The following is a 144,179-nucleotide window of genomic DNA, read 5'->3' on the forward strand; positions in this document are numbered from 1 at the left end:
TTGAGGTATAAAAGCGCCAGTTTCAAAGTCTTATTTATTCTAGAAACTTCTCCTTCGTATTGGCCGAAGCAATATTATGGTCCGGAATAACGTCTCCCTTCGTACACATGGAAGAGCCGTCCTGCGAGCACTTCTCTGAACTGCGCAACCCACGTTACAGCAAAAGGTTTGTCAGATTCTTAAAGCTCCGCATTTATATTTGCCGAAAACTCCAAGGCACTTTGATGTGCGTGCGCAGCATAGTCCATGTATCCTTAATATATAGACAAGCTCAACGCTGGGAATCGAGGGTGGAGCCGGGAGCACAGCTCTTCCACGATTGGGCCATTAGATGGCACCCTCTCGAGAAGTGCGGTGAAGTGTGAAACATGCTCGCACCGCTTTATAAGTGCTCCTGGGCCCCACCTAACTGCTAAGTGTGCGGGCTGTCTTTGGGAAGTCATCGGGTAAATAGAGCATCTTCATTTTTGTTATTCCGCTCTTTCGTAAACATGGTAGTTTAAAATATTTAAAATAATATCCATCCGCCTGTTACCCCACGTATGCACCTTTGACGTAGTGCCCCTTTTCGAGAGCTGACTGTCCAAGCGCGGCCAGAGACGAAATCCCTACGGAGATATGCGCTGTAGTCAGCGTCGCCATGGCTAAGGACAAGCCCGGCCATAAGCGCGTGGAGTGCGCTGAACCATTCGGACTTCCTCGTGCGTCACCCTTCCAAAATTAATACTGCATTTCGTACGTGTGCCTCAGAACTACTCGTACTAACCTACTTATACACGAACATCTCTTTCGGTTAGAAGTGGGATGTACACATGAAAACACCGTTCGCCTCTCATCGGTACATATTTGCCCTCATATCCGAGAAAACTCAAAATTTTGAACGGAGCATGGAACTAAGAAATAAATTTCAGCAATACCTCCATGCCGACTACCCTTCACTCCCCCCCCCCCCCCCCCCCCCCCCCGAACAAAGAAGCAGTGCTTGGCAGAAAAATAAAGTATAATATAAAAAATGGTTGGTTTGTAGGGTTTAACGTCCCAAAGCGACTCAGTCTATGAGAGACGCTGTGAAATGGTAATAAGCACTTGTGCTGAAGAAGAGATGAAAAACACGCCGCGTAACTAAGCGGTTTCCCGATACGTATTCAACAATTATAACAAGCACTTAGATTTGCGCGCTCTATGCACATAGCAACAGCAACACCACTGCAAGAAGCTGCTCAAAGCGGCATGAAGCACAGTACCAAGATAGGGCGAGATGGGCATACGTACGGCAGTACTGGAACAAAAGAGATTCATGTGCATAATTCAGCGGAGGTTCAGGAGTTTCGAATTTATTGAAGATAAAATGAGAAAATATATAAGGTATGGCATCCTTTATAGGGCGCCGCCAGGGAACAGGATCCGGATCAGTCAAATGTGGACTGAACTAAGGATTTTTATTTTCCTGCCTCCTAATACCAACCCCAGATCCCGAGTGTTGTTGTTGTTGTTGTTCCCCTCTAATTTGATGGCACATACCCACAAAGGGGGATCGGCCAGGAATTGGGGTGCAGAGATATTAGATTTTGAGATGTATAACTACATTGCAAAAATAAATAAAAATAAGTGCTAGGGAATAGAGAAGGAAATGTAAATAGGAAAAACCAAAATAAAGAAAGAGTAAGTACTAACGCACGCAGTAGGAGAATAGTAAGATTTATATGTGCAGATTAAAACTTCAAAGCATATTAGCAAGGTAGACGTTTGTTTCTATTAAGAAGTTTTGAATGGCGTTAAAAACAGGCCTGTGGCTGTACCCAAGCATGGTGGCAGCGAACGATAATAAAATTTGGCTGCTCAAATTAAGACCCAGCTGTTGAAACGGAGCCCTACTGTTCGCGGTACTCGGCCCTGGTCCCTTCTTCTTTTTCCGCCACTGCAATCGTCCACAGCGGGCGCTGCTATCCTAATAAACGTATTCGCAATTTTGAATATCATGGTCACAAAATAAGCTAATTTAGTGTAAAATTTATCGCAAAAACTAAACTGATAAAGGAAACATCAACTGAAGCAAGAGAATACTAAACGCTGCATCTCACAGAAGTGATACAATTCTTTTTAAAGCACTACAAAATAGAAGTATTCAGCTCTCGTTGGAAATGTTAGAAGCATTTTATGCTAAAACACACTCTGTTATCTGATATTAAAATAAGTTAGTTCCGTGTTAGGGTTCGGCATCTGCAGTGAGAAATGTAAGGACGAGGCATTTACCAGCGCTTTGCGTGGACATGGAACGATACTGTACAGGTTTCTTTTCTCGTTTAATTCATTTGCACATTCTACCAATCCCATTTCGGATTCTTGTAGGAGGGCATTACAGGGTCAACAACGTAACGATTGAAAACCGATTCATGGCATTGATAAGCCCGTTAAAAAGCTGCAACAAATGACCCTGCAACGCAAACGTAATGGAAGCAAGTATGGAAATACGACGCAACTCTGATATAACTAAAAAAAAAAAAAAAAAAAATAGGACGTGATGTAAGACAGCGAGGGGCTACGTCAAGTAAAGAATAAGCAAATGAAGAAAGTGAAATTTATTAAAAACTGTATCTATAAGAAATTGATGCAGTAACGTACGATGCAATAACGTAAGGTAAGAATCACAGTAACACGAAAAGGCGCGGGAAATTATCTCCTATTTATAATAATGTTCTCAACTGTAGCGATGTCATTGACGAGCAATTAGTGATTAAGGGAGTAAATACTATTTTATTCTTTAGTTGCTTATAAGAAAATGAAAATTAAATGCAGCCAGTATCAACATTTTACTAAGTGTATGTGAAGGGTTTTAGGACGCATTTTTTTGGCTTCAATGAAACGTCTGTATTGAGCCTTATCTACCGTTGGGTTAACGATAAACTATTTGATGTACAAGCTCGAAGAATGCATATTCCATATTTCTCTATTATTTGAATTGTCGAAAAAGTTATTTCCGATTTGTTAAATAGAAAGCATACTGCACTTCTTTGCACTGCTTTAAGTTTTTTTATAGTGAGTTATTTTAAGGAAATAGATCGATGGTAGCGTATTTAAGAATAGGCAAGTCTAACCAAAGCTAATAGTTTAGTTTAAGGAAATTCAAATCACAAGATTTGTCTGGTAGAAATGAGTCGTTTTACAGCAGTTGAAGCAATCTATCCACGCGACCATTCTACATGGAATCATGGGTTATTAGCAGACTGGTATATTCATGTTCAGTGAATGCAGTGTAGGTGTTATCGATGGTGTGCAGGAAATCTGAAGTGCGCTCTCTCATTGTTATTGCAATAAAGATAGATTTAGCAGCGATTAATGTCGTCCGCCACCATGCAGATGCACTGTTTTGTTATAGCTTTTACGTCGCTCTTGAGGAATTCATGGTCACCAAATGTGAATATTACCTGAAAAACAATGCGGTATTCTGCAAACAGTCAACGCCTACCACTAGATTGTTGATGAAAGTTTGCAAAAGGGTGGAGCCACCGGTCCAACCCTGGCGTACATTAGCTAGCTTATGTGAGAATTTTGACGGTTAATGTTTGCAAACTACGTTCGATGTTATAGGTAATTATGTATCCAATTCACTATAGATCCAGGCTCTCGTAGCTTCTTATTTATGGCTAGTATACAGTGCAAAAAACAAAAAAGGAAGATGGCCACGTAAGAATAGGAGACACAAACGAGTGCTTACTAGCAAATTCTTTTTATTGTGCGAGCGCATAAATAGATGAGAAGGAAACACGCGCATAATCAGTAAGGGGAAAGTAGGGGGCAGAACGAGCCAACATTACCGTAATGCTCACACATATGACCTTCATGGTAAGGAGGTATCAGCCAAGTGGAGCGAAATCTGCCTCCATGCCCGGCTTCGAAGAATCATGATCCCAACTCTCATCAGCTCAGATGTAGAGCCTGTTTGCTGTCGTCACCGTTAACAAAGGGTAGTTTTCCTGAATATGACACGACGACCATAGGGTTGGTGCACTGACTTCATGCTGAAGGGTCTTAGTGGAGATGAGTCTTCGGGCTTTCGATAGCTGCACCTTTGGCTCCATATATGATTTAAAGCGCTGCAGATATTCGTGAGTATTCATTTTTTATTCTACAAGTATTCGCATAAGTTATGAATAATCCGACAAATAATCAATTTTTATTAAACTCGGTTTTTAACTGCGCTTTTCGCAATCAAATATGTAGCAAAGCTAGATTATGTGATTTCGAGTCGGTTTCGAAAAAGTGCTACTTGCACACCACTAATTCTCTTTCTTCCACGTGCCGATGACGGGAAGAAAGTACCTTGTCGCTGTTTGTCCAACAGAGCGGACGGCAAACAATGACTTCAGAATTACTCCGACGGAAGACAGCTTCTTAAACTCTACACAAGGAGCATATTTCATCGTTATTGGGCCTTGCAAGTGTGCTCCTTGCAAAGGCGGTGTACTCACTAGCTGACGTCATTTATCGGTGCTCCGTATGCAATCAACACTAACCCAGTTAGATAGGCGCGTCCCTATCTGCGCCCGCCTACTTTCCTCCCGATTGTGCTCTGGGCCAACTTTGTGGCGGAGATAACTCGTATAGCAAGATAGGCGAATAAAATAAAAGGCGGGGACGATCTTGTCACCGCGAGAGCACTTCCGAAGCCTCCCGAGGAAAGGCGTTGGCGTCGGTTGAATCCCTGGCGGCCGGCCAGCGAGAGAAAGTAGTCACAGTCGATAATCGGGGCGCCCAGCTGTGTCCTTTCCTGCGCTGACCCAGTCACGCCTCCGGTGAAGGTCTCGCTCCGGCCAAGACGCGCGCTACTAGGGGTTCGGTGCAGTCGCTATAGCTCAGGGACCTGCACTGCGTCGTGTGTGAAAGCATGGCAGCCGACGCAAAAGGAGTACTGGCGAATGCGCTCCTCAGTCTCATCCCACTGGTTCCGGCCACGCTAGTCATCGCGTTAGCCGCCATCAAGGCGTATTGCATGCTGACCGTCGGCAGATGCAGGTGCACAGCAAGGATGGACGGAAAGACTGTCATCATCACTGGAGCTAGTTCAGGTGAGAGAAAAGAGGCGATTCGAAAGCGGCCGCCAAACAACGCGGCATAATTCGCACAAGTTTGCTCCTTAATGCCCGCATACAAAGGGACGTACCGGTCTAGGGGCGTAATCAAGAGGGGGGGGGGGGGGGGCGAGGGGGGGCAGAGTTTGGTGTCAGCGAACTCCCCCCCCCCCCCCATCATTTTTCTGAGCGCTTCATTCCCCCCCTCCCCCCTGCCTCTTTTCAGCTTTTTCTCTCGCCCATTTTCTGTTTCCACCGGCGGCCTATAACACCACCTGAAAAATATTTCTGCCTACTCCACTGTGACCGCCTTAGTGTTTTCGTGCATACAATTATAACCTGAATTGTGCCTGGCTGCTTCTCGTAGTTGCCACATATCGCTTTACTAAATGTTAGCCATTTATTGCAAGTGGTTTTCAATGACAAGAATCGATTAAAAGTTGCTAATTCCTATTTGTCCCGAGGCGCCAAGTAGATGCTATATTGTTTCCGTGTTCTCCTTTGTTTTCTTATCGTTGCCCAGAGAGACATATTCGAGTACTCGCACCGTCAGAGAGGCTATATCGGAGATTGAGGCAAAAGACACAGGCGGAATATGTTGACCAGAAGCTATTGATGACGTCAGGGAGGGACGATATGGAGTCTGTTACGCTCACCAATAAAGCCCCGTACTTATTTTAGTTTTGAAGGGGCAGTTAAGTCAACTTTATCTATGCACTGTCCTCAGTGAAAAAATTTTCAGTTCGGCCGCAAATGGCAGATTTACGGCTAAGAAAAATGAGTTTTCAAATAGTCCCGCTACTTGGTACAAAACTGTGACTTCCGTAACGAAAATGACTGTGTGATAGCCGTATCATTTCCTTTTGAATGGCGCTGCAGCCTATCCTCTGAAGTCCGGTCGCGAAAATGAGCGTCGATTTCTACTTTTTACTGAAAGACGGCAACACTTGGATTTAGCCTCGTCATGTTTAAAACAGATAAGCGCTCAGCATTCGAGCATAGTGACGCCTTTTTCTTTGCACCTTATCGATACGTGCTAACTCCAATTTGTCCTCGGTAACCTTTTAACTGATGCGATGAAAACAAAATATTGCCTCTGAGCCAGTTGGATCTAATAAGTCAGCTGGCCGTGAGTTCGTTCTTCTCCGTTCGCAAGAACACTTGAGAACACATGACGCACACAGTTGCAACGGAGAATGAGTGAAAAGACGAAGGCGCGGGTTCCTTTTCAATCGCTTCTTCCTTTTAAACTCTAAATTTTAGCGGTACAATTACCCGCATCAAAAGCTTTGTTCTGAAAGACAACAATTATAGGCGGCGGTTTTTTCTAATTAGAGCACTCAATAGACGCTGCTCTTGTTAATGTTTAACTCCTGCAAAATTCCGAGCGAAAATGAGTAGGACGTACTTAGGCTTCGGCTAAGGAGCAGACAAGATAGAGCCTTTAACACCGTTTTTTTACTCCTTCAATTTTTAAAGCTTTTGTTGTTTATTTATTATCACTGTACGGCATTAGACGTTCTAGCACATGTTAATCATACACACCACAACGCGTTCTCTAGGTGCCTTTTTAAGGCGAAAGTCTTTAAGGGCTCGCTGTCGCGGTCAAAATATGTCCCGCTTTTGCGGCGTTCTGATTGGCCGAGGCGGGATGACGACATAAAGGTCTCGACTAATCACAGAGCACCACCACACTAGGCGCGACTGCGTGCCTTATATGGCTGTTAGTCAATCAATAAGCAATTACGTTCCAGCCAACCATTAAATCCCCATTTCAAATCATTCAATTTACTAAGTACCAATTAATGACCCAATTAATTAATTTATTACTAAACAACACATTTACTACTTAATCACTAATTGGTTAATTACCTACTTAATTGATGCCAGTTGCGTAAAATGCGGCACTCAGGCTTTCGCCTTTCACTACTTTAGTCGCTAAAGTCCCTCCTAATTTTTAACGTAGTTGGCACTAATGACCCTTCGTGGACTATGCGTTGCTTACCTGTCCGGCATACAGAAAGCTTGGGTGTAAATATAAAATGTGACTTTATATCATTGAACAACGCATTCCTGTAGCCGCTCTAGCGGGTTGCGGTTCTGAGTTCTAGGCTACGGTGGCTTTTCGCTGAACGATCCAATAGACTATCGAGAAGAAACGTACGAGAGTAACAGGGAAGACGCATTTGTTTAAGAGATTTCAGTGTTTGTTGCAGTGTGTGCTGCAACAGCCGCAGTTTTTGGAAACGTGTCCGATGATCTCACCTTTAGGCGTCCGCTACAGGGCCGTTGAAGAAACACGTTCTTGTGACATCGAAAAACAAAGAAAGTAAGGAATATCTGGCTTAGCAACAACAAGAAAAAAAGTAACTGATTAACAGGATTGGTACGCGAAGTTCAGAGTGAACTTGGGCGGCATGGATTGCTGTTATGTGTTAGCCTTGCCGACGGGGCCTTGTACATATCTGCGAAGTCCACTCATGCAGTGCACGTACGCGTGTTTCGGTGTTAGGAAGTTCAGTGATTTGGACAGTAAGAAGAGGCAAGTAGAATTAGGCGCTGAAGTAAAACAGGCGCATTTCAATGTTGCAGTGTTGTATTGCTGACACACGTCACAAAATTTCAGTGCGCGTGCCGTTTCTCCATAGGAACACGAGCGAAATCGGCGGAAAGTATAGTTACCAATAAACAACGTGCTGCCACTAGCGGTACAACACTCTAGTAGCTGCTATCTCGACGCAGCAGGCACCCCTATTCCTCTGGCGTGACCTTAAACCCGATGGTCGGCATCCTTTGATCTCGCCGCCTACACCCGAGAATGGATAATAAGGAGGCTATGCTAAACTCCCCGATTTCTTGTTTTTAATGACAGTATGGTGCCTTTATTGCCATTTTAATATAGTTTTTTTTTCATTTTGTTTACTACAATATGAGTTTCACCCCAACACTTTCTGTTGCTTCCCACAGGTTACCGAATCTTGAATTTAGCCCTGGCGAACAAATTAGGGATGCTGTTTAACCCCGGGAAGACAGCGCTCTCTCGCATGACTAAAAAAATAATATAATCATAATCAGTTTAGTTATTTTGTTTGTAGCATTCATATTTGGAAAGGTATCAATTCACAAATATTTATCCATATTAATAAACATATAGCTTCAGTGGAGCGACCATGTTTAAAATTAAACAGCAATGATTTTGGATTTCGATGAGTTTCGAGGGGTCGAATGGTTGTAGCTTGCAGTATAAGCATGAAAAAATTGTTGGCGCTGCCATTTAAAACAGTGGCGCAATTAACGATTAAAACCACGACGGCTATCAGGCTTCTCCCCAGTGCGCAGAGACGGTGGGGGGTGCACAAAAATGCTCACGAAAATGGGCTGCCAAATTCATTTACAATGAAATCAAGAAAACTGATTTTGCGTCTGCTTCAGTGATAGCGAATCAATAAAAATCAATCTCTATTACTAATATTTTGACTCAATTCATAAATAAGCTTTGGAATTTCCTTTTCGTCTTCCCTGGCTCTATCAACCACACGAGAAAGTCACTAACACATCCGTGCATTAACACATTACGCAAAACCCATTGGTAATTATGAAAAGTCTGTGTGACCTTTGCATAATAATGAAGAAAGCAGTATTTTATTCTTATTGACCTTTTAATATGCTAATTTGTGCGACGTGTTTTTGTTTTCATCGGCGATAATGAGAAATGGATGCTTGGTAGCTGCGCCGGCTACTCGTTTACGCAAATTCAATGAACCCCTTGCACTGATGTTGTAAGCCTGCAATAATTGTTCCCCTTTAATATTAGTCCCTTTTTGTGAAGTTTGGTTTGGTTTGGTGGGGTTTAACGTCCCAAAGCGACTCAGGCTATGAGAGACGCCGTAGTGGAGGGCTCAGAAAATTTTGACCACCTGGGGTTCTTTTTGTGAAGTGATGACCTGTATTTTATACTTATTATGCCTGCTCATTGCTCTCCTTCAGATGCATGTACTGTGTTTTCTATGTTGTTTTCTGTGATCTATAATTGTGTTGTTTCACCCACCAATATAACGGCAGTGCTCTGTTTGCGAGGGCAGGTTTTCACCACTGGAGTTATATTATGAATGTTTCAAACTTTCGGACAACAGCATGCTGTTGTTTCTAAAAAACAACAGCAACAACAAACACTTCTCCACTTTAATTAGGTAGCATGTCCCGATGCATTTGGCAACTTTTTGTTTAGATGAAGGCTGCTTCAAATAAATACTCCGGTACACATTGCTGCATATAAATACAAGACACATAATGCGTAGTTCCATTTTATGATACCCGTGAGCAGGTTTTAGAAAGGTAGTCGGAGCGCACGAATGTATTGAGTTCAATTACTACTCATTTGCACAATGTAGGTGTCTGTCTTTACGCACTGAGACCACGGGCGACGGACGGAAGCAACAATTAGTGTCTAGTCGGAGAGGGTGCCCGGTAGCTCCGTTGCCAAGGATGCAGCCAACCTGCTCCCTTTCACTGCCCTCTCCCGTCCGGAGATAATCCTGAGCGTGATATAGCTAGCCTGACCATGGTGGCCGTTCTTGTCTTGGAACGCAGGCGTGGGCAAGGCGACGGCCAGAGAGCTGTGCCGGCGCGGGGCGCGCGTTATCCTGGCATGCCGGGACATGAACATGACTCGACATGCAGCGATGGCCATCGGCAAGGAGACCGGCGTGACGCCCCTGTGCATGAAGCTCGACCTGTGCTCCTTCGAATCGATCAGGTGTTTCGCGCACCAGATACTGGAGCGTGAGCCGCGACTCGACGTGCTCATCAACAACGCTGGAAAACTCGGTTAGCCGATCCTTTTTTATTCTCATGCCATGTCTCACATTGACGTGGAATGCATTTGCAATAGAAGTTTTTCTCCACTAAAATAACGCATGCACGAGAGTGCCAAAACACGATGAGAAAAGAAGGTTGCACGACCAAAGGGAAGCAGCGCCTTTGTTCACGCGTCGAGGTGAATAGAGAAGTATACGTCTGGACCACGGTGTAAAAATAGAAAGGTGTCTCAACGAGCACTCTGCATGTTGCACAAATCCCTCGCAGTTCCCGGCGCTCCGACAGATAGCGCCACACGACTGCGGGCCCTTTCGGGAGCTAGAAATGGCGAAGTAAATTGGGCATCAATAGATGTTAGCAGGAAAACGCTGAAATATTGGGGAAGTATACGTTGAGAGGCGATGGAAACAATTAATGTAAGTGTAAGCCTTCACCGAAATGAGCAAATGTCAACAAAATAAAATGCATATTTTATTGCAATCCTCAGTGTTTGCCAGTCGTTCTCGTGACCTTCAGGATTTTAGTGTGTGAGAAGCGTTGAGAATTGGAACAATTCGCTTGCTCCCGGGCCGATAAAAAGTGGATGCCTGTGCTGATCGGTCATCCGTAATTTATGAACTCGTCGAACCGAAAAACATTCAGGCGATTTAGTCCCCGACCGTGATCTGGACTGCAAGAATTGGACCCCGACCACGTGTAGTGGCCTTATCCCTATCAGCGTACTCGAACTTTCAGCTTCTTAGTACGACGCCACACATGATGGGGTGTACTCAGCTTAGGACGGCAGCTGGAGCGTACGTTTTCGCTAAACCTTGAGGGCAATGCGTCAGCGTGCTGTTAGAGCAGTATTTCTTTTCTTTGTCCTGAATAGTTCATAGGTCTGCTGTGCGTGTGCTTTGTTTTTACACTTCGCTGTTCATTGCGGCTTTTGGAAGTGTATCATAATACTACTGCCCACCTGTTCTCATCTTATTTTCCCGTCTTTCTTATCTTCTTTTGTTGTTCGGATATTTATTGTGTGTTCGATCACGCGTTTGCTGCCTACGGAACTATGGCGTTTCGTAACCAAAATCAGTGAGCGCACGTAACAAATATGGGAAGTAATGTGGCGATGTTCATTATGAACAAGATTAAAGCCACTGTGGAGGGACAGTTGGGTTAGGATAAGCATGATCGATAACGATAGAGGAAAATGCGGGAGGGGGAATGAGCGCATTCTCTTGGATGTTCCGGAGAATTAGAGCTTTCTCAAGGTGAGTGATGTATGTAAGGCTTGGTACAGGCGCTCATCGAGGCGGACCTGGGGGTAAATTGCCTCGTGCATAATTTATAATAATTTTTAAGCGTAAAAATAAAACGCTCAGTTTTTGTGCAATTTTAACGGGTTCTACGTTCGCAATTGTACGAAAAGTTCAAAGAGCTGCGCCTTGACTAGAAAAAATGCTTACCCGATGATATTAAGGAAAATAAGTTTTGGCGGTTGGTTACGGAGCAACAAAATATATGATGCAAATCGGAAAGTGTCATGGCATGGAGTTGTCCCTTCATATATAATTTCGAGGGGATCTACTGAATCTAATGGAAATACAGATCACCTTTGAGAGCAGCAAAGTTTCGCCCGAAAAGGACGAAACGTTATTTAGTGTGCACTGGCTTACATTATCTGATGACGTTTGTTCTCATTAGCAACTGCGCAGAAGACAAAGACGGAAGACGGGTTCGAATCGACTCTCCAGACAAACCACTTGGGCCACTTCCTGCTGACCAACCTGCTTCTTGGTACGTCAGTGTGGGAACAGTTCGGAGAGGCAAAATAACTTTTTGCATTGCTTGTGCAATAGGAAAGTGAACCGCTGTTCTTCGTGTTCTGTGCACTGGCTTTACCTTCCTCCTGTTTGAGCTCATAGCAACACCTCCCTGTGATCAAGGCATTGTTCGCGATCTCGCCTAATTCGGCTGGCGAGATGCCATGCCACGGCAACGGCGCCCTTTCGGCGGTAAGAACTCTATTCGCTACCCCATAAAGTTATCCGGGCTTTAACTTGTTCAAGTAGATTAAGACATGGGGATGCACTGCTTCGCATGGCTTTGTTTGGCGATTTGGCACTGAGAGATTGGCACAGAGTTTGGAAAAGTGTTAATGTCTTTACGTTCTGGCTTTTGGGGAAAGCAAATGAAAGAATCTGTTTCACTTCTCCGTGGACACCTAGATTTACAAATAACGGCACACAATTTGCTGTGTACATGTTATCGCTGTGAATCCATCTCGCCAGTTAGCTTTTATTAGCAGATGAGAAGCGAAATGGTACGACAGAGATTACCCTGAACGCCGCACGCTCGCACGCACGCACGCACGCACACGCACGCACACACACACACACACACACACACGCTCACACACACACACACACACGCTCACACGCACGCACACGCGCACGCGCACGCACACACGCGCACACGCACACGCGCACACGCACACGCGCACACGCGCACACGCGCACACACGCACGCACGCACACACGCACACTCACACGCACGCACACGCGCACACGCACACGCACGCACACGCGCACACGCACACGCACGCACACACGCACACACGCACACGCACACACAAATAACGGTTGCTTCAAAGGTTTGATACAAAATCACATGCAGACTTTTTCTTACACGTTTCTTTCAATCCCCGGTCACGGCAACACCTTTTCGACAGAATGAATAGTATGCGCTATCACATAATGCGGAATAAGTCATGGTTATTCTCTGCGGTAAGAACAGTTGTCTAATTATGTAACGGTAGGATTAGTTAGAGTGTTCAAATGGGAATTACAAGACAACGTGCTTAGCAAAAAGGACCAAGAAACACTTTCGGCGCATTGCAATCGCTCTAGATACTCCGCTGCTTAAAGGCCCTTGAAGGGCGGCTGCGCAACGAGTTCCATAGATCTCCTTCTCGCAGGTGGAAACGTATAAGACGGCTAGTAATAAGACAGCAGACTCACGTAATTGCTTGCACGCGTTGCAGCCCGAATCTATAGTTAACCTAAACTCTTATTCTCGGCCTTTACGACCAGCTAGCCAATCACGCCATGCGAGACACAGAATGGGGTAATAAGAATAAGAAATGCGGAAGGCAGTGTCCACGTTTTCCGCTTCAGTCCTTAAAGTATTCCGCAGCATGCATGAAGCACTCCGCACCGAGAGAGAATGACGCCTAAACTTCACCGCCTTGCTTTTCTTTTGCCTCTGTTTACCCAAAACAAGATCTGCTGAAGAAGAGTGCACCAAGTCGCATCGTTGTTTTGGGCTCTAATATGATCTGGCTTGCGAAGATGGACAGAGGGAACATCGACTTTGAGCAGTCTTACGACAAGATGCAAGTGTACAACACAACGAAACTGTACAACATGCTCTTCGTCGTCGAACTGTCCAGGAGACTGGAAGGAACAGGCAAGTGAGGCTTGATTAATATCTCGCTGCGGGTTTAAATTGGCATTGCAGACTGTCACAATTCAATCTTCATGCTTCATAATAAAGGAGCCACGCAAAGGGCTGGCCATGAGATATTTGCACCATAGTTCATGTATAACCATCCCGTGAGCGCATGGACGCGCGAAGGGATGCCTATAGCATTACACATGACTGATGATGACGGCACCGGCATTGGTTTCTTTATTGGAACAGAAATGTTCTCAAGCTACAGACCCATCATAATATTACAGAAAAACGTCAGCATAAATATATTGCTACATATGCCGTGTTGGTAAGTCGAGTCGAATTTTGTCTGATGTTACTAAGAGGAAAGCGGCTCTGGAATGAGCTGGTGATTGGGGGTCGGGGAGAGATTGGCGCATTAGTACAGGAAGTTGTCGCGGACCTCTGTACATGGGTAGTCAAAAAGAGAATTTTTGAGTTAGGGAGCGCGTTGCCGAGGACACCGAAGCACTGGTTTTCAATTACATTGACATGCGGATATTTATTTTACATTGACATGCAGATTTTTATTTTTTGTTCCTGGGAAGAATAGTGCACACCAGGACACGAGCCGTGCAGTCTCCTTCCTTACACGTGGGACGGGTACTTTATCTTTACACGCCATAGCTACACAATAGGCTCTGGTATTCTAGTGTAATTTAGTCCCGCTGATGTCTAAGATATTTAAGTATACAACGACCAGGTGCATGTATAACAGTCTTTGTCAAAAGTATACGGCCCAAGAGGTTCGCTTCTAAGCACTGTAAGGTGGCTGCTGGCAGCAATACTGGAATATGAATGTAAACGAGAGGAGAATGAGGGCGAGATTTGTCATCTACGAGATTTTGAACGCTACAGTTGCTTTACGAGCCTCTTTACTGGGCTTAGAGCAAAAATCTTTGGGCCGTAAACTTTTGAAAAAGACTTTTGTACATACACCGGGGACTAGCCATCTAGAGTGCGCAGTGAGTAGAGTGCGGCTACTCACTGAGGTACACCACCGCGCGGCCCTGCGTCGGAACGGCGAGATTTTTTAAAGTTAAAGGCCCCTTTCTGTTGAGAATCGGGCGTCGTGAACGAAAAATCGCGGAAATTGACTCTGGCAGGTGACATGGGCGCGTACCGATTCATCGGCAGCTTGTTCGACGTCGTGAGAGCGTATGACATGGAAGGGGCTGCCAATATGGGCTTCTACATGTAATGGGTGGGTGAGATCAAATCTTCTAGGATCCTTTCGCGATTAGCAGGAAGCTATTTTTAGGCCACGCAGGCACGTCCGCGCGGCTTTATAGATATCTATACCGGGTGGTCTTTCATGCAACTGTGCAGCATGCATCATAGGGCTGTATGCCAATGATTATGTATGAGATAATATAAGCACGAGCAGAAATTGCAGAGCTTTAAAATGGGTAAATATAGCATAGCGCTCAAAAACCCATGTTTGGCGTAGTTTATCTTGGTATATGTAAGATGACGCTGTCGCTGTCTTCTTGCCCGCTCTCTTTTCACCAATTAAATTGGGAGGACACTTGGCTCCGCTTTTAATGGTGTGGAGCGACTGCGTTAACAGCCTCCCCTTGCGGATAATCGTTCATGTACATCCATTCGGCTACTCCGCTTTCACTTTTGCCTTTATTGGTTTGGTTTGGCAAAACTTTATTTCCCACAGTAGGGGTCCTGGAGGACACTCGGCTAGGCGCCAGGTGTAGAGGGCAGCTCCCACGTCGGAACAGAGAGCCCAAAGCTCTCCGCCGCCGCGCGGGCCTCCTGGACAGCCCGAAGCTGATCATGTAGTGAAGCACTTTTTAAAACTTTGTCCCAACGTTCCTTGTTCTTGGCGTATTACCTCCCACATATTAATTAGCTTGCAATAGTGAGTTTACTATATTGCTGGCGAACAAGGACCGGACTTAGATGGAAAGCTCCGCTTTAACCGAACCATATTAATGACCTATGGGAAGTGTGTCTAACTGGGAAAGCAATAAACCTAGGAGGCTGCATTTTAATCTCAGCCCTCTCACATCAATAAATAAGGCAAAGTTGACAGCGCCTGTCAGATTGGAAAGAACTGAAATCTCAATGGCCGATGCTTTAGAAATACCCTTTGTTTTTTTTTTTTCTTTCTTCGACATACTCAGTGAAGCAGTTCTTTCGCACTAAATAGTCAGAGATGAAACAAGCAAAAAATTGCCTATGCGCGAACAAGTACCCGCGAAAGGAGCCACTGACGGGAGCCATTAACGTTATCGCATTATGCCCTGAAAGGCGGAGCTTAAGTGTTCCCTCATTTATGTATTTTTTTTTCAGAGTTACGCTTTTCAATGCAGATAGGTTAATTATGTTAATGAAGCTGTATGTATATAAAGAAGCGATATAGTCCAGGCGTCGGAGCCTGACGCATCGATATGCGTGCTTCAGGCATATGCAAAATAGCTTTAGAGCAGGACAGCGAATTCAAAGGCATCAATAGGGAACTTGCGGTGAATCTCTCCATGCTTATGGCAGTGCCACAGCACATATACAGAAAAAGGGGTGAGAGTGGGCGTCCGGTTTCCTTGCCGCTGAACTCGGGACACAACAAATATGGGCTTAAGAAAGGATTATAACAGCCTAACAAAAGCTTTGAACAGAGCATATATCGATGGGCCCATGCAGTATAGTCGTTGCAAAACCAATCGTCGACCAACCGACCAAACGAAAAAGGGCTGGTGCGGTCGTTAGTAACGCAAATTGATTAACGAAAGTACCGTATTTTGTAGCGTACTATAAAAAAACTATCAGTAGGCAGTTTTCAGTGGTAATTTTATGTGCGTAAAGAGAGGAACCCTTGGCTTCTGCGCAGGCCTCTCGCAAGGTTTGCTCCTAGACCACCTTGTCCAGCGCGAATGCGGCGCTCTGTAGAAAAAGGTGCCAGATCTCCTTCTTACCAAAGGTTTTCATCAACACGCCGGAGAAAAGGTTAACAATCCGCTGAAAAAAACAAACAAACAAAGACAAACAAACAAACAAACAAAAAAAGAAACATCTTGCTACAAAGCAAGGGATCATAGGACACCATGCTAGTGCCTCGATTCCGAGCCGCAGTAATAAGAGGTACTTATTGCTGCATTTATTCGTACGCTCTTTACAGGAGTCACGGTTAACTGCTGCCACCCGGGAGTAGTGCGGTCAAACTTGGGAGCTCGAAGCAACGACCTTCCTGCGTGGACAGCTAACCTTATTCAGAAGTGCTTCGGAAAGGTAGGCCACGTCGAAATGCCTCTTCGGCCAACTCTTCATTTCCTTCTGTGAAGCATGTGTTGGGATTAATGTCACTGCATTTTGGAGCACTGAAACTTTCTGAACGTAGAATGGTTTTAGGCATTGGCTCTGAAATATTCTAGTTCACTAAAGGGCTTCCTCGTTAAATCCGGGGCCGTCGGTAAATGGTTGAGAGCACCCGCTCTGGTAGGGCATAGGTCTTGTCATCAGTGATACAGGCATGCTACACATATGGTACCGTGTGGTGCAGTGTATATAGCGGTGTATGATATCGTGTGGCAAGGTGCGGTACGTTAAGTGGGGCGTGATGTCCTAAAGTGACACGTAGTCATTAGAAGGCTATGAGGGATGGTTTAGTGAGAGACTACGGATTGATTTCGACCACCTGGTGTTCATTCACGTACAGACGTCTTGACAATAGTAACAGACGTAGGGAGGTAGGAGTAACGGACGTCTCGAATGTAACCAAAGAGGGAGCAATTAAAGCCTTGGAAGCAGGGTGAAGGTCTAGTGAATAACAAGTAACTGTAAATTTCTTTAAGGAATAATAAAATATATTGCTAGCGAGTCTGTGGGCTACCAGAGGTGAGTATTAAGTGCACTTCGACTCAAGGAGCAAGTTGAAGGCACAGCCAGCAATCACCCCTAGCATGCTCTCTGTCTCTCTCCGAAGGAAGGGAAGCGCAGTTCTTTAAGAGCGCACTTGCTTATTGCACGGTAAGCGGAATTATAAAATACTATCCCATTCCCGGCTCGAGGACAGCCTCTAACTCTGCTGCAGCAAGCGCAATGATACACGCGCAATGATGCAAGCCCGCGGATCAGCGTGTGCAAAGCATATACATGCGTTCGGGGCGGAGCTGTAGGTGCTCGCGGGACGTACTATACAACAAGCTGCTCAATCCCATGGCACAACACACAGTAGGATAGGAAATTGGCGAAACACGTCTTGAAGTGTGCCGCACGACTGTGGCTCATTTCGAGTCACAATTAACCAATATGACGATACCGATGGTGACGGAGAACCACTCAGACGGGGCCCTTGTTACTCCGGAGCGTCAGCGCCGCACAGGCGGGCTATATAACTACGTTCTGGAGTAAATTGGAGCATGCATGCAAGGTGATTACGCGCCCCCCCCCCCCCCCCCCCCCCCTCCCCTTTCTCCGCGGTGTAACGAACAGCGAAAAACCCATTGCGCATTTTGTGGCTGCCCGTGTCGGCGGCTGTCTTCAGGCTGGGTTTCCCGCTCACAAACACTTGACAAAAAAAAAAAAAAAGGGGAATCGCCTCAAACGTCACTTGGAGCGACCCAAAGGACGTGAGGTTGAAGCGTTGAAGCAGGATGGACGGGGTGAAGATGTGATTCAGAACTGTTCCCGAAAGAGCTCCCCTTCACAAGACCCGTTTTGCTGGTAGCAGCGGTAGCAGCAGCCGTGTGCTCGGGTCACTCGAGAAGCATGATTCCACAAAACTTACCACCATTTGTACCCAAATTTTTCAGACTTCGACCGGACCGGAATCTTGTAAGAATGCTAACGTTAGCTTCAAGCAGTAGACACCCCATTTTTGCCTGTGTGGTTTTTAAGGTGAAAACCTTTCTTGGCTCATGATGACGTTCGTGTCCGTTTGCTGGATGTGTCCGCCGCTCGCGTGTCTGCCGAATGAAATTATAAAAAAAAAAATCTGCCTCCTCCAGGAATCGAACGACTATCCCTCTGGTCCACGGAGGTTGGTTGGTTGGTTCACAGGAAGGGAAAGGCGCAGTATCTGTCACACTTGCTCTGTGGACACCTGAACCGCGCCGTAAGGGAAAGGAGGAAGGTGGGAGTGAAAGTGGAAAGAGAGAGGGCGGAGCCGTAGCGGAGGGCTACGGAGTAATTTCGACCACCTGGGGATCTTTAACGTGCGCTGACATCGCACAGCACACGGACGCCACTTCGTTTCGCCTCCATCGAAACGCAGCCGCCGTGGTCGGGTTCGAACCCGGGTACTCCGGCACAGTAGTCGAGCGTCTTACCACTGAGCCACCCCGGCGGGGCACCACGGAGGTACCAAGTTTGATTCCTGGTGCCTCCGGATACCCACCGGTCTTTATTGGATATAAGATTTTCCCAGGCCTGGTGCTCGGCTCTTCTGGGGTGAAATGATTAAAAAAAGGTTCATTGACAAAAAGTCAATCCGTCCGATCCCCAGCCGAGCGCGCTAACCACTACGCCATGCCGGGTTCGTATAAATCGATTGTAATTCTCCTTGTTTAGCGTGAGGATGATAGTAGCGATGATAATGGCGGTGCATATTTAGTTGATAATGATGATACTAGCTCAAGTGATGATGATGATAGTAAAATGAGAGAAACTGACGACGCAGTTAGTGAAAACAGTGTGTTTCGCCATTTCCGCTCTTAAGCAGACTTAAGCGCAGTCTTGTAATTTTTTTTATTTGAAAAGATGCATTAGATATTGGCATATACAGATTATACCGTGGTATTCGTCGTCAACCTTTAAATAATTTAGATTTCAGCCTTATGATGTTCCTCTCTTGATTTCAGCAATCAAACGATGGCTATGACGCCATGTTGGTGTTTAGTCATATGCGACATGATAATAGCTGCAATATAACTGCCCATACGGTGCTCGTACATTCAGATCCACGAATCAGAGTGGCTCATGTCTTTTACAGAATTTAAATATCAGCAATTATATTTCAGCTATTTCGCGTCTCACATCGCTAAACGTCAACTACAAACAGGTCGCAGCCATCGTTCAGATATGAAATTGAAACAGAACAGCAACAAGATAGAAATTCGGTTATGGATGATTAATGACTTAAGGCGAATACCCTGAGATAATCATGTAATTTGACGTCTAATGCATCAATAGAAATAAGAAAACCACAACTAAGACTTGTTTTCTGTATTTTTTTAACCTATCAAAAGGGTGACGTCAAGGACGTGAAAAATCAAGGAACAATCAGATTAGTGCCTGTTGCCTTGATCGTATTCATTGAAGTAATGGCTTATAGAACTAGAGCAAGCTTAGACTTCGGTCAACTATAAAAAAAGGCTAGCTTTCGTAAAGGATACTGACAGTAGATCATGTACTGACGCCATAAATCCGGAGATAGAGAAATGCGCAGCATTTGACTCAGTCGTAACTTCAGCAGTCATGCAGGCATTGAAGAACGGGAGTGTAGAAGAGATACGTGCAAAAGTACTGAAAAATACCTACAAGAGCTAAGAAATAACGCTTTCCCTCAGTAGGGAAAGCGTTCAAATCCAAATCAAGAGTGGTGTTACGCAAGAAGACGCAATCTTTCCAGTACTATTCAACGCGCGTTTACAGAAGCTATTCAGATAACTGGATGGGAAACAGCTGCATGGTATTAAAAATTAGCGAAGAGCACCGTAGAAACATTCAATTTGCTTATAGCATTGCCTTGCTAAGTAACTCAGGGGACGAAATCCAAAGTCTGATTGAGGGCTCAAGCAGATATATAAACTGAAAAGTGGGTCTAAGAATTAATGTAAACAAATTGAAAGTTGTTTCCAACAGTCTCTAAAGTTTATATTGCTTGTATGTAGAGCTTAGAACAAAGTGTTATTGTTGTCCTTATGCTTGCACTTGCACTTGCAGAAAATAGTCACCGTACGTATGGACCGCTGCAGTGAAACAACAGAAATGATAAGGACGGGATGGAATGCATTAGGCAGTCACTCTCAGGTGATGAATAGCAATTTACTAGCATCCCGCTAGAGGAAAATGCAAAACTACCGCACCTTTTGGGGCACAAATATGAAGGAAACTTGACGTTAGTGCTGAAAGTAATAGAAGGAAAAATGGTAGGAGGAAAAGAGACAAGGAAAGAGCAGAATTGGTCAGAAAACAAATGCGAGCACTTGATGTCAAGGCCATGGAGAGAGCTCGTGATAAGAAGGTAAGCCGTCTTGTGCTTCTTAAAAGCAACGGAACGGATTGTAAGAAAAGGCAAGCATGACGGCGTGGCAGGAAATCAGTTGGGCGGGTGAGGTGGATACGTTTACTGGAGTAAGCTAAAACGAGGTGGCGCAGGCGGACAGTGTTAATGAGATGCATGAAGGGGTCTTTGCTCTACATCGGCGGTAAGTAGGGGGTTGCTGATGATGGTGGATGAGGTGTGCCAGTGTAGCGAGCTAAGGGCCTAAGCTTAGCATTTGTGTAGGGTTTATTTATACAAAATTAGCAAAACCCAGCGCCTTACCCATTTGTGCAGTTCGCACTTCATGTACTGCAGGAGCAAGGCTAAAACATCTGAGTAATTATATCGAACTCACCACTGCTTTAAATACATTGCATAAGGATTAAGAGGAGAGGATGATCGACCGCAATGCCGGCCCTTCTCCGCCGTGTGCTCCTACAACAGTGTGTCTCCACCTGTAAGCCGCATAAACGCACTGACAGGGAGACCTCTTGTGGAGGGCATCATGTGTGAAGCTGTAACAAAGCAGTGCAACAGTTGGAGGAAACCACGCCTACAGTGCATTGTGTACGGGAGAGAGGTGAGGAAACGAAATACTCACTTTCATACTGGGAGTATCGAATGTTTGTTTTGCGAGGAACGCGGCTGAGAACGGGGAGCAATAACTAATGAGCCGCTGCAATACGCCAGCGATTTTGGCGCGGAAAAGTGCTGAGTGGCCAAGTTACAGGCATTAAGGCGAACTTGTGAGCGTTCTTGCTGGCTTTGCAGCGGCTGCCCGTTGCAAACACTTGTGCCTTCCTCTGCCTTCCCAGTCTCCTGAGGACGGTGCCCAGACCAGTGTGCACCTGGCGGTTTCCGACGAGGCAGCGACTGTGAGCGGGAAGTACTTCGCGGACTGCTGCCAAGCCAAGACACCGCGCTCAGTCACAGACCTCGAAACCGCCGAGTTCCTGTGGAAGACTTCTGAGCTCATGACCGGAATGCACTGAGTACAACGCTGTTCTTCGACGTACACGCTGCAACCTGGCGTCGAGCAGAAGGGAAGCCGACTTCCGAATCGTGTGGCAGCCATCGCCAGCGGCAGCAAAGGGGAGGCCGCGCGCAAGTGGTACATTATCTCTGGCCCGCTCCGCACTTGCCCTGTCGATTTCTAAGGATGGGGCCAGAGAAGACCCACCTTTCTCGTCGCTGGCGACATGCTTGCGGGGCTATTTCTTAGCTGTCTCAAACTTGCCACGTCATATGTTATGCAGTGTTAAAGCCAAAGTCCAAAGTAACAAGTGGCTTATTTAATATTACAGCTGGACCGAAGAGCGCAGAGCGCAACTTTCTTTACTCGACATCTCAAACTCCCCGACAGCCGGAGTTTCTTACAAAAAACATCGGCACCGTGATACAGGCCTGGGCTGCCTAATCGTACGGATTAGTTAACGTGGCGCTTTATATTCATATCGATCGGTCTTCCACATAATTCGGTAGCAATTGACGCTGCCACTTCATATTTTTAAAGGTAAAGTTTAAGCGTCACCAAAATTTTCCTGCTTGCGTGAGGCTTACGGATTTTTTTTTCTGGTGCCCCTTAAGATAAAACACGGGTGATAGTGGTAGTGTGGCCGTTATTTGTAATGCCTCTATACGCTACTTGACCAAAAATTTGTCGCATTATATTGAGAGGGGCACTCGCTACGTGGAAGAAATACTCCCCTTTGGAAGGAGCCATACAGGGAAGCTGAGATCAAGCTGTGTTTTCGGACGTTCTCTCTTTTATTTTATGCAGGAAAAGCTACTTCCATCAACAATAACGGGTATAACTCTACGCTCATTCTGAGCAAGCAACCTTGAACTAAAGCCAACAACCTCTAAAAAAAAAAAAAGCAGTGCCTAAACATCCTTGGCCGGGATTTAATGTTTTTCTCATTTGCAAAAGCTGTATAGAGCTCCCACGTTTGCATCACCAGTGGAGGGATGTCAGTTTGGTTTGTAGACTTCTCATAAGACGTACTCATGCCAACGAGGCATTTATCTGCTATTTTGTGCCAGTTGGATGTCTCTATGACTACTCCAACACTGTGGACATGTTTCGCCAAAGTATCGAAACAGGTTTGACCAGTCAAGGCTTATTTTGTCGCTCAAAAACATTTTTAAGTCAGACTGTATTTTGTGCATCGCTTTTGGTCACTTAGATCCACAGTCTTTAGTGCACTTGATGTATATGACCTATTTCTTTTCATTTCTGATGTTTGCATTTCCTTTAATCTTTTGACATCGTTTTTTCTAAATTTTCAAATTACTTTATTGTGTTATATTTCCTGATTAACACAATAAATTTGTGATTCAGAAAAGCGTAGTGAACTTGTTTATACATCCTTCAACGTTCTAATACAACCTTAAGAAGCACAAATATTGTTGCAGCACCTCCAAGAAAGGGCTTCTTACCGTAAGTCAGCCAAATTATTTTTTTTGTGACTAGAAATATTGGTAAGGTGCGGAGTTGCAAAAATTAATCAACATTTTGTATGCATAAACTTTGAAAAATATGTTCCTTTTTGATTATAGGTATTTAATATCTTATTGAGCAAAGCTGAAATCGGCCAAAAATTATATTACTAATATTTCTATTTGGAATGAATAATAAACATTCATTCATTCATTCATTCATTCATTCATTCATTCATTCATTCATTCATTCATTCATTCATTCATTCATTCATTCATTCATTCATTCAATATTTTTTCTGCATGTAAATATGAGAAACGAACAGTATTTGAGGAAAGATAATAAAATTAATTGTGGTGTAACTTTGGTTAACCCTAGCTGAATTGCGATAGCAATGGCGGAAGTTTCTTTTGCCTGCAACATTATTCCCCTATCACGCCCTATCCATGTAAGGTGCTACATTATTGGGGACACTTAAGGTCATCCTTTAAGAGCATGACGCGAGAGCCTAAGCAACCAGCCCACATATAAATGGGAAGGGTTTAATGCTGCTGAACGGAATGTGGAGCGAAAGCATTAGCTGCCGTGACCGAGCGTTCTTCTTCTTCTTCTTCTTCTTCTTCTTCTTCTTCTTCTTCTTCTTCTTCTTCTTCTTCTTCTTCTTCTTCTTCTTCTTCTTCTTCTTCTTCTTCTTCTTCTTCTTCTTCTTCTTCTTCTTCTTCTTCTTCTTCTTCTTCTTCTTCTTCTTCTTCTTCTTCTTCTTCTTCTTCTTCTTCTTCTTCTTCTTCTTCTTCTTCTTCTTCTTCTTCTTCTTCTTCTTCTTCTTCTTCTTCTTCTTCTTCTTCTTCTTCTTCTTCTTCTTCTTCTTCTTCTTCTTCTTCTTCTTCTTCTTCTTCTTCTTCTTCTTCTTCTTCTTCTTCGGGACGACGCGACGGGCCGAAACCTGGCGCAGTATTGCTATCGCAATAATAAAATCAATCCACAAGAAATCTTTACATTTCAGGCAGTGCGGATCAGGCTAAAGAGGAGCTAGTACGACGGGGCAGTGTCTCAGTTTGCAAAAGAACAGCGGGGAAACTAGATTTATTTCCGGTCGCTAGGGGAAGCTCATGACATCACTAGTAAGGGACGGCAATTGATTTCTTGTTTCTACTTCGCGAGTTCCTAGTGATTATTTCATCGGCAGAACGTTCATCGCCGAGTTTTCTTTACGAGAGAAGATGGCCGTTACAGAGAATAAACCCTTTAAAGTGATAGCGTTAAAGGCCTCGTTCACCGAAAATCCGGCGTCAGCGCCGGCGTCGGCGTTGTGAGCGAAAAATCCCGAGCATGGCGCTTGTAGCTGGCATGGCCGCGCACTAACTGGACGTATAGGATTGCGTGACGTCACGTTTGGCAGGAGCTGACAACTCAGACCTCTCCTTTCATATGCGAGGGTGATACCAGAATCAGCCCGCCGCGACCCTTGCATTCACGTTACTCCTACGACACGCAAGCACGTTCACGGGTATGTGGGCTGGTATAGCCTACGCGGTCGCGTCATACCCTTAAAGGCAAAACTTAAGTGCTGCACATACTTTTTTATTCCTGGTTGATATTTATGATGGCCTAGCCATGGTGGTGCCCAAGCCAAAGATGCAAAGCGGAAGGCTCCAGAAAGCATCGCAATTTAACAGAGTCACATAATCCCCAACTAATGCTTATAAATTTCGCGCTGAAATAACTTGCAAAGGATTGTAGAGTGATAATAGGTTTGCAATGCTGGACGTTTAAAGTTTTATCCCGCAGCAGATGTTGAAGTGCGCCGATGATGAGAATAAGGGAAGCGATGGTGATGCTTGGTGCATGAAATGTTCTGTTGGGATTCGCTGGGAGGCACGTGCGTTCTGCGACGCGTCAAATACGTTCGTTCTGCCACTATGGTAGCGTTTAGTTCTGCTGATGGCTTGCAGCAGCGATTACGATGCCATAATCGAACTGCCCACTCTATTGTGCCACATCATGCGTCGCTGGCGAGGCGCCTGTTTTAATTAACTTGCTTCCAGTTCCTAGCATGTTATTTTTGACTCCGTTGGAATCACTGATTTTGCAGCAACTTCCCTGAATAGAACTTCATCGTTCGCATGCCACACAAGCTGAATTCGCTTGCCGAACGCCTTCTTTTATAGCGAGCAGAAGCTATTCATTGCGCTTTGTAAAGTGTTCAAAGCACGCATAATAAAGCGTAGGACTGTACAGGGCATGTACGAAAGAATGCGAAGGAGAAAGGGGGCAGCTTTCCGTAACGTTGCGGGACCAAGCGTACCAGGCAAAAATTAAAAAGCACAAAAACCAGAGCCACATCACCGGACTAATGCATTTAACTAGCGGTGATTTAACGTTAACACAAGATTACCTTATAATAAATGCGGTTTATTATGATAATGCTCACAAAATTGTGAATAACCTATTCACTTTTTTTACAGGAGCTTTGCTAAAGAGAGGAAGTATCGGAAAAATCAAAGGAGCTGATTCCATCTAAATTTAAACCCCAAGAAGCTAATATGAAATTAATGTAAAGCGAAAGCTTTATTACCGTCGTTGAAGACCCTGATATAGGCTGAATCAATGTGACATCACGTATGTAATGAAGAAAAGCGAAGAGTGTGTTTGAGGTGCCCACCCAGAAGTGAGATAGTTTTGCGTCTTTATGATTTGGTGCGAAGCTACCAGCGTGGAGTAAAAGCAAAGTTCAATGCGCAGCTCCAGCGGCAGCGCAGCTTGTAGGCACCATGGGGAGAACCCACGAATGTTCGCTTATCGTTAGGTTCACCTCCATGTTTTCGTTCTGCTCGAGGCCGTGTTTTTGTCGGCGCGGGCGTTAAAAGCACTTCATACTTAAAATGATTTTCCCAGCGCTACTACTTTTGTGACTTGATTCGGCCAGGCCAACCTTACCTTTTTGAAACGTGATCGAACTGAGGACCATAAACGAAACGCACAGACTCTGTCCATCCTGTCTGTTTTACGTTTGTTCAATTCTTAGTGTGTCGTATTGCGCTAAGAACCAACAAGCGTAGAGATGCCAAAACGAGTCCGTGACACTACAGGTTTCTCGGATACTAATGCCAGCTTTCGCTGAAGAATCCCCTAAGCCGGTAAGCCTAGAGCTCTGCTAAATTTTAAAAGAAGAAATGCCTTGGACATGCATGGTCAAACATTCGCGGCAATGCTTTGACGTATCCACTTCCAAAGCTGACCTGCGTAACAGCGCGAGAGAGGTTGCTCATTTGTTACTGTGCCTCTATCTCGCAGTTTTTCCGTAGCCTCACGGGAGCGTCGGCAAGAAAGTATCAGCGTTTCCAGATTGACCGTAGCGGTGACACGGAAGAGATGACTCAGATGACGAGCATGCTAACAGAGCAGTATTTTTAATTGTGGCACCATGTGGTGTCTCGGCGTTTCTTCTTGTGCCAGATCCGTATATTCTCTTCGTTTCCGAAGCAAAATTATTTCTTCTCGAGAACAGATGGGAAGGAGGGCTTGTGTCACGTCAGCGGAACAGCATACTCGTTACGTCGTCCGTTTAACGCCTGCAGTCATGTGCTAGACGTTGAACGACCGACTGATCGTAGCACACGTGAGTGAAAAAAAAAATCAAATATTGGGTAGAGCTGTACACAACATACGTGGAAGTGCAAGTAGGATGCTATAGTACAGTATTCCTTTCACCAAGACCTCGGAAGTAGACGCGGAAATGAACCTCGGTACAAAGACACGGCCTTCTGCGGGAGCTGCCGTAGGGTATAAACAGGTGGTGGATGTCCTTCTCCAATGGCTCAATGCATTACGCATTTACGCTGCTGACGCCAGTTAAGAGGGGATCTTTCCCGTTCATTTGCTGTTCTTTATCTTCTATGTCGCGCTACAGTCTTTTCGAAATAGCAGCATGAACCAACGCGCCCAGTAAAATAATAATAATAATAATAATAGCAACAACCATAATTTCACGCGTATGTAATATCAGGGACAAAAGTTTGCTGGACGTGAGTTCGTGGAAAAATATTTATTTCTTTTTTACTGGGCAAACAGTGCACGTAATGAGCTGAATCACGAGGGGAGATGCACGACACATTCATAGAAGAAATATCACAGGAAAAACTAGCGAGGGAACGAATAAATAAATGATTTTCCACAAATCCGTACCCCGCACTCAGATATGTGGCGCAAACAAACACAAACACAGGAGAAGATACACACCACACGCGCGCAGACTGTGTTTGTGTTTGTTTGCGCCACATATCTGAATACGATGATGCACCAACTAGCCCCTCAAGCCGTTATTCCGTACCCCGCAAGCTTTCGTCACTGACTGTGCATTTAGCAATGGCCTATACGTCTGCAACAGAATGTGAGAAAAAGTGCACAAGAACGCAAGGAGACTAAAGCAACACATTCGGAAACATGACTCAGATGTTGAACATTGCACATACCGCTGTAGCCGTGAAGGAAACGCTTCCGGAGCCTTTTAAACCCGTTTGAGGGGTCATTCTGAAATATTTGTCTGGAGTTTCACAAGGACAAATACGTTTCAACACGTAGTTAACACTGCGGGGTCCGGGACAACCAGAGCCGGTCACTGCTTGCCGATGACCTTCTGCAGTTGCTCTTGGTCGAAGCCCACAAACATGGCGGACGTGTGGAATATTTGTTCAGCCAGGGTCCGATCCCTGAGTAACGGGTTGCGGTAGGCCTCGGTGGCGGGCGCACAGTCTTCGAAGTACTCGCCGGTGGTCTTATCGACGGCTGGGTCAACGGCCAGACGGATGGTCGTCTGCGCGCCTTCGAAAGCTGTCTGTTTTTGGGGAGGGAAAACAAATGCAATATTGTGTGAGCAAAGACGCAGCACGTATCTCACTCCATTGGTGCTCCTTAACCGCGATGGGACAGGAATAAGTACAAATAGCAAATAAAAGGAGGGCGAGGAGCCGCCCTTCTGTTTTTCAGATTAATGCAAATGCGGCGTAGCCACTTGCGGAAATATGGGAAATACGGACACCGAGATGGGAATTAGAGTCTACTACCAGAAGGCCTTTACCCTAGGCCGTGCGCGTTCTCCCTAAGCCAACACCGCTTTGTAAAAGGAAAAACAGAAACAAGCAGCGCTTCAGCAGATAGTCTAGGAAGGGGCTGCGTATCGTAAGCTTCATCGGTCACGACAAGAACCTTGGTAAGCGCCAAGTGGTTTCCCAGCAACATAGCCCCTAAACGTATGGCCATAATACATTGGCGATCACTGGATGACTTTCAAGGTTGGATGGCGTCGACCCCATCCAATTTGATTTAACAGTAGATTGGATTTATTCCGCTCGCACGGTGGCTCATCCTTCCTCACGTGTCGAAATTTGAAGAACCTGGCGCCTATAGCGGGAGGCTACTGCTTGATGAGCTTATACAAGACAATAGTTCTATCTTTCACGGGTGGCTTAGAGCCCGATTACCTGGACTTTAGGGTTCATTCACTCTTTGTGCATTCTGTTCCTTAGAGGCTATGAGCGGTTATTGGCTTCTACAAAATCGAGAAGACCTCTGCATTTTTCCTGTGACATCTGCTGCTTACCTTTCAAAGCACTGTAAGTTTAGGCAAGAATAATACTTGAGAAGTAACGGCAACCCGAAGTGGTTGTGACTTCTGGTATGTGATGACGTAGTGTTTTTGTCTCAGGCACCGGATCAGCTAAATCAATTCCAAACTGTTTATTACCATACCATCGCCGACCACATGTACAAACTCCAGGACAATGTTTGAGCGGTTTAAGTTCGCTCTATGCGATATAATATCCATTAATCCAGGCCCGTCCACTTTGAGGGTGAACACGCGAGCGCGTGGTCGTTCACATCAGAGCTTCAGTGCGCCTGACCCTACTGCGCTTTGCAGAAAAGCGGCAGCACATGCGAAGCACCACCTCCAGGTCCATCTGTGCCTGCGTAACTTTGCTGTGATGAGCGGCAATGTCGGATGCAGTAGCGCTTCGGAGAGAGCGACCACCTCCTTGCATGTTCACCCTAAAAGTGGACGATCCAATGAAGGCAGCAGCAAGCCAACAGAGCGAGAGTCTTTAGAGCATGCAGTATAACTCTGCGAAACAAAGTTTACGCCCCATGCAAAGCAACGGCCGCGCCGCTTGGTGGCGGAGTTGATAAGCAAATCTGGGAGCGGAGCCGGCCGTGTCGTCTGCTAGCCGTGCGTTTCTATGCAATTGTCGTTTCATGAATTCGTTTTGCTGCGACGCTTTCATCTCTCCCTTAACAGGTTGCCAATGCACTGTGGCACAAACTACGGAACTACGAGGCATCTCAAGCAATAATTTTTCCTCGGATAAGTGTGCGAAAGCTATTAAACACGCGTTGAAGATTGTACTTGCTCGTGCCATCTCGCCAAGCAATCCGACCGAGAGCGTACTGTTTGAGTTCACTTCGCTTTAATAAGTCGCTTGTCATCTCTTTCTTATATTTCCATATGATAACACTTGAAATAATATGGGAGTGCCATCGTGAACTATCTGACGATCGCTACCATTCGCTTGTAGGTACAAGAAACAAATTATGTTGGTTACTACATAAACCTGTAAATAAATAGTTCATTTATTTAGTGTAGTGCTGCATATTTTTGTGGCGCTTAATTTTCAAATCATGTGATATGTCCTGAGCGCAAAGTAAACACATATGATGAGCGTCAGGTACAAGATTCAATGTATTAAACACGGTGGTCCAAGCGCGTGGCACATGCATTTAATTGCCTATAAGCGGTGCTTGTTAAGAGTAGCACGTCTAAATATTTTGTTCTTTTACCTATGCGCGTAAGCTTTACAAAGCATAGGATGTATCGAAGGTTGTATGCGCTTGCTTTATCGCGTTATCACCAATTTCTGAAATATTTCTGAACTTTTATGAAATATGCCCTCACCACAATACAATCCATCGTCACGGGTAATACTGTGTGAGATACTTTAAGGGGAAGCTTAATTAAGCATCGTCTATCAAGATCAGAACGCGATTAATTGCCCCGTTCGCGTCACGAATTCAGTAGGTCGACCTTTATTCAGCACGAATTAACCAGCTTGCCTCATCGATCTATGAGCGTGTGTATATCTCGCAAAGTGAAAGCCTTGAGTTCGACTTGCACATCCACTCATAGTTGTCTCAGTTTTATTTATGCACAATTATCTTCCTTTCGTTACGGAACTTCCTCGAGAAACTTACCGTCAATATGTACATTCAAAACTGCTCCTAAATCTTCCATCGGGATTTTTTGTTCACGGCTAACGACAACGACGCACGATGACGCCGAATTTTCTGCGTTAGCGGCATCGTATTAAAGTCTTGTAAATTAAGCCGATGAAGCGATATACTTATAAGAGCGGTGCTACAGCACGAGGTATAATATCGGGATGAGGCGCGTCACCATGAGTGCGCATGAAAAAAAGCTTACAAAGCAAAGACAGGGCAAATGAAAAAGAAAAAGAGCATTCTGCTGAAGTAATTGATGAATCGATGCAGTATACCCACAATACAGGGGGGCTCAACATTGTCCCTGGTCATTTAGCGTTTGTTTGTAGGAGGCACCCGGCGCGTGTACGTATTTTTCTCCCAGATGGCTGCAACATCATTAATGTTCACACTCCTACACAAAGGGGTGCCTTAGGTTTCTGCTTCAGGCCGCCTAAAAAAATCGGAAGAAAGTGAAAAAAAAAAATAATAAATCGCTGTCGCGAACGTTGCCAATTCTTGCCGCGACGCATGAGCAGCGTCAACTCGTATCCCGGAAGGACTTTTGAAAACGACCACTAGGTGACTTTCTGTGGCGCCCCTATAGGCGGTGAACGGGGTGTTTAGAGCACTCATATGATCTGCGGTCAATGAAGAGGCATGTATGTGTGCTCACGCCATTATTCTTGTATTTAGCGTGACACAAAGTGGCTCTGGTTTTGCAAGCACTATATTATTTACAGTTAGTTGTACGCGTTATCAGTGCAGAACTGGGGACGCAGAACGCATGGGAAAACGCGGAAATACCTCCGATAACGTTTCTAATGTGCATATTATAACGAGGTACATTGAGAAGTGCTCACCTTTCCCTTGGTGTGTATCATAAGGCTGAACAATATTTTCCGCACGAATGATCCGTGGCTCGCTATCGGAGTCTGTACCAGACCGGGATGGAGGGCGTTTACCGTCACTCCTGAAAACAGACAATCGTAGGCAGCTGTAGCCGGTGTTAGTTAAAGAGTGCTTACTACGCGCTTAGCACAAGTCATGGATAAGCTGCGGACATTCCGCCACACATTAAGATTCACATGACTGCACCGAAAACGAAGAGCTGTAGGAGGCGATGCTATGGCACGACAAGAAGATGAGGGCCAGTTCAGCGCCGGTATATTGAGTATAGTCACTCGATAACTTTCAGAGTACCGCGATTCTTTTCCCCGCGACGCTACACCCCTGATTGGTCAGCATGGGTTACGTGGTGTGCCGCAGCTTGCTTTTCTTGCTCGTGTTTTTTATGGCGAAAGCCTGTCTAGGCTCATGAAACGAAAATCTGTGGGTGGGAGCTGTGCGCGTGATCTGTGCGTCGCATTTGTGCGCTGATGTGTCACTAGCAAATACCGGGCGTGTGAGGAGGAAGATTAAAATTGAAAACGATTTATACTGATAGGTAATGAATAAGAATTATAAATAGACATCGATACAGTGAATGAGTAATGCTAATTACTAATAATGATGATTATAATGACTAAACATGACTTGTAATGACCAATATGTCAAATTAGACTTGTAATGACGGCAATTAGTTGGAAATGAGTAAAAATGTCTAGCTATGAGTGGTAATGACTAGGTATGACTCATCGTGACTACGAAATGACCAATATGTCAAATGACGACTTGAAATGACTGCAACTTAGCGGAAACGAGTAAACATTTTTAGCAATAAATAATAATGATTATAAGGACTAGACATGACTTATCACGACTACGAAACGACCAATATGCCAAACAGTGACTTGGGGGTAAGCCTTCGCCGTTCTCTTCTTAAGTGACCTCGAAGAGATCGTCTAGTTTTTTTTCTTCTCGGATTTTTTTTTTTTTTTTTAATTTCTTCGCGGCAGAATTCCGGGCTGCTGTGCCTTCGGCTGCAGCAATGGACTGAGTCCACAAAGATTTTTCTCTGTCGCGAAGGGAAAAATCAACAAAGAAAGACGTCTTGCCGGAATCCATAGAATCTACTAGGATAAGTTCGTGGTGACCTGCACAAAATTAGTTGTTAATTGAAGATGTGTGTTGACATGTGAATCGGCACCAAGTTATCAATGCATGCGCACACATATTAACGTTCCTACGGATTTGTGGAAGCTCATTAAAATGGTCAAATTTAGGCTAAAGAGACCACGTAAAAATAGTGCACGCTAAACAAGACCGTGATGGAGACGTTGCGTGCTCGAACGACACAGCAAAAAGTGCGTTTGTGCTTTTTCTCACCTTCGAAGCATGAAATGTGGCACTCGATTGTTCGTGTTCCTTGGCGCTATGGTCACAACCTAACAGATAATCTTAAGATGAGCAAGTGCCAGGCTACTTAGTAAAATAAACTCTTTCTTTGTTGAAGTGTTTGTTTCTTGAAACAGACAGTATTACCTTCTGGTGAGGGTACAGGGTAGGCATTTAAAGTGACATTCTTAAAATAAGAAGGTTTCCTTTTTCGTCACACAACTAATATGGCCGTTCGGATTTTCGATTTTCTCAAGCCATTGAAGTAGCAAACAACGACTATCATATTGTATATATTTATTTATTTATTTACAAATACTGTCAATCCCCGGTGGGATTTTTACACGCATATATTTTCATTAGGAAGTTGCTGTTTGCCATTCAGCATCCAGCGCTTTCTTTAAAATTATATCAGGATGTATCATTTCCGCAGCCCGGGTTTCCAGCCCGGGCTTCCAGCATTCACAAGCTTGACTTTTATTTACAGTCACTGGTAGACTGAAACCGGCTTTTAGCTTATGATATTCCGCAAGCGAGTTAATGTGGTTTAGAGACATCAATAACACGCTGTCAATTTCATGGTAATATTGCTATTCAGATGGCAACATATGGGCTTGATATAAAAACGATGTAGTGTCTCATTGGTAGTGTTTACCTCTGAGAACAACCCTAATCCTAAGAGGAATTTGGCTGCTCATGTAGTAGCTTGTCCTAAACATATACTGTGTCAGTATAAAGTACATTTCATAATTGCGCATAACATGAGACCTCGGCTAGATACTCGTTGCATCTGATCGAGGTAAATGTAGGATATTAATGTGTACATTTCACTTCTAAACAATTTGCCATGAAAACATTTTTAGGCCCACTGCAACTTGCAAGACATAAAAATGTACAGCCTACACTCACAGTCTTCGCCAGCCCGCGTCCTCTTTAATTGCATCAATAAACATGTTTCACAAGCAAGCACGAGTGAGTTTACTTCAATGTGCTCGCGCGCATGTGCGGCAACGTACAGTTGGCATCTGCATCGCCATCGAGAATCACTCGATGTGCTCATTTATGGTGGTAATCTAGAAAGGCAAGGAAGTGTGAAGGATTAAAATACCACGATAATCACAACAGAATAGCAAGGGGTCGAATTAATCGATAAAGCGCTTTGGAAGGACTGGAATGATCCACATGAAGACCGCTGATCAGCCTTCCATACAAGCTCCTTTTTCTACCTCTGTTCGCTTCCTCAGGTGTAGGGTGGCCTACTGGGCATCACCTATAGTTAACCTCTCTGCCTTTCTCTTCTATTCTCTCTCCCTCCATACAAGCTCACCATTCACAGTTCGCAAATTCTACAGTTTCTAAAAGTAGCAAATGTCCATGTTGCATTCAAAATTTCCCTTGCGTTTGACTTGCATATAACCGCGCCAGAGGCGTGTTTCAAGTAGTTGGAAGCATCATGGCCGCGCTAGTCATAGTTTCCAGCACGCGATGGGACCTTCGTGGTACTCTGAAAATTATCCGGTGACAAATTTTGAAAGCGCTGTAGCGCCATCTGCAGGTGCTTCAGCGAAACTACGGCTTTGGACTGTCAAACGGGACGGCCACGGATATCCTTAGCGCTTGCACTTTGACGCTTCATTGAAGTTTTCGTTACATGGCTGCTGGTAAATTTGTGGAAAGTGAATTCCAGCCTCACGGCGAAGTTGTTCTCCACATCGCGCGATGGCAATGGCGAGCACAGCGTGCACAAGTGGAGCCAATGGTACGGGTAAGTTCATGGTATCATTTTATGCAAAACTACCACCCCTCTGTCTTTTCTAATTTGATTGGCACGCGCAATAATATACCATGTACAAGCAAAAGCCGTTGCAGTACGCTATAGATTGTACCTTCGCGTGATGTTAGGAAATATTTTGCTGAGCCCGTACCTCACAAACAGGTGGCAAGTCACAAGTGTGAGTAAACATGCCACATTTGCGCTGATTACCTGGTGCCTCCGTTTTTGTTTCAGCAGGGCAGCAGTAGGAATTAGCATTAGATGAGCCGGGCTGGAGCTACAAGTAAGTGTTTTCTTCTCTCTCTTTTTTTTTTTTTTTTTTTACAACCGTCGCCGACGTGGCATGCAGTTCTGTTATAATAAGTAACACCTAAAAATCACGCGAAATTTCTTAACTAGTTTGTTTTGCTTATCATAATAATGCCATGCTAACGATGCTTCTTAAAAAAAAAAAACACTTTTTCGTACCCCAGCCCGGCTGATCTGATGGCAATTCTTTCTTCTGCCCTGCTGAAACAAAAACGAAGACATCGGGTATTCAGCTCAAATGTGACGTATTTACTCGCACTTCTGTCATGCCGCCAGTTTGTGAGGTGCCCGCTACGAGAGATTCTTGCTAACACCAGGTAAAGGTAAAATGCATTCGGACTGCAAGCGTTTTACCAGTACATATCTATTATAGGAAAAGTCGCAGTCGCAGTGTTTGTGTATACAAAAATATAATGCGAACCATTCGCTCCTGTTGTGGATGCAGCGTTAATTTGCCCTTGTCATAGCGAAATCTGCGGAACTGTCTTACCGTATGGCTTACATTCACTTGCCAGAATTTTATCAGCAGCGAGTCTCGAAAACATCAAGGGAACTTAAAAGCGCGAGTGCTGCACCTACCCGCAGCCGCCTCTTTTGGCAGTCCAGAGCCGTCGTTTTGCTACAGTGCCTATAGATGGCGTTACAGCATTCTAAAAATGGCGGCGTTAGCGGCGTTAAATTTACCCGCCCCATGTTTTGGTCTATAGGAGGTATTCATGTGACGTCATCGGCACGGGGCGCTAGCGGTCGGCGCGGAATTCGCCATATGCGTGGTCGTGTGTGCGGGCGCCGCAACCAGCCGCAGTGTTGGGACCCGTGGTGTGCACCTTTCCCGTCTTATCGGAATTTATGCGTGCGCCATCAAAACCATGCAAGTGTATGGATACACCCGTGGTATTCGTGGAACAAGAAAAACGACGACCTCGAAAAAACGTCCGACTTTGAAAACATCGGCTCCTACAACTGCGGTAACTTCATCGTGATATGCGGCGCGCGCACTACAAGACCGCTGCTTTGCGTTGAATTCCCCGATATCGGGGCCTCCGTTGTGAACTGCGGTCTTAAGTTTTGCAACATGGTGAAAAAATTAAAACGTACAAATCTATGAAAGCGTTTAAATTTTTTTGGCAAGCGAGAGAGACCAAGAGCCGCACATGCGTGAGGGCGTCAATGGCCGGCATGCCATTTTTAGAGGCGAGTAAATTGCGACATGTCTGTTAGCTTAGCTAGCACTGTCACCTCTGCCGACTTGCAAGTGACATGTTACAACTGTATCAAGTGTTATCGCTGTACATCGCGTTGCTGCGAACTTAAGCTCCATGCGTTATGTGCATTTCAAGCAGAGCTACGTTGTCGAGACTAAATTTGTAAAACATGCTCGCTGGGTGTGCCGTTTATGCTGCGAGCGTGTGACAGTATTTGCTCGGCCTTCTGTTGCCCAAATCAAGCAACTGTATTTCTTCGTTTTACTGTTGGAACAATGCCTGTGCAAGCTTCGATCGGTAGTTTTCGGACTACCCCCGCTAGAAATGTCCCTATCGCGACCATGCCGGCTTTGGGATTGGTGCAGTTAAGATGTGGTCTGCCTCAGTGGCAGTTAACAACGTATTTAATAAGCTTCAAGTCGTGTTGCACGATATGGGCAGCCGGCCACTTCTGCTGTCGAGCTTGTTGCACGGGTGAATGCCTAGTTTCAACTCCGAACAGGCAGCGTTATGTTCCGAGGCACGAAAATACCGCTGCAGACTTCATGCGCATAAAGTGCTGCACAACGAAAAGAGGATGCGTAAGTATATAATAACATTATAAAACTTTACGGACCGCTTCATATATACCGCGGGAACCTGAGAGCGAACCTGATACTACGCGAGCCGACGCGCGCCAATGCCACCGGCGACCTTCGACGTGGCAGGCCGAGGCGTGACGATGCTCGCGCCATCTGGTAGTACAGCCTCAGTGAATACTTCCTAGGAGGACATGAAAAACACGACGATTGCTAACAACCTTTAATTATATGCTACGAACTCACACCTTATGTTATGAACTTTACATGTTACGAGACTTCACTTTGTCTAGTGTTAAAAATCGCTTATTTGTCGAGAGGGCGACGACGTTACAAGTATACGCGACACATGGCCAAGCGGGCACATCTCTGGCAGGTGACATTTCACAGGTGAGCGACATAGCCATGATCTGACTGGTCATTGGAATGCGTGACGTCATATGAGACCACTTGACATGGCCAAGTCGGCAGTTGCATTCATCACGTGACGGGAAGGAGCGCGATGGCGTGCGGCGATAGTTCGCAAGCATAACACAGAGGACGGAACTTGCTAGTCCTTGCCGAACCAAGACGCCTGCATCGATCCAACCTCTCTGAATGGACACTGAGGAGAAACTGACATCGGCTTATATCCATAGGAGCAGGGTTCTTAAACTGAATTAAGCGGAACCCAGGAGTTTCACGAGCTGCTTTTCGGAATTCCACGAGCTCCCACTCAAATTCACTCCCCCCCCCCCCCCCCCCTTCCTATTTTTTTCTTACTACGTGCGGATCACTGAAAAACACTACAGAGCGTTAGTTTTTCTTAACATAACTCCTTCCTATGAGCAGGGTGTGGCAGAAAACCAAATAAAACCGGACGAACCATCACGTGATTTCATGCGCAGTTCATCCAGTCAGCCACCGACCTTGGTCGAGCGCGTGGATGAGATGGAAAGGTTGTCTTGTGGCGGTAGTTTTCTGCGTGATTGTCTTGGATTTAAAAGTATTCGCATGAGTGAGAGGCGGCGACTAAAATAAGGCTTCTGACAAGAGCAAGAAAACAAGTGCTTACAAAACGTGAACAATATAAAAAAAAATAAACAGAGGGTACAGGTTGCGTCTATATACAGGGAACGTTGCACGAGTTTTAAAGGGCGTTGTTGGGAGGAGGGGGGGGGGGGGGGTTCATAGGCATATACTGATGACTGTTAAATTTTATGAGGCAAAAATGTTTCATAACCCCTGCAAAAAAATACCAGCTCCTTACTGCAATATATATATATATATATATATATATATATATATATATATATATATATATATATATATATATATATATATATATATATATATATATATATATATATTGTGTTTAATTATCTTGTGTTTAATTATCTTTCCCCTAAGCAGATTGCATTACTCATTTCTGTGATTATCCAAGTAAAAATAAAAAAAAGACATAAAACACAATCAACAATGCTTTCCTTGGCCTCGCCGACTGTTGGCTTCTTTCCTTCATATATATATATATATATATATATATATATATATATATATATATATATATAAAAGGCCGTACATACTGAAAATATTGCGCTCATGAGTTAGAAAACCACAAATACCGAATTTTAGGTATCACTGCTCCAGGCTCGCAAGTACAAGTGCCTTGTCAAACAGCGCATCTCAGAACCTGACAAATGTCCGTGAATACTATGCGACTGGATAACATAGGAAGTTTTATTTAGAAACTGCTAGGGAAATTTTATCACACATATGGAAAACACAAGGAAGCCAACCTAAATGTTGTAAGCCAAATGAAATCTATATTAGGCTTGGCTCCAATCGGCCAGCTCTGTTTTGGTTCCAGCTCTTACCCGCGTGGATTCTTTATCGGCAAGTCTAAATTTAAAGCTGTGGTGAAGTAGAGGAAATACAGACGTTCATCGGACGAACGCCTGCCTTCGGACGCTTGCCTCGGCAAGCGTCTCACTAATGAAAAATCTGGTATAAAGTTTACACAGGACAGGGTATCGCTTTATTATGCACGATTGACCCATATTGTTCGGATGCTTCGATTGGTAAGAGAAAATAGGGTTGAAAAAAATCTGCACCTGTAAATACCATTGCTGCGCTAGAAAAAAATACAAAAAAATTGGAAACTAACTTTATAGAATTTGATGAACCACTTGCCTGCGGAGCCGCACTACTGTTCGTTAGCCGCTAAGGCAGGTAGAGGACTTTTTACAGTGAATACCAATACCAGTGAATACCATTTTGTGCAAAGTGTGCATTTCAATGTCATGTATTTTTCTTTCTTTTATTGCTGTTGTTAATCTGATGTTCCTAGCAAGTGCATAATTACGCGATGTTGTGTTTGAGTGTGTGTGACCTAAAAGCATTGTGAACTGTGTTTTGTGCATAAGTGCCTATTTGTTTTTGTCTTCCACCTATGCCAAGACAGGGGCAGGAACCTTGTCAAGCCACTAGTACAGTAACTTTTTGTTCCTGCCTTAGTATTTTTTTTACAAGATACTGAATAAAGGATTTGGATAAAATACACAGCATTATTACGGATTGGCTAGAATAACTGTGATTTTTAACGAATTCATACTTTTTAGAAACTTAGATTTCGTGGTCCTCGTAGCTATAACTATTTTCTATGCAAGCCTGCCTAATATTTTTGCTTGTTATTAGAAAGGGGCACCGATGTCCCTTGTGTTTAAACGCAACGAATTTTGCAAGACTATTAACTCTGATTTCATTGTTTCAGATCACGATATTGTTTTTTAGCCGTAGAGAGCTATCTGGACAATAAATTCGTGGCGCAAGCGTTATTTACCTTCATATGGAACTTTTGGAGTACTGACCCCAATCATTCACTTTATACTAGAGCTTTTAAAGCTGTAAGCACTTAAGAGGGCGTTGAACCAAGGACAGCTTGGTTAGTCATGTTAAAAGCTACAGCACCGAAGGAAACCGGACAAGTTGCGCCATACCCGTCGTGTTTTCTCCTTTTAGTGCGAAAGCGTTTCCTGTCTCATGAAAGGCGCGGACACGAGTTGTGGACTGAGCGCGTCCGCACTAACTGTCAATAGAAAAAAAAAATATTGAGCTATTAGACGCTGCCGAACAGAGATATCGAGAGTTAGTTGACTTCGATTATGAAGAACATGCACCCACCTTCGGTATTAGCGTATTTTAGCGTATTGGCGTTAGCGTATTGCTGAGCTATCCGGTCGATAACCGAACAGAGTATAATCGACTCTACATGGTTCACAATTGGTCAACACCAGGACGCACAACGCATATACACACCCACGTCTTTGAGCTTGTTGGCCAGTGCCACGGTGAAGAGGCACATGGCGAGCTTGCTGTTGGCGTACACGGACAGTGGGGTTCGCAGTGCCTGTTTCCCACGCGCCTTCTCCTCCAGCTGGGACACGTCTCCGAGGAGGTGCGAGTCGGACGCCACGTTCACCACCCTGCTCGGAGCGCTCGCCTTCAGCTTCTCTGCGAACAGGTGTGGTCGAAGGGCGCACGCTTCTTTTCAGTTTCAGTTATAAGCACGTGGAGTTTACCATCATAAATTTGTGCATGATAGGCGCCGCACTGAGTGTCGTGGATTGATTTTGACCTCCTGGGAGTGCAGGGGCATCCTTCTGCTTTTTGCCTACATCCCTAATCAGTTCATTAGGCTACCGCCGCAGCTGCTCAGCATTCGCGGCGATCGCTACACAGTTGGCGCTTTCTGCTAACGAAGAAGACTTAACGAAAAGTGCATTGGCAAATAAAGAGCACTTCGGGTAAGAGCAGGTCTTTATTGAGAAATAGTAGATGGCAAAAGGCGGTCCTAGTGAACAGCTCGTATGCTGCCGTTTTCTGCATATGTTTCGAATCTATTTTTCATATGTAACAGTGGTAACAAGACTACTGCGAAGGCGCGAACAATTACTCTTGGGGTTCGGGTCATTAGATGTTATTAGGTTAGCTCTCGTTTATGTTATTGTCGCACCAATATTAAGTCGCAAAGAGCTTTTAAGGAAGAAAGTTAGGATCCATCTTATCCATGACTACTGCCTTAAGTCCATCGGACTCCCCTCGTCCTTGCTTCTCAAGAAAAAAAATCATGCACGCAGTACGCCTGTTTTTAGCCTCTTATGTATGTATCTTTCTTAAATTCAAGAAGGATCTTGATGCCTTTCGATCCCATAGAAAGTCAAACAGACATAAGAGAACGACAATCCAATGGAGCACTTCTGCTTCAAAATACACAAGTCGACTTTCGACGTCGTCGGCTCAGGAACTAAGAGATTTTTTTTTTCGCCACTGCAGTGACCGTTCCTTGAAGGGTCATTCATCTCGAGTAGAGGAAACAAAATGTTTAGGCGGTCATTGATCGCCTTTTATTCACTCAGTTTGAATTTATCTGCACTCCGCTGATCCATGGCCTTATGCAGGGGGTGTGAGCAAACGGTTGATGGATGGAGGTTTTTATAGTGAAGGTATACTTTAAAGTTCACCCCGGTGGGCACAGTCTATGGCTTCTTCGCCAAAAGTAAGTCATAGGCATAACACATAGGCATAACACAACAAAAAGAAATTGCTGTCGTCATATGACAACGCCCAACAAATTACATCCCCTGCATGACAAAGAATTCCCCATTGATATTCAATAAGCCCAATCTAAAAGCTGTCATGCTATCTCCGAAAACTTCGCAGCCCTATATTTCTTCGAGTTTTTTGACAGACCTTGCTACGTATACAGGATCTCATAAAATGCGCTAACCGACTACATTACTCAGTTACTTAGCAGTGAGATGACAATATATTGTACGTTGCTACGTTTTCTTATGTTTTCAGCTCATATCTGTACTTCTTCCCTAGAAGTGCTCCCTTACAAAGAAGTTCTTTTTCAGACCGTACTCAGAACAGAGTGGGGAATGCAGAACTCATGACAGCCAGAGGAACCCGCTTTCACGGGTTTATGTTTGCTCATTATCAACCGGAGTCAATTACACTTGCAGAGGCGCATCGCATCAATCTGGCGTGCTGACTGAGTGTCTGAATCGAGATTTCCTATGAAATGCGATAAATACAGTAAACATGGACTTCGAATCGATACATGAATAGGAAAACTTGTGTGGCATTCAGTCTAAAGTTTTCTACTAAGATTGAAATTGGATTCGGAGGCAAATAGAATGAAGGTATGGGTAAATAGACGGTACCATGGCCGAATATTAGATTCAGAGAAGTGCTATGTTCAGTCATCGCGCCATTTCAGACATCATCGTAGAGTAGTTTTTCGCGTATGAGGGAGGTGAGAGAAAATGGCCGTCAATGCTTACCCAACAGCAGCAGAGTGATGAGGACAGGAGATAAGTGGTTCACCTGGAAGCACACCTCGTACCCATCTTTTGTACATGTCAGCTGGCTCGAATCTGACAGTGAGCGGGGAGAAAGACGGAGGCATACATGTGCTGTCCCATCAATAATCAATCATGCAGCCAACTTAGGACCATAGGATTCCTGAAAGTTTTACAAATTCTAGTCTAAGGCGGCCATGGACAGTTCCGGTGTTTCTTGAAAAAGAGTTCAGAATGATCCAGTCTCAAGGATATATGAACACAGATGCTGAAAACGTAAGCAGCCTAATCTTTTGCATCCAATACGCGAAGATGGGAGCAATTAGAAATTAAAAAATAAATGCGTTACAAGACGCCCAGATAAAAGCAGCTCAAAACTTGGACCAAATTTTGTGCCTCTACGCGTGACAAGGAAAGGTAAGGCATTCATTAGAAGTTTTCCTAGTCTTACCGGTGCACACTAGTGCTCCCCGCGACACAAAACCTTTCTGAGGGAACGAAATGGCGAATATGACAGAGAAGCTGCAAAACACAATGTATCCATGGACAAGCGGTGCAGTGCACGAAGGCTAACCGTTTATGAGGCCGGCATTGTTGATGAGCACGTCCAGCCTGTCTTCGGTTTTGTTGACATCGTCGCAGAAGGCTCGCACGGAATCGAATGAGTCGAGCACAAGCTTCTTGACAACAACGTGCTGTTTTGTCTCGTCGTGTATGAGCTGGGCGATGGCCTTGGCCTTGTCCACGTTGCGGCACGCCAGGATGACCCGGGCCTTGCGGCGGGCCAAGTCCTTGACCGTTTCCAGGCCGATGCCTGCGCCGGGAGGACGTCCCCAGAGGGCGCCCCTTCAAGCGATCAGTCCCCAATAAAAGGTCTCATCGCGTGAACACGAAACAAGCCTTTTAAAGCGATGCTGGCCAGAGCGTGCATCGCGGACATTCCCCTTTTAAACACTTGGCGAGTTGTTCTAGAGAGAACCATGCCGTATGAAGCGCACGTGTAAGCGCGTTCTCATTCCATAAGCATGTAAACATAACGGGAGACACTTAAGTCCTGTCTTTATGGACATGACCCGATAAAATGAATGCCTCACTTTTGCGGCTCCCCTCGCGGTTCCTCGTCCGCTTACATGGTTCTGCTTGCTTATTTCCCACTCCCTTATTGTGCCACTAACATCTATGAACACGTTGTTGGGCCGATAGCGAGCATTGAATGAGGATAGGATGAACTAGCCAAAAAGACGTACACAGAAAAAAGCACAGAATCACACAGGAAATACACTGTCTCAACCTATACTTTCAGGGACCAGTTATTTCCTGTCTGCTTCTGTGTTTTTTCCTTTGTGCGCCTTTTTGGCTGGTTTATCCTATCCTTATCTCACACATGCTTTTAAGCAGGACCAGTTCTTTCCTGTGTGCTTCTGTGTTTTTTCTGTATGCGCGTTGTTGGCTGTTTCATCCTATCCTCCTCTCACACAAGCTTATAAGCATGCAGGCCTAAGCTAGAACTTCATCCAGTTACCGGTTATAAGCGACAAGCCCACATATGTATAAAGCCCTTGCGGCTGCGTGCCTTTATCGGTATCCAAGAGAACTGTAAGCTTGATTCTTATTTTACCTTCCCACTTCAATTGAGCAACTCGAGTTGGTAGCTCCTACAGACTTGCGACAGCATGTGCTATCATTACGTATTTCACACAACCCATCGAAGAATCAGCGGCCGGCCACGCTAGCTACCAACTACCCCCCGCTAGAAACATGCCCAGGATTTTTCGCCCACAACGCCGACGCTCAAAACGCGGGATTTTCTACAGAACGGGCCATTTGACGGAATCGCGTCAAAAGCCTCTAGACAAATGAAAAATGCACAGCAGCCAATTTAGCTCACTGACGAAGGATGAAGAGGAGCCTTTGTTGCGAGAGTTACAATTGGGTTTCATGGGTCGATATAAAGTAAATTATGTTTGGAAATCCATTTGACTTTAATGCGATATCTGAAAGGTCCTGTTCAGCAGCTAAACTGGCATCGGCGTTGTGAGTAACAAATCACTGGAATAACTTAGGCAGTTGGTAGTTGGCAGGGCTGACCGGGCCATGCGCTCCCCGGTAGTATAGGTTGCGTCTTGTCAGGAGACCACATTACATGTCCGAATTTACAGGTGCTGCCAACTCGGATTTCGTCCATGAGATGCGAAGGTGAAACCGCAATACAGCCTTTCAGGACCCTTATATCTCAAGTTAGACACGCATGCCACTAAGTCACGCGGGCACGTTTGTACGGCTTCATTGAATCGCGAATTTGTGTCTTTGTGAGGTGGTCTTTAACATAACGCGGTATCATATGACTGTATGCGCATGCGCACAGGGTCCTCCACTTTTAGGGAGAACACGCGAGCACGTGGCCACGCAGTGAAGGTAAGTTGCAGGCCACGCGAAGTCCCATTTCCAGGTTCCCTAACGCCGGATCGATTTTGCTTCGATATGCTGCTGTATTGGGGGCAACGGCGCTCCGAGGAGAGCGACCACCTCTTCGCATGTTCACCATAAGAGTGGACGACCCTGTACAAGGACGAGACAATATATGCAAGAGACGCCGGCTAACGTAAGCCACTGATGCTTTTGCGCCACACGCTTAGAAGACGGATCTTGAGGGTCCCGTCAGTGTTTTAGGTTTGCACAGCTGCTTGGAGGGTAGAACTGTATTGATGGTCTGGATCCAGGTAGAACGAGAGGAAGAAGATGGCTTACCCAGATGAAGACTAGTCCACTTGTCGAAACGTCGGCTCGATCTGCGAACTGCGCGTACCGGTGCGGACAAATATAAACGTAGCATGCTATTTCTTTCTAAAAAAATTCAAGCCTCGCATAATTGAAACTGGAATCATGGTATATGCGCATACTGGTAGTAGACGCACGTGTGCCTTCACTTGGACAGATAGTTTTCCTATCTCCAAAATAGAAGGCGGGATTGTAATTTGAACGGAAAAGCTTACTTCGTTTATTTATGTCCGCACCTATACATGCGCTTTGCTGCTGCTCTCAATAAACAAATTCTTTTATTTGTGTCTCCATTATATCATTAGTAATTTCACATTCAATTCAATTCAATTTAATTCAATTTATTTTTTAGAAAGCTTCTGAAGGACTTAAGGACATGTGGCATATGCCCCAATATGTGAAGGATCACCCGGCATAGCAGTTAAGCCTCGCTTATACAAGCCGTGCGAACGAGCCTGCATGGCTCAAGGGCAGCATTGTCTTGACTCCTGGATCCAATGGACAGTCATGTGGGACTGTTAAGTCACATGCAGAACTCCATAACCAATCACTGCTCGGCCATGTGAGCTGCTGGTCAGCACCTGTCAGAAGCATGTCCGTGATTTTTCTCTTACAACGTCAGCCCACCACGGTGGCGCTGCGGTGGGCTTCTTTCATAGCCTGAGTTGCTTTGGGACGTTACCATCTCTCAAAATGCCGACAGCGCCGACGTCAGGTTTTCGGGAGATCGGTTTCATTAACGCTCTCGCGTTAATAAGCGTGAAATTTTGATGTGACCACGAATAGATAATTACAAGGCCTCATTGTAATTTAAAAGCTGTCAGACTTTACAAACGCAGGCAAATTACCGCTGGAACTTTTGATAGTAAAATTACGACATACTTGCTGAAATAATACAGGTGCAAAACTTATTATATTGTTGCAGAATACAATGCTGGGCAATATGCCTCAGTAAGGACACGTGTCGAAAGCGCAGGACGGCCAACGTATGTCAGGCGTTAGAGTCCCCCTGACAGCGACGTGAGCGAACACGAGCCTATATAATATGTACCGTTGTGCACGGCGCATATAGTTAAAAGATTGCAGGCCTAGCTCTTCAGAGAAGAAAAAAGAAAGGCGGAGTTCTCCAAGTTCTCCGAGTGACAGTTGTTAGCATTAGGCAGAAGACAACTAGAGGGATGGTGCAGTCTAGGTTCCCTTGTTTTGCTTACCGGCTACTTTCAGCTCTGCTAACGAAACTTAGGCGGCAAAGGCACCGCACTGACTATGCGAACAGCCACTACGAATAATGAAGCGGCATTGTATTCAATAATGATGTATCTTTCTTCCGTAAAAACGTACTTATAAACGGTCTGGCATCTTCTCGAGAGATAATGCGGACAAATGAAGGCATGTTGTAGTAAGCGGGTCTCTTTATAAGCTCACCTGATGTGGCGCCTGTTACGATGACGGTCTTTCCTTCCATAGAGATCGCCGAGAGGTACATTGCGGGTCGATCGAACAGATGGCCCAAGGCCAAGGCAGGAATCCTGGCGAAGAAGGCCCATTCTGCGATTATGGCCCGCAGTCGGCCCAGCAGTGTGCTCTCTTGAGGCCCCGCGCTGCTCCGTACGGCGTCCATGCTTGCGGCGAGTCGCGCCTCACTGCTGTCCCCTGCTGGGTAATTGTTCCGGAAGGCGAACAACTCCCTTGTGCGACACACATACACAAACACACGCGTAGGCACACACGTGCGCTGTAAGAAAACTCATGTTTAATGAAAAAAGCGAAGCTCACGGTCAGGACTTGATTTGTTGAGTGTGTTCTTTGTTCTCGCTGCGAGCCTTCATTTGGCTGACGTCTGAAAGCGAAATAATTTATTGTGCCAGTCAAGACTTCCTTTGTAGTGTGCTCATCAGAACACTACGCCCGTTAGCATTGAGCGCAGACGAGTACCTGTCGAGGTTTGGCTGGTTCGTATGATTGTAACACTTTATTCAGAACTGTCATCAGCCATACGATCAATTAAAAGAGAAAACGCATTCGTATCTTTCATTCGACCGATCCCTTTCAAATTTCTGTGCACACTTCAGATCTTTAAACAACGTTTCTTGATGGGTAAACTGTGCGCAATATCTTTAGACATTCTTAAGAAAACTGGCAGGAAAACTGTGAATTTGAAACGCTGATGTTTGATCGTTAGTTGTGTCTCAGCAAATACTTTTTTTTTTTCCACAGACCTGTTGGTTTTTCTTTCTCGCACAAAATCGCACACCGTCAGAAGTTATTCTCGAGTCGCTCAGGACTCCAGAGATGCTCCCAGGGGAGCTTCCTTTCGAATGATCGTTTACAGCACTGGCAGCCAACCAGTGCATTTCTTTAGACACGTTGGTTGGAACGCGCTATCTTGAACCCCTGTGTGATGAATCGCTTTTGCGAACTGAAGTGTTCAAAAATGTGTTCGTCACCGAAAGGATGCAGCGAGCTTTGCCGAGGTTCTTCCAAGAGCACACGCTTAAGTAGGAACGCCGAGCGCCGGCCGAGGCAACCAACCAAAAGCCATTAGGCTTCCTGTTCCTTCCATTCTTTTCTTTATCTCCCAAGAGTGGAGAGGAGGACTCAACTATATTCCCCTCCTCTATAGTTTTGCAGGTGGAAGGGGTCGCTGCGGCCGCCGATAAAGACGGCGAGAATTTTAAGAGGGTGCCAATAAGAGCTAAGAAAGGAGCCTTCTAAATAATAATAATAATAATAATAATAATAATAATAATAATAATAATAATAATAATAATAATAATAATAATAATAATAATAATAATAATAATAATAATAATAATAATAATAATAATAATAATAATAATAATAATAATAATTGGTTCACAGGAAGGGAAATGCACAGTATCTGTCACACTTGTTTCTGTGGGCACCTGAACTTTGCCGTAAGGGAAAGAAGGAAGGTTGGATTGAAAGCGGAAAGAGAGAAAAATGAGCCGTAGTGGAGGGCTCATGGAGTAATTTCGACTACTACCTGGTGATCGCACAGCGCATGGAAGTCTATCCGTTTGGACTCCTCAGCCTTCTTTTATTTCTACTCATTAAATGCTCTGAAGTTTGTCATTTTTATTTTTTTGGCAGGATGAGAACATAATAATTATTGATTATAACATTGATATTGCCTTGAAACTTCAGTATCGTTATAAATTGGTTTTACTTTACAGTGATTTGATAATAAACCACTTCAATGATTTCAGCGCCGCGATATATCCCCTTAAGACATGTTGCGGGCAGCACGAAATAAAAATTTGGCTGTAATTTCTCTCACGCGAAGTAAATCCGGCTACAGTGCACCGCAAAGGCTAGCATTTAGGCGCTGAGTCATTTTTTAAATGAATCTATATTACCGTTTTTCATCTTATCGCAACTATAGCATTACGAAGAAATTTCAACCTACAATAATGAGTCAAAATTTCTTCACAGCTTCTTTATGCACGGGCTCGAACCCTGTGCGGGTCCGCCACTTCAATCCTATGCCCAGTCCAGGCCGACGACTCAAACCCCGGTCATGGCCCCCAAGCTCGGCGAAACAGCACATTTCCCGCCCAGAGTCAGTCGCAGCTCCTTCTTGTGGATTCCTGCTTGGATTTCAATTCAGGAATCAAGCCTTGGCACCGTTTACGGGTTGCCATCACTTCAGTGGAGTAAGCAAACTACTTGTGTGCATATTCGTGAACACCCTTCTGCAGGAAGCTGGGCTACGGAACCCTTTAGCGCGCAACTGCCGATGTTTCGGACAATGTGCTCTTTGATTCCCTGCTTTTATTTCTACGCATGAGCGCAAACTGTGACACTTACTGCCGGCTATGAAATTTAGTTTTGCGTGCTCGAGCTCTTCGAAACAAGTTCGCTCACGCCTGCATATGTTGCAACGTGGACTCGGGGTCGCGTCCTTTGAAGCGCGGCGGCGAAAGTTGTAAATGTGTGATCCCACTTTCACTTGCGAGCAATCAAATTTTAAGGCTTGAAATGGGGGAAGAGAAATTTACCAATGGTTTCTCGCGAGTGAATCTACCGTTCACCGCAGAGGTAACCCTGCCTGCCTGGCCACTCGATGTATAATTTTTGCCTGCTAGCTCGTATACTCTCTAAAATAGTCGTCTGTGGTCTCTTCGGTCAATCCTTCACTCCGATGTTCATTTTCCGCACCGTGAAACAGCAGTATTTAAAATAAACAAGCGCAAGCTGGAAAAAATAAAAATCTACAGGAGTGCACATAAGTCTGCTTACGTGTCGAAATGCGAAAGCACTGTGAGCTCGGTGCCTATAGTTCCGTTATACGTTCTGCGTTTCGTTGCTCAGTACCGTTGCGTAGTTGCTGTTTCTATTGGTCATATTCGGGTGAAATCATTTTCTCAAGAGACCAAATTTCGGAGGTGACCCACCGAAATTTTGAAGTTACTATTGAGTCGGCCATACTCAAATTAGGTTAGACACCAATTTTGGTTCAATTCGGACTACCTAAACTTTCGGTGGGTCCAGGGAGACACACATTTCGGGGGTGGGCCTCCGAAATTTGAAGGTTACCAATGAAACGGCCATCCTCGAGTTAGGTTTGCCATCAATTTGGTCAAATTATTGAGATTACTTTTTGAGGTTCCAGGGGGCCAAATTTTGGTGCTGGCGCATTGAAATTTGGAGGTTACGTTGGAGTTGGCCATACAGTAATTAGATTAAATAATTAGATAACAAATTTGGTGCTATGATATTATATACCCGTGAGATATTTTATTGACAATTCGTGCGGACAGGCTTTGATGACAGGCTCTGTCCACACACTACCGACACATTTTGCCGAGGCGCTCTGATGACGGCAGAAAATGTTTCCGCATTTAAACGTATACCGAACACAATAAAATGCTGCGCTTTAATTTCTTCTTGGTTATAGTACGAGGTACAATTTTTCGAGCGTTGCGGGAGCATCACGGCCACAATTACATTAGTAAGCCACGATTATAACATTAATTAGTCGTTTACTTAAAAGAAAACGAAACTAAAACGGCAGAGTCCTTACATGAAAGATTGCGCCGTTTCTAGAACCTAAAGCAGCCGTCTCTTCTGGCTGCTAGCAGTGGGGAAGCCATGATATGATACCTCCTGGCTTTTTCATCTAACTCACGGACAGGTAGGCTTATATTAGTGCTGCCGAGCTTTCTTTTCGGCATGGTACACAGGGGACGACACCTGAATGTGCTTGCTACAGCAGCACCTGAATGCTGTTGAAGGGATACGTAGCAACTGCTATGCGGCGTAAATGGAGTGAAAATCGCCATTATTTTCATAAGAAAATATTCACCGCGTCTGAATGCGGTGACGAAGCTCTCGCAAATGAGCAAGCAAATGGTTCCGTACACTATCGATCCTTCTTTTTACTATGCATTATGCTATTGATTTTTAATATTGCTTCATATCACAATTTTTATTTCAATAATAATATTCTTTAAGTTGCCTATCGAAATCTATTACCATGGGAGGTCCCACCTGCGGTATTGTACCATGGGACCTCTCGCTGTATATTCCTGTATGTTGTTATTTTATTTGAAAATAAACTTTCAACTTCAACTTCAACTACTTGGCCTATTTCATAACTAATTGGCTTTGAATTCATGGAAATTTTTAATATTTTTCAGCCTGGTTTCTCTGCATTGCGTTTATCCCCAAAATATCCATGACATGGCAGGAATGGCTTGCAATTGAGGGTGAGTGGAAGGAAAGCAAGGCACGCGCGAGCTCCTACTAGTGCACAAAACCTCACTGCAGTCTAATATTACCATAAGTGCGAAAACGTTCTAATGGCTGCAGATGCAATCTTTCCAGTCAAACTGCTGTGTATATATCGCTTACACTGGTCCGCAGGGGTACATTTTATAGAAATGCTTGTTCTAGGAGCTTGCTTTTTTATTGTGTGAAGCTTCTATGTTTCTTCCAACCCGATGAGTACGGTAAATCTCCAGGTTATTTTTTTTTTTTATGGTTACCCTGACAGGTTCTGCAAGCAATTAAAAAAATAATGTTTACTTCCTTTTTTAGAAACAGAAAGGCGACGTACCTTAAGCGACTTTTTCTGCTTACGTAAAAAAAGGCAGCATATATTTCTTAACTAAGTAACTTTTTAAGAGTGCTGAAGAAAGCAATTTTTTCCTGGGTGCCCTACGCGTTGCAGTGTTATACGTATTAAGGCTTTAGTTGGTTGGGTGTGCGTTTGTCGCCGAACTTCTTGGAACGTGCAGCAGTCTTGATTTGGAGGAGAATTCACGACGTTTCCTTCCCTGTTCGCTGAGTGCACGAAATGTGCACTTTCCTCGTCCTTCAAGGCTGCAGAGGTAGTATATAGCCAGAGGAGAAATCTCTGAAGGTGTTTTTAGCCCTATGCGTACTTATTCACTCGTATCTGACACAAGAGACGACGTAAACAGACGAAAGGAAGGTGCTCGGAAAACGCTCGTCACACAAACAGCTCCAGAGCGAGCTGAGAGAGATGATCGCAGCGTTCACGACAGGGCTTGCGTGACTGTGCTCAAGAACAGCGGATGTTTCACCTGTTTGAATTTACAAGGAAGGAAAAACGCTCCATTTGAGCCACACGTATACCTAGGAAGGCTTTTGGCTTCGTATTAAGCTATATTCGCTTTAACAAGAGCAGGGAAAATACGCGAAAGTTTCTTATATGCTTAAACTGTGGCGCTACCTAAGATGCTTCATGATATGCTTCATTTGTAGATTAGAGCAACTGTAGATTAGCATGTGCTAAAAAATAGTATGAATAATTTGGTGAGCATAAGCATGTGAGCTTGATTTCGACTCTCTTCGACGTGAAACTCTACATATCATGCAGTTTCTTTTTGCCCGGTTTTGATTCCTGAAGCATTATTTCAAGCTCTGTTTGCAAAAACATTCATTTCATTGAGTTTGCTTTGAATTTAGCAGAAAAGAATAAGAACGTCTTGTTGCCTTCAACGAGGGTCACTGCGATGCTTCCTGCTTCTTCAAGAGAATGAAGTATGTGTGAATAGCAGGCTACTGTCACAAACGCTGTCGAGACAGCCTCATCCCTCCGTTGTTCGGCGACGGAGAAATATGCGATATAGAATTCGTTCTACTTGACTGCACCATCCTAAAGTAACGATTAGCAGCATAATGGTAGACCTCGATGGGACACAAAACCGTAGGATAATAGTAGTCATGTTTCGTCCTGTGTGCGTCTTTAAACTTACTTAAACAATCGCGCTAAAAACCACACGAAAACACACAGAGGGAAGGAGTCTTGCAGCGCCTGTGTCCGCCCATTTTTCCGTGTGTTTTCGTGTGATTTTTAGCGCTGTTCTGTAAGTATGCCGTACCAAATAACCCGGCACCTTACACTCACGGCTTTAGCATCAAATGAACTTACGAAAACAGTATGCCAACTACTCCAACTAAGCAACGGCGTATCTCTTCGTTATCGGCGCCTTTTGGGTTCACCCCTTCCACCGATCTCCTCATACCCTATGCAGTATCGCCGAATGCTGCTCGAGCAGGTAGACATGTCTAAACAGAATCTAAACTATGAGGCTTGAGCTGCCAAAGAAGGCTCGCACAGGTTGACATGGCGCATTTTGACCCATACATCATCAGTATTGGGCTCATTTTTTGTTTGGATTAGGATCTGTTTTGCAAAGCTTAGGGCGGCACTGATTCACTTTTGTTATTCTGGTTTTCATAAAAGAGCCATTTGCTTGCCATTACAATGCAATTAGACTTAGTTTCAGTTTCTAAATTGCCCCGTTTGGAAAAACAAAGAAGCTCGTCTATTTTAGCTCGGGTTGTTGCTAATGTACAGACGGCAATAGCAGCAAAAAGCTGAATCGAAATTGTGATTGTTACGCGCTAGGTTTCGGTTGAAGTGCTCCATATAGGTACCAACGAAAATCTCGTAGATTCGATTAGTGTGGAGGCCTTGAAACTGGTTACAGCTTCGTGACACAGTTAACACGAAAGTTGTCAGCGTAATTTTTGTCGTCACACATATTAGGGCATCGAGTAATAAAGCTATCTTTACAACTTGCCGCAATAACTTCTTGGGGTTGGGCAAGTTTTCGCAAGCTTGTAATATATTATTGCCAGGGCGGATATGTGGCGTCAAATGCAACGTGGCAGTTAAATGCAAGATTTGTTGCGCGTTAAAAGGTATTTGACCATGTGCTTTCATATTTTCGCATTTAACACTATTCGAGCTAAGGCTGTTTTCTTTGCGCATAACGAGTTGAAATTACAATTTTCCTTTCCCTCAGCGCTACGGCTACTTTCACCTTCGAAATTCTCGCATAGATTCCCTAACGAACGTGCGTAGGTTCCTTGACAAACAGGCGCCTGATTTACTCATCCACCTCGACACGAGTCACAGGTTCAGCTTCCGCTTTAACTCCATAAGCGGGTGACTCATATATGCCATAGCGTACCCTGAAGCTTGATTTGTAATACAACTCATTTGCTGAGCTAGACCCTTTCATTACATTTGCACTCCTACCATTCTGAGATATGAAAGGAAGACCTTTCCTGAGGCAGGGAGATGAAAAAATATAACCATTAAAGTAACGGAGTCGCAGTAACGAGCATCTCACACCCATCGGCAAATCGTGCGCTCTGCTCCTAAAGCGGCGAAGGTAGCTTACCGTTGCTGCCGATGCGGGGCGACAAATGAAGGCTGGAAGCGACGCGGTTAGGAGGCCGTTTATTGCACACTCATTGGGAAGGGAGTCAGTCGGCGTCCTTGGCGTATTTCAAGGGCACAGGGGGGGGGGGGGGGGGGGGGGTTGAAGGAGGATGTCGTCTCGAGTCTCATTGAGTCGATCCTTGCCGGCAGAGCGAGACTTCCGACGCATCGAGAGCTGTCCACGTGCGCCTGGACGCAGGTACCTGGTAGAGAACGCAGAATGGCCCTTGAAAGGGAGACAGGGATTGAAGCTTGCAGCCCAGTCGGTAAAAGAATGAAGCAGGAAGGTCAGCCGCAGAAAGCTGGGACTCGCGGACGAAGCGAGACAGCCTCCTGTACTCAGGCGGCCCTCAGTCGTAAGACAGCAAACACTTTGCACCCACTCCTCTCTACTGCCCTTAGTACACTTTCAGTCAGAGGTTATCTGGCAGGGGCTGAGGGCGTTCCTCTGATCAACTTCTATTTCTTAATATTTTTTTTTGTACACCACCGCCTAAACGTAGAGCTGCTCAAGGAAGACGCAGGCGGGGAAAATGCCATAAACCTCAAGGGTACTTCCGCTTTTGTCCATATCGGCCTCTAAGAGAGGGGCTGGGTACCTTCTTGTTTTTCCTTGTTTAGTTTTCAGTTTGTTTTGCTTAGTGATTAAGTATTTAGAACGATACCTGCGCTTTACTTCAAGGACATGAACTTTCCGGCGTTTATATTTGATAAATACGGGCGGATATTGTCCGGTGTTTATTCGTTTTGGTGAAATTGTTGATAATTTAGCTTGTTGTGTGTTACAAGCGCTAAATCAGGTGATAACCTTGCGGAAATACGTCACGGCAGGAACGATAGAATTACAGTGCCCCGACTTTCTTTACCTCATGGCCTAATACAGGTTGTTCGTAGAGTTTGCTTATTGACGTGTGCCTGTATTCGAAGTTTGCGTCGTTTCGAAGCAAGCGCTAAATCAGGTGATAACCTTGCGGAAATACGTCACGGCAGGAACGATAGAATTACAGTGCCCCGACTTTCTTTACCTCATGGTCTAATACAGGTTGTTCGTAGAGTTTGCTTATTGACGTGTGCCTGTATTCGAAGTTTGCGTCGTTTCGAAGGTGCCACTTTTTCCCTCACCTTATTGGTAGAAACGCGAAAACTGGATGTCACCGCTCGCAGTCGCTGCCGAACTGACATGAGCTTGGATGGAGCCGAGGCGATAGCTATATATATCCGTAGATCTACATTACGGCGTTTTAACGAATTGCTCTTTGATTCTCATTGTCTTGAGGTGGGCTTAATGATGGGTATCGGCTGATCCAGCTATAATAATTATCGAAATGTTTCTTCATCTTTATTCTTTCTCGCTTTGATCATTGCCGCGTATAAGGGGGAGGGGGGAGCGCGTGCGTGCGTGCAGGCGGGCTGGCGTGGGAGGAAGAGCGGGGGTGTGCATGCGCAATGCACGTTTTGTACATAGGGAGGGCGTAGCTCGCGGTTGCACGTGCGCGATTGTCGCTCCTCATCACCATGGGACTAGTTAGTCCTACTGCAGTAACGTGCCGCATGGGAATAACTCCTTCAAATAACCCTCTCCTGTTTTAGTTTTGGCCACCTTATAGCCCAGAAACTTCGTAATCTCATCCTCCCACTTGCGTGACCCTCTGCCGCCCCCCGATTCTCTTCGCGCCTCCTGGAATGTAATCCGTCACCTTAAGTGATGACCGTTTACATAGCCTTCGCGTTCCCTGCAATGTACATATTCATTTCCATCTTGGAGGATTCAACTTAGATGTGATTACCTGACGTTTGTTCCCTGACCCAGTCTGCGCTCTTCCTGCCTTCCAACGTTGTTGATCGAAATGAGTGAAAGAACTTCCTCTTCTGGCTGTCGAAGCGGACAGCGTAACCTAAAAAAAATGGAAGACAGGAAAAAATGGGGGCCACGGACGCGACAGGTGCGCTTGCGTTTGAGGACAGCCTTGACAGCTCCTCTGACAGGAAGCGCTGGTACGGGGTTTGTTTTGTTTGTTCTGGCGCCGAGACGAGAGTGTGAATAGGCATTCGGGCGAGCGTCGCAAACAGCACTTGAGTGGCGGTGTGTTTTTTGCGGCAGGATGGTCTCCCCCATCGCCCTCAAGCAACAGCGATGAAAGCGCTAACAAAATTGCAAAGTCCTAACAAATTCTTCAAGCGCAGACAGCATTTTGCCGCCTATTAATCTGTGCGAAACAGGAATGTCTGCCACTGAATAATAAAACAGATACATAAAGAAAAACTTTCAGTGATGTTCGTAATTTCTGGACAGGAATGATCAATAATAATTGCGTATGTAGTGATCTTCAACATAACAGTTATCCAAGTCTATGCACCGACCACTGCTGCTGAAGAAGCTGACGTTGAGAGATTTTATGCGGACCTACAATGCCTTTTAGACCACACCCCATCATCAGACGTCGTTTTTCTCATAGGAGACTGGAATGCTAAGGTCGGGAGTGAAGAAATATCCGGAATTACAGGCAAGTTCAGTCTTGGTGAGCCAAATGAAGCTGGGCAGAGGCTAGTAGAGTTCTGTCAAGAAAACAACCTGACCATAGCGAATACTCATTTTCAACAGCACAAGAGGCGCCTGTACACATGGATTTCACCGGACGGTCTGTACAGGAATCAGATCGATTATATTATTTGCCGGCAGAGATGGAGAAGCGCTATACAAGCAGTAAAAACAAGGCCTGGGGCCGATTGTGGCACCGATCATCAGCTTCTTGTTGCCAAAATTAAGCTTCGATTGAGGAAAACGCAGAAAACTAGAAGGCCTTTCAGGTATGATCTGGATCAGATTCCATTAGAATATGCTGTGGAAGTGAGGAATCGATTTCAAGAATTAGATCTAGAAGGCAAAGAGCCCGAAGAGATGTGGAATGATGTTCGTGATATAATACAAGAAGTTGCTACTAAGGTAGTTCCAAAGCAAAAGAAATGCAAAAAAGCAAACTGGTTATCTGAAGAGGCTTTGCAAATAGCTGAAGAAAGGAGGATGGCAAAAGGTATGGGGGAAAGAGAAAGATACAAGGTTCTCAATGCGGATTTTCAGAAAATAGCAAGGAGAGATAAGAATGCCTTCCTGAACATACAGCGCCAAGCAGTTGAGGACAACAGCCAATTAAGGAACACAAGAGCTCTGTATAAGACAATCAAAGATATCAGAGGAAGCTTCTGTGCTAAGCTGGGCGTGATAAAGGACAAACGAGGCAAGGACCTCACTGAAGCCTCAGAGATAAAGAAGAGGTGGCAGGAATACACAGAAGAACTGTACAAGAAGGACCCGGATGTGCAAACCCAACATAAGACGGTTGTGATTACTGATCTCGTGCCGGGCATCCTGAAGAGTGAAGTTGAATGGGCCTTAGCCAGCCTTGCTAAGAACAAAGCTAGCGGAATTGATGGTATTCCAGCTGAGTTGCTTCAAAACCTCAACCACGACGCTGTTAACACACTGCATACATTATGTCAGAAGATTTGGACAACCCTGCAGTGGCCACAGGATTGGAGGAGGTCAGTTTACATCCCCATTCCAAAGAAAGGCAGTGCCAAAGATTGTTCCAACTACCGCACGATCGCGCTTATTTCGCATGCTAGCAAGGTGATGTTAAAAATCCTGCAAGGTAGGCTGCAGCAGTATGTGGATCGGGAGCTTCCGGACGTGCAAGCTGGGTTTCGCAAGGGCAGAGGAACTAGAGACCAAATTGCCAACCTTCGCTGGATCATGGAAAAAGCAAGAGAGTTCCAGAAACTCATTTACTTCTGCTTTATTGATTATGCGAAAGCGTTTGACTGCGTTGATCACAGCAGATTGTGGCAAGCTCTCCAAGAGATGGGAGTTCCAATTCACCTCATCTGTCTCCTCAGGAACCTGTATGAAGGGCAAGAGGCCACAGTCAGAACTGGGCATGGTCTTACTGATTGGTTTCCGATTGAGAAAGGGGTGAGGCAAAGCTGCATACTGTCGCCCTGCCTATTTAACCTATATGCAGAGTGCATCATGAGAAAGGCCGGTCTGGACGAGTCTTCAGCTGGAGTGAAGATTGCTGGAAAACGTATCAACAACCTTAGATATGCGGATGATACCACTTTAATGGCAGAAAGTGAAGTGGAACTCAAGAGACTTCTGATGCGCGTACAAGAAGAGAGTGAGAAGTTTGGGCTTAAACTGAACATTAAAAAGACGAAGATCATGGCGTCTTGCGCTATCAAGTCCTGGAGCATCAATGGACAAGAAGTGGAAGCTGTGACAGATTTTCTGTTCTTGGGCGCCAAGATTACCTCGGAAGGAGACTGCAGCCGTGAAATTAGGAGACGCCTGCTTCTGGGAAAGAGAGCAATGGTTAGCCTTGACCGCCTAGTAAAGAGCAGAGACATTAGTCTGCCAACCAAGATCCGTATAACCCGTGCTATGGTCTTTCCAGTTGTGATGTATGGATGCGAGAGTTGGACTGTGAAAAAGGTTGACCGCCGAAGAATTGACGCGTTTGAATTGTGGTGCTGGCGAAGACTCTTAAGAGTTCCTTGGACTGCCAGAAGATCAAATCAGTCGATATTGTCGACCATAAACCCTGACTGCTCATTGGAGGGTCAAATTCTAAAGTTAAAGCTCAGCTACTTTGGTCATCTGATAAGAAAAGAGGAGTCGCTGGAGAAAGATTTGATGTTGGGAAAGGTTGAGGGTCGCCGGAGAAGGGGTAGGCAGCGAACGCGATGGTTAGATGGCATTCTCGAGGCATTGCAGATGAAGCTATGTGATGTTAAGAAGATAGTGAGAGACCGGAAAGCGTGGCGTGACATAGTCCATAGGGTCACGAAGAGTCGGACACGACTGAACGCCTGAACTGAACTGAATGTAGTGATCGTTCCTGCTTATAGGGGTGGTGGCCGTGGTGGTGAAGGGTGAAGGGGCGATTATTAATTAAGAGTCATTGTATAATGGAGACTAGAGATCTGTATTTTGATTGTCGCCATCTTGACGTAATTATGTCGTCGAATTAAAGCAAATGTAATTATCTAGATTCTAGTTACAATCTCCGAGGGAAGACTGAACCTCCCGGTGGTAGCAATTGCGACTTCGTCACTCAAAGAGCTGTCATTTTTGAAGCATTTGATTCTCGCAAAAAGCGGACTGAACTGTGAAAATCAGCCACGAAATCTATTACGCATATATAAAAAAATTCGATCTAGTCTGCGCAACATGTGGACTATACCCATTGGTCACAAGTCCAGAAAATATTTTAAAAAATGTCGGAATTTACCCCAAACTTCTAGAAGGAAATTGAGATGTAAAGAAAATCTGGTTAACTTGCAGCTGGTGGGAACCGAAGCAGGGCTTTCATCACGAAACGGGCCCGATAATCGAAGGCCACCAATGCTTTTCTGCGTATATGTTCTCCCGTTAAAGTCAAAGGGGGCATTTGAGACCGCTTACCTGTTGCAAAGGCGAGAACATGAATCAACGTAGTATTTATTTCGTTTTTTTAGCTTAGCGTTTCATTATTTTTATTTTCCTTCTTTTAGTACCACTGGCTATCCCTACTACTGTCTGCATCGTGTATTCACTAGATCCCCATTGACTAGGACTAACGAGATTTCGCGGCATTCCTCTGAAGTCACGAAAGCTCGAGGAGGTGCCATCGGCTTCTAGGCGACGCCGCAGATGTGGCTTTCACTGTCAAAGACCTGAGGTGTTTTCAAGGCTTCTCTCTTTGATCACTTTGTGAAGATAGTGTGAATTTAAAAGAGGGTGAACTTATTTACCTCCGACATCTTGCATTTGAGTCATTGAATTTTACCCCGTGTTTTACTGCGTAAGAAATTGCAGTAGATTTTCTAAACACTGCTTTTCTCAGTGCCACACTAATCCACTAATTGCAAGCTAATTACACTCAGGTATTCTGCTGTCATAAGCTCTCACGACCTGCTAGCCAGTGGATGGATGTTAGGAGCGTCCCCTTTGAAACGGGATGGTGATAGTCATCACCGAGGTCAACCTTTCTTTTTATGTTTCTTTTTTAACTTAGATAATCCTTCTTCCGTCGGCATTCCTTTTAGTCTCGAGTTATCTTTAGATACAAGTGTTTAATTCCGATTTACCTTCCATGCATTACTTCCCTGATATTTATACACCAATCTTCAAAACATCTCTTGCTAAACTCGACTGCCGATTCGTTCACACTTCGTTTGTTATGTTTAAATCTATGGGCCTCGGACAGGGTGACTATGTCCGTATCGACATCTGGATAGATATTGCCACACTCCAGAATAATATGTTCAATTGTTTCTGGGCATCTACCGCACATAGTACAATGTTCATCTTCTTGATTAAACTTGTTTTTTGCAGCTTCGGTTTCTAAGATATCCTGATTTAGCTTCGAAAAGAAGGCCGCTGCCTCTGTAGTTGTCATAGAAGGTTTCCTTCTTAATACGAGTTTTTCATTTTCTATAGAAGTCTGGTCGTCTTCTTTTCCATTGAATTATTCCAGTTTTTAGCCTCTGTGTTTTTTGCCTCTCGTTTAATGTTCTTTATTTATCCGTCCTGCCTTCTTACATACTTACTGGTTAGGTTTTGGCCCTTTTCCGCCACTGTGAGGCAGTTCCCTTTCGGTATAAGTATTAAAATGCTTTAGCTGGCCAACTTATTGTCATCCATTTTTCCGTGTTGTTCTTTGTACAATATTTCGCTCTGCGCCTCTGATGCCTCGAAAGACGTCCAGCCAATGTCTCCCTGTACTGCTTCGTTTGTAGTTTTGCCGTGGGCTCCAAGTGTTGACGTTCCCACATATCTTTGATTTATTTCTGACCCCGACTGGACTTCCGCGCTTAAGCCCAAAACCGCATTCCCGAAGGTAAGCCCTGGTACCATTATTCCTTTCAAAATTTCTTTACGGGCTTCACATCTGTTGTGCCCCATAATACCCTGTGCTTCATTATCGCGGCATCCCTTCGCCCGTTCTCCCTGGTGGCATGTTGATGTTTTTCCACGTATAACTGTCCTTCGTTTATCCATACCCCGAAGTACTTATATTCTACCAGTCTTGGTATTTCACGGCCTTGTTTTTCGTTTTTTTTTTTATAACGTTGTTTTTTGCCTCCAGGGCATAATGGAATATCTAAAAAATAAAGGGGGTATTAAATGAAAGAAAAAAGGTTAGCTGTTCGAATAAAGTTCAAGAGAGAGCGATGATAAGGCCCTTGAGGCCATGCAATGTATGAAGATGGGTTGTTCGGCGAAAGGCCAACTGCCGTCAGGTGCCGAATTCTTGTCGGCTTCAGTGCCGGGCAAACCCACAACCCACAACTCTTTTTATCACTGAAATCGCTGAATGCAATCAAACCCGACTTAAGCGCGCTGAGGATAAAGCCGACTGCCTCTCCCTCGTATTCACATATATCAACCAACGCTTGTAAATCTTCATGGCTATTGGCTAATAGAACAATGTCGTCCGCGTACATTAATCCTGGAAGCATTCGTTGTACGTCCGTTTCACCTAGCTTACACGAGAGATTAAAACCAAGGTTGCTTTCGTCTGAAAGAGTAAGAGCGCCGTCAGCTCGCACCGGCACATACTGCCTCATAGCACTGCTTTGGCACTACCAATATTTCAACCTGAATGGCGTGGTTTCAACTCTCATTTAAACCTGCATGTTTAGAGTCAGAAAGACGGGAGCACAAAAGTATTTGGGCTAAAAAAAAGGTGAAAAAGTCGCCTTTCAATGAGTTCTCGCGTCAGTATTGAACTCTGCTCCTTGGATGAAGAGCGCTCGATGCAGGGAAGGATGACACGCGGTGGAGTGGGAAACACGAGTTGTGCGAACTCAGCATGTCAGCTCCAAACTGCAGCAGTGCGCGTAGAGCAACGCGCTTGCTTCTTCGTGCTCCACACACACAGAGAGACACGAAAACCTAATCCTGGCACAGAAACGACGTGGAATTTGCGAAATATCACCCCCTACACTCATTAAAAAGTGCTGTGTTTTCTCTGCGTTAAATACTAGCAGTAGAAGCGCAGCTGCGAACGTGACAGATTTATTCTAAAGACAACGGACTTCATAAATGGTGTGACTGCTAGCAGCATCACCTCAGAGAAAACAAAAAAATGCGCACCAGAGCATATTTCAGCCTCTGATGCTCAGGAAGGAGTGGTGATGTGACAGCTTTGGAAGCCAGTGCATAGCAGCGGTGTTACGGTCTTGCGAGCACAGGTGACTTCCATATGTCGTGTCTCCGGAGAGATCGAAAGAAAAATGTAACTTTGCTGGCCGAATTCGAAGTTATATAAATAACAGTAGTAATTGGACTCTATTGTGTCGATAGACAAAAACAGCATGTGTGTCCCATAGCACGCACAAAAATACGTGAGAATCATATCAGTAAAGAAAAAAAAAAGGTTCAATGCACAAAAGAAGGATAATACATTAACATCCATGGGGTAATTGCAATTAGCTCACGTATCGCATGACTCTGGACTACGATACCTCCATCCTCCCCCCTCCTTCGCCGCAAGAAAAACAAAATTCAACCAATGACTTCTTGGGATTGCATACAAACAGCACTGAGTTCCCTGAAATTCGCATCCCACTGGAAACAATGCAATTATAGTCTTTCTTCCCATTGTTTGAAGCCTCTATGGCACTCCTCAAGCTTCATAGAGTTATGTGCCTGCCGCGAAGCTGTTTTCACATTCTCCACGGTTGCATATGATATTGCGAAATTGAAGGCCGTATACGAATCAAAGATAAGTCATGCCTTTACATTTTCTCAATCTGTAATGTGCCCACAGTATCGAACGTCAAAAATTCGCACGTGAAAGCTCGTTGCGCTGGCTTTATAATGCGTCGCACATTTATAAATTGGCGTCGTTGTGAGCTGTATCGTCGCCCAAAACCCGGTTAACTTCTTCAGTGTCATCAAACACACTAACGAAGTGTGGAACTGATGCACAAAAAATGCCAACGACGCAATTTCAGATCATTTCGGATTTCAGATGCCTATTTTTGCCTTTCGGAATTTCGAACAACAGGGCATGCCGATTAAGAACATTTAAAAAAGGGACTACACTTTGAGGGTGACGCCCTTCAATTTCGCAACATAATATGGCCACTTAAACAAAAAATAAAAATGGTCAGCTTTTACATAAATTATTACCTAATCAATAGGGTTTATAAAGTAAATTACTGCCGCCTTGCTGCACAACTGACCTGCAAAACTGCACCGAGGCATCTGTTATAGTATTGAACTAACAGATTTCTATACTGTTAAAAAGTCAACATGTATATCACTATCACCTGCCATTTGCAAGTTGCTGTAAAGAATAGACCTCTCCTGGCCTGCGTCACGAATGACATATCGGAGGAGGAGCGAAGGGGGCGGCCGCCATGTGGTTTTAACCCGGTGGGCAAAACATTCGGCTGCTGGTGGCGTGGTGCGGAATATGTGGTCTCGTCTAGTAACAACTCGCGCGTGTTTTTCTCGATGCCATCATACTCCTTCTTGGTGTGATGCGACATTCGATTGTAGACGACCAACGGCATGTGTTTCTTCAGTTCTAGAAGCAGCCCAAATATGTTTTTCAGTTGTGCAAAGAGCGAAGCGACCAGCGCCATGCGCTGTCAGGCCTCGATTTTGTACTTGACAGTAAGCACATTTTCCTTGTATGCTCCTGATTTCACTTATATCTGATAAAACCAACAATCACTTATTAGTTTGCTTTATTGCCCTTCCCAGCTAATCGTACTGCATGCTGACCGATCGCGCTCTAAAAGGCCAGGATGGCATACGACCGTCCGGTCAATGGCAGCGCTTTGAGAGATTATTTCTCTGCATTGAATTTATTCCAGTTCAGCAGGCCACGTTGAAGGAGCTAGCTCTCTAACAAGACGGCTGCCATTGCAGGGGTATGCCAGCAGCATGATCGAAGTACAGCCGCATCCCAAGACTGAATCATAATATAGCGCATTCAAAGGCTGTCGTGCGCCAATCGAAAAATGGTTTTACTGAAATTATTTAAGTGCACTTATGAATATTTGTGCAACGTGCACGAACATTATGTGGTACGAAACGCGCCGTTACTTTCCTTGCCGCGGGATCCATTCATGTGGTGTTGCTAGCAGCAGGAGAAATTCACGCTTCCTCGTAGCATAGTTTTAGGTGACTGAATTACACGACAAGACGGAAAAATTTTTTCACCCACACTCACCGACTATAAAGAACTAATAACATGTTTTGTTTACCTGGCTGAACATAACACAAACTAAAAATGTCCGTACTTGGGAGGGAGATCAACCAACCAAGGACAAATTATCTCGCGCGTGCGCTGCTGTTTTCGCTCAGAACTACCCACGCTTCGCGGGGCCCACTAGTCGGTTAGTAAAAGGACATATTAAAAAAAAAAAAAAAAACAAGAATCATCTGTAATAAGGCTGCATTCACCTTATTTACCAGCATGCTTTAGTCCTATGAGTTTTTGAAGCGTTTGGTAGGACTTCGGGTCGTCCGCAACGGGCCACGCCAGTTCATGGAACAGAAAAATAATTGCATATTGTGCCGAATCTGAATATGGCGAACGAACAATTTGAGGAAGAAACTGGACAGCAATGTGCAGCTACCCGACGCTCCTTGCAGCAGGGAGACCCGGCTGGAAAGAACGCTTTTGCTCACCAAGCCGGTTTACCTTCGGTGTGCCCCCCTCGTCACGTACCTCCGTGACATCACATTGTTTGGGAATATGTACAGGTCTATTATGTTTGCCAGACCCACATATAACCTTGAAGGGAATGTCAATACTGACAAATGCTCTTGACAATATCCCGACGAGGCTGAGTAGGCAGTACAGCCTGTTCTTGCAGATGGCAAATTAATGATGACAGAGTGACGCAGTAGTCGAGGCATCCTGACAATAGTTGGACCCACGCACGGCTTTCGACACGATGTGCCACACGGCGCTGATCTCAGCGCTGGATGAGCCAAGCACCGACACGTGCATTGTCAATACCATCATGCACTTTCTCAAGAACAGAACCTTTAAAATAAGGCGCGGAAATTGCGAGTCAAAGACTTTCAATAGCCACAGCGGTCGTCTCCAGGGAGTCATTCTTTCGGCCACTATGTTGAGCTTCTTGATGCGAGCGCTGAACTTCCGCATGCAGCGATGTCAATGGCATGTGCTTCACTATGTACCCTGATGACATGTCCCTGTGGACTATGCTCTGCTATATCATGCCACCACGGAAGGCCATCGTAGCGAAGCAGCAAGCGCTGGACACAATGGTGGACCACTAGTCGGCAGCTGTCTCCTCAGAAGACGCAGTGAATTCTCATATGAAAACAGATAAACTCTATACTCAGTGCACCTGTTCCTCAGAGCAGAGGACTCACCTTGGGATACTCAGGGAGAGATTCATCAAGAATTCGAATGTGCCCATTCCCGAAGATGAGGTGCTGCCACATGGCTCAAGCTATTTGAGGCGACGTGAAAGCGCGTCCTCCATCTTATCGATTAAGAGAATAACCCAGTGTCCGTACCTGAGCTATTGGTAGCGACCATTGTCATATCGTGCGCTAGCTATGACGCTACGTGCGTCAACAGATGACGCGAACCACGAAACTGAGAATTCAGCACAGAGAAGGTCTTCGAATCGTTACGGGACTTCCAAGCCATACCGAAACCAAGGGGTTACGCCAGTACTCAGAAATTTACCAACGCTAGGGGTCATTGAGAGGGAGCACTAGGCAGATACAACCGGCGCCGTAAGATTACCAACGGAGGTCGCTACCTCTCGTGTATGACAAGCTTCACAGTGAGAATATCGGTTCCATTTCCTCCGAGCAATGCGCCATGGAAAAATGAGACGGTGTTGGCATCGAGGGGCCCTGTTGCTACGCGAAATAAGGAGTGCAGGTTATTAATCGTGACACTCAGTGAGAGCTCGGCGTACGGGTGGACAGAAGCACGAATAATTACGGGCGTAAGCAGCAACCGTACCTTACTCAAGGCAGTTGACGCATGCCTTTTACGCCACAAGAAATTAAGAGGTGTCAGTTACCTGCTACAAGGCAGCTCCAGTGACTGCAGAAATCGAGTTGCAAGCGGTCCTGTTGGGAATTAACGGCCATTAAGTGCTTGCTAAGAAGCAGTTCATGGCAATTCGACTACAGTGCACACGTGCTCATTGGAGCCTTGGAGGGCTATGACAGGTCCTTCAGTGATTGGCAGGGCAGAACATGGCATAAATGTCGATTTTCTGGAGCTCCTCTTGTGCTCCAGTGATGTCAGGGGAGAAGACTGGGTGGTCAGGGCGCCAATAGCATGCTTGTTCAGCAAAGAGACAAGAGCGGGAAACACACCGTTTTGGAACACAAATGTACAAAACACAGCAGCATCGGTGTAACCTCATTGGAAAAGTGGAGGATACCGTCCCAGATGCCGACGCATGTACCGTACTTCGCTGCCTACAGGACTTCATTCGTGAAGCCAGCCACTGCTCGGAATAATATAGCTGGGACTTCCTACCCATTTTGCTCCATGTCTTTCCCCGTGTATTCCCTAAAGTGCCATCCTTGTGAATACTTACCTTTCCTCCTCTTTTATTATCATTGCAGCTACACCAGGAAATAGGTTTTCTCTGCATGTAGTACAATTGGCATACCTCATTACGGTAGAATATGCGCAGAACATGTGTAGACTGTTCCCGGAAGGGAAAATGCAAGCGCAAGGAATGTTGTTATTCTCTTCACATTTCTCTCTGCAGAGAAGGAAATAGGTTTTCTCTGCATGTAGTACAATTGGCATACCTCATTACGGTAGAATATGCGCAGAACATGTGTAGACTGTTCCCGGAAGGGAAAATGCAAGCGCAAGGAATGTTGTTATTCTCTTCACATTTCTCTCTGCAGAGAGGTTTATATCTGCTCTGTGTCTTTCTGCTTATATATGGTGACTGGACTTTTAAATGAAAGAGCACTTCAAAAAAAAGCAAGAGCCCGCCAGGAGCCAAACCATAACCTACAAGGCCGGGTCCCGAGATGGAGGAGGTTTATCGCACGCCCGCAACCGCGTGGTCACAGTGTCACTGCAGACGCTTTGACATCAGCAAAGTGGCAGTCAAGGAGCTTTAGGGACGAGTGGAACACTTGATCTGCTAAGTCGTGGTCGGCGAGGAACGGGCTGCGGTATAGCGGCTCAGCCGGTGCGCAGTTGTCAAAATACACCCCTGTAGTCTCCTTCAGGTCCGGATCGACAGCGAGCCGCACGGATGTCTGTGCCCCTTGTAGGGGTGTCTGCAAACCACGAAGAGATGAAACAGAGGTTATGCACAGCGTCTGAGAAGCTCCTGCTTTTATAACTCGGAAGGCATCTGCCGAGAATTTGACTGCAGAAAGACGCATTTCCAGACAAGTCAATTTCTAACAGCTGCTAGCAAGTTCAGCTTCTTTCTCATCCCATCCTTATATGTCATCCGTACGGAAGGAAGGAAGGAAGGAAGGAAGGAAGGAAGGAAGGAAGGAAGGAAGGAAGGAAGGAAGGAAGGAAGGAAGGAAGGAAGGAAGGAAGGAAGGAAGGAAGGAAGGAAGGAAGGAAGGAAGGAAGGAAGGAAGGAAGGAAGGAAGGAAGGAAGGAAGGAAGGAAGGAAGGAAGGAAGGAAGGAAGGAAGGAAGGAAGGAAGGAAGGAAGAAGAAGAAAGAAAGAAAGAAAGAAAGAAAGAAAGAAAGAAAGAAAGAAAGAAAGAAAGAAAGAAAGAAAGAAAGAAAGAAAGAAAGAAAGAAAGAAAGAAAGAAAGAAAGAAAGAAAGAAAGAAAGAAAGAAAGAAAGAAAGAAAGAAAGAAAGAAAGAAAGAAAGAAAGAAAGAAAGAAAGAAGGAAAGTCCGTGCTCAGAGGTGCATCGAACGTGATGTGTCGAGCTTGTTCCTCGGTTAACCAGGAATCCGTCAATAAATATCGTAGAGTAGAGAGATGACTCTGTCTTCGGAACATACTAGGGTGGACGACAGGAGGGTTTTAGGTACAACTGCGAGTGGAAGACATTTGCGTATGTCGGAACATGCGGTATGTGAAACTTCAAATGCCCGTAAGCCACTAGGCATGATGACTAGCTGTCAGTCCACGCTGAGGGTAGCAGTAACACAGACCTACTTAGGGTAGGAGTAACAGAGAAACGTTTCTTTTACCGGAAGCAGACTAGCGATGTTATTGTTTGACTTTTATAGTTTCACGCCGTACCAAAATAGCGGAGAGCATGACACACGCCAAACTACTTGTGTTCTGTCACGAAGAAGAATATTAAGATAGGCAGAGGCTTTCCTCGCTCACCATGTGTGTTGTGTGTGTGTGTGTTTACACTCGTCGTTCAGCGCTATCCAAAAAGGAGAAGCGTGCTCACCTTGCCCTTGAAGGCCAAGATGAGATTGAAGAGAAGCTTCCGAAGACCTGGTCCTTCGTCCACTATGTGCGTCTTGACGGCGCCGGGGATTGAGGGAATTGACCGTTACGCCTGCGAATACGAGGAAGTTCACACTTTTCTCACCGCTGCTAATTGCACTCGAAAGTTCAGGACAGGTGAGCCGCTAAGGAAGTGCGCTAAGAAATATTATATATATATATATATATATATATATATATATATATATATATATATATATATATATATATATATATATATATATATATATATATATATATATATATTTATAAGCAGCCACAGTATGGGATCACCCGACACATAAAAAAGGGCAGCTTAACCAAGCCGAACGAAGACCCGTATGGCCAATAGATGTACTTTCCTGACTCGGAATTAAGGGGTTCAGGAGGGTCGGGTTTCCATCTCCCAGCAGGAACCCGAGTGACTCTCTGATGTCGCCACGTCACACAACCCGCCTAAAAATCAGTACCGGCCATATCCCCTGCTAGGTACCACCACCTGCTAGACATATATTTCCCTTCACTTTTCGCTCGCAAAGCCGACAACGCCAAAACGAACGTCGTAGTGTGTAGAGAACGGTACCTTGAACGCTATTGCAGTAGTATCAATAAAGTCGTCAAATAAATAGCCATTAATTACGAACAGGGTCACAAAAAAAAGAGGGAGACTAACCTTGACTCTTAGCGCTTGTGAAAGTCTACATCGAGAATCAAAGAGTAACGCCGGTTCTCTTTTTTAGTTTCTTGTGTGTTGGTAACATGCCCCTTCCGTAATAAAGCCTATGCGCCCTAAAAACCCTTCCACCCGCTGTCAATGTCCCTAACTGCTCTTCGCGATTTGTATTTGTCTACAACGGTAACTCACCAGTCACTCGTTAACCTGGACGTGAAGTGAGAACGGCGAGCTGCTGGCGCATCGTAACAAAAATAGGGTAGAGGAGCGGAGGGTGGCAAGCCGAGATTTGGAGGTGTTCGCCTTCAGTGCCCTGGAGACCTTACGGTACGGCTTGAGTCCAGTATATTATCGGTACCGTCCCACAGCGCCTCACAGTGTATCCACTACACTCAACCTTGATGTAGGCACGACTAGATTCGCGTGTACTTCGTGGATGCAAAAACGGCGCAGTTGGAATCACCCCGCAGAGTCATCTGGTGAGAGTACCGCTTGAGATGGATGAATGCTATTGCGTCCACTTTTAAACCAAGTAGTGTCCGGTGCATATTATTCTCGGTACATCTTTTCGTGCGTTAGTACTAGGGCTCTCAGTCTGACGGCAAGTCTTTGTTTGAGTGTCTCAAGGCAGCTGAACCAGCAGAAAGAAATGAAATAAACACAGTCAAGCTGCACCGAGCATGGGTTTCTCACATGCGGGGCGCGAACGGATCAGCTTCGCAAGTCGCTGCATGAGAGCACTATCGCAATCACACCTCCTGATTATCTGCATTGCATGTTGTTGTCTTCATACACTTCCATCCGAGCGCAATGGATCCAAAATCCACCGATATCGCACTGCCCTCCCTAAGATACGTTAAGCGTTACCGAATTTTCATAGTCCGCTAACATCCTGGTCCCCCCAGTCACAGATTTCATCGGTCTTTGCCTGAAACCGAAAGCGAATTTAAACGCGTCGTGCTAGCACACATAGTACCCATTTGGTTAGTTTAGCTAAATCGGTTGCCATTTTTCGTTATATTTTTCTAATTGGTAAAATCAAGGTATTACTTGTCAATTCGCCACTTTTATACAAATGCTCATGACATTTAAGTTTGATTAGTTTTTATTCCTTAACTTTTATCCTTACGTGATGGCCAAGCTTTGGACTCATTATTCTTCCAATAGCTTTTTGCTGACCACGGTACACAAATTCATTTCCGTTACCTTTGATATCTCAAATTGTTATTACATTGGTGACACTCACTGAACCTGCGTCGGGAACTGAATGGATAGTGTCACACCGTAATAAAACATGTTCTATTCTTCCCATACATTTCCAAAGCAGTATATATGTCATCTTTCTTGTTAGAGCTTCCCTTTCTAAGACTCCGTGACTTCGCTTCAGAGAGTACGGTGCTTTCGTTTTCAGAGTTTTCGTTTTCATCTCCCACACGATTCGGGAGTCTTCCTTTTGTTCACTACCATAATCCAGTTCTTACAATCTGTGTCTCGGTAAAGCGCCACATAGCGAAAAATTCATTATTAATATAAACAGCGCGAACACGAAGATAAAGGACAAGATAAAAGAAAGCCACAGTACAAGCGCTGACTCACAACTATGCGTAAGCTCTTTACTCCAAGGCCTAGAAAAAAACAAACGTGAAGAAAACGAGACAATCACGTGAAACAACCCCTGGGTTCACCTGCTGCACAAAACGTCACTTAAAAAAGACACCTCTTTGTTTGAAAGGGGTGTCTTTCTCGCCCAACAAAGTATCTTGGCAAGACAGAGCGAAAAACTTGAGAATGTCCGTAAAAATGGGTGAGAGAAAAATTCAAAGCACTTATTCTCTCCCGCATGTGCAACTCGTGTTAATCTGTAAGGAGAAAAGATAGACAGAAGGAGGTGACCGCATTTTGTTGTTTTATGCGTGCTGTGTGCCCTTATCAGTCTAGCCATTAAAGAAAAAAAAAAAGCTGTTTGGTGCATTACTACAGGTATAGCGTGGCATTTTGAACGCGTAAGTCTATGGTTTTAAACATCTCGAAATTACTGCATGTAAACAATTCACTATTTCTTCTGGGCGTCGTTACGCCTAAGATTTGAAATTTCAGAAGATTTTGAAATTTTGAGTAAAAATTGCCGCTTGAAAAATCTGTAAGAGCCGCGAGGTGAAACCTGAAGAATAGTGTTGTGCACCATGCGGAGCGGAAGAAGAAGAAAAGGGCACATAAAAAAATTGTTCGCCCGTTTCCGCAGTTGGGGTTTCCCATCTCACCGGTGCCTCGAAGTCTATCGGCCAGCGCAACGGTGGCCATGCACAGGGCCAGTTTAGCGTTGCCGTAAATAGCCGTTGGGTTGGAGACGGGGTTGATGCCCCGCGCTTTGTCCTCTATCCCGCCCACTTCTCCCAGGCGGTGATAGTCGGAGGATACATTGATCACTCGGCTCGGCGAGCTTCGCTTCAGGAAATCTGTGAACGGTAAATAAATAGGCGCGTATTTCATAATTTGCCAGGCTTCAAATTTTTCAATTACGGGAAAACCCTCGTAAGAATGACCAGAAGTATGGTGAGAAATGCAACAAAATATTGATATTTTTAGCGCTCGTGGCCATGGCCATGGATGTCAGTTAGCCCAAACTTTGCAGTAACAGCGGTCTTCTTGCAACAAAATTGTGGCCGTTTCCCCCTCTTTGGTTGGGACCATGCTTTATGGTTCGCGCTTTTACAATACAGTGGCCCCATGCACAAGAAAGACAGCTTGGCATATGGGATAGAAATGTGCCCAAAGTGCATGGCCTCTCACCATGTTTACCAGCATTCATGTCGCGTCAACACTGCACCAAGGATGGGACAGAATGAATATGTGAACGTGAATATGTGCCAGCTCTCAGATTTCAGTTGTACCAATATTAATTTTGAGATACATGCTTTCAGCAAAATTCAGTAGCAAATACGCCGCGTTGTGTTTGGTGCGTTCATAAGCACGTAATTCTCGGAACTCACCGTTACCGTCATATTAGGCGAATGATAACGCCTCTGTATGCATCCTTTTATTGAGGCGTTTTATTTATTTATTTAATATACCTGCAGTGCCCGAAGCCATTATTGCCGGGGGGAAATACATATTGTTTGGGTGACGCCATTGTGTGTAGACGAGAAAAGAACAGAATGGCGTCACAATAACAAAACAAAATGTCAGGAATGAACGAGCAAATTGAATGAAGGCATCGCGCAAGCAGCTACACACCTGACAACAAAGCCCGAAACAATGTTTCACTGTGGCATTCAGCAATTTTTTGTGTAAGTCGATTCCATTCGCTGATAGTGTGTGAAAAAAAAAAAGTTAATAACGAAAGACATTGATCCGACAATTAAAATAACCTATTTTTAGTTGTTTATCGCACCTCTTAGACACAAAATAAGGAGGCAAAAGTAAGATTCTCTCTCTACTCTAACTGTTCCGAAATACATTTAGTACAGCATTTCTAACTGCAAGTTTTTTCTGCGCCTGCTTAATAGTTCTCATTCCAATCCATCCTTAAGTGATGTAACGCTAGACGTGAAGTTTAGTTATTGCAGACAAGTCGAGCTGCACGGTTTTTATCTTTTCAAGCATGTTGGAAAGAAATTTAGTATGGGGGTCCCAAACAATACAGGCGTGCTCAAAAATAGATCTCGCGTTAGTAAAGTAAAGTATTTCTTTAATTCTGGCAGGCGCTTTTTTGAAATTACGTTTGATGAAATTTAGCATTTCGCAAGTCCTTGCTGATATATATTCGACATGCTTATTTCAGGTTAGGTTAGATGAAAAATAAACCCTGATATTTGTATTCGCTCACTGAAGACATCTGTACAGCGTCTAAAGTATAATTAAACAGAGATGGGTTGCGTTTAAGTGTAAAGGATACAAATTGACACTCAAGGGGGTTAAGAGACATCTGCCACTTAATACACCAGTGCTGTATACAGTCCAAATTTCTCTGGAGATAATCATGGTCATACTCTTTATCAAATTACCGATTGTCTCCCTTTAATTAAAGTTGCAACGATGGAATGTAAAAATGGTCGAGAAATGAAAGCGCAAAGAGGACCAATTCTGTCCGGTTACACTGCCAAAGAAAGAACAAGTTATCAGCATGCAGTTCTTAAACTAAGGACATATAAACAATCCTCACCCAAAAGAAGAAGCGTGAGCAGAAAAGGGGCCAAATAGTTTACTTGAAAAGTTTCTTCGAAACCGTCTTCAGTGAGATTCACCTGCTTCGAACCTTAAAGAAAGCCAAATTAAAAATCACCATGACAGTAGCCTATTATTTTGCGAAAGAAAACAAACAAACAAAGAAGCAAACAAAAACGTCGTGGGAAAGGGTAACAAGCAAAAGCAAACAAGGGAGGATTCGACCTGTCACTGTTCTTTCGTTGTCGTGTTTGCTGAGATAAGATGACTACATTTCTCAGGTTACGTGCTTATCTGCTGTCTTAAGACTAGATGAATCTATAGGATCCTAAAAAAAAATAAAAAAATACACCAAGTGCATGAAGACGAGAAAGCACAATATCGCTCGCCCCCTTGTATTTCTAAATGAGACATCTTTTGTACGCACACTTTCCCAGGTAAGAATCACTATTTCGAAGCATTTTCTTGAATCCTGCATTTAACATGCGTTATTTGTTGTCTCTTTTTTGCAAAAGTGCTTCTAGGGAATTGTGACATCCTTCTCTTGCGCGAGAAAATCGAGAGAACCACGCTATTACACATTCGCTGCTTTTCACAGAAAGCACCCTCCCCCATCAGCTCTGCGCGCAGTCGCCGTCGCAAAAGTGTTTCGAGCAGAGTAATCTTCCTCTGAATAGCTTGAACTTATTCCTCTTCACAGCGGCAACCCACTGCGCTGCGATCTTGCGTGATGAGGTAGAAAGAAAGACACCTTCGCGGGTGTAAGAGCTAATGAGGAGCAGTGCCTCATCTTCTACCAGGCGCCCAAAACAGTTGACAAGCACTGCACGTTCACAACGCGCGTAACACAAGGAACAACGCACGCTTAAAGTTCACTCGGGTAGCTCAGTGCGCTTCCGCTTCTTCAACGTGACGTCACCTGCGCCGACGTGGACGGGCTTTCCCTCTGCTGTGTGCTCCTCTCCTACGCTCATGCTAAATTTGAGACGGCTGAACTGCGCGCTCCATATCTGTGGTAGCCCCGGTGCTCTAGGCATAGCAGAAAACATAATTTCGCAGAGGTGAGCGACAATAGATCTGCTCCTTAGCCATAGAAGGCAAGCCGACATAAAAATTATTTGTGGTTTAGCTCTAGTTAACACCAGTTGAATTGCGAAGACAACGGCGGAAGCTTCTTTTGCCTGCTACAATATTCCCCCATCCCGCCCTATCAGTGTAAGGTGCTACATTATTGGGGACACTTAAGCTCATCCTTTAAGGGTATGACGCGAGAGCGTAAGCTATCAGCCAAAATATTAAGTCATGCTTCAACCAAGCCGTATGGACGCGCCTGCGTGTCGTAGGGGTAACGAGAATGCAAACGGTTCTGGCAGGCCTATTCTGACATCACCCTCCCATATGAAAGGAGCGACCCCAGTTGGCAGCTCCTGCTCGTGGCATAGAGGTAATGTGAATTCAAATGTGATGGCAGGCTGATTTTTTTCTGATGAGGAGATCGTAGCTACGCCTTTTTACGGCGTAGCTGCGGCCACCCGATGTCTCGCTTTGGCTTTCGTAGTATTGCTTTCTCAACAAAGCCACCTCAGTGCCCCTTTAATGGTTCAGAGTGGCGGTAGAGGCGAGGCGCTCAGAAGCGCTGGGTATGACTTTGCTTTCTGGCCAGTTATGAATCATTGTATTTGTTAACTGTCACCTCTTTAATGGCCTGTAAATGTGCTCTGAAGGATACCCTTCATGGCACTGCCCAGAGCCAGCCTCATAAAAGATCTCTTCTGCAAACGGTTTTCGGAAGCCAGCCTCTGCGAACTTTCCTGCTGTCATCAGGTGAAAAGTGCCGACAGGCGGCGAATTAGGCCGAATCTCCGTAACTCCTACTATTGAAGAGCTCAGTCAGCGCCATCTGTTGACAGCATCCACAAAAGGAGTCGCCTTCATCTAACTTAGCAACCCTCATTCGCCCGACGTTTTCCTCCTGCTGTCCCGACGAAGCTTCCCTTCCCCCAGAATCTAGCCTGTTGTCCTGACAAGGGCAAGTCGGTAATTCGTGACTTAAGAGTGGAACGCAAAAACGCGAAGGACGAAGAACAGAGAGGCACACATCCCCTCCTCCTATAAGAACACCGAGGATGACTTTGATAAACAGATCATCGATTTTCGATCCCAAAGAGGCCACACGTTAGAGAAAAGCCAAAATTAGAGGGCAGGTAGCGCCACGATTACTCGAAATACACCGCGGCAGCGTCCGGTGTAATTTTCTGCTTCTCACATGTATGGTAAATTCTCATGCCTCATTATACTGCCGGTAGTAGGCCCCTGAGAACATTTAAAGGACACAAAGATAGTTTACGGAAATTAAACACCACGTCAAGGATTAGAATCGGACAAGCTGCAATAATCACTGCAGCAGCTCAGTACAGAAAACTATTTTTTTTTCTTCCAAGTGAACACCTAGAGGACCATGAAGGAGCCGGCTTTCGGATTTTACAACCACCACCAAATACCAGATGGGGACTTCGCTTCGAGTATTTCGACTTCAGGTAGCTTGTCACTAACCCGTGTTTGCTTTCAAATTCAGCTCTGTGTCAATCATCAAAATCGCCGAAGCACTCTACCCCTCATGTAGCTCGCTGCGGTGCCCTTAAGTTTCACTCAGCGATTTAATTTTACACACAGTGACTGCTGTCAGCACGTGCTTCTTTTTTGAAATATATCTCCGAGCTTCCATTATTTAATTAAAATTAATAAACAAAGTTCTTGTAGGAAGCGGCGAACATTAAGTGGGGTGTCGGTGCGCTTACTTCCGATTGCGCCGGCATTGTTGATGAGCACGTCAAGCCGGTCCTCTGTCTTGATGACGTCTTCGCAGAACTGCCGCACAGATTTCAATGAGTTCATATCGAGGTGCTTGACAACCACGGGCTGCTTGGTCTCGTCAAAGATCTCCTGCGCCACGTCCTTGGCTTTCTTCAAGTTACGGCAGCCGATGATAACCCGAGCTTTCCTCCGGGCCAACTCCTTCGCCGTCCCCTTGCCGACTCCTGAGAGGAAGAACGCTTGTTATCCTTCCCGATACCATTGGCAGAGGCTGCTTCATACATACATTTAACTCTTTCAGTAATGAATGGTGGAATGCATAGTCAAATTGTCAGTATTTTTTTAATAATCGTTTATACAAAAACCAAATGACATGCATAAACGTGCTTATTATTCTTTCTATAATAGTTCTCTGTATTTTTCTCTGTACTCTATTCTGTTATTAGTTCAAAAATTTCACTCCAAACAGGTGTGAGGCATCTTTTGTTATTTGTTGTCTTCAAGATTGATTTACTATCAGTCAGCTATAACCTTTCAGGTTGCATTTCTGTGCCTTGTAATCGGTCGGCTGGTGCTCGTGAGAAGAAAAAGGAGAAAGACTGTCCAGAATGCCTTTAGAAAAACAAAATAAATGGAAATAAAAATAATAGATGAAGGCAATGAAGCTCATAAGCTGTGAAGTTTATGCAGTGTTCGTTGGATTACATTGTTTGAAAACTTACTGTCATACGCGCTCTGAAAACGTTAGATAAGTTTTTGTTCTCACTGCTGGATCGCCTTCTGCCACGAGTTAGGATTACGTAGTAAAAGAAAAAACTGCATGACGCTCCTAGTAAGAATCGCGACTTCTCTGTTCTACTCATGTTTTTCCAATAAATTTCACTCGCCAATCGTCACATCTCTGTTTTGCGTTGTACTTAATGTCATGCTGAAGTGCAGCGTTATAGAAAAGAACTACACGAGTTCTTTACAAAGGTTATGTACTGTATGACGACACTGGCACTGGACGCATGCTAGAGAGCAAAGGGATACATATTCGCTCTGTATACGTCAGTATGCGTCCAGAACAGGCAGTATATGTCTGTGTATGCGGTTTGAGTCCGTTAATCCCTGCCGCTTATTTGTGGTTTTTCTTGATTCACTGAGATTATGCCTCTAATTAGCAGCTTACAATGTCCATGTTGTCTTACGGCGTGAGGCGAGGCTCAAAAGGCTTATTTTAGAGCGGAATAGCTCTATGTACTTTAGCTTATATGCGGCAGTTGGTTTTCATACTTCGCTATGTTCCAGGTTAGCTTGGGGTTTACTCAAAGGCTACCGTACCAGAAGCGCTATTCCGCACTGCAGAGCGAGTTCTGCGCGTTCAAGCCTGCTGCGGCAAATTAAGTGTATTACAACGCTTTGTATTCTTTAGTGCACATGCGTATAATGCTGCTTACAATGCTATTTCTAGTTTATTTGCATTTTGTTCACCCTGTATTTGCCAAACCAGCGGGCGCTACCCATATATGCGATAGCTGAATCGGCTTCTATTTCAGTCCTCAAATATAGACCTCTTCGGCCAATTGTAATGGGGCTTATTTTCTGGTTATAGATAAACCCTATCTGATGTCAAATGATAGGTTGGCCATCACGGACTCTGTATTGCGGCGTTTTATGCTGTGGGAAATGGTGGTTCCGTTGTTGCGAAAGATCAGGGAGAGTGGTCGCCAATTTTCTCCCCCATTTGCATCTCAGTCATGACCGGTAAAGGACTCTCTTCACCGAGCCCAATTTCTTAATTTTTTGTGCATGTTTTTGGTGTTATGGAAGCCATTTCTGTATAAAGTAAAAATTACGTATTTCTATTCTCTGGGCACTAATGTTTCTGATCAAAACAATCCATTATAGAAAGTATTCACTTAAGTGTGAATACTTTCAACATAACAGTTATCCAAGTCTATGCACCGACCACTGCTGCTGAAGAAGCTGACGTTGAGAGATTTTATGCGGACCTACAATGCCTTTTAGACCGCACCCCATCATCAGACGTCGTTTTTCTCATAGGAGACTGGAATGCTAAGGTCGGGAGTGAAGAAATATCCGGAATTACAGGGAAGTTCGGTCTTGGTGAGCCAAATGAAGCTGGGCAGAGGCTAGTAGAGTTCTGTCAAGAAAACAACCTGACCATAGCGAATACTCATTTTCAACAGCACAAGAGGCGCCTGTACACATGGATTTCACCGGACGGTCTGTACAGGAATCAGATCGATTATATTATTTGCCGGCAGAGATGGAGAAGCGCTATACAAGCAGTAAAAACAAGGCCTGGGGCCGATTGTGGCACCGATCATCAGCTTCTTGTCGCCAAAATTAAGCTTCGATTGAGGAAAACGCAGAAAACTAGAAGGCCTTTCAGGTATGATCTGGATCAGATTCCATTAGAATATGCTGTGGAAGTGAGGAATCGATTTCAAGAATTAGATCTAGAAGACAAAGAGCCCGAAGAGATGTGGACTGATGTTCGTGATATAATACAAGAAGTTGCTACTAAGGTAGTTCCAAAGCAAAAGAAATGCAAAAAAGCAAACTGGTTATCTGAAGAGGCTTTGCAAATAGCTGAGGAAAGGAGGATGGCAAAAGGTATGGGGGAAAGAGAAAGATACAAGGTTCTCAATGCGGATTTTCAGAAAATAGCAAGGAGAGATAAAAATGCCTTCCTGAACATACAGTGTCAAGCAGTTGAGGACAACAGCCAATTAAGGAACACAAGAGCTCTGTATAAGACAATCAAAGATATCAAAGGAAGCTTCTGTGCTAAGCTGGGCGTGATAAAGGACAGACAAGGCAAGGACCTCACTGAAGCCTCAGAGATAAAGAAGGGGTGGCAGGAATACACAGAAGAACTGTACAAGAAGGACCCGGATGTGCAAACCCAACATAGGACGGTTGTGATTACTGATCTCGAGCCGGGCATCCTGAAGAATGAAGTTGAATGGGCCTTAGCCAGCCTTGCTAAGAACAAGGCTAGCGGAATTGATGGTATTCCAGCTGAGTTGCTTCAAAACCTCAACCACGACGCTGTTAACACACTGCATACATTATGTCAAAAGATTTGGACAACCCTGCAGTGGCCACAGGATTGGAGGAGGTCAGTTTACATCCCCATTCCAAAGAAAGGCAGTGCCAAAGATTGTTCCAACTACCGCACGATCGCGCTTATTTCGCATGCTAGCAAGGTGATGTTAAAAATCCTGCAAGGTAGGCTGCAGCAGTATGTGGATCGGGAGCTTCCGGACGTGCAAGCTGGGTTTCGCAAGGGCAGAGGAACTAGAGACCAAATTGCCCACCTTCGCTGGATCATGGAAAAAGCAAGAGAGTTCCAGAAACCCATTTACTTCTGCTTTATTGATTATGCTAAAGCGTTTGACTGCGTAGATCACAGCAGATTGTGGCAAGCTCTCCAAGAGATGGGAGTTCCAATTCACCTCATCTGTCTCCTCGGGAACCTTTATGAAGGGCAAGAGGCCACAGTCAGAACGGGGCATGGCCTTACTGATTGGTTTCCGATTGAGAAAGGGGTGAGGCAAGGCTGCATACTGTCGCCCTGCCTATTTAACCTATATGCAGAGTGCATCATGAGGAAGGCCGGTCTGGACGAGTCCTCAGCTGGAGTGAAGATTGCTGGAAAACGTATCAACAACCTTAGATATGCGGATGATACCACTTTAATGGCAGAAAGTGAAGTGGAACTCAAGAGACTTCTGATGCGCGTACAAGAAGAGAGTGAGAAGTTTGGGCTTAAACTGAACATTAAAAAGACGAAGATCATGGCGTCTTGCCCTATCAAGTCCTGGAGCATCAATGGACACGAAGTGGAAGCTGTGACAGATTTTCTGTTCTTGGGCGCCAAGATTACCTCGGAAGGAGACTGCAGCCATGAAATTAGGAGACGCCTGCTTCTGGGAAAGAGAGCAATGGTTAGCCTTGACCGTCTAGTAAAGAGCAGAGACATTAGTCTACCAACCAAGATCCGTATAACCCGTGCTATGGTCTTTCCAGTTGTGATGTATGGATGCGAGAGTTGGACTGTGAAAAAGGCTGACCGCCGAAGAATTGACGCGTTTGAATTGTGGTGCTGGCGAAGACTCTTAAGAGTTCCATGGGCTGCCAGAAGATCAAATCAGTCGATATTGTCGACCATAAACCCTGACTGCTCATTGGAGGGTCAAATTCTAAAGTTAAAGCTCAGCTACTTTGGTCATTTGATGAGAAGAGAGGAGTCGCTGGAGAAAGATTTGATGTTGGGAAAGGTTGAGGGTCGCCGGAGAAGGGGTAGGCAGCGAACGCGATGGTTAGATGGCATTCTCGAGGCATTGCAGATGAAGCTATGTGATGTTAAGAAGATAGTTAGAGACCGGAAAGCGTGGCGTGACATGGTCCATAGGGTCACGAAGAGTCGGACACGACTGAACGCCTGAACTGAACTGTGCTAACAAATGTCCGCAGAGATTCGGCCTTATCAGATAAGCCTACAGAGGAATTTAGTCATGAGAGGTATCCTATGATAAGCAGGTCTTGTAGATCTTCCGTTGCACACTTTCTCTCAGACAGTCTCGTGAGCATACCGGTGAATAAATGTGCCGCTCGAATTAGCCAGCCACTCGGCCGGAAGAGAAGCACGCCTCGCGACACTGTCATCCTGTTGAGGAAGCCTCACCGGAGGTGGCGCCTGTCACGATGACCGTCTTGCCCTCCATGGTCGCTTGCGACTGGCACATGGCGTGCCGGTCCCACACGTGCTCGAAGGCGATCTTCACGAGCTTGGCGAACAGCGCGATCTCAGCCACAAGCGTCTTGAGCCACACCAGAAGGCCTCCTGTGGGTGGCCCTCCGCGCACCTTCTCCAGTCTGCCGCCGCCACCAGAGGCCGCTTGGGTTGCGGGTACCTCTGCATTCATAACCCTGGTATTTTAAGGGTTGCCTGGATGCCTGCACGACAGGTGTAAAATAGCATTTTAGCTCAGTTTCGGACTAGGTGCTTTTCAGTACCAAGAAGGACAGGTCAATTCCAGCGGAAGCGTAGGATGTGACGCTGTCACACGAGTGCTTACAAAGCTTTCAGAGAGCCAAGATGCCCTATATTTCATGGGTGGAACACGGCCACCTGAACTCTGGCGCCAGTTAGCGTATAGATGCTATACAGCACTTATGTGGTGGGTTGATTCAGATGTGACGGGTTTATTTACATGTAGTGGGTGCACGAACCTGACTTTTACGCTGAATTTGATCAAGTGATGATTACGGTACTCTTCAAAACTTTTGAAGCATTCTGGTATCTTGAGAGGTACAGTCGTGAGCAAAAGTGGTATACTCCACGCGCTGCGAGAAAACTGCCCGCCAGATTTTTCTGACAGAGAAGGAGTTATTCCTGAGATATGGAAAAGTTGCCCTTCTCGTTATACTTGCCATCTTGTCCAAGATATTTTGTCTGGCAGATCTTTTTATGCAAAAAAAAAATGCAATCGTTGCGGTTCGCGTGGAGTATACCACTTTTGCTCACGAGTGTATGTTTCTTGGCATCGGAAAAGCCCACAGCGATACTTCCAAGCCTTTCAATCGATGGTATAGGTATGTTCGGGTGTTGTGAGGAATTTCGACGCTGCTGAATTGTAATTAGTTCACCCCGATTGTAGTATCTGAAAGACAATGCCTCACGTCGAAGATATATTCCACAATGAAAGGTGGTATACTCCACAATGAAAGAAATAGTGGAGTATACCAAAAGTGGTATACTCCACAATGAAAGAAATATTCCAAATATGAGCACTGACCAGTTAGCGGCTATTTTTGCATGTCGCGCATTAGTGTCTCTTCCCTCTGCCTTAGTTCATGGTCATCTAGAGTATGGGTTCTTGGGGTTGCATATCTTCTATCTAGCATGCACAAATCAAGACATCTCTTAATTCACGAAGTCCACTTTCCACTCTAGCACCCAGCCTTCTTCGGCAGAGAAATATTTTATCAATATGACAGTTATTTGTCCATTATCTTGGCGTTATGCTATCTTAACTCGCAGACAATCAAGTTAGTTTACAAACTAATCATAGCTTACTAAAAGACACTTTATGTTCAGTTTTAATTATAAGGCCTCCTGCTGTACAATACAATATATAATAGTGCTAGTTTTGCGCCAAATGAGAATTCTGTATTACCGAAGGGTTATCCTAATTTCGTCAATTGATGCGTTTTTTGCAGCTCAAATATTTTACAATAATTTGTCTTTATCAGTACAATTGCACCCTCTTTATCTTAGGCTGTTAAATGATGATTAAGATTTTTTTTTTGTTTTACTTGTAACCGGTACCTCCAGATTTCGTTATTTGCTTTGTTTTCTTTCGTTTATTCGTTGAATGAATTATTATTCAGTATTTATTGTGTAGTGTAGGAAAGCGCTCGTTTTGTATTTATTAGCGTGATGCTAATAGGTACTAGCGACAAAATCCCTACATTAACCAATTTACCACGGAAACAGAATAAATGCTTTTTCTCTTCCTGCTCTAAATTGCAAGGCAAGTTCACTCTGTCCCAGAAGCTCACTCTGTTTGGGGGGCGGCTTTCTGCGCTCCCGAATGTTTGGTTCTACTGTTAAGCACTTATATAAACGAAGCATAAAGGCATCGTGCATGTGCGGATCTGACTTTAATCAATTTAGTTTGACATACCAGAAAAAAAAAATGTATGCGAAAGGAAAGGAGGAAAAGAAACCGCGTCCATGCCTTGCACGTGTATTTTTATCCTGGGATTTGCTGTCCTATTGTTCTTTTTTTTCATGCTCAGAACTAACATGATTGACATGCATGCCTTCCCTTCTGTTACTACAACGTATTCTGGTTGCAATGCAATCTTTGCTTGTCGCGCCTTCTTGAAGTATAGCCGCCCCTTTTCCGTCTTTGTGGAAGCAGTCCAGTCGACTGCAGGGGGCAGAGGGACTCGACGCCAACTGACGTAACGGAGTGTCCCTACAGAACGATGGTGGGATATTTCTCGGGACGAGAACTGCCGTAGGAAACGCTGGTGTTCCTAATGTGGAAGAAACGTGGTAGCTCGCAATGCTTGATCCGCGACGGTCGATTGGCACTCCGTCGCAAAGAAACTACCCTTGCTTGCATCAGTGTTTGCCGCGAAGCTGAAGTTCTCATACCTTTACTACTGGTTACATTTTCTTGTGTGTGGCAAAACTAACTGTTTACTAGCATACGCTAATACGAAAAGGTAAATGAATTATTAGAAAATTACCATTTAGAAAAGTGATCAGTTAACCACCTAATTACAGAATAATATCACTGATTACAAGTAATCAATTACTTGTGACTCGTAACACACAGCTCTAACAGCCCTTAAGACGGCTTACTCAAGTTTGTAGAGAGCATGTAACTATTTGCAGCACAAGCCCAATCTCGGTCATTGTATAGACGGCTTTTTACTTATACTCTTCGATGCATGTAACGGTTGGCAGAAAATCTTCGCGCACGCAAAAAAAAAAAAAAAAAAAAAAAGGAAACTAAGTCAGATGCTGGTTGTAAAGCAGTGAAGTCGGAATAAAGTGACTCGTTTTTAAAGCAGGCTGTGATCAGTGGCATGTTCAACGAACAGTTTCGAGAGCGTGCCGGGCAGTTTTCATCTAACCTGACAATGTTTTCACCTATGCATGGTGTATATATATATACTGCAACAAAGCTGACTGTTTTAGTCATTAAAGACATATTTTTGCTGCTTTTATTATCCCGAAGACAGAAAAAGTGTTATTACTCCTGCTCGAACGAAATATTATACTTAACTGCAGAAAGATATCAGTTTGGAAGGTTATTGAACACGCCGCTAGAGAGCTACATCAAAGTTCCATAAAAAGCTCGCAAGGAAGAAATAGCCTCCTTCAAGAAAACGCAATAATACGTAAGCGCCGTTTGAGGCTTGAGCTGTCATGATATACTTATAGGGCAGTTCTAGGCCCTTGCTGATACATTTGGTGTTATTTTTATTTACATCAGCGTAAAGCAACGTATCGGGTGGCACGGAGAAAACTCCAATAGATAGGTTTGGCTGCTTTGCTAAAACAGAGCGCAAAAAGAGCTTAGAAAGATTGCCCATCCGATTCGACTACTGCAGACTACATGCTCACTACACGTACGCTAAGCTGACAAAACAGCTTTCCGGTTTGATTGGGAATAAAGAATTCAGCGTTGTTCTTTTCGGGCGGACAGACAAGACGAGCCCAGAGCCAGTACTGTTGCGCGCGTTCTTGCGCCCATCCGTAAGACACGACGCACAGTTTTTTCTCATTCAAACATGCTTTGACAAGTGGCCTCAAAGCGGTTAGTTTGCTGTTCAGTCAGCTTCTGTAATTAAGTGACTATAGGCACAATCACCTCTTCGTTAATTCAGATTCTCGAGCAAGGAAACACTCGGCCCGATTCAGCTTTTTAAATCGCAAGGAGTTCTGTGGCACCGGAAGCAGGTTTTCCGAGATGAACTCGCAGAATTACTGCATTGTCCAGCCGAGAGTTTGTGTCGTTAAACAAGGGAATGTACACTATTTAGTAATCCAGCGCAGTGTTGCATACTTATATCGCCATTTTGTGGCCCACACACGTTGTTAAATAATGCTGTCAATGATATGCGGGTTTGTGCGTTTGTCAAGCCGCATTTATGCGCTCTGTTCAGTCCAGCCATCGAGACATGCACAGTGTTTTCACGTTATGTTTTAGGCACTGCGCCTTGAAACAGCACCGGTTCTTAACTGTTTCTGCTAAACCAGATTACATTGGCACTGTCTTTTCGAAAGTTTCAAATTGTCACCGGGCCCAAAAATCAATCTGTAAGCTTATTGGAAAAAGAAAATAAATGGTCTATAACTTACTACGATGTCTGCATATTATAACCATTGTTACAGCGGAAGGTTGTCGAATCGGACCACGACTATCAATTAAGAACCTGCATGGAAAAGTGTCGCAGAATGACACGGAATTCGAGGTCTTGCGGTTTCCAGACTACTACTTACCTCCATGCTCTTCTGCGCAGTTCTGCCTGCCCCGCAAAACCGTCTTCGACAACCCCCTTCAATACCCTGCTCACTTAATTAAGCGTACGTGGCTCAGTCATTATTCTACCTCATATGTGCACGCGCGTGTTTCGCTGGTTTTTCTCCCCTGGTACATTAGAGCTATGCAACAATCTGCGTAATACCCATATTCTACATAATTCTGGAATGAAATTACTTTAAAGGAGTAGTGATAAATATTTAAATCGGTGCCAATGCGTCGTTCATTATGTGCTGTTCAGCAATAAGCACGCATTTTTGCTTTCCAAGAACAAAATTTTAGAGCAAATATACTGTTTGGAGATCGTATTTTCGATCATATTAAGTTGCATTTTCCTCGCTACAATTCCTCGTTTAGACGCTTACTTTGCAATTGCTGTGTTCGAATCGTTTGCATTCTTCTGCCGACGGCAGCCTTAAATAAGGGCTACCAGCATGAATAGACAAATAAAACAAGCTGTCGTAATTTAGCCAACCACAAAAATGTGAATGAAATTTAAGGAAAACAGTATCTCCATGCAGGAATGCAGGAATGAGACGGTAAAAAAAGCGCCACTCACCGCAGCTGGCTTTACCGAAGAGGAGCCGTGAATGAAAGTGCCCATAGGATAATAAACACCCTGTATGCCGGCGGCACTCGTGCTGCCAAGTCAATACGTAGCAGGCGGCCTTGAAAAGGCGGCATGGAGAGGCTATACCGACCGGGAAGCACTCGCGTCACTTCACGTTGGAGGCCGCCAACGAAATGCGCGCTGTTTGCTGGTCTGCTGGCGTGTGCACGTATGATTCCCGTTCAAACGGAATGGAGCATCGATTAGGCTGTTTTTCCGGTGGCACTCACTGAAGTGAGGAAAGAGTTGCGCGTAGCTGCTCAACGAAAACAAAACCTAAGGGCTCACTTAAGCTCCGCCTCAAGGGTTTTATGCGAAAGCGGTAATGTTTCTCTTCCCACAGAGTCACTCTTCTTCGTCCACATGCATTACCAGACTACTGAGCAAGATTTGTGCCGCATTCAACACTAGTGGGACAAAAGGGAGCATGACCTTAAATGGTGCAAAATGCCACCGTGTTTCGTTTACGCGCAGTCGCGCTCACTCCTACTGTGTCTGACTATCATTTAAATGGTCGAATATATCTGAAATGATAGAGGAGGAGGAGAAAAGGTAGGTAGGTTAATCGGAAGAAGAATCCGGTTTGCGACCCTGCACTGGGGGAAGGGGGTGAGTGGATATAAAAGTGAAGAGTAAAATATAGTCACAGGAATATGAAGTCAGTAAATCAGTGAAGTCAGTACAATAAGTACAGTCAGTAAATCACATCATGTCGTGCGTGCCCCTGGCTCTCGGGAAGCGGAGCAGTGCCTGGGAGGTTTTCACCACCGACGACAGCTTCGGCCAATGGAATAGAATCTTCATTTCTGTCAGCGGGCATGCATCTAGACGCTGCAGCGCACTGCAGAGAGACAGTCTTTCGGTACTGTGTATTTGGGGTACTCACAACGAATGTGACATATAGCCTCGTAACACCTGTAGGTTGCTCATGCAGGGCTATTAGTTATACCTATCATGAATGAATAATAGTTGATGAACGCTACACCAACTCAATCCGAGGAATGGACAGCCTAAAACGAGGGATTGTAAATATCGCAGTGTTTCCTTTTCGGTTGACCTTACCTGCAAAAAAAAAAAAAAAAAAAAAAAAAAAAAAAAAAAAAAAAAAAAAAAACAGACCGAATACATAGCATGAGAGGTTTTGTTTGGTTTCGCTTAGAGCTTTTAACATCAAAAAGCAACTCAGGCTATGAGAAACGCTGTAGTGGCGGGCTCCGGAAGTTTCAACCACCTGGGGTTCTTCAACGAGCACTGACATCGAACAGCACACGGGCGCCTTGCTTTTCGCCTCCATCGAAAAACGGCTGCTCCGAACGGGATTTGATCCCGCGTCCTTGAGTTCAGCGGTCGTGCGGCGTAAGCATTAAGCCACTGCGCGGGATTGCATTGACAGAGACGTCGAGAACGGTAAACTTAAAAAAAAAAAGAAAATTCCAGGAACGTTACTAGAAAGGTTAAGGACCCTTTATATTTCACCAACATAAGATGAACTGTGGAGTGTGCTTGTGCTCTTACGTGACCCTCAATCGGAACCCATTGTTCTATGCTGGAATGCATTAAGAATCCTGCAGGGTGGAGCGTTACTAACAACTATTCTTTCATGTTCATAGCAGATGCATCAGTAAGAGCTAGAGACGGACTCCTTAGAGGGGAGCCGATTACAAATTAAGTTAGAATTTCTTTACCACATTTATTCTTTTTTTCAGTAAAACTGCCATAAACCCTAAAACACATTTCATACAACCCCATGTTATGTCAAAAACAAGCGATCACAAATGGAAAAAGCGAGACGCAATGTCGAACTGATGCTTTCAAATGTTAATTCTTTCCGCATGCCATTAATAAATGGCGCAAACTGCACCGTCTTGTTGTTGAATGTATGTATTGACTAATTTTCGAGCATTGTTGTCGGACAGTGACGTGCATGAATACTGAGTTGCTGTTTACCACTTTTTATTCCATTTCTTCTCCTTCATAGGTATTGCCAAACCATTCGACGCACGTGAATACCCAGCGGACGCTCCTTTTTTTTTCTTTCTTTTATCTTCTTTCGTTTATTTTTTGTTTAGCTCTATGTTTCTTGTAGAACGGGCTAGCCCATACTGTTTGTTCGACTAGAGTATGTACGTAGCACCCCCCCCCCCCCTCCCTCTTTACTTTTTCTTTCCTCCGACTATTAATTTACGGTGCTGCAGAGCATTTAAATAAATACATAAATAATTAAAAGAAGAAAAAGCCCCAAGCTCGCTTAGCGCCTGGCAACAGTTCATGCGCTGCAGTTCATCTTTAGGAACACGCATGTAAGGAAGGTATACTAACCAGTATTTTCGGTAGCTTCCCATCTTATCCACTCGTTTCACGAAGCAACATTTAGCACCTAATACAGCTGCATACTTTGGAGCATTGCAAGTAATGAAACTACTGCTGCGGCCAGTTTAATGAAACGCGCGTGTGAAGCCCCTTGTGCCATGTATACAAAGTTGAATTACATCCGACGTATTGCGAACAAAGCTAGCCAGCGATAAATTAGGCCACAAAGTCGTTTACGATGACTTGTTTATCGGCAGGCTTCGATAAACGTTGCAGAAAAGCAGGCGAGAAATAAAACTAGGGGCCAGACCATTCCCACTCGATGAATCCAACTGCCGCGAATCTGTGCCGGTTTCGCGCTAGGAGGCAACTGTGCTTCGTGTTTATTTTTAATGGATGCTATGTGCTACAGAAAGCCTTTCATGTAACCTGCTTCAAAGAAGCGTGTCCCTACGTCGGCACCAAAAATGTTAAGCTTTTCTTTTACTTTAAGATGAGCTGACATTGCAGGCAGCAAGTTGGGGTTATTTTAAATGTAACCACTCTAAAGTATTCTGGAGTGCTATGAAGCTTTATTGGGTATTTTGACGGAAATAGTATTCGAAGCTTGTGAAGTGCGAAACTCATATACCGACACATGCTATGGTGGCCAGAGAACGCATCTAAAATCAAAAAAGTGTACAGTCCCGAAGTTGATGTCCAGCGACAACTAGCATTAAAAAGTGTGACGATGCGCTAGTTGTTGCCTCAATAGAAATGATACGTACCCACGGCATGGGATCCTATAGTTCTTGCATTCCTTTTCTTCTTGTCGCTGCAGGACTAGTGTCAGACGAGGCCCCAGACTTTTAATCCAGAAAGCATCAGCGCTTCTTCATTGTCAAGAGCGGTTGGGATCTCACTTCCTCATAGACGAAGTTTCGCAGATTTTATTGGGTGGACATTTAGAATTACATTGGCCGTTGATTGCTTATTTAAGTATTTTGGAACGTGCGATGTACAGCCGGCCAAATCTTTCTGGCGCGCGCGAAGGCCATATTTTATGGGCTCTTGCGCTTTAGGGCGCATAAAATTTGTCAATATTAAGCAAGGGTTAGAGACACTTTGTTATACTTTGACATTTAGCAATTTCTCTGTATCACTCAGAATCACATAAAATGCTGCCGTTATGCACACCAGTTAAAGATTTGGGTGGCTGTACCACCATCTTTACACTCATCCGCCAGATAGCTAGTGTCTGCCAAATAAAGAATGCCTATTATGTTTCTTTATAATTTCCACTATCCAGCCCATTTTTCTCTCTTCATCGAAAAAGGTTTTTCCCATATGGAAATGTACTGTCGTGTACGAAATGACCGCGGAGCCGGACACGCAAGCTCGACAGCCCAACAGACGGCGCTCGTCTGCGGCGAATGCTAGCATTATCATTATGCTGTGTTTGCTGCTGTATGCGTTAGTTAAATGGTGGTGGTTCATTCATTCATTCATTCATTCATTCATTCATTCATTCATTCATTCATTCATTCATTCATTCAAAAACCTTTATTCATGAGGATTGCCTGAGGTGGGGGGGGGGGGGGTGAAAACGTTTAAATGGGGTTATTGTCAATAGATGGGGCACCTTTGCGCGCACCCTTGAAGGATACTCTGGTTCCGGTTGGTGCACTGTGCCGGATCCAGTAAACTGGTCTTAAGTGTGGTTAAGCTTCCAAACATGAGCGAATTTTGTCTTAACGACCTTCGTGCAGAACCTCTGCAGTTTTTCTGGGTCGGCAACACGGCATGAACAGTCCGATTTTTCCCAACCTATTTTAGCCCCGCACGACCGTCTCTTATGCACAAGGGTAGAGCTATGCGCTTCTTTTGCAATCACACTAATACAAACCTCCCTATATCTATTTAGTCTCTGCATGCTTTGATTTTATTTAACGAAGGCATAGACAAACGATATACTGTATAACGACCACTGAGTGTAGCCTATTTCTGTCTAAGTGCAGATGAAACACCTTGGAAAGAGAGGCGTTCCAACCTGAAGGCATCACTGACTATGCTTACTTGTGCTTGAGTACTAAGCAACTGCCGTGCCAAATGCGGCCGAAATGCCCAATACAGAGCAATAGAAACACACCGAAAAGTGCCCTCCTGTTTATGATAAAGCCAAAATTTCGTCATATCTTGAGTGCTGGTTTTCTTTCGAAGACTTTGCTTGTGTTATGGATATAAAATAATTGGTATTTACATCCCGATGAGGTAAATAGCTTTTGAGGAAAGAGGCTATTCGTCAAATCATGAGACGGAGAAAAACTCATATACTAGCTCGTATAACTCAATCCGCGACAACTACCATACGAGCCACGAGTAGCTAAGCGGGAATGACGACATAGCTGTAGTGGGTGGCAGGCTGAGAATGAGGTACATTGGTTAAAAATCAAGTTAGATCAATCACGTAAATCTAAGCCTACGATTTTTCAGAAACCCCGAATTTCAAACTCGCAGATCGGCTAAGATGTTTATGAAGTATCTTCTTTCAAATCCATAAATTTAAAAATACAGGTCAACTATGACACGCATTGTTTAATTCCACGTTTCAGAAAGACGCTAGTGAATAATTCTGACTTTCCTGGTCGTAACGCGTCGCATTGCGAGTATGATTATTTCTTAGCAGCGTTGTCAAACTGGCGTGGGAAGGAGTAGAAAAAGGAGTCCTTTTCACTTCAGGTTCACCCCAATTAATCACGAGGCAATTCAAGGGAGGCGTGCACCAGCCGCTGGTTACGTTCGTGTTTCCTCTCTCATCTTCCTCTCCTCGCGAACAGTGGCTCCGGAAAGTGGCTTTGTGAGCGGCTCCCGCTCGCTGTCGGTCAGAGGAAGCATTCGAACGGAGCGCGAGAAGACGTCCTCGGCCAGCCGGCGATCCACGCTCTCTCTGCTGGGGGTAGCAGGAGCGCAGTCGACGAAGTATTTGCCAGTGGTCCTTTCCAGTGCCGGGTCGACGGCAAGCCATATCGTCGTTTGGGAGCCTTCGAGCGGGGTCTGCATTGAAACAAATGCGCAGTGTTTCACGGTCTTCCAGCCTTCGTTTAGGTGCCATATGGCGTCGTTACCCGATCTTGTTCCCTCTTTAAAATAAGGAAAGGTGAAAGTTACTCTGGCACTGCAGAAGCGGTCGACTTATGTAAAGAAGAAATCTTGAAAGGGCGAAAATATACTCGGGGAAGACACCAGACTCACAGCTTTGCACATACCACGCGGTCACATCATACGGATGCCCCAATTGGCAGTTTGTACAATATACCAGTCAAAATATGAATAAAATCAAATCTCATGAAAAAAAAAAAAGAAAGGAAATAAAATGGCTCAGTTTATTCAATAACGAGCTCAAGCAGTTTTCAGGGTTCCGCCGCATGCTTCGCAGTGATGTTGCTTTTGTCGGCCAGGTCTTGAATGACGGATCTGTATATCCCCCATTGCGCTAGTCAGGCGCCCGACAGATGGGCAACACAAAGGAAAAAATTCATTGGAGGCACTTGGATATCTCTCTTAAGTGCGGTAAGGCGAAAGCCCTTAGGCGACTCTTCGTACTCATTTGCTGAATTTGTACTCATTTGTTGTCTCTTTTTGTGGGATGTGACGTCACCATCAATAAGTTTGTTCGCTTTTGACCCATACGAACCCCAGTTATATTTAACCGTTATTTACACCTAATTAGACGTTTTTATCTAGTTTTACACAAATCCGGCATTCCTTAGTCATTTTGTGAGGTCCCACACTGCCTTCTCGACGTCTTTCCCCCAAATGTGGCTTCATCATCCAAGTTACTTTGTTTCTTGTTTTTACCGAAATTATAGGTCCTTCGGTCATCTGAGGTATCATTTAACCTTACTTACGCGTTATTAATCTAATTCGGCGCAAATCCGGCGTTTCTATCCCAATTTTGACGTTTTTTCTAATATTTCGATGTCAGAACTGTTTTCTACGTCCCTGTACTATATCGACGTCCGGCACTATTTTAACGCAAATTTTACATTTGTGATTTTAATTAATTAGGTAATTATTCTAAAGTCATCAAACTTGACTTCAGATTTATTTTTCCTTTTCCTCCTCTATCTCATACAATCATTTTTTTCGGCTATTTTTATTCGTTCAAGCGCCAGCAGAGGTGAACTTTCTGCGCACACCCAGAAGACTACAGGTTTCGTCTTAAAAAGGAAAAAAAAAACATCATCGCGCATTGTGGGGTGGTTGCAAGAATTATCTGTATTTTATATGCTCGACAAGGAGACGCCTACCTTTCCTGTGAGATCCATGGACAATCTAAACAAGTACTTGCGCAGTGTCGAACCACCATCTGATATCGATGTCCGCACGCCTCCTGGATGAAGGCAGTTCACCGTGACTCCTAGAGGATTAACAAACAAGCAAAACAGAAAGTCCTGTCAAGTTATTTCCATTGTGGCACGGAGGCATGCATGGGATTTTCCTATTCAGAAACGTTGTCAATTAATCAAACAATAACATGGACACTGGAAATTAACTTCCTCCTGTTTTCGCTACAATTACCTTTCCATGAAAAAAAAATAAAAATAAATAAAAGAAGCCTCCTTAGCAAAGCCTATGTCGAGGTTTTAAAAACGTACGTAAGCGTTTTCTGCTTTCATTGAAAAACTACTTTCTTTTTGTCGGATCTCAAAAATTTCGTTTTTATATTTTTATTGGTAGCCCTCGGTATGGTCCCTGGAAAAACTTCCTAGTCTTTCGTCTCGCGCCCGCGGAGGGTCGCCTTCGTGGTGCTGTACGCTGTCGGGATGCGGTCGGCCGGCGGGTGCGTGCGCGGGCGAGCTGCCGGGCGCTGACTGCTCAGGTAGCACGGCTCACGGTCACTTTCAATCATGGAGGAAGGAAAACGTTGTTTCTTTCCTTCAACCTTTCAACTGTGCGCTTTCGTCGGCCTCTGTTTTTATTAATAATTTTCGCACATGAATAGCGTTTTAGATTACTTGAAAAGGTTGCATTTGGACATTGCTGTTAACTACGAAATTTTACCTAACCGTTATAAATGTGGATGCAGCATTCACTTCAGCTTATTTCTTTCTCGCTTTCGTACACTGCACGAGACTCTGAATGACATGCGCAGGAGCAGTTTTTCTTTTCACATTATCTTCGTGGTGTAGATGCAGTCTACGCGTGATTACGGCGTATATTGGCGAACACATTTCTTTTCGCCATTTTTTACTATGTATCATTATGCGATGTTCGTGCCATCTTGAATTTGCGAAAGGTAAAAGCGCAAAAGCATGCAACCACCAGACACAACAGAGCACAACGTGACACAAAGCTTGTGTCACGTTGTGCTCTGTTGTGTCACGTTGTGCTCTGTTGTGTCTTCTGGTCGCATTATTTGCGTTGTTATGTTTCCTAAATTTACTATGCATCTTTCATTTTATGCTATCTACCTTATCGATTTTATTACATATGCAGCACATCAGATATCCAAGGAAAAATTGGCAGTTACCGTAGCCCGCACCTACATATTTAATTTCTTTTTTTTTTAGTAATGCACACCCCTTACCACTACTACTCTTTCTGCAGTGCACCAAACGAAATGATTACACAGCAATACAAAGACGGGGTCTTCAAATTTTTATTTATCACATTATACGTCAGTTATATGTAACATATGTACTGAAGAGAGAAAGGTTGATGATTTGGGCTATGTAAAGTTGAAATTAACAAAGAAGGGAAGTAACTTTTGTCTGCGCGCACCTCAGATTATCTCACAGGATGTTTTCAGCACTGCGAAAGGCAGAGGCACCTCTGTCCAATCAGCATCACGCGCACTACAACAGGAAATTGTGCTTCTACGTACCTCTCGCCTCTCAAGTTGGCGGGGGCGACAGGAGGACCGCAATTATCTATTATAGTGCGCAGTGGCGAGAGGGAGTGATCCCCTCTTTTCAATATCGCCCATCCGCAACCCTATTTCGAACAATAAACTACATGCTCCACCTCACAAGCTGTTTGCAGCACTGGGAAAGTCAGCATTACAGGGATCGCTTGGCCAAACACACCGTCCAAGCTTTCTAACGAAGGAAAGGAAGTTTTTATGTTGGTGGACTGTTTGCAAATTGACCCCCCCCCCCCCTTCGCCACCAAAGTCCCACTATCTAGAATTTGGGAACCCCATTTTCCCCTAGCTGAATGCAGATTTTTTTTTTTAATTCAATATATGTGCTTGTAGCTCTGCGTTAGTCCTTTAATTTCCTCTTTTCTCAATTACGCTTGTTTGGCCCTCCTCCTTTTTTGCTTATCTCATTGCTTTTTGCCCCAATCCTTATCTATTTACCTTTTGTTCACCTTTGCGGCAGTTTTTCTAAAGACCCGCATATATGTGCGTTTATGACCTCTCAATTTGTTTCCTTTCTACATGGCGACAGGTTTGTTCCCACTACCCTCCCAGTTCTTCAACCTCCCTATTTTTGCCGCCACATACACGCGCGGACAGTTTTTCATTCTCTAAAGCGGATGCGCGCGCCCTTCATGTCGTCAGGCATGGTTTTAATTTTCCAAGGAATCTGTTTACAGCAGACGACGCGCTGCAGTCAGTGCTGTTTGTACGTGAACGAACAGATTTTTTTTCTGTTGGGCTGGCTGCGGAAAGAGCTATGCATTCAACATTCGCGTTGTTGTCGACGGTAATACAGCTTGAGAAACCTACGCATTGGAAGTATAGTTTCAAGCGCTCCCGTCGTGACAAGCCAAATAAGACACGCACGAAACCGGCAACGACGTGCGACCACCCCCATCATTGCGGGGTAGGAGCAACGCCTGCAGCGAGGAAGCCAGTATGGTTTTTTTTTATAGCAAGTTTTTCCTCGCCTTTAACATGTCCCATCTCACCTTGCGATACAGGCAGGGGCTTCGACCCTGTCCGCATAGCCCAGCAAGTTATCAGAGCAGATTATATGAGTTGAATACAAGGTTTATTGTGCTAAGCCACTGATTTACACAGCTATGTTCTGACACGGGATGATTAAGTGGGATTAACTTCTATTTAGCTTGAAATTCGATCTTTTTCGAAGAGTGTACGCAACTGTGCGTACTAACACCCTGTTTTGTTGCAGCGTTTGGAGCCCCCAGAAAATTTATTTAAATCTGAAGACATTATTGTTTATATATATTATTATTTTTTTGCCAAGCGCTGTTTCCTGAACCATGAAGCATTTCTCACATCGTTAAGAGATTTCGCAATATTTTGCTATACAGGCTGAGTTCCAGGTACGGCGACCGTTATTTCAAACATTCTTCGAAAATTCTTACTATTTTTGCTTCACAAAGTGGCTAACGGGTTCTCACTGACTGGCGGTATCTGACAAGATGTATAAGAGGGCAAATTAAGACAATGATTCAGGAGAATAATCACGCTATACAGCCAACTCAACACTGCCGTCTTGACAAGCCTGCATGTCCTACGGAGGAGCTTGTTCCTCTGAAGCTCCCGCGCGTATGACGAAGAGCGGCTGAAATAGCGATAGCCATCATCATCATCATCATCATCATCATCATCATCATCATCATCAGCCGAACTATACCTACTGCAGGGCGAATGCTGCTTCCATATTTCTCCACTTAACCCGGTTCTGTGCTAGCTAGAAACCACTTGACCCCTACAAACGTCTTAACCTTATCCACCCACCTGACTTACTGCCACCCCCTGCTACGTTTTCTTTCCCCTGGAATCCAGTTTGTTACCCTTTTAGACCATCGATTGTCCTCTCTACGCACTACACGCCCTGTCTGTGCCCATTTATTCTTGATTTGCACTAGAATGTCTTTAACTCGAGTTAATTTTTCTGACCCAGTCTGCACGCCTTCTGTCTCTTAACCTTTCACCTACCATTTTCCGTTTCATAGCTCTATACGCTGTCCTCAGGCTAAAGGTACACTGCAGCACTTTTTGCAAAATTCGGGCTATCAGCAGAAACCCACAGTTCTTCATGCTGAGAACTCGAATATCAGATTGGAATTACGCAGAAAAAAAAAAAAAAAAAAACAGAAATAGCCTTTTTTCAGAAGAAACGCGCAGCCCGTGCGACGGGGCTCAGCATGGGTCGCGCCGCCGCCTGTGATTGGCCAAGACGTCGCGTGAAGACATTTTTAGGACCGGGGATGCTGCCGATGCGGCTCCTTCGCTGCGCTACTTGCTGATATACTGATCGCAGCTGTCTGCGGTTTTGTGAATGTCATTATGGCACACCATTTCCACTGGAATGACCATCGGGATTTCCCCCGCATGTATTTGTACCAGATGCGCCCACAAACTGTGCGGCACTTCCGTTGTGGCGAGCGTAGATTTTGCATGAAAACTTGCTTTGGTTAGACTAAAGCATTTTGAAAAGTAGTGATCGTCATAATTAGCAGAAACTATAAGGCCCTATAAGGCCCTATAGAAGAAATAACTCAAGTTACCTACATTCCAGTGGAAATTAAGAAGAAATGGACATAGGGAGGACATGTAGTGCGGAGAGGATACTCGATGGTCACTGAGGGTAACAAACTGGATTCCAAGGGAAGGAAAGCGTAGCAGGGGGCGGCAGAAAGTTAGGTGGGCGGATGAGATTAAGAAGTTCGCAGGGGTCAAGTGGATGCAGCTAGCACAGAACCGGGTTAAGTGGAGAAAAATGGGAGAGGCCTTCGACCTGCAGTGGGTATAATCAGGCTGATGATGATGATGATGGTGATGATAAGGCCCTTGTGGCTTTCACCGAGTCTTGGTTGGGCCCAGTGGCCTGCAGCATATCGATATAAAAAATAAATAAATAAATAACAACAAAACAGCCTTGAAATGTCTACAAGATGCTTAAGCCGTAGTCCCACGTTCGATTTCATATAGGTAAACATTATCTTGCGAGCACCCGTTTAGGACAAAACAATCTAAATCTCTCCTTCCGAGCATGGCAGCCTTTTTTGCTTCGAAATGATCGGTAGTACCAAAAAAGCGGCTGCCGAAGACTAGAACTCCCAATATACAGCACCGACTACGGCAGTCTGATGCTCTGAAATATATACATATTTTTTTTTTTTATGGCTTTAATAAGTGCTTTCGTGCTCCTTTTACCACCACTGTATTTGGGAACCAAGGTCTTTGATGTTGTCCGTATCTACACGTGGGGTTAGCTTTGAGGATTCTGCCAGCGATTGCTCCACCGTAGCGACATTTAAATTTTCAAATAGGGTCCGCAAGTCAAGCCCAGATATTGACAGCAGGAGTGACTATAGACCCCTTTCATAAATGTTAAGTCAGCTTCACCTCTATGCTGCATTCCCCTCTAATGGCGGAACAGCAATGTATTGAAACATTATATTATGGCCATAATTCATATCATTTATGCATCAGAACATATTTGCATAATTGCTCTATTACCACTACATGCATCTGTGTAGAAGCAACATGCGATTTCAGGTCTATATCGCCGTTTTTCTGGCGGCCAGTGACGCCATGTTTGGGTAAAGAAGCAGCGTGGGAAAGCCTACTTAACGATTTTTGCAAGGGGTCCATTATCTGCGATTGTGTGCATGACTATTCAAATCAGCCAGGTCAAGGCAACATGCAGCATCTGTTCCCCTCTCAATTTGCATACTTTGATGCGATAATGAATGAATGAATGAATGAATGAATGAATGAATGAATGAATGAATGAATGAATGAATGAATGAATGAATGAATGAATGCCGAAAGAAGAAAAGCATGCTTATAGGCTGTGACACGCAATCAAAAAGTGCACTTAGGTGTGGTGCTCTCGTAGTGGGTGCCTACCGCAGTCCTCGAGCCTTTGGGCCAGTGCCAGGGTGGCGAGGTTGAGCGCCAGCTTGGCGTTTCCGTATACGGCAGTCGGGCTCCTTAGGGCGTTCAGTCCACGCGCCCTCTTCTCGAGCGAGTCTACTCGACCGAAGACGTGGAAGCTGGAGGACACGTTCACCACGCGGCTGGGCGCGCTCTTCTTCAGCAACTCTGAGGAGGAGACACTCGCGAATTACGGCTTCATTTATTTTAAGGCCAAAGCTCTTCTATAGCTCACGGTGAATATCTCGCGTCTGCGAGATATGCCCGCGAGATTCCGCGAGATGTGTTCGTGAGATGCGTCTGCGAGATTCCGTGAGATGTGTCAGCGAAACGCCGCAATACGTTCTGGCGTCAATATAATTTCCCCGGTATAGGACGTATGGACTTCGCAATAGGCTCTGGCGAGGAAGGAAAAGAAAAGAAAGTAATTAAATTATAACGAGTACACAAACACACAAGATAAAGGAAGAAGAGAAAAGGTAGACTGAAGAGAAAGAAGAGAAGTAGGAAAGGCTTATGCTGTTAAGCTCTTAAGCGAAGCTATGTGCAATCCTGTAATTTTTACTTACAAATCCGATTGCCTATCTGTCTTTTTTTCTTGCAGGATCTTTGAGTACGCACAACATAAAGGAAACTAAGGTGGCAAAATGATATGCAACATTCCAAGATATATTGCCGAATGATTAGCAGGAACCTAAAGGAGTAAACATATCTTCAAAAACGTGAATGCAACACGACAATTACGAATAAAATACTCACTAATACTTTATAGGAGACTCTCCAAGATTTGTAGTGAAGTCTGCGTCACCAAATCGTTAGCAAGGATATTCCAGTATGTCACGGTTTCGCAGAAACAAGCATGGAAGTTAGTTCATACGCTTAAAAGAGGTACTGTAACATTACGCCATTGTACTGCGTGCTATGAACATGGGCACCGCAGAACATTGGACTTTATAATATCGTATACTGACCTACGATAAACAGAAACAATTACGGAGAGGCTTAATTACCCTAAATTCATGCCAGAATGTTAGCACTGGGCCTTCTCGCTGAGTAACTCTTATTACTGTAAAGTCGTTCTCAAACGCTCAGTGTCAACAGTCTTGGGAATTTCAGTTGGCCTGAGTCAATTTAGAAATTTAAATTTTGCTCATGCCTTCTTGCTCTTTCTTAATTTTGCTGAGCCTTTTTAGCCATTACCAATTTTGCGAAAGCTATTTCTTTACGTAATGTTTTGTATTTTTTCTATTCTTCTACTTTTTTTTTTATTTCTTACGCACAACACTACGCCAGACGCCTGAATTCTTTCTCGGTGGAGCTACTAACGCTTAAAAGAACGTTATACAACAGATATGATTTGTGTAAGTATATTTATCTCCTTAAAGCTCAAACCACGGCTGTCTAAGAGCCCAAGTAAATGCCTGTTCCGTACTGCTTCGGCGCTGTTCCATAGTTCATCGAGCAGAAGTGCTACATATCGAAAGGTGCCTATTGATATGCCTGAAGATAAAGAGGGTCCCCTGCCAGCTGTCTCGAGCCCAGATAAGTGTTTACTAGGGAGCCCATGTTGCGCTGCTTCTCGGCTGCGGCTCAACATGGAGGCTTCCAAGTTTTTGCGACCTCGATCACCGACTGGCTATTGTATGTCACTTTGGCTCCTGAAAGTAGGCTGGCCGTTCGAAGATGGGTTGGCCACGTGATATGACCGACAGCAGTAGTGGGCTGGGTGGCAGTTGGCCACTATTCTTGGTTGTGCGCACAGTGTCTAGACAGATCCACCTGTCAGGTTGAAATATGAGTTATAATTAACACTGTCAGCATCTACATAGTCAAATAGCAGCCCAAAATCCCTGGTTTGGAGCCTCAATTCCTAACACAACTTCTAAAAAAAAGAAAAAATACCCATCAATACAAACGACCATCGGCGGACAGAGGCCTGCACTAGCAGCATTGCTTCTAATGGTGTCGCATTTCACTAGGTGACTTAAGCGTCCAGATAGTTTTTATCATGCTTGCGAAGTTGGTCATTGCTTCCAGCCGCAGAGGTTCTGGACAGGAGAGAGAGATGGGGGGGAGGTGTCGCCGTTTAAAAAGGCAGATTATGGTTCTGGGTGACGGTGGCAAGTGCTGATGGGCATGACACTGCAGCCTGAGCAACATAGACAACTGAAATGTTTTGTCAGCAGCGGTGTTCCTACTCATGCATTTCATGACGAAGGTGCTGTAGGCTTGTAGCGCAGAGTGACGAGGACATAGGACAGCGACAGCATACAGCAACAATCGCTGTTCTCGCCAATGTGAGCTATAACGCCTTCGTCTGTGTGGCTGCACTTCGATGCAGGCGTAAACGACCGCGTGCTTACGTGGAGCACTGCACTACGACGTACCTCACAACATATTGGTCGCTTCAGGACGTTTAACTCTCCACAGTTTACTTTTACCCTTTGTCAATACGTGCAGCCAAGGGGCCAAAAATGAGCTCAATCCATTTGCTTACCTTGGAGTAGCAGTGTGAAAAGAAATGGCCCGAGATAATTGGACTGAAAGGCCACTTCGAAGCCATCTTCGGTCAGTTTGACCCTCTTTGAATCTAAAAAATGAAAAGTACGAAACGATTAAACTCCTCACAGTAAACTTGGACAGACATGGTGTTTGGCAGATGAGACTAGAGAGAGGTCTGCGAAGAAAACGACAGTCGGTGCTGATGGCAAGGGTAGATAACGGGGAGGTCGAAGACGGCGACGGATTAATAGCGAAGACACTCAGACAAGAGCGGCCAGAAAAAATAAGTCACTGATGGCTCGTGGCTAGATGACCACATGGTGAAATCTGGCAGTTCGTAAGTTCCCTGCAGGTCGGCGAAATCTCATCGCTCAGCCGGATGACCGTCGTTTGCCGCGTGTCGTTCGTTTCTCATTCTGGTGCATGTACAAGGAATCGGTAATCTGTAGCATGCGACCGCATGAAGTAAATTCTTGATACCAAATTCGGATGCAAAGAAAGAACAATAAGATAATTAAAACTGCTCCGTTTCGCCTTCTTATCTGTTTTGTATCCTCCTGAATTTTTATCTGAATTTTCATTAATTTTTGTATTTGTTACTTTTGCTGCTTTTTCATTACGTTTCGCTCTTTGTTTAATTTTTCTTTGAGCACTTTCAACAAAAAATAAACATGTTTAACTGCCTCTCTTTATGTAATGCCTTCGGACCTTTGAGGAGAAAATAAATGAAAACAAAATAAAACACCAGTCTGTTTGAACATTACCTGTGAGCTCTCTGGGATTCAGAACTATTCATTCCTTTTTATTCATATTTAGCCAGATAATAGCATGCGTCCTTGCACGGGTGCGGCACGAAGAAAACCAGCATGAAAAGCCGATACGGCCGTTAGTCTTCAATTATCGCTCGTGTTCTCCGACAGTTTGCCTACATGTCGAGAAAATTTACTTAGCTTCCGGTACATTTGGTATTCACATTGCTTGAATTTATTCGCCCAGTGTGTGAGTACGTGATTTCCTCGCCTCCAATGTAGCCGGCGTTGTTGATGAGGACGTCCAGACGAGGCTCGCTGGCCACCATATCGTCGCAGAAGCGGCGTACCGATGCGAATGAGCACAGGTCCAGCTGCTTGACCACCACCGGCCGCTGCGTTTCGCGCAGGATGTCTTGCGCCACCTTAGCGGCTTTCTCCACATTCCGGCAGGCCATTATGACGCGTGCCCCCCGCAGCGCAAGGTCCGTGGCTGTGGCGCGGCCGATTCCTGTAAGGCGAATCCAAAGCAGAAAAGCCAGCCGTATTAAATGTCCTACCATGCAATGAGTTGGAGAAGTTAGAAATAATGTTTTATTGGTCAAAAGTTATGTTCTAACCCATTCGTAAGCAAGTAGACTTCGGCGATTTCTACAAAATTTCGTCCGGCGAGCGCTATATTCATAGAAACAGTTTCTGCATATAGCTACCATTTACACGCAAAGAGGAAGTATGGATTGTTCCTTCAGCGCCTTCCTGGTCGTCATTTTTATCTCTTTTTTTTTTTTTGCGGCTGTTGCTATTTCTCTGTTCTTCTCCGCATTACTATTTCCTACTTTTAAGTGCGTTATCTCTACTGCTCACATTCATGAAGGTCGCGTTGAGCCAAGATCTGACCTTGATGCGCTGTGAAACTACATTGCCATGGCTTAGTTTCAAACCCGCACCGGAACGAACAGACCAGCGTCCGCGGCTTAGGACCGAGAGCACTATATCACTGCTTCTAAAGGACCCTGATCTAACGCTCGATATTCATGTTCGGTAATGTCTAATGGCTTCAATTGTTTTTCGCAATGTTGTAGAAAAGACAAGAGCTTCAGGCTGTCACCATGAAACAGAAGGCAGGATGTGCGCTAAATATCAAACCAATCTTTAATTCATCTAAAAGTACATAAATACATTTCGGTGAACACACGCATGCGGCCCTGTAATAAGGAAAAATATTTTTCCAGTCATGGCAGACTGCTTCTAAGGTACCTCTGTTTCTTTGCGAGAAAACGATGGGAGGTATGCTCGCACAGTTATCACCTTCCTTAATAATGAGAACAACATCACAGATTTCGCATGATAACTGGGTTTCTCCCTTGCCAAGAACACGCGCAGCATACGGTGTTGGCCAGTAACCAAATGGCTTAGAGTGTCTGTAAGCAATTAGGGTGCGGGCCAATGTCGTATGCTACGTGTGTTCTTGGTAGGGGAGGAACCTAGTGTCTAACCAATATTTTCCCTACTCGCTATCGAATCAACCATTGCTCGGTGCACACTTCCCGCGGGAAAATGGAATAGGGCACATTGTGATGTGCAAGCACGGTCACATGCAGGTTCAAGGCCTCTCACCTAAATTAAGGTGGCCGCCACGGGAGTCCACTCTCACCCACTTGAAAACAGCGTTTTATACGAACAGCCGGCTCGGTTAAAATATTCACCATCGCTGTCCCTGCAGAATGCTTGGACTCTCGTAAAGGTGTAGCACAACGTACGCAACAAATAAAGTTTTAAGCAGGCAGTTTGGACAGGCACAGCTTCAACTTTGCTGGGATGAATGACAGCGCACATTGACAAAACACTTGCCGCGTCAGTAACGCGGCACATTTGATGATGCCTACGCTCCTGACCAGCGGCGGGGAACTCTATGTCGATTCATGAACAGCTCGTTCATGATCGCCAACAGTGCCGATACTCGATTTCGGTAGTTCAGGCGAAACGCCTCATCTGCCAATATCGTTGATCACACGACAATTCCGAGCGGCCTCGACAAAGGTGACGGCCAGTGAGGCTGGGCTGGCACGTTGATCGCACAGCAATTTCGACCACCTAGGGTTCTTTAATGTGCACCGACATTACACAGCACACGGCACAGAGCCAAAAGTGAACTCTATGCCCTGCCCAATGGCGCAATTGGAAGAAAACGCTTGCGGTGCGATGAATAGCCGCAATAGCGCGCGTTAGGAGTATCTGATGAGGGAGAGGAAAAACGGAGTGTTTCCGGCAGATCCCCAAATGTGAGAGAAGTGCTTGCTCCAAGAAGGTACTAAGCGAAAATAGCAGGAGGTTAGCTGACCGTACAATCCGGTGTAGTTTTGTCCTGGCAGCGCACGAACGTGTCTCTCTGCTGACAGCTATGGCTTTGGATCATCTTGGAGCCAACACTTCGAGGGAAAAGAAGAAGAAGTGGTCAATCCCCCACTGTAGGTATATGCCATATGCACCGAAGGAGAAGAAGTAGTCACGGGCCTGTGGCCACAAGACAACGCCAATTATACACCTAAGATGGTGAGGTGACCATCCGTCCATCCCCTTCAGGTAGCCGTAGTTAAGGAATGAACACTCATCACTGAACTATCAGTTTCGGGGTTATTTTGCGCGTTCAGAACCTCAGCACGAACCCAAGGTGGCGCAGTGGTTACGGCGCTCGACTACTGTTCCCAAGGACGCGGGATCGAATCCCGGCCTCGGCGGCAGCTTTTCGATGGAGGCGAAAAGCAAGGCGCCCGTGTACTGTGCGATGTCAGTGCACGTTAAAGAACCCCAGGTGGTCGAAATTTCTGGAGTCCTCCACTACGGCGTCTCTCATAGCCTGAGTTGCTTTGGGACGTTAAACCCCACAAACCAACCAACCAACAATTTAGCTAGCTGAATATAGTAACCCCACATTCGCGATTTCATAGTATTACTATTTACACGTAATGTTTTTGCGCAGACTGATTTCCCTTCTTTATTGCTGGCTTAGCATATGCACGCGAGCCTTTCGGTCGCAATAAACAACGCATCGACATTGACTTTTTATTGCAGTTTTTATATGTATTTATATTGTATTTATAGCTTCATGTATAAGCATTTACAAGAAGTAAAATTTCAGTTCTAAAATTCTGGCCGAATTTTTTTAATGGAAACGAGAAAGCCCTGGCTATATAATATTCCAGTTGGTTCGGTATCATGTATACCCTCAGCACAGGTAGTACGTCTTCTGCGGTGCGTAATGATGTCAATAGGGTCAGCAAGAACCTCGTAGATAATGGTGTAAAAAAAGGGCAGCTTTCATCGCTTGTTTTGAAAGAAAAATCGTCACTGTAAACGAGGGTGGGGAAGAAGCTCACTTGCTGCAACACCACTAAACCTCCCACCATCTTCAGCTTCGCGATGGCGAAGGGTGTGCAAGACGGCTGCTTCATGAAGCGCTGTATGTCGCAGCTGCAGTAGTCGTCTACTTGCCTCAGGAGGGTGGGCTCGAACTCACTCGTGAAAACTGTATCCCCATGAGGTTAGAAGGAATACTACGCTCTGCTTGTTTGCATGCCTAACCGATCCTGCGAGGTGTAAATCGGCATTGTTCTCTTTCCCAAATGGGACACAAAAACTACGGCCATAGCAGCACGGGTAATCCCTCGCGTCGAGGCAGTACACGAGCCGTGCACTTATGAAGATAATAGGCTCGAGCTTGACAACGTCGACAAGCAACAGCAGGCCAATGATGTCTCGCATCAACTTATACAGAGCCGTGCACGGCTCGTGTACGGTGCAACCTTAGGCTGCGCGCCGTGATGCCACACCATTTATTCCGCTCACGCACTGACGTACGCGTGGCGAGCGACCCACCTGAACTGGCTCCCGTGACGACGACCGTCTTTCCTTCCATGCTCTGCTGGCACTGGCAGCGGCCCTTGGGTTGCATTGCCTGGAGGATGGTGATCAGGGCGATCCGCGCGTACAGCACCAGCTCATCGATGGTTGTCCGCAGCACCTCGACCACCTTGCGCACCATCGAGTCGTTAACATCTTCGTCAGATCTACTAACAGCAACCATTCTCCAAGGAGATTCGTGTCGCGCCTGGCCTATCCTAAGCGAAACAACAAAGAAGAAAACCTTCCTCAATGCTTCAATAAATAGGCTGCATAGAGAAGATATGGTAACATCCCCGAACACTCTCCATTTTCGCTACAACCAAAACTTGTATAGTTATAACCCTGAATAGTACCTTTGTCACGTGATTTTTCTTGGAAAATTTCACCGTTAAATCGCTTCTAATTTATTCTGCATATTTCTATTCGTATGATTGTATCGAGTATCCATGGACTCCATCTTAGGTGGGCAAAAAAATTTAGGCTTGTTGATTAGCTAAACAAAAAACACTTCCGCTGATATGCTAACCATGAGTCGCAAGTCTCTGCTCAGCCGATGGTGCAGATTACAATGGACACATGATAAGATAGAATGTGCTACACTACCAGTTCGTCAGTGCCTTCTTTGATTAGAGCTGCTTAACTCACGCGCGCGCGTCGTGCGTCCGCGGTCTCGGCTCTCTGCAGCATTTCATTGTTTGTTTCCGCGTGCGGTGCGTTTCCTTCCTTTCTTCATAGTCCTAGATGCTGTAACAACCTAATTAGAACAAACACTTATAATAAAACTACCGTGGACTTAAAAAAAATTGCTCACGATCGCGATACTCGGTAAACCGTGATTTGAGCGGAGCTTTCTATGTATTTTAGTTTTGCGATGTGTTCGTGAAAAAAAAAAAAAAAGACATTGAGGGGGATATGCTTCTGCATGATTGTCATTTCAGCCTAGTTTATACGTTCCCGCAGAACCGTCTTTCAACTGACACCTCACTTCCTAGTTCTTGATTGTGGATATAAAGCAGGCATGACACCTGACGGCTCCACCACCGTGTTTCGTCAACCTCGTCACAAACAGCATGTGGGCCACGTGCATGGGCGTATTTATTTTGCGTACAAACCTACTTCACCGCTGACATTTCGCACATATTTCTAAGGCCATGACGTCAGCGTGTTGTGGCTCCCATATGCGGTTGCGCTTTCGGATTTTCTTTCGATTTCATGCACTTTTCTACTCACATAATTACTCCTCCCTTAATTTCTATCTCTATTATTTCACAAATCATCTAAAACATACAATGCATACATTCACATACTGCCACACCATTTGAAAGCCCATTCGCCACAACAAAAACCACCGCTCATATAGGGCTGCCTATTTGAATAAGGATTCGAGGGTTCCGGGTTCGATTTTCGTCTCAATTTTCCATGTGGGAAAGGCCAACTCTGGTGGCAGTGTACACCGCGTCCTTGCCCGCAGTCCACATGACCTGCGGACTCTCACATGCCAGACGCATGCTCGTAGCGCACGAAACAAAACATTCGTATGTTTCGCTCTGTTAGAAAACGCTCTACTTAGCCACAATGCTTGAATTTAAAAGTCTGATGGAACTCCGTCTGTTCGGTGGGTTACACGGAAATTGAAATTGGCGCCAACGAAAGGAAGGTAGATGGAAAGACGTTTCGGCTCTCCCACGGAAGCCTTTTTCACAACCACTGTTGGGAACAATGCTGCCGTGCAGGAGTCAAAATGCGCTTCAATCTCACTTCTTCTGGTGCGCGTCATTAACTTTCGCTACTTGTCAAGTTGTGCGATCGAAGGCAAGGGGAAAAATGTTTTGGATGAACCGTACTCAAGGAAGTCGCCGATCATATTCACAGCTAAGAGGCTTAAAAATTGATCAGCCCGAGGTATATATGTTTGATTTTCTTATTTTTGGCTCTGTGTGTGTATAATATTGGCAATCGTCAGAGTGCCGATTGAAAACTGCAACATTGTTGAACAGAACATATTTGTTGCTGCCAAAACTCAGTTTTCTTTTTTGTTTTTTTTTTCGGGTGGAGGACGCAAGTTTACAGCCTGCCTACATTAAGCAGTTTCTCAAGCACAACTATATTAATCACTTGTTCACATAATCATAGTACCCTCGCTGCAATGCTAGCTGCAAACGAAAAAAAAAACAAAACAAAAATACCTTATAGTTACACCCGTCAAGTGTAAAATCAACACCCGATCACAAACACAGGGAGCCAAACTTCTCCCGAAGGTCAGCAAGCAATACAAGATACCACATGAGGCCACCTGATGCCCTCTCATCTCATGTATTTCGACAGTACCTAATTAATAACCATTACCTTAGAATAAAATACGCATGAAGAGAGGCTGTATAGACTCCTCAGCTCACCACCAGAAGATCAATATACCTTACGATTAAACTTGTTCCACCCCTCACAATTTGGAATGGCGAAGCAGGGCTACACGACAGTTCGTGGCATCCTATAGCAGTGTAAAGCTCTACCCAGGAAGTCATATTTAAAAAACAAATGTAGAGGTTCAACTATCCTTGAATCAAGTTTAACGCTCTTGGGAATGTTAGACGTCCGCCGCAACCGCAGTCGCTGCTACCGCTTCGATTTTGCCTCGCTTCCGCACTTGGTAAGCTTCTAGGCAACAATCTAGTCTGGATCGTTATTCGATGTTCTCGACAGCTTGTCTGGCACGGCGGTGGTCTCTGTTTTTAGCGAGACGCCGTATGTGTATGACGTATTTGTCTAGTTTAAATGAAGCAAAGGCGCAGATGGAACTTAATGGAGACCACGATGCTCACTGCACAACGCGAGAGTGTATTGCAGTTTTAGACGAGGCGTGATCGCCTGCGGCGATAGCATAGTGCGCTCGTACCTGGGCACGACGATGATGACGACGATGTTTGATGCACAACGCGAGAGTTCAATGTCATGGTTTCACCATTCATTGTTATTAAGGTTTGTGAATGAGAGGAGTAGAGATAACGCTCTAAAACTTAAAGGATTTATTTAACGTTTGATTCGAATACCAGCCTTTGCAAATAATGATGACACGCAGTACTCACACGCGATTCAACAGCGGCACACAGCGCCTGAAAGGAAAAGAAAAAGAACGACAGCGAGATAGAACTGAGGGCAAACCACGGAGCTGTCCGTCGCAGCGCGACCAAAGCAAAATAGCAGACACTCAATGAGGAGACCGGGCGTGTGCGACACGGTTTAACGAAGAAGGGGAAAAACAAGGCCCATACACACAAACAGAAATGGTGGTGGGTGACCAACAATGGAAGCAGGGCGCATGTGCGTATATTCGAGTGCCCGCATTGCGCTTGGCCTTTAAAAACTTAGTGCTCCCATTCGGGGCCACATGTCGCGAAGATAAGGTAAAATCACGTATGCACAAGCTATCTCGCGAGAAAATAGAAAAAAAAAAAAAAAGATCTGGAAGTACAGTCAGGCTGTGACAAACACGGGTAAATGAACCCAAAGCTACTATAGTAGCCGAAGTGTTATTGACTGAAGAAAATACGTTGGAAATGGTTGAAAGCGTACAGACAGACGAAACGTAAACACAACAGTATTATCAAAACTAATGACAACTCACGATATAGTGCTCAATAATACAAGTTACGATAGCATCGTTAAAAAAGAGACGTTGGCGTCTCAATACGACAAAGTTTAACAAAACACAAAAATTTAAGTGGGGTAAATATAACTGAAAGCGATAAGCACAAACGATGGGCTTACGAAACATTCATTTGATCATGGGAGATCGTAGCCAGCAGCTGAATTCAACCGGCAGCTAGGATATTTTACCAAAGTTCTCATTAATGCGAGCAGGCAAAATTTACATATTAGGTAGAAATCACACCATTAAATATCGCAGTGTGACTGGAAGCCGGACTGCAGTGGCATGGCTTTGAAAGTGTCAAGCGAATGACCTTGTGTGCTTACGTGTCTTGAAAGCAGGAGACTCGACAGTGACCGTATGTCTGTCCATATCGGCTCGGTTATTATTCTCAGTCGGAGGAGTTCCAGTTCGCTCAATATATGTCCCTCACGGTACCTACAACATTAGAGAAGTTAGACTTCATTACTGGTGCCATGCTTGAGTGTCCTTGAACTTTGATCGAAAAAGTGGATGCTGTTTTCCGAACTGCTATGATAGATTAATCATCGAATAAATCTTATAGCGAGGTTTATATATCAATCCTGTTCATTCATTATAGGTGTCATATCATTGTAAATGTAATAACTAAGGCAAAGCAAGCGATCCAATGTGCCCTTGTGTCTAAATGAGGTCGAACTTCAGACAGCAACCTCCAAAGTATGACGTTATTCTGTGTCCAAGTCAGTTCTTCGTGCTAATCGATTTAGCGGTGGAAGCTGCCAGCCTACTTACCGAAACGCCGAAAAAAGGAGAGGAAAGCTCGGTCGAATCTCCAAGCTCCGCACTGCAGAAACAACTCTTTGCAGGCTGTCGTTAGTTTTATGGCGCTGCATCCGTGGCCTGGTGCAGATCGCAAAAGCTAAGAGCTTCGAAAGATCCGTGGATTTACTCTGCCCTTGACCACGCGAGCTTAGCGGATAAAATGCCAGCCTTCGAAGCGTTCTCGTCGTTTTTGCTGTCTGACCCCGAGAACAAACGAGGCCGTGCTGATTTTACCCTCGTCATAAAGGCGGAGTACGTGACTTAGCGGTCCTGACGTTCTCTCTCATTTCTGAATGCTCATGTACCGCGAGCTTGGCCCGAATCCGCCACATCTCTGTTCGTGAGCGTGACCATTGTTACAGTTAAGCGGGCTGCACAAACATACAAAAGCTGTGATAAATGACAGGTAATTTCGTGTTTCTCACCCCTCATTGCGGGTCGCGCAGTCTTACTCAAGCATGTATACTCAGTAAGAACGCTCGCTACACGAACGTTCCAGGAAAGGAAATGTGTCCAGTTGCGTCGGGTCTGTTTGAACAACAATGTTGGCAAGCAGCCAAAGCGCGGGAAAGCGATGTGCTGTACAAGCTTTTCCTGCATTGGTGTAATGCTTTGTGTGCAACTTTCTGGCTGTCTAGAACTGTCAAGCAAGTATACTTTCCGTCGACCTTGACCAGCCGCCAGTGCATGGATCCATCACAAAAGTATTAAAACGAGTATTATACAGAGAAAAAGGCTCGATATTCTATGTTTTAGGCACAAATAGATTAGTAAATAGCACTTTAGCTCGATCTGGCCCAAATATGGCATAAAAATCATCTCGACATGAGTCCTGAGGGATTCCCTTAACATATCATTTATACTTAAGCGTGGCGCTCGGCGCGATCTAAGTGTACATTTTATTGATTTTGGTTTGGTTTGATTTCGTTAGTGGGATTTTAACGTCCTAAAGTGACTCAGGCTATGAGGGATGCCGTGATGGGGGATTCCAGAAATTTAGACCACCTGAACGTAACGTGTGCAGAACTCGCACAGCATATGGACGCCTTCCTTTCCGCCTCCATGGAAAATAGACTGCAGCAGGCGGAGTTTGATCCCGTGTCTTTGGGTTCAGCAGCCCAGTGCTGCGCAAACCACTGAGCCAAGAAGTACATTTTAATAGGCCATTTGTGTCAACGTATGCAGTTTGGAGCCCCCTTCGCTTCATTTCTTACAGGCTTAACCTTTACCTTTGAAAAGGTTGAAAAAGCTGCCCATAATGACAGGTAATTTTCACAACCGTGTATATCGTTTTGTAGCGTCAACAAAGGTCATTTGAGAAACTCGTTTTATACCTTGCAGAACAAAGAAGTTACGGGCGTGTTTATTTTAAGACATGGAAATACAAAGTATGCCACTCTTCTAAACTTCGTAATCGCTCAAGACTAGCCACGCGGGCTGGCTACCTGGTGTGCGTAAAATATATTAAAAGGAGCTATAGAGAAAAGGCGCATGAGCATCAGCGCTGTCCTATGCACTTCTTCTCGTGGTACTCGACGTTGAGTTTTCATCGTTTATTTTAAAATGCTTCCCAAAATCGGTATGATGTTTCTATGGGGAGAAAACTGTTAAAGAGCCTAGTCCTGCATAAAACTGTTCATGTGTGGAGTTTCAGGAATTTATATTTTTCGTCGCTTTAACGCAGCTGTCTTTCTTGCTGCTGAACCTGAGAATAATATAAATGGACGAAGACCACTGCGACGAAGACGACATCAATTACTACCAATAGTTTCCAAAGTACATACGACACTCGAAAGTGGTTGCTACGCGGTGCTCCATTGAGCTCTTCAACAAAGCGATTCCGACAAGGTCACATTGAGCGTCGACGGCCTTAAAACTTCCAGTACTTTATAGGAAGACATGCCTGAATGAGACATGACCAGATAGCATTTCTCCTCGAATTCTAAAACATTGTGCTGAACCTATTTCTCTTTATCTCTATGTAATCTACAACAAGTCTCTATCTTGCGGTGCCCTTCCAGATGATTGGAAAATTGCACACATTGTTCCCATTCATAAGGGGGGGTCAAAAAAAGAAGTCGCCAACTATAGGCCTATCTCACTTACATCCATACAATGCAAAGTAATAGAACACATTTTATATAAAGAGATAACACACTTATCGGCAAACAACTTACTGGCTTCAGAACAACATGGGTTCCGTAAGGGCTTATCTTGAACGACACAACTTATTGAATTTTATCATGACCTTGTATTCAATCTTGACAAGGGTGGCCAAATCGATTGCGTTTTCCTGGATTTTCATAAGGCATTTGATACTGTTTCGCACCCATTGCTTTTAAGAAAACTTGCTGCATTAAACATTAATCCTACAATACTTGCCTGGATCGCAAGTTATTTATCCTCCCGCCGACAGTGCGTGGTATTAAATGGAATGAAATCTAGTTTTGTACATATAACATCAGGTGTCCCACAGGGCTCAGTTTTAGGACCACTTTTGTTCTTAATATATATAAATGACATTTGTTCCGGAATCAATTCCAGTATACGGTTGTTTGCCGATGATTGTGTTTTATATAGACAAATTAGAAATCAAGACGACGTTGCCCAGTTACAAAGTGACTTATCATGTGTTCTTGAATGGTGTTCTAAATGGAAAATGAAGTTAAATACTAAAAAATGTGTTCATGTTACGTTTTCACGTAAAAAACATAAGTTAGCCTCACAGTATAGCATCAGCGGTATTGTAGTGACACAAAAAGTGGCGCATAAATACTTAGGTGTGACACTTACCGCCGACTGTTCATGGAATACACATGTGGATACCGTAGTTGCAAAAGCCGCCAGGACCTTAAACTTTATACAGCGAAATCTGAAACCCGTGCCGCCTTGTTTGAAATCAATAGCCTACTTAACCTACGTTCAACCACTGCTCGAATACGCTTGTGCCGTATGGGACCCTTGGCAAATAACACTCAGCAATAAAATTGAAAACATTCAAAATAGAGCAGCAAGGTTTGTCCTTTGTCGGTACTCGAGAACTGATAGCTGCACCGTCATGAAAAATGAATTAGGATGGGAAACCCTCTCCTCTCGAAGAAGGAAATTAAGACTTAAACTGTTGTACCAAATTTACCACAACAAAACAGGCATTCGAAAGGAAATATACTTACATAGGCCACATTATGTTTCTGCTCGTACAGATCATTGTTTTAAAATTTTGGAATACAGTGCCAGAACTAACATGTATGCCAGTTCCTTTTTGTTCGATCCATCAGTAAATGGAATCGGCTTTCAAGTCATCAAGTGTGCTCCATAAATGAAGATGTGCTTCTTTCCACTCTGTAACCCCCCTGCTGTAGCGCCCTCGGGCTAAGCGGGGTAATCATTGAATAAAGAATAAAGAACAAAACACTTGCAAAGGGGCAAATAGGTGATTTCGCTTGCTGCCGATATCGGCCAAGTTTGCGGGGCATTTGCAGGCACAGAAAAAAGTGCGACAGATATTGCGCCTTTCCTTTCTTGTAAACAAATTTCTAGTTATTTTGCGGCGCATTTCGTGAATGTGACAAATACAACTCTTGCCGAGTTTCGCAACTTACGAAGCATAGTGGAAGCATTATCAATCAACAACCTTATCCATTTTACTCTTGGTTGGTAGCTATATTCAGACCTTTCTCCCTGCTCAATTATTCGCCGTAACTATTTTTGGTTCTTCTGTTACTCAGTTATGGATAGCACTTTGCAAATTGAAGTGTTTATTGCGGATGTGGCACAGGGACTATGAGAAATACCGTATACGAGAACTACGGATAAATTTGATCATTTTTTTTTTATCAAAAAGTGCTAATTTAACAATCGCAGTTCAGTAAAGTCCACCACGATACGGGATGCATAGATGGGTACGAAGAGCACAACTGGCTAAAAACGGTAGAGGAAACTGTTTTCGGAATTTTAGAAATTTCTAGACTAGCCAAGGATGTTTCTCTAGTTCTTCGCTTCATGCTTAGCATCATACCCACAATTACGGTGTCCTTTCTCATCCACTAGTCTCATTAAATGTTTTTAAAGGCGAAGAGAGGATAACCGATGGTCGCTGAGGGTAACAAACTGGATTCCAAGGGAAGGAAAGCGTAGCAGGGGGCGGCAGAAAGTTAGGTGGGTGGATGAGATTAAGAAGTTCGCAGGGGTCAAGTGGATGCAGCTAGCACAGAACCGGGTTAAGTGGAGAAATATGGGAGAGGCCTTCGCCCTGCAGTGGGTATAATCAGGCTGATGATGATGATGATGATGATGATGAAATGAGAAAGCCTTTCTAGGCTCATGGTGAGGCTTCGTGCGCGAGAATCTGCGAGATTTGATCGCGAGCTACTTTCTTGAGATTCCGCGGGATGTTTCAGTCAGATATCGCACTACGTTCTTACGTCGACATAATTTCCACCTTCGGCTACTTAATCCTAGTCTCTATATAAATTGGCAGTGGCTTAGCTCTGCTGTGCCAGGATATACATAGCGTGAGCTTGGTTTATCTTGGCTTCTCCCGGATTTTCCTTGGTTTACCTTAGCTTATCTCGGCGTTTCATGGTTTATCTTGGCAGTGTCAAGGCTTCCCACTACCCCTTCGGCTTCCCAAGACAAACAGCACTGCATACGAGGCACACAACGTTTATTTCATCCATCCTACAAACGCCGGTGTGCGAGCGCCGGTCAGCGAACACCGGTGGTTTAAGAACGCCGGTCTACGAACTACGAGCTAGGGACGGCAGTGGTAAGACGCCCAACTACTGTGCCGGAGTTCCCGGGTTCGAACCCGACCGCGGCGGCTGCGTTTCGATGGAGGCGAAACGAAGTGGCGTCCGTGTGCTGTGCGATGTCAGCGCACGTTAAAGATCCCCAGGTGGTCGAAATTACTCCGTAGCCCTCCACTACGGCTCCCCTTTCTCTCTTTCCACTTTCACTCCCATCTTCCTCCCTTCCCTTACGGCGCGGTTGAGGTGTCCACAGAAAACAAGTGAGACAGTTACCGCGCCTTTCCCTTCCGATAAATCAATCAATCATGTGTTTCGGTGGCGGTGGCGGCAGCTTTGTCCCTGTGACGTAGCGTGGCTCTCGCGCATGCGCAGCTTGGTTCGGCGCAGAGGACACGCGAAACTCAACCCTCACGCTACAAAAGCCCCTTAGGGCCAGTAGGAGAAAAGAAGGAGGAAATGCTTTCACCATTAAACTCTTAAGCGAAGATAAGTGTAATCCTGAAATATTTATTTTTTTTTTTTCATTGAACGGGGCCAAAGATGAAACGTTCCGTGGCGAAAACGGGTAGCTTTGTCTCTTGAATCGTGAGATTCACGTCGAGGTCGCGGTCTAATTCGACTTGCGTTATTCTGCGGCATTTTACTCACAAATGCTTAAACATGACAGACCATACGAGCTTGTGCCACAGTAATGCAATGGAGCAGCATTGCTTGCGTATACAAGACCAACGCTTGAGGGGACGGTCATGTTTTGTTCATCGACCAGCGCTTGAAGGAACGCATAAACAGAATTAGGCGGCAGCAACAATAGCCTTTTCTATACGATTCGATCAAAGTTAAAAATAAGCCCATTTATTGGTTGTCAGAGCGCGAAGCTAAGTCTAAAACACTTCTAAGCACAAGGTGCTGCGTCTGAACGTTTTCCTTGAGAACACAAAGCTGTCAGTTGAGCAACAGCCGCGTCGCTTCCTCGGCATTTGACAGCCGCAGCGTCAGCTCGTAGATTTTCTTCATGCAAAGGGAATCGGTTGCGCTTATGGGGAGCTCGTGCTGTGTGCAGTCCGTGTAGTATTGGCCAGTTACACTGGCAACGGATGGATCAATCGCCAGATAAACGCAGGTCTGTGCGCTCTCCTTTTCCGTCTGAAACAGGGAGAGAAAATGACATGTGAGTGTACGCGCAAAACTATCTCAAGTAACTTTAATTATGCCAACGCAGCCATCACATATATCAAATTATGTGCCGAAAGATGAGACCGAGTAGTAACGGTAACAGTAAGTATAGTTTGTTCCCAGTCCTCCACAACTGAAGTGAAATGAGGCTTAAACCAACCGACAATAAAATAAGGGCTCATTTGCCTAATATTTCTTTTCTTGCTGTGCTGTGCTATGCAATCTATATCATTTCCTCCCACTCCCCACTGTAATACCTTCGGGTCCTGAGGGCACTTCAGTGACTAAAATAAATTGGAAATTTTGCATAGATGGAAAGGAAACCATTATACATCAACCATTAGCGAAAACTCCCAAAGAAGAGGCCTGAACGAGGTAGGAGCTGGATTTTGTTTGGAAAGGCGTTTACTTTCTGAAGAATGATACCAGAATTTGTTTCAGCAAGGTGTGTAGGCAGTATTGATGTTTCATCATACGGTACCTTGCCACATCGACGTTTGAAGAACCTGATTAGCGCGCCTTGTATTCCAGGGTAGCTCACGCATGAACCATCTTTCAGCACTCCGGGGTCGGCCGTGTTGACTGTCACACCTGGGCGTCAAGGAGAAAATGTGCGGCGAGTTTCTGGTTTAAGGTCACTGATTTCAGACACTCATCAGGTAGTCCTCATGACTTCTCAGTTGACTTTCTGGTGCACTGCTGATGAAAACTGGTGACCGAAATTTTATGGAGACTTGATTGTCTTTTGTTCACGTTCTGATGAAATTGTGACGTACAACTTAAATTCTTGATGCATTTTTGTGTGTCTTATTTTAACTTGCCATTGTAACAGTGATTCGCTCACTAGAAGACAAACGATTCGAATGAAGTTTTGTACTTTTTTTTAGCATGGCACAAATTCTGTCGTAATGCCCTCCTAAAAGCAAGTCACACACCCCTATCACTAGCTTTCTCTGAAACTAGGAACGAACCAGGGCGAAACCCGAAATTTTGCCAACAGCTTTCATCAGCCTTCTGGAAGGAGCAAGTAACAGCACCGTCTAAAATAGGGCGCTGCAATGCGGATAGCGGTGCCCTATAAACTCAGGCCAACTTCATTTCATTCGCAGCGTACATCTAAGAGTCCATAATGTTGATTCAATCTGACCTGCCCTGCGCGCAGTGAGTGACTGGAAAATAGGGTGCACAGAGCTTCTTACTATAAATGCAGGGAAAGTTGCACTTCTTCCACCACTGACGTTCAGTGGTTCATTTTGCAAAGGTGTTCAGGAAGGCGGGAAGAAGAGTGGGTGGGAGCACACTCACCGGTATCGCGTAGTTCTCGCGCCAGAAAATCGGTGAACAGCACCATCGCCAGCTTGGAGTGGTAATAGGTGAGTCCCGGGTGCGCAAAATTGCGCTTGCTATCGCGCAGGAGATCCAGCACCCCTTTGGCGCTGCCCAGGCGGTGCAGATTGCACGAAACGTTCACCACGCGGCTCGGGGTGCTCTTCTTCAGCAGGTCTGCATGAGTGGCAAGGATCGGCGACACCAGTAAAGAAGGTTCTCCCAGCTGAAAGCTGTATTATGTTCTGTACGACGCACGATTCTGCTTAGCCTGTGCATTTTGGTCGTACCAATTGTCTCATGTCCACCACGGCTTCGCGATGTAAAATTTTACACTGAAATACGCATGCGGATACCCTTTGTGAGGACTTCTTCCCTGTAGTATAATCTTTTTCGCAAGTACACTAGTCAACACCCAGAAGCGCCGAAAAAAACATTTAAGGGCGTGCGTGTAACAGCAACGGTAAACACAAAGCGACTTTCTTTTTATATATTTCCAACGGTTAAACAGAGGAAATGATCGGGAAGACGGCAAATCGTTTCAGTGAATGCGGCCCATGTCTCGCGCCCTTTCCAAAGAGGTTATAATTGTTCGCGTTGTCTATCAAGCTATGCGGACATGTTCTCGAACGCATATGATAAACTATTCAAGAAGCTGACTGAGCATGTGAGTCGCTATATTGCACAACGATAGAATTGGTCAGCGGCAGAGGTATTTGCACTGCAGCGGAAGTAGTTAGGCTTCTCTCTTTGATGAAACTGACTGCACCTGCAATCAAGGTTTGCAATGCTAAGAACAAGTAGCCCGCTACACATACGCGGAAGTCATATTTTGAAGATCACCTAATATTCATAATCCAGAACAAGGACAGGCGGCAGCCAGAGCCGCTCTCGAAGCATCCAACAAACCACAAGATGATACGCTTGCTCATTAGATTGTACTGAGTTTGGCGCTATTTGGACAGGTATCTCTGTAAATCAGCTTTGTTTTATAGCATAGAAACCCTGTCGATGCTGACAACTGCTGAATTTTGGCTGAACGTGAAATGTTACAATAAAAAATAAAGAAAAACATCATTCCTAAATTAGAATTCATCTCTTTACCATAGGCTTTTTTGCCAGTCCTGACATTCTCTTAATTCTCATTTATTGCCCCGCTCTAAAATTTTACACGCTTCCAGTCCCATCTATATATAAGATAAAAAAAGAATAACGGCCATTCTCGATTTAGGCGCATGCACCACGCGAAGCTCGTCTGGAGAAGAACGAAAAAAAAAAAGCACGAGGTCGTCCGCGTAAACGTGCCATGTCCAAGCAGAATCGTTAGCAGTGCACTGCATAAGGTTGTCCGGGTGCAATGTGCTACTTTAGGTGCTTGGTTGCTTACTGACCATTTACTAACCCAAACCGACTCATGCTGTGAGGAAGGCCATTGAAGACTGCTCCCAATGATTCCAATCACCTGGGGTATTTCAAAATGCATTGACATGGCACAGTACATAGACGCCTTGCGTTTTGTCTCCATGAGCCGCGGCGACTGCGTTTCGATGAAGGCGAAACGCAAGGCGTCCTTATACTATGTGGCGTAATTGCGGCACAAAGAACACTTGGAGACTGAAGTTTTCCGTAGCCTTCTAGCCTTTTACTACGGCTTCCTCCATAGCATGAATCACTTCGCTTCGGCACACTATACGAAACTACCAAGCACCTGAGAAGAAGTTCATTTAACCCAGACAACTCTGTGCAGTACACTCGCAATGCTTCTGCTTGGGCGAGGTAATTTTACGCAGACTGGCTTTTGCATATCTATCTTTCGTCTTCGCCCTGGTATCACGCGAAGCCAAATTCAATGGTCGTGTTACCAAAGTAAATAATAGCAAAATTCAAAAAGTCATTGCTCTTCTTTCTTTCCTTTTTCAGTCCAAAATTCCGGTTCAAAAAAGAAGCCACGGACTTACCAAGTAGTAAAGTTGTGAGCAGGACAGGACCGATATAGTTTGTTTGAATGCAGCGTTCGTTGTCGTCCACCGTGGTGTCTTTTATGCAGCAGTCTGGGAGATGTCATCAGAGGAGCGTTAGCGCCGCTGTCTTTGGCTTCTTTAACGCTTGCTACGTGGCATATAGAAGCAAAGCGCGCTTGCAAAACAGATATGCAAGAACCAAGAGAATTGGTAAACTAGCATTTTTTTCTTTCAGGAAAAGTCAGGTTTCTCGGCGGGCACCTGAACCAAGAATCTGGAAGAAAAGGACTCTGCTACGGTACCCTTTCTTCTCATCTTTCACTCCAAATTTTTATTGCTACAACGCCGCTACTCGCATTCTCGCAAACACGCGGTGTCTGCCGAGTACGGACAGGGGAGATGAGGAACGCAGCTCTATCGCGAGGACCTGCACATCTCGAGCACGTTTCGGTGGTCTGGAGAGCAAAACATACTGCGTGGTGCAAGGGGAGAGGAAAGGCTGCTGCGCGTACTGACTCTCGGATTGACTCAAAAAGGCGATGGGGGGACGATGGGCATCTCCCGGTCCAAAAGCGAAGCGAAAATGCTTTGTGGCTTCGCATTGAGCGCGATCAGCGCGTTCCGTTGAATGCGCACTAGCAAGCATCAGTTTCAAGACGGGAGCGCCGTCCGAGCTCACCGGCGAGGTCATAGCGATGAGTTTGTTTCCTTGGTTTAGCGCAGACGTGTGTGTCGTGTTCTTTCAATGTGCATTCGTCGGCACGACGATTGTAACGAGGGCAGTAACGTGACAGATTGCTCCGAGGGAGCTGCCGAAAATCGTCTCTATGAAGCATGTACAGTTTATGGTCGGGAAGCGCAGCCGCCCACCAGATTAACTCAGTTAAACAGTTTGGTTTGGCTTGTTTTGGTAATGTTCAGCGTCCCAAAGCGACTCGGGCTATGAGAGACACCGTAGTGAAGAACTTCAGAAATTTCGACCCCCTGGGGTTCTTCAACGTGCACTGACATCGCACAGCACACGGACGGCACTGCGTATCGCCTCCATCGAAACGCAGCTGCCGGCGGTCGACTCGAACCCAGGTACTCCGGTACAACAGTTGAGCGTCGCCAATGAGGTGGGGCTCAGCTAAACAGTGTTTAATCGCTGACACACAGTAAGCATAACCGAGTAAAATTGTACTACTGTGAAACGACATTCCGCGATTAACCTAGTTGAACAGTCTGAATTTTGTTCCTTCCCTCATAGTATGGTTCAGGATAGAGTCACTCTACTACGGTAGCTCTTTTCTTTCGCTCCATCCTTCCTTCCATCAGGGTGCGGTTCAGCGCGACACGTTATGCAGAGTCTACTTGCCGCAGTAGCCTGTTTTTTTCATTAATCTGTGCGGAAGTACTATATATCACAAAGATTCAGAGTAAACAAAACGGCTAATGCTTGCATGTCCGCATGCTGTGTTTTCACACAAAGAATTAGCAAATGATTAATCCCGCTTAAACCAATTAAGTCGTGCGAAAGCACTGCTCGGTATTGTACTACTTGGTGGTTTAACCTTGAGAAGATAGCAAAGTGATGTCCCCGCAAGTAGAACTCATTAAGTAAGAACTCCTTACGTACTAATTGAAGATTCAAGAGGGGTTTGCAAGACACCCGTGTACTGCTCGATGTTAGTGCACGTTAAGGAACCTCAGGAGGCTGAAAGTACCAGAGTCATTACGGCGTCCACCATAGCCTTAGTTTGTACAGCTGCGAATAGACGCAAGTGGAGCACTCCTTCGCCTTGTAACAATTTTCTCGAGTTATCTAATTGAAACTGGCAGCTGTAGCATGGGCAGCGGGTCGGTGATGGCCGCTAGAGCGCTTCCTCGAGGACAGATGTCAGATAGGGAAGCGATGACTGTAATAGGAACAGAACAGTTTACTGCGTTTACCCATGCCCCCATCTGCACATCAAATTCCTTAAACCGTAAACAAAACTAGCCCCGCTCTTCTGACGCTCTATATTGGGCACTGTTCCTGCCGATACTAGGCAAACGCCGCGAGGAGAACCTGCGACGCGCCAAGACAATAATCGTCGATTCTGTAAACATAGTCTTTTCAACTTCTTTTATTTTTCCTGTCTATTGACCATAATGTAATGTTTTGTCTTCTGGCTTTCAGGCTGCAATTAAAACCGGTTGAAAGTCAAGGATCTCCGTGATCTAAAGTTTCAAACGCACCACATCTCTTATAGATGATGCACGCGAAAAACCTTCAACAAATATCACATTCGCCGCCCTATGCGAATGCAGGTGCCAAACATAAGCGCGCAGCCCTCGGTAGGTGCCACGGAAAACACGAGCACTTGTTGCATGCGACGTCCTGAACTAAGATAATGAAAACTAGAATAAGAATTGAATCCCGTTGCTACATTCTGGATGGCTCTGTGGCCTAGGCCACAATAGCTAGCTAGCTATTGGGAGGAGAGTTGGGCAGAAAAATTCAGATGTGGCAGTCGACGATGGCAGCGCGCACAAAAGCCTGCATATCATTCATGCGAATGACGCCGGAAACATTTCTGTTGTATCCTCCCCACATGCGTACGTGCCAACGTTTGGCGTAAGATTCGAACGAGATCAGTGCAGTCGCATAGATACATGGCAGTCAAATTGCGCGCCTTGTTAGCCTTGAAACGATTGAATAGCTGAACTATTGCATAAAAGATTATTACTTCTCACTCATCATTTGTGACGTAAGCGAGATTGGAGAAAATGGAGGCATGCACTCCACGCTGCAAATGAATGTGCCCGTCAGCAAAGAAACCATATGTTTGTCAAAAGGAAGCGATTCCATGTGCTGCGGACCAAGATAAACCTGGAGAATACCTGTTTTTTTTTTTCTTGATTCGAGTGAAATAGCAATAGGTTGGGTAAGCTAGCATAAGTTCTTAACTTGTTTGCCATATTATTCTACCAGAAACCGTGCTATATTTGCATATGTCGCCGACCGAATTCCGTTGTCTTTTTCCATTTCACTCCACTTAAATGAAAGCATGGTGCCATGCATTTTGTTATGTATCATCGCATTATGTATTTGTATTATGGCGCGTTATTGTGTAGATTGTATAACTGAATTTACATTAGACATTTTTGTTATGTCACGAATAGCGGCACTTATGTATTCTCCCTCTACTGCTTGGGCATGCGACATCTCCCGCAGTATTTCATGAATAAAGATAACAAGTCACGACGGCTGTTGCTTCGAGGCAGTGCACAGAAAGAAGTACCGATTTCGCATATAATGTTTAACACCACAGAACGACTCTATGAGGGATGCCGTAGTGAAGGATTTTGGGTAATTTTCACCACCTGGAGTTCTTAGATTTTGAATGATGCAGCACCACCGACGTCTTGCATTTCCGCTCCATCGAAACCGGGACAATTAACCTCTGCTTCTGTATATAGTGGCATACTTGTTCCAAATGTTCTATGCTCGGGTGGAGTGGCGTATATGCTCAGTGAGATGATGCACCACTCGGCTTAGTCTTTTGGGTCCTCTCTATTGTAGCCTTCAGGGACAGCGAACATTTGGTCCAAATTGAAAAAAAAAAAAAAAGAGATAATCAGTGCCAGAAAAAAAAATTCTAGGGGGCACTTTGGACCCCTGAAGTAAGATGAGGCGAAAGCTTGGTTTGGTTTGGCTTGTGGGGTTTAACGTCTCAAAGCGACTCAGGCTACGAGAGACACCGTGTGGATGACTCCAGAAATATCGACCACCTGGGGTTTTTTAGCGTGCACTCACATCGCACAGCACACGGGCGCCTTGCTTTTAGCCTCAATCGAAAAGCGACCGCAGAGGTCGGGATTAGATACCGCGTCCTTGGAAACAGTAGTCGAACGCCCTAACCACTGCGTCACCTCGGCGGAGCAGATGAGGCGAAAGTAATTGTTTGAAACACCGCTGATTCCTCCTGTGGTGCGGCGTTCGAGGAAGCGCCGCCAAATGAAAGGAGCAGCACGGAGTTTTGCATCGGACGCTCTGCGGGGTCAGCTTCGTATATGCGTGAATCTCCTGGAGATGTCATCGGTCACGACCGGACGTATCATCATGATGACGTCAGTTTCGATTATACCTGACCAGGTGTGAAGCCTTGATGGCTTCACGTCTGGTCATGGCCTATGACGTCTCCACAATCTCGCAGTCTCCTGCGGAGTCTCGCGAAGTGTGATACTTCTTGCGGACGGAGACCAATAAAGGATATCGCCTTAGAAGAGAGAGCAAGAAATTGGCTGCGTAACCAGTCACACAGGAACCTCACCGGGCACCATGGCGGCGGCGTTGATGAGCACGTCTAGGCGTGTCTCGGTGGACAGCACCTCTGCGGCGAAATCCCAGATGGATTCGAACGAGCCGAGGTCCAGGTGATACACATGAACATAATGGTCAGTCTCCAAGTACACGCGCTGGGGAGCGTTGTCTGCACGTTCCGTGTGGCGTAAACCGAGGATCACGCGCGCTTTGCGCCTCACCAGCTCCTTGGCTGTGGCCAAGCCCACTCCTGCATGTCACGCCGCGAGCAGAGTCATATGCCATCGCGCTGGTTGCATTTAATCCACAAGGATTATTAGGATAATTGTGTACAAAAGCGTCCGCAGAACGTGTCCCCAGAAAGTGTGCACAGAATGTGTACAGACTGTGTCTGTTGGTACCCCCCAAAGGTATGTGACAGGTATGGTTCAAAGAACGGATGTACGTCTCAACAGCCACGTCCGCTGAAATGGCGAGGATAACAGCAGCTTTAATAACAGATACCGGACATGCAGGGAGCCTCCGCACCATCCAACGAAAGCCTCTGGATACCAGCTCCGAAAGATTAGGATCGAACCACCTTCCTTGCTGGTCTCGAATAGTCAATAAAAACATGTTTTGGCCTGTACACCGGCTGGTATTTAACATCCAAAGTAATATGACTGCTTGAAATGTTGAAAAGTATGAGAGCTGAAGATAATGATGAAGATAACGTGAAAGACGAAAACGAAAAGAAGACACGAGAGCGCTTCTGTGGGGCCTTCCGTTTTCTTGTCCTAATCTTTCGCGCTGCCTTGACACTGAGAGGGACGCCAAGATTTATGATTTGTTTGTCGGAATTATGGTCCTGATATAAAAATATGGCTTTATGTTTACTATCCATGGCCATTTCAGAGCAGGCTGTGTTTAAATGTTTAATGTAATATATATTATCTCTCAGGCCATTGGAAAGAGGGAGTGGTACAAAAAAAAAAGAGACGCGCTACCTCGAGCCTGAAAGGGACAACCAGATTTTCGCGATGTGTTTGCTTGAACTCTGCCCCTCCCAGAAATATGGATTTATTCTTAGCACTATGGTAATTTCGGACCAGGCTGGACAGTGTACATTTTAAATTTTTTATTAATGTAAAACATTTTACCTCTCAGGTCCCTATAAAGAGGCAGTGGTACAAAAAAAAAAAGGAGAAACAATAAAACAAGTGTTGAAAATAGGAAGCAGTGTTGGAAAGTACACCACAGTGCACAAGTAGTTCACCTGTTGTGCCTCCAGTTATGATGACAGTCTTTCCCTCCATGCTGATATAGTTGTCGCTCTCTTCGTCTCCGTCAAAGGTTGTCCGCTTCTGCGACATCAGCTGTCGCAGAGTAAGCCATCCTTCCCTCGAGACAAGGAGGTACTCTTCGGCGATCTTGTTTATTACGTACCACCACTTCCTGATGCCGCTGCACAAGGGGCGTACTGGTCTAAGAGGGACGGTGGTGGGGAGCGGAAAGACAAGAAACGTACTTCATTGGCAGCCTGCGTTTGGAGACATTCTTCTAATAGTCGCTGTTGAATTTACAAGAAACAGAGACTGGAATTGAGGACCTTGTTTATTGATAAAATGAGTGTGTAGCCAGCGCCTGTGACCATTCTAATTTTCTCTCCGCTTTGCGTTTTCTTCATGTTTCGAATAAATCAATTCGCACATTTCCGACAGCGATGGTCGCGTTTCGATGAAGAGGAAATTGAAAAAACAATTGGCAATTTAAAACGAGCATAAGCATCCGCCGCGGTAGTTCACTCGTTAAGACGTTCGGGTACTGAACCCAAGTACCATGGTTAGAACTCAACCAATTCGAATCCGCTCCGATAGTATAGTGCGAAACCACTGAACTAGGACTACTTAAATCACAACCGAAAAGTCTAAGCCCCAGTTTGACCTTGCAAGCCCTTGAAGGACGTCCGCAGGCAGCCGGCGGAATAGGCAGCTTAGGAGAAATAGGTGAAGCCTCGCGAAGAACTCGAGGTCATTCACAGGAAGTTGAAGCCTGGAGAGTACAGCTAGCGCTCCACGCCAGTGTGCTGCGCGATGTCGGTGCAGGTTGAAGCAACCTTACTAGACCAGTTTCAGTTTGAAAGCTCCCCGCCTTTCCTGTACATCGCGGGCAGCGCCCGGCCGCTTTCCGGGGCAGGTGGCGCGGCGGTCCAAACTGGCTCCTGACTGATGCCTTGGAGCGGCAGCAAAAGCTGGTGCGCGATGGGTGAAGGGCAGCATTTCCGAACTGTTCATTTGTCTGAAGAAATAATGCGCGCGTCGTATTTTTTTTTGTTTTTTTTTTTAGTAGCTGCAACTTAAGTAGTCACAAAACAGTTAAGAACTAATGTAAAACCTTGCAAGCACCATAACCTAAAGTGTAGAACTAATAGAGACTATTCCCAGTTGTTGGTCATTGACGGTTAAGTAACCTGAAACGAAATGAGCGTGCATGCACATTGACTTTAATACGCAGCATTGCTTGTTTCTTACCCATCGTGTACGGAATGTGTGTACAGAAAGTATCCGCAGTGGCTGTGTAGCTTACGCTGATATGATTGCATTAGACTAATTGTAGTTCTCTGTTCCTACCAGTTAGTTAATTGTGACTATTGCAAAGAGGAAGACGTACGTGTGAAGATAAAGAAGAAGCTTCCGTGCGTTGTCGCCAGTGAGTGTTACCACTTTTCATTTTATATTTCACTTATTTCACGTTTTGTTTCCTTTACTCTACCCCTCAAATCATTTTTTTTTAATGCAAGTATATTAAAAAAAAAATTCTTTGCTACCCAATTCTTGGCCGATCTCCCTCTGTGGGTATGTACCATAAGTTATTTGGACAACAACAACAACAACAATAATGTGCCATCAAATTAGAGGAGAACTATAACAACAACAATATCGCTATCGGTGTTTGCTCTGGACCTACTCGTACGTGGACTGTTCCTGACGGGCTCCTAGATCGCGTCCCATTACCTGTAATAAACCCCAATCCTAAATTTGGCGGAGTGACGGTTTAGAAACGTCGGTCCTGGAGCTCCGTAGCCGCCCTCTTCCTACACCTGCCATACTATAGACGACGTCTAACATCAAGGCATGCAGGCGGGTCCAACTGTCATCTGCGCCGGCTCCCTTCGCCAGCGGGACCCGGCTATCTTCAGCGGGACTAATGAGCACGATGTTGAAGACCGGGTCGCTTCTTATGAACGGCTGAGCGTCTATAAAACATGGGACGACGAAACTACATTGAACAGCGTCATATTTTATCTCACCGGCGTGACGAACTTGGGGTACCGTAACCATGAAAGCGACATCCGTACGTGGGCTGCATTTAAACCGACGCTCGCAGAAGTCTTTGATCACCCGGCTGTCAGGAAATTGCGCGCCAAGCAGCGCTTACGTGAACGGTTGCAGCAGGTTGGCGAAAGCTTTACAAGCTATTATGAAAAGTCATCGACCTGTGCAAACGTGTGGACGCCGACATGCCAGAGGCCGCAAAGATCAAACACATCTTGAAGGGTATTATTACCCATGACGTCTTCCAGATGTCAGCGCGCGACTTACGTACCGTCTCAGTAGTCAGTGCAGCACAGATGATATGAAAATTTTGAAGCGAAAGCTACTCTAGGCTAGGCTAGCAGAAACGTATTTCGCGGCTGGAGCCACAACAGCGCATGAGCCGTTGCCATTACAACCAGTTACGCCGAGCCGCGCTGGTTTCCTCGCGGCGCTCGCGCGTGACGTCACGCTCCGCTACACTCGTCATCGTATTCACCGTGATCATCGTGCGGGATCATCGTGACTGTGATAATTACGCTTCGTGTGATCATCTGTCTACCGCGAAGCAGAGAATATAAGCCGCGACGCGTGCGCTCGCTACATAGACGCGCTTAAGATGAACAGGCGGACGGTGAGCGCACGCTGTGTGAACGGCATCAGTGGGGGCTACGCGAAGCGTCGACGGATCCAGAAGTCATTGCATGGCGCGAGGCCGCGCGACAACGAACGAATGAAACAAGTAAGACTAGAACACGAGCTTCGGAGACGCCTGAAGAGCGAAAAGAAGGCCTCGCCAAACGGCAGCGCCAAGTCTCGGATGCAAAGACTGAGTAGCTGCCAAAATTACAAGGAGAAGACCGCCCAACGGTACAGCAAAAAGAAGTCGGGGCTCGGTGAGTGCATGGAGCACAAGTCCGCCTATAATTTGCGTCCGATCCTCGTGTTCAGGCTACCCAATGGGGAACCGCCGTTAATCCTGTGTACCAAAGAGAGACCATCACGTCTAGACATTGTATACCCGAAATTGAGAACCGAAACTGAGACGATGGCAAACTACTTTACCGACCACCGATCCGGCTTCGTGTCTATAAAGCGTAGAATTGAATATACAGGCACTTTACACACATCGAAAATCGCGACAGTGTCAATTGCTTAGCCGGTAAAGCTTAACATATCGTATAACTAAGCTCTATCAAGTCAAACCCTAGATTTCAATACGTATATCCTAGGTTAGCTGAGCTAAGCCATTGTAATCTTTATTTACTCACCTTGATGAGGCAGCGGAATCTTGAGCACCAGGAGTCGTCGAAGCCATCTTGAATTACGTGTATTCTGCCCTGCGGAGTGATAACAAAGCAATCACGAATATTAATTACTGGTATCGAATAAGCGAGATAGTGGCGCGTGGCGTGCCGCACTCGCAGAATCTTTCGGCGCCACCGCAATGGCGCTGATTATAATCAAATATTGCATCCATATGAGACAAACACAAAGCTGAATGAGAAGGCAGAACTTCAAGACCAAACAATTTTATTTGTTTATTTTATAGAAGCACTACCGATCTCTTCCGGAATCATTAAAATAACGACACAAACATGCAAAAAATACAAGAAGAATAAGTAGAGAGCATACAGCTGTGGAAAAGCCAGTGATTGAATAAATAGCACTGAATGGCATGGAAGTACCTAAAACAAGAAAAAGATGATTACACAGCATTATAAATGATACACTTGAGAGCGACGCTTGCTATGAATCAGGATAGAACACTGAATAAGTACAAATGGTATTTATAATTCGAATTGTAAATCCAGTAGGCGTGCTTGATATGAAAGATTTGAAGACGAGTTTGTGACACATGATGGTACGTTATTCCACTCTTTAACTGCTAAAGAAAAAATTAATATCTAAAGAACTCTACGTCGAATCGATAATATTTTAGTGAAGGTGAATGTTTATGACATGTCACTCTTGATTCTGGTTCTGCAATATACCTTCAAGTATATGTTTACCATGATACGAATTAGTTAATAAAGTAGTCTCTGTCATGCAAGCCTGGAGTGGCCGATTAATGTGAGTAATCCTGCTTTGTTTATAAGTTGTTTTTTGGCTGTATTTGGTATATGTAAACCTTACAGCTTTCCTCTGAGCTGGCTCTAGAATAATAGTTTATCGGTAAACATAAACCATTCCACATTTGCATATTTAAGAACGGCTCGGACAATTGTATTATAGGAAAGTAATTTAATGTCTGATGGCTCATCTCGCAGGCGTCTCTTGAGAAATAAGAGTTTTAGCGCTGAGGACGTAATGAATTTTACATGAGAGCTCCATTTCAGGTCGTTTGGTAGGATCAAAGCAAAACATTTGTTCTGGTTAACTTCATTAAACAGGATGTTGTTTAGTACGTAGGAAAATTATGAGGCGTAATGTTTCTTTATACCTCCTAAGACGGTTGATTTTTTATATTACTCATTAAATTCAGCAGATGCCGGTTTTCTTTAATCGTTAAGTGTTACATGGTGCTTCGGCAAATTATTTTCATGGTGCACGATACAATCGCCAGCGAGAAGCCTGATATTAAAAGGAACACTAGCTGATAAACCTTTGATATAAGAGCTACAAAGCTCATCTTGGGTACATCGGACGTGACTAATGTTGTGGGCTTTTCGGGAAACATTGAAAGATTAAATAGCTTTTAATACAGTAAGTTGTTGGCTCTGCGCCTAGTGTGGATTCCAACTTCAAAATAGTTTGTTTGGTAACACGCGATAGAAAGCTTCGTAGAAGTTCAATAAAATTAAATCTGTTAGCTTTTGGTGTACAGTGCTTGGCTGTATCAGTTCGACTAGTTGAAACACGCGCTGGAAAGGTGATATGATTTGTTGATCTTCGATGAAGGTTGTTATATGTTCCTGTATTATGTGTTCCAAAAGTTTACATGCAGTAATCGGTAATGAAACTGCCTAAAATAAAAAAAAAAGATCTTCATTTCAAGATTTACGAAAAGGAATAATTATTGCTTTCTTCTAATCTCCTGTAAGGGACGATGAAGGTAAAGATTTGTTAAAAATGAGGCGTAAATACTTCGCGATCGATTCAGTATATTATGAATGAAATCGATATATTTTCTGGTCCAGTTCCCTCAACGGTATTTAATTTTAAGAGGAGGTTTAATGAGCTAGCCTCGTCAACTGTAAATGGCTCGATGCATATGTTGGGGGGTTTTATGTGCGGTAAGTTGCTGTCATCGGTAAAGAAGATCGCCTGAAAGTAATTGTTTAGTGAGATGGCTCTGGCCTCGCTTTCATCAGGACTCATTATGTCCGTATTTTGTAGTTTAGAGTTAAAAAAGCGCGATAATTTTTTAATAATTTGTTTATTAATTTTTAAAAAATTTTTTAATATTCTTTTTTATAATTTTTTAGTTTTTGTTTTTTTTTATATATTTTCTTAGCCGCTTGACTTTACGTTTGGTTTGAATGATGTCGCGATTTATAGAACAAGAGTGCTTGTTATATTTTTAGTTGTAAGCAGCACAAAATTCTTTACAGAAAGGTGTAGTAAGTTCGAATCTTTTCCATAGTGTTACAATGTTAGCGTTACTGCATAGTGCAATAAACCGTTCAAAGACATACTTCATAGCATAAGTGATCGGGAATGCTGGTGTCATCTTCTCTGTGAAAATCAGGATATGTCATGGAAGGGCATATTGCAGATAGTTATATTTTCAGCCATCCAGAAACTGAAGCCTCGCTTTTTCCACTGGAAAGTGGTCACAAAGAAAAACTAGGCCAAGTATGCTTGAACTGCTATCTTGTACATGAGTTTGCTGATTTATTATTTAACTGGGGTTTAACGTTAGCACGGCACCGAACAGCGTACTCAAGTGCTGCATACTGATGCTGGTGCTGCATAGTGTTCCAGTAAACATCGGGTAGGTTGAAATCACCCAGTAAGATTAACAACGCTTCTAGAAAATGCCTAAGCCTGGAAGCATGCGAAGATTTCAGTGAGTCATAGTTCGAAGAAGGGATGCGATAAAGGCAGCGATAAAAACTGGCCGTTTTGAATACTGGAGTTTGGAAAAGATTACTTCAACATCTTCGACGTCAGGAAGAAGCACGAAAGGAATGCCTCATTTAACCAGGATAGCAACGCCCACGCCATGCGTCAGCCGTAATGCAGTGATATGAAAAGATAGTATCTTTTCGTATTACTGAATAGCCGAGGAGAGTTACCTCGAAACCTTTTATACGGCTCGTTAACGACGTTTCCATAATCGCAACAAAATCTGCGCTGACGAAGAGGAGGAATGATTCTAGTTCTGTTATTTTGTTCGCTTAGCTACGAATCATTATGTTGGCACACGTTATTTCGGGAGCTGATGTAGTTGGCGGGTACGTAGAGACCTTATTGGGGCTTCGTCAGTTTATTTATTTATTTATTTATTTATTTATTTATTTATTTATTTATTTATTTATTTATTTTATAGCAATTCGACTGCTTGAGTAAACTAATACTTTGTTTGATATGTTTGGTTGGGGGTCTGAGTAAATGTCTGAATCAGTGAGATGCTTTGTCTCCTCATCTCATCGGTACAGATAGTTGTTAACGTGAAACGACGGGCTAGTTGGTCTTGGTGCGATGCATGCATATTTTCAGCGCAAATTTGCAGGACGACGAAAGAAGACAGATAGAAGAAAAGAATTAGCCGCTGTAGCTAATGAATGACACCATGGAACCAGCGTAACGGTGGAGAAAAAGTGTGAGCAAGGGCGAACGAGATAATCGATAGCAAGATGCCATGAATTCAAGTGGCTCAGAGAACGACATTATGGCTTATATATTACACTATTTTCTAGAGTAGCTTTGGGAGGAGGGTTGCTGCATACAGGGTACGTATGCAAGATAGGCTCTAGGTGCCAATATCTGAACATCAAATGTTTCATCGAACCAGTGCCCGAAACTTATCGGTGCATGCTACAATCTGTATGCATAAGGGATGGTTATTATAGCTCCCTGAGGCCACTGTACTCATACAATCGCTATATGACAGGGTACAGGAACGAAGTACATGATGGCGGGAAGAAATCAAGAGGATTCGTAAATAAAAGATTTTTTTTTTTTTTTTTTTTTTTTTTTTTTGCTAGGAACAAGCGACAAAGCACAGTGTTAAATAGTCGAACCAGTTTCCTGCCTTTGTGGAGGGGGAGTAATGCGGACAGGGGAAGAAAGGGGCGCGTGTCTTAGAGCACCTGAATTGAAGTGCGGACAAGGAGATTGATCGACGCTTGGTAGTGGCTGCTAAGCTGAAGAAATGTTCACAATTTGCTTTTTTGTAAGTAGATAGTTCGGAAGAGCGTATGAAATTTTCTTTGGTTCAACGGCGGGTACTAATTGACTGCCTATTTTTCTTGCAGCCTGGTTGGGGTGAACACGCGCGTAGACAGGTAAGTAATGAAGCGTAATCTGCTGATTGCCGAGACAGCACTGTACTGGTACAAGGTTACAGGAATACGAATGCCTAAGAAACATGTGCATGGGATCGTGTGCTACATGAATATACATGCGATGGTTTGTCGTTGGTAATGGGCGGACGATAAACTGAGTCCCTCGGTCTGCTCAGGCGCAGACTGGCACAATGAAAAAATCAAGAACAATTTGGCTTACATCTTAATAATCCTAATACAGAATAGCAGACCAAAGGCGCCTGCAGCCACAAAGCCAATTTTGCTGTTTGGCTTCCGATCGGTTTAAAAACAGGCCCGCACCAAGTGCCCAAAGATGGTCACGTATTCAGACACATCCAAGTTGTCAAGTAAACAACATCTCAAAGAAGACAGCAGTGGATTTAATCACTTCATCTAAGTGCACTTCTGGTACAAGCTCGTCATTGTTTTTTGCACTTTCTTGCACAGCGTCATGCACTAAGACTGTGCACCTCTACTGCACTTAGTCGAAAAAATGTTTTGTCCCAGACTTTTTCTGTCAAGCGTCATTTTTTTCGAAGCTGGTGAAGCAGGGCTCTAACTTCAGCTCATTGCAAAATGTACAGTGACGCGGCTACAAAACTTCGCTTGGCAAACTGGCATCGCGAGTAGCTACTCCACCGCCCTCGGCGTGCTCCCTTAAAGTAAATGTATTTTTCTTTCGGTTACAGCGCAAGTCACCCCTGATGGAGCCAAGTCACGGGACGGGACATGAGCTTGAAGGCAAGTCCTGCCCACGCCAGCTATATAACACAGCTATAATCAAATATGGTATAACACAAGTAGTTATGCTTCTAATTAGCGCCCGTGAAAAAGGAAAATATAAAGAACGGAGGAGGAGAAAGTAAAGTGAGGCTCTCTGAGAGCACGCGCTACGTGCGCTCAACGTCACCAACCACAATGTACTCGGCAAATCATTTGGAACGCAGAGTAAAGTGAGAAAGTGAACGGCTGGAAGAGGGCTATATCGGCTTTGCAATGCAGCCAAAAAGCTTACCTTCAGCAACGTGCTTTTCCCTTCGGGCGTTGGAGCGATGTGGGCGCTTCTTCTGCCTTCGCAGACCGACAAATATAGTGCTGAGGCTTTGAAGATTTCCAGTGCATTCGCCTGGTACTTAGTGCGAAATGATAAGAAAGGATAAAAAACGCACTGCCTTGAGACCCATCCTTAGCACAACTATCAGGGCTGCGTCATAAACTTATTTGACATACAAAGATCGCTCAGCTTTGAGGGTGTGCTTAGCGACTTACGCGATCGGCATCAGACTCGCGACCGAGGAATGAATGTGCGAGCGCATGCCGTCAGTGCATGCCGGAAATTTTGAACACTTGATATTTTTTAACGTGCACTGAGATATGAAAGCAGACAGGTGCCTTGTTATCCGCCTCCATCCGCGTATGCGGGATTGAACCCACGGCTGGGATTCGATCCCGCATCCTTGGGTACAGCAACCGAGCGCCCTAACCACTGCGCCAACGCGTCGAGGAATTTCCACTGTCTAGCATCCCCGAAGTGACACACGTTCTTGTGAGGGATTCCTCTGTACAGGGTTCCGCACTTACACCATCTGGCTTTCCTAATGTGCGCTCCCATCGTGCACGAGTGAGAGCACACTGGCGCTTTTCTATTCCGTCTCCCATCAGTACGGCAGGCGCGGCCGGGATCAAACCTTTGACCTTTAGGCTAAGAGCCGAACGTTGAAACAACTGAGCTACAGTGTCGTACGTTGCAGAATTAGTCTGTCCCCTTGTACTGCTTCAATAAACTCATTAAAATCTACATGATATTCCAACCTATTTCGAATAGTTACTCAACTCAACTGTGTTTCCAATATATTAAACCTCATCTTTAACACAGCCCTGACACAATGGACAACTTAAATTACTTAGATGGACTTAGCGATTATATTTTACTTTAACTGACAAATAACTCTCATTTTACGTTCACTGGTGTCACGACGAAACAGATTCGCGACAACAAGGGTAATTGCAATCGAAGGAATGCTGAACCTCAAGTGTTTAGTGATAACAGCCCGATGCCGATTTTCATCGCCGGTAAATAGATGATGACTTGGTTATTTTTAGAGACGAACTTACAAAATTAGTAGCCAGGCACGTCCCGCTTATCATGATATATAATGATAGATGTAACCCTTGGTTTATATGAAAGCAACAATGCATGGGGAGCAGAAAAGCACCGTTGTGCACAAACGCGAAGCCCGATTTTACGCCATATGCGTAGATTACATGCAACATCGTCCAAAGTCTAGCTCTACCAACTGGGATGCAAAATATAAATATTTTCAGAAGATCTTACCGCGCCGCCTAAGAATAATCAAAATAAGTTCTGGTAGGTCGGAATCGCCACTGTGATCATATACCAAAGTACGGAGGTAACGACGCCCCCTACTCCGGTGCTGATTGTCCTAAAGCTTTTAACTCTTTTTCAAATCTGTTGTCACTGAAGAAACTAATTCTAACATCTCGTCTGTACCAGATTTTGACTAGCCTTACCGGGTACCTGTTGCCAATATACTTTATAGAGTGGCACATCTCTTCCTGTGGTGTTGATGAAATTATTTCGAGAATATTAAAACAACTTTATTTCTGTGTACAGCATAATCTTAATAGAGGGTTTACAAAAGTCAAGTCTGGCAGCCATGAGCGGCACGCTGATCCGGCTCTGACAGCCATATTTTGTTCGCTCCATCCGTTCGCTTCGTGTTCGTCCGTCAGCGCCCGCCGTTCTGTCCGCGCTTTTCATGTTGTAACCTAGTGTGCTGTGCTTGGACCTCTCTTCTGTCCCTGGCGGTGTCTGTTAGCAAAGCCAAGAAGCGTATTTTGACAGCCGAGGCGTAGCGGTTACAAACTGCTCTACGAGTCGTGCATGGGTCCCTCGTCTATCCGCGCAGCGTCATCCGTATCCAGGTGCAGTATCTAGAGTTTTGTAATGTGCAGAAATTTTCTTTTTGTCTGTGTGCATTTGCTATTTGCTTTAACGACTATGAGAGACGATCGCGAGTTTGCTTGGTTTGCGCATCACCGTCGCTCATTCCACTGCTACCAGTGGGATACTTGCTGGTGAAATGAGCGAGAATGCAATTGGTTTTGACATGAAAGAATCGTGCGTAATTTGACGTAAGTCGGAATGGCGCTTAGCACTTTCCTGTCTATGCCGTTGACGCAGTTATTGGCACGGGTCTCGGAAATAATCGGGGGCGCGTAAAGAAAAAAAGAAAAATGTGTCATTGTAATTTCTGCTTCCAGTGAATGAAGATTGATTGGTGTGCAACAGGCGATGATGAGATAATAAAATATTTGTAAATTGATCAATTGATGAAATAAAGCAACAAAGAACAAAATTGGAAATGGAGGGTTCAAAGGTGACAAAATGCTCAGAAGGAAAAACCAGTACTTGGTGATGCTAATGAAGAAAATTTAGAATGTGTAATCGATTAATTAAAATAATTGAATGTGTTCAAAGGTGTCAAATCGCTGAGAATGGAAAGGTGATTGTTGCTGACCCTGAGTATTGGTATATAAAATATAAAACATTAAATAAAATAAAAACAAATAATCGAAATATAAAATAAATAAAAGCTAAAAATTCAAAAAGGGAAGAAAGAAAACGTGTGTGTGTGAGAGAGAGAGACGCTATCGCGTCATACCCTTAACGGCGGAGGTTAAGTGTCCCCCTAATGTTTTATAACAGTATTATATAACATAAATCTGACTTTATGAACACAACCAGTTGCACCAAGTACTGACACTTCGCAGTAATGTGAGTTGACTTTTCAAATTCCTTTTCGTTTCAGCCGAGTTACTCTTCCTCCGAGTTCCTCGAACCTTCCCATGACAGCACTTTCATTTGAGGTTAAGGCTTCAAATGTCTATCTGACGGAGGGAATAAACAAGAAATCGGCATAATTACAAAATCAACTGAATTTCAGGTGGCTGTCAATTAGCAAACCATCGGGCGACTCGATAAAACAAACAAAAGTGAAAAGCAAACTTCGTTATTTTATATCGGCCGCACTAGCAGGTATGAAGGCACAGAATGCAAACCTGAGCTGGATGCTCTGGACGCGGACCGGACTTCGCATGCATTATCACGTGATAACATCTTTGGAAACGGGCTGGACGTGAGCATATTACAACACACTAGTGGGATGTCATCTTCTCCTGCTTTAATAGACGCCACGGGTTTGGCAGCCGCTTTCGCAGCGTGAAACACGCACCTCGGGTGCACTAGACAGCTGTACTGCTCTCTGCACCAAGCAATACAATTTCGTACGACTGTGAAAAGTAGTTTCGGTAATCATGCCCTTTTCTTAAATCAAATACACAATGGTAAATGCAACCTACGTACAAAAGGTTTCAAAGAACGTATTTGAACTATAACGTTCGGTATACATGTATTGCTCCTTCTCCCGTGTCTTCCATCGATGCATAAGCTTATCCTTCAAGTTAACAAGGCTCCATAGCACGCAAAACAACCTAGCTGTTTTAGGTGATATCACATTCTGTGAGCTAACTCCCAGTCAGAGGAACGTGCAGTAATGCTTTACATGATGCAAGTGACACTTGTAAAACCGATTAGGATTGCAAACGAGCGGTCGCATACACGCGTATACCTTATTCCCGTGCGCATCTGCGACGGTGCGCTTGCTGCAGAAGGGTACGCAGCAACATGCTGGCATCATTCCGAATAGAGCGTGGTGCTAGCAGTGACTGCTATGATGTTAAAAAATGAAACAATCGCTTGCGATCATTCCAATGCACCTTGCGGTGCAAGCACGGGTTCCACGAAGGCGCACGTTGACAGCGTACCCGATGGGAGGCGCGGGCGGACTGAACAAAACATGGCCACCGCGCACAGTTTCTGTTTCTTTCACTAGGCGCTAACTTTTGTAAAGCCTCTATTCAGATAACTAAGCAGTAGACATCATCAAGTGAGCTTCACATTGATTGGAGAATAGGAAAGGTGGCACCGTATTCATAGGGGGCAACAAACATCCACACGTTAATCATCGCCCCGTCTCACTTAAATAAATTTGCGGCAAGATGTCTGAACACATTTTTGAACAGCGCATCCATCACATGGAATTTATCAGATTTTTTTTCCTCCAAGCTTCATGGATTCAAAATAGGCTTTTCCTGCGAGTCGCTGTTATTTGAGTTTAATACTGGCATACGTTTCAACAAACAGCAATTTACGAGCAAACGGCATCGTTTCGGATTTCGTTAAACTATTTGATCGTGTAGCATATTTCCGATTAATACCGAAACTATTTCCTCTCAAATTAGATTATTTAACTTTGTGAATGGGCCGTGTTTTTCTAATTGCCGGTAGTTCATCTCTGTCGATAATTATTCCGTTCCTCTTTCCAATGTGACATCAGGCGTGCCACGCCTGATCCTTCGTCCATTACTTTTCTTAATTTCCCTTAATCAGTTGCCAATAAACATCTATTGTAAATAGGCGTATTTGCTGACGAAGCGTATCGAAGAGCGGGATGCTTTGCAGAAAAAATGTTTAATAAGGCAGGTCCATAAAAAAAGGGTTTGCGAAATGCGACAACAAAAAGGCTAATGTTTGGCCTAGCGTGTGTCAAGGAACTGGGGATAAAGCAGTGTGATTTATTTTGGGAGCAGGCTGAGGAATGGTGTGCTGACACGCCCTTGATCGTTCATGTGAATAATGAAAGCTTCCCAGAATTCACGTGCGTGTCGGTCATGATGCTTCTTTAGGATGCCTGTTTGGTCGCTCTGGTCGCTCAATTTTGCTCTGTTAAAATGCTTTGCGACGACATCGTTTCTATTCTTGGATGCTCACAAACACTTTGGAAGCGCGGAAAAGCGAGGAAATTGCGAGAACGCAAAAAAAAAAAAAACGAGAATGAAAATAAATTGCCAGATTTTGCAGCTACCACTACGTCGCTGCCAATAAATATATTCGAAGCAAATACCACGCACATAAGAAATGTATGCTTCAGTAGGCTAGTGTCATAATTTATAGTCTGGAATCAGGGAGCTTTGACAAATAGTTGACAGGTGCCATTGGGAGGCGTAAACGTTTGCATCCAGATGACGATGCCATTCTTGTACAAAGCGCTCAGATACGACTCCAAAGTGCAGCGTACACCCATACGACACTGTATGTACCGTATGTTGCAGACGTTTGCAGCCCAACGCGCCGGGCGGAGGAGCAGTATCGCTCCCGAGAGGCGGCGCTGCGCCCGCCGGCGCTGCCTGGTGACGCAGCTATAAAGAGTGAGGAGGCTTGGTCTCTTCCCCTCATCCCGCGCTTGATTGGGATGAGGGGAAGAGAACAAGCCTCCTCACTCTTTATAGCTACGTCACCAGGCAGCGCCGCCTCTCGGGAGCGATACTGCTCCTCCGCCCGGCGCGTTGGGCTGCAAACGTCTGCAAAAGACGGTACCATTTCAGAACAAACAGGTGGCATAAAACGTGCAGTTATAGTGGGAGCCGGGACACCAGACTAAATTCCTTGTAAGAGTGCCTGCAACCTCAAAATACCTTAGATGCTGCTACAAAGGTTTTTTTTTTTTTTTTTCGCGAGAGTGAGTGAGTGAGTCAACTTCGTTGTCCGACAAAAAAAGCTCTTTTTTACCCCAGGTCCTCCCCTCTAGAGGAGAGGCACCTTGGGGCAGCGAAAATAACCACCGCGTCTTGTGCCGCACGTACAGAAACAAGCAGAGAGCTAGTATAGCAAGTGGTCATATTTCATAACAATAAACCCGATTTCGAAAGCGACGCATGCTGATGAGAAATTTGAAAAATAATGCCGTGACAAGCTGCATGCAATTCTTCTCCATTCTGAAAATTTTGCTTGCGTGGAACATGCGAAAAAGTGATGAAATCTCAGCTGACGGCGTCCGCGCTTGGCTGGTGTAAATATTGCTCATGTAACATGTTCTGAACCTACGAAGGCTTCGTTTCATAGTTACGTCACCCTAAATATTTTAGTGCGAACCACTTCTATCCTTGCGCGATGGATTTCGCCGCCTGCAGGGTTCCGTTAGCCTAACCGAGCATTGCTATGGTAACATCCTAGCCTAGGTTTGCTGTACATGGCCATCAATGACTTACTATGAGTCACCATGACTACCATGAGTGACATCACCAGGAGCAAGGTCAGAGCAAATTCTAGAGCCGATGCTAATTATGCCCTAATTAACACTAGAAAGACCTCTATGAACTGCAGGTTAGGAAAGGAAGTCTGAACCCGCCTAAACTATGGTCTTTTAAGCACAACTAAGCATGCCAGGCCCATTTAAGCCTAAATGCCTATAAGGTCGCTTTAAAGCAGTATGTTGCTGTCGAAACCACATAGGCCGTAATTACTTCTTCTCAAGTCTAGTTCAGCTTGATTAGGTTTAACTAATCCTAACAGCTATAATAGCATTTAGACCATAACTGTAAGCCTATTTAGCCAGACAGGGTGGGAGGTAGGTGGGTAGGTGGGTGGGTAGGTAGGTGGGTAGACAGGTGGGTAGACAGATCTGACAGACAGACAGACAGGGCAAGGAAAGGCAAGGCAGGCAGGCAGGCAGGCGGATGGATGGATGGATGGATGGATGGATGGATGGATGGATGGATGGATGGATGGATGGATGGATGCATGCATGCATGCATGCATGCATACATACATACATACATACATACATACATACATACATACATACATACATACATACATACATACATACATACATACATACATACATACATACATGCATGCATGCATGCATGCATGCATGCATACATACATACATACATACATACATACATACATACATACATACATACATACATACATACATACATACATACATACATACATACATACATACATACATACATACATACATACATACATACATACATACATACATACATACATACATACATACATACATACATACATACATACATACATACATACATACATACATACATACATACATACGTGAGTTTGATTGGTTGATTAATTGAGTGAAGAGTTTCACAGTAAGGTTCCACAGTGCTTCGCTTTTTTCTTTTTATTCGGCCCCCAGCAACGCGTTCGCTTGTGTCTGGTCCAGATGCACGAGACGCGCTGACTCCCAAAAGAAGCGCTCGCAGCGCTTCTTGTCTGCCGCCTGTCGACTGATCCAGGCACGACGGCAGTCCGAGAAGTAGTGACCGCTCTCTTTGGAAAGCTTCGGCTCCACGGCCAGGAAGATGGACGTCTGGGCGCCTTCCTCGGTAGTCTGCGATGGTGGACAACGAAATGTAATGGACAAAAAATGCTTCCCCTTGCCCTCTCTCGAGCTGTGCTTATTATTATTCAGCAAAGAAATGGTGCGTACTCAATGCTGGCATGCGCATTCGCGGCTCAGACGTAGGAATATGCTGATTTACTCCTCAGGTGACGCTAGTCATTCATATAATTTCTAACAGGTCAAGCAGGTCAAGTGTCTCCAAAACCGAAATTTTGAAGAAGTTCAAAATTTTGACTTAGCGTATGCAGAAGAAAGGGTAGTATATGAAAGAGTCGGTTAAGCTTGCAACCATTGCTAGAGCAGTTCTCGTTCCATGAAAGGGTTCTCTGCGTGCGAAACGTATGCGGGCTGGACTGCCAGAGCAAAAATTCCTTTAGCGAAATGCTCCAGCGCATAGTAACTGGCACAGGTTTGCTATAACTCTCGAAAGTATGCAATCAGTCGAGCACTAGAAACGTAATGAAAGAGGCTGCTCACCTTTCCGGCGATAGTCAATAGAAAGCCGAAGAAGAGCCCGCCCGGAGAGTTGGTCGCGATGTTCGTCTTGACATCGCCGGGGTGCACCGCGTTCACAGTGACACCTGCGAATGGGTAGGATGCGCCGCAGGAGGAAGCCGTAAACTGGGTAATGTGGTACGCACAGAAGCGCGCGCACTCGTTGGATAGCGTCCGGCAGCTCAGGCTCATTCGTTCTCTATTGCACTCGTTCTTGCTACAGCGAAACTCAATTTAAAGGATGGCATAACCGAGGTGAGTGCAAAAGGGCAGCAAACGGCAAGAAGCTCTAATGAGATTTCCTGCAGTTTTATTTTAAGTCAGGTGGCGGAAAAGGTGGAACTACATTGTGTAGTTATAAAATATAATATAAGCCAGTAGAAAGTACAAACAAACGACCACTAGAAATGAGTGCTCATTTCTCTTACTTACTCTCGAATTACTGTCTCTTTTCTAACGCAACTTCAGCACAATTTACTTGACTGTGCACAAACGTACTCGCTGATCATTTATTGGCGGTGTCAACTTCGCAGCGCACAAGAACGAAGGGAGCACAATGAAGTGGGTTCACATCCCTCAATGAAAGAGCTTTGGTACACACCATCCAACCAGAGCGAATGTCATGCACACTTCCTGTCCACATTCTTGCTGGCCGCGGTGGTAGCCATTATGGCCAAGCCATGCTCTGCGGACCAGTGCATGTCATACTAGCTCTAACAAACTTGATTCTTGACGATGATAAAGATTATGGAGGGGGGCCGAGCGTTCCATAGTTTGCGACAATGTAAAGAGTTAACGAGTTCGCGCACGCCTTTGGTACTGTGGCGTCAGTATATAAAGATAATAATCCGATAAGCTAAATCTAACAGTACAGTCTTGCAATGGCGCAAATTCATCAATACGCTTAAGCCAGGTCGAAGATGACGAACATGTACTCGGTTTGAGGCCGTATCACTTACGCTAATTTCAAGTCCAGGATTTTGGGATATCATTTAATTGTGAGGAAACTGGCCAATAGTACGTGGTGGTTAGGCATGCGTTGATAAGAATGGTGAAAAGTTTTAATATGTCGAAACTGTTTGTTTATAATATTTTCTCGCGCTCGCAGCGAGTAGTTAAATGTGGCATAGAAAACCAATGGCCTGCAGTTGTTCAAGCTTTGTGGTGGAAGTGTGAAATGATGGCAAATAATCTTTGTTAATGTACTAATCGAAATAATCTAAGCTTACAATGCATATCAAAATTTTACTTTTAAGTTTGTTCTGCCCCCAAAAAAAAAAAAAAAAAAGAAGTAAGTCAGACAGCCATAAAATGTAATTTGTCGCTCACAACGTAGACGTCGGATTTTCGCGGAATGAGGCCTTTAACGGTATTGCGGTAAAAGCAATGTAATCACTTCTTGAGGTTGGTACAAAAAATCTAGAATGCTGATAAAGGAAGATCAGTGGATATATTGATTGTTATCGTGAAGAGGCGATCAGGCGTAAGCAAAAACCGGATGTATAAGCTAAGAGACAAGGTGGGCAGTGTCATTACCAATGAGGGTAAGATAGAAAGCTTTTCCAAATAGTTCTACACTCATTTATGTAGGAGCTCAAGTAATCAGCACGATAAAGAAGGTAATGAAGTAGGAAGTCAAGAAGGCATTCGAAGCAATGAAAAAGGGGGGAAAAAGCTGGATATGTGCAGGAAAATTCTGATTTATTGAAAGACGGAGGTGGATTTGCGCTAGAAAAATTGGCCATCCTATATGCGTAATAAATAATGACCTCGACTGCACTAAAATCGCTGAATAACGCCAAATTTATTTTAATCCATAAGAAACGGGACGTCGAAGACTTAAAGAATTAAACACAAATGTGTCTACTATGCGTTATGTGCAAGGTATTTACTAAGGTTGCACCTAATAGAATCAGGGCAACCGTACACTTCAATCAAAAAAAAAAAAAAAACTCACAAAATTTTTTAAGAGCTAATCTACAATATATCGTATCCACGTTGTCAACACGTGATAGAATTTCGCTCTGAATATAACCAACCTGTATACATGGCGTACACAGACTACGAGAAAGCATTTGGCTCAGTCGAAGCAGGAGTAGTCATGGCGGCATCGCAAAATCAGGGCGTTAAAGAGCCATGTGGGAACGTACTGGATATATATAACTGCTTTGTCGCACCAACAATAAAATCAATGTAAGGAAGGGTGTTAGGCACGCAGACACTATCTGTCCAGTACTCTCACCGCTTGCTTATTGCTTAGAGGAATTACTCGGTGACCTGAATAGTGAAAAGGTTACGAGGTAATGGAGAATACCTCTGTTACCTGCAATACGCTGATGACGTTGCCTTGCTAAGTAACTCGAGGCAATTTGCAAAGAATGAATAATGACCTAGATAGACAAAGCAGAACGCTCGGCCTAAACATTTATATGTAGAATACAAAAGTGTGTTCAACAGCCTCGCAATTGACAAGCAGTTTACGAAGTGGTGGAGGAATGCATCCACTCAGGACAGGTAAGAGCCGCATATCCAGACTACGAAAAGAAAAAAAAAAAAAAAAAAAACATTCGCCGGGGTTATCTTTGTTAAACCGATTATAATGCGAAAACTTTGAAGCTGCAGTTCCAGCTTTACAGGTACCCCATCTAGAAGTAGCCGAGTCAAATGGCGGAGGTTCATTCCTAAGTAAGCTTATTATAATGAACGAGAGTATCTACCGCGGTGGCTCAGTGGTCAATAAACTCGGCTACTAAAACCAAGTACCTGGGTTCCAATCCGCTTCGATGATTTTTTTTTTGTTTGTGGGGAAACACTACAAGAGTCAGTGATTGTTCAGTCATAGGCTCCATCACTGTGTCTGTTGATTGGCGAACTTGAAAGACCCGTCAGGAGACTCGCATGTTGTAGCCGCTAAACTGGATTAAGTTTGAATTACCCGCTGGAGTTTAGCAAATCAGAGCGACGGCAAGAACAAGATCTGACAAGATTCTTGGTCGATGACGACGAGCGTGTGAGAGCTCCCGAAGAAGAATAACTATCGAATAACCAGATTGGGTTAGGGCATATCCGACTATATACTCTTAGCTAATGAATGCCAGCCTACCTGTATCCCTCAAAATGAAATCATAGCGGTGGTATTGTGCCGGTGCTCACCCTTGGGACAGAAGAGAGGATAATAACAAAAAGAGCCTTACCGCAATATAAGACAACAGAGAGAGCTATGGAATGGAAAATGGTAGGAGTCAAGTTAACCGACGCGAAGCGTGCAGGATGGGTCTGAGAACAAACGCGAGTTAATAACATTCGTGTCGAGATGGACGCAGAATGGGCATAAGCAGGACATGTAACGCGAAGGCAGGATAATCAATCGCCGTTAAGGGTAACAGACCAGGTTGCACGGGAACGAAATCGTAGCAGGAGGCGGCCGGAAGTTATTTGGGCAGATGGGTGGAGGGTTACAGAAGAGCCCTTTGCCCTGCAGTGCTATAGTCAAGCTGCTGGAGCTGATGATCATGACCGTGAAGTTGATACGTTCAAAACTCTTTCAAAATTAAATTTCTAAGATTTCTGGGTATATTTTAGGGGAAAAGTGGTATTTTAGAGGTTACCTTTGAAAGGACTAACGAGCGTTTAACAGATGCCAGAATTTGGCCAATCTGGCAATTTCATGTTAAATTAGGCTTAAATTTCTCCCCCACACATTCTAGGATGTATAAAGACAAACCAGGCTATCATTGGGAGTGCAAGATGTCGGGAAGGAGTATGACTAACGAGTGAATCAGGTGGGGTTTGGTTTAGAGGTATTAAATAGTAATAAACCCAGATGAACCATAGTTTTTAGTGGAATCAAGTTATTTTTACAAAGATTTAGGGTTAGTGTCGTTAGTAATGTTACGATGTATACACAGTTACCTGTGAACTCTAATACCGAAATATATGCAAGCAGGTAAGTCATTCACTAAAATTTAGAAAAGCATTGATCCCAAAACGATTTCGTGGGGAACACCGTGATTACTTTGCCTCAAACGGAAATCTGTAGTTTTGTTCAAACCAAATTCATCGGATTTAAACACTAAGGATTTAAACTAGCGCCTTTCTTAAAAAATAAAAAAATAAAAGTACAGGGTGAACGGGGAGGCGTTAATATCGATCTGAAGCCAATGCAGGTTTCATACCGGTGTGTCGCAGCTTGTGGGCGAGCGTGCGCGTGAAGGCCACCTGGGCGAGCTTGCTGCAGGCGTACGAAGCGGTCGGGTGCCGCACGGGCGTCAGGCCCCGCGCCAGCTCCTCCTGGTGGCGCAGTGTTCCCAGGT

At 44.7% G+C, this 144,179-nt stretch overlaps 5 protein-coding genes and 1 pseudogene across 7 annotated transcripts in view; 1 reads left to right on the forward strand and 5 right to left on the reverse strand.

Moving 5' to 3' along the window:
• Window positions 1-4,678: 4,678 nt before the first annotated feature.
• LOC146198268 (retinol dehydrogenase 14-like) lies at window positions 4,679-22,872 on the forward strand. The gene is made up of 6 exons (XM_084593679.1): window positions 4,679-5,066; window positions 9,660-9,896; window positions 11,574-11,666; window positions 13,152-13,337; window positions 16,492-16,601; window positions 21,393-22,872. Exons 1-6 carry the CDS (start codon window positions 4,886-4,888, stop codon window positions 21,567-21,569), a joined length of 984 nt encoding a protein of 327 aa, XP_084449805.1. The 5' UTR covers window positions 4,679-4,885; the 3' UTR covers window positions 21,570-22,872.
• A 4,474-nt stretch (window positions 22,873-27,346) lies between these two features.
• On the reverse strand, window positions 27,347-53,232 carry LOC146198269 (retinol dehydrogenase 11-like). 2 transcript variants are annotated; one of them, XM_084592579.1, is made up of 8 exons: window positions 53,216-53,232; window positions 46,308-46,371; window positions 45,957-46,184; window positions 42,328-42,567; window positions 41,736-41,828; window positions 39,706-39,900; window positions 31,129-31,238; window positions 27,347-27,851 (listed from the first exon to the last, which is right to left on the reverse strand). In XM_084592579.1, the coding sequence occupies exons 3-8, from the start codon at window positions 46,150-46,152 to the stop codon at window positions 27,633-27,635; spliced, it is 1,053 nt and encodes a 350-aa protein (XP_084448705.1). In that variant the 5' UTR covers window positions 46,153-46,184; window positions 46,308-46,371; window positions 53,216-53,232; the 3' UTR covers window positions 27,347-27,632. The 2 variants fall into 2 exon arrangements, with proteins under 2 accessions (XP_084448705.1, XP_084448706.1); XM_084592580.1 differs by having other exon boundaries at window positions 42,328-42,599; window positions 53,216-53,226.
• Window positions 53,233-66,264: 13,032 nt separating this feature from the next.
• LOC146198270 (retinol dehydrogenase 14-like) lies at window positions 66,265-85,185 on the reverse strand (annotated as a pseudogene). Its single transcript, XR_014704972.1, has 7 exons — window positions 84,994-85,185; window positions 80,054-80,325; window positions 75,339-75,578; window positions 72,539-72,631; window positions 70,638-70,832; window positions 67,666-67,776; window positions 66,265-66,565 (listed from the first exon to the last, which is right to left on the reverse strand). The product of XR_014704972.1 is annotated as a retinol dehydrogenase 14-like (transcript).
• Window positions 85,186-89,922: 4,737 nt separating this feature from the next.
• Window positions 89,923-104,549, reverse strand: LOC146198271 (retinol dehydrogenase 14-like). The gene is made up of 6 exons (XM_084593682.1): window positions 104,323-104,549; window positions 100,718-100,957; window positions 99,693-99,785; window positions 97,169-97,363; window positions 91,644-91,753; window positions 89,923-90,387 (listed from the first exon to the last, which is right to left on the reverse strand). The coding sequence occupies exons 1-6, from the start codon at window positions 104,528-104,530 to the stop codon at window positions 90,127-90,129; spliced, it is 1,107 nt and encodes a 368-aa protein (XP_084449808.1). The 5' UTR covers window positions 104,531-104,549; the 3' UTR covers window positions 89,923-90,126.
• A 9,288-nt stretch (window positions 104,550-113,837) lies between these two features.
• LOC146198272 (retinol dehydrogenase 14-like) lies at window positions 113,838-132,349 on the reverse strand. The gene is made up of 8 exons (XM_084593680.1): window positions 132,081-132,349; window positions 126,863-126,931; window positions 123,554-123,762; window positions 122,309-122,548; window positions 118,008-118,100; window positions 116,029-116,226; window positions 115,205-115,314; window positions 113,838-114,693 (listed from the first exon to the last, which is right to left on the reverse strand). Exons 2-8 carry the CDS (start codon window positions 126,907-126,909, stop codon window positions 114,493-114,495), a joined length of 1,098 nt encoding a protein of 365 aa, XP_084449806.1. The 5' UTR covers window positions 126,910-126,931; window positions 132,081-132,349; the 3' UTR covers window positions 113,838-114,492.
• Window positions 132,350-139,127: 6,778 nt separating this feature from the next.
• LOC146198273 (retinol dehydrogenase 12-like) overlaps window positions 139,128-144,179 on the reverse strand; it is an 18,132-nt gene continuing 13,080 nt past the window's right edge. Inside the window, exons 5-7 of the mRNA XM_084593681.1 lie at window positions 144,042-144,179; window positions 139,849-139,952; window positions 139,128-139,359 (exon numbers count right to left, since the gene is read on the reverse strand). The exon at window positions 144,042-144,179 is cut by the window's right edge and continues 57 nt beyond it. Of these exons, the coding sequence (XP_084449807.1) occupies window positions 139,150-139,359; window positions 139,849-139,952; window positions 144,042-144,179 (452 nt within the window). The 3' untranslated portion in view covers window positions 139,128-139,149. The remainder of the gene's footprint in view (window positions 139,360-139,848; window positions 139,953-144,041) is intronic.

The sequence above is a fragment of the Amblyomma maculatum genome, chromosome 2, assembly GCF_055883805.1.
Source record: "Amblyomma maculatum isolate TAMU_Amacu chromosome 2, ASM5588380v1, whole genome shotgun sequence".
NCBI classification, from domain to species: domain Eukaryota; kingdom Metazoa; phylum Arthropoda; class Arachnida; order Ixodida; family Ixodidae; genus Amblyomma; species Amblyomma maculatum.

What these genes read in the sequence shown, in the direction of transcription:
- LOC146198269 (XM_084592579.1), bottom strand. Translation starts at nt 46,152, where the DNA reads ATGGACGCCGTACGGAGCAGCGCGGGGCCTCAAGAGAGCACACTGCTG. An exon ending in CAACAAGCTCAAAGACGTGG is followed by an intron (nt 31,239 to 39,705) that starts GTGTGTATATGC and finishes GTCTGTTTTCAG; the next exon opens with GAGTGACGGTAAACGCCCTC. An exon ending in TGATACACACCAAGGGAAAG is followed by an intron (nt 27,852 to 31,128) that starts GTGAGCACTTCT and finishes CCCCAAAAACAG; the next exon opens with ACAGCTTTCGAAGGCGCGCA.
- LOC146198268 (XM_084593679.1), top strand. Translation starts at nt 4,886, where the DNA reads ATGGCAGCCGACGCAAAAGGAGTACTGGCGAATGCGCTCCTCAGTCTC. An exon ending in CAACAACGCTGGAAAACTCG is followed by an intron (nt 9,897 to 11,573) that starts GTTAGCCGATCC and finishes TGTTCTCATTAG; the next exon opens with CAACTGCGCAGAAGACAAAG. An exon ending in TTCAGAAGTGCTTCGGAAAG is followed by an intron (nt 16,602 to 21,392) that starts GTAGGCCACGTC and finishes CTGCCTTCCCAG; the next exon opens with TCTCCTGAGGACGGTGCCCA.
- LOC146198272 (XM_084593680.1), bottom strand. Translation starts at nt 126,909, where the DNA reads ATGGCTTCGACGACTCCTGGTGCTCAAGATTCCGCTGCCTCATCAAG. An exon ending in GATTCCGCTGCCTCATCAAG is followed by an intron (nt 123,763 to 126,862) that starts GTGAGTAAATAA and finishes CGTCCCTCTTAG; the next exon opens with ACCAGTACGCCCCTTGTGCA. An exon ending in GCTCACAACTTTACTACTTG is followed by an intron (nt 116,227 to 118,007) that starts GTAAGTCCGTGG and finishes CCACTCATGCAG; the next exon opens with ACCTGCTGAAGAAGAGCACC.
- LOC146198271 (XM_084593682.1), bottom strand. Translation starts at nt 104,530, where the DNA reads ATGGTTGCTGTTAGTAGATCTGACGAAGATGTTAACGACTCGATGGTG. An exon ending in TTTCACACTGCTACTCCAAG is followed by an intron (nt 97,364 to 99,692) that starts GTAAGCAAATGG and finishes TCTCCTCCTCAG; the next exon opens with AGTTGCTGAAGAAGAGCGCG. An exon ending in CCAAAGGCTCGAGGACTGCG is followed by an intron (nt 91,754 to 97,168) that starts GTAGGCACCCAC and finishes TTAATCCTCTAG; the next exon opens with GAGTCACGGTGAACTGCCTT.